The 133,551-nt window shown below is 37.4% G+C and overlaps 5 protein-coding genes across 7 annotated transcripts; 3 read left to right on the top strand and 2 right to left on the bottom strand.

The window, feature by feature from the left end:
• The first annotated feature begins 575 nt into the window (after positions 1-575).
• On the top strand, positions 576-2,433 carry LOC147542676 (cytochrome P450 71A1-like). Its single transcript, XM_086634527.1, has 2 exons — positions 576-1,568; positions 1,682-2,433. The coding sequence occupies exons 1-2, from the start codon at positions 609-611 to the stop codon at positions 2,294-2,296; spliced, it is 1,575 nt and encodes a 524-aa protein (XP_086490653.1). The 5' UTR covers positions 576-608; the 3' UTR covers positions 2,297-2,433.
• Positions 2,434-39,534: 37,101 nt separating this feature from the next.
• Positions 39,535-41,444, top strand: LOC147542675 (cytochrome P450 71A1-like). Its single transcript, XM_086634526.1, has 2 exons — positions 39,535-40,579; positions 40,684-41,444. The coding sequence occupies exons 1-2, from the start codon at positions 39,620-39,622 to the stop codon at positions 41,296-41,298; spliced, it is 1,575 nt and encodes a 524-aa protein (XP_086490652.1). The 5' UTR covers positions 39,535-39,619; the 3' UTR covers positions 41,299-41,444.
• Positions 41,445-73,943: 32,499 nt separating this feature from the next.
• On the top strand, positions 73,944-109,552 carry LOC147542674 (cytochrome P450 71A1-like). 3 transcript variants are annotated; one of them, XM_086634522.1, is made up of 2 exons: positions 73,944-74,924; positions 75,032-75,819. In XM_086634522.1, exons 1-2 carry the CDS (start codon positions 73,965-73,967, stop codon positions 75,644-75,646), a joined length of 1,575 nt encoding a protein of 524 aa, XP_086490648.1. In that variant the 5' UTR covers positions 73,944-73,964; the 3' UTR covers positions 75,647-75,819. The 3 variants fall into 3 exon arrangements, with proteins under 3 accessions (XP_086490648.1, XP_086490649.1, XP_086490650.1); XM_086634523.1 differs by lacking the exon at positions 75,032-75,819 and adding an exon at positions 108,775-109,552 and having other exon boundaries at positions 73,956-74,924; XM_086634524.1 differs by lacking the exons at positions 73,944-74,924; positions 75,032-75,819 and adding exons at positions 107,514-108,478; positions 108,775-109,552.
• Positions 109,553-110,798: 1,246 nt separating this feature from the next.
• LOC147542673 (cytochrome P450 71A1-like) lies at positions 110,799-112,700 on the bottom strand. The gene is made up of 2 exons (XM_086634521.1): positions 111,661-112,700; positions 110,799-111,454 (listed from the first exon to the last, which is right to left on the bottom strand). The coding sequence occupies exons 1-2, from the start codon at positions 112,603-112,605 to the stop codon at positions 110,846-110,848; spliced, it is 1,554 nt and encodes a 517-aa protein (XP_086490647.1). The 5' UTR covers positions 112,606-112,700; the 3' UTR covers positions 110,799-110,845.
• A 1,082-nt stretch (positions 112,701-113,782) lies between these two features.
• Positions 113,783-115,691, bottom strand: LOC147542672 (cytochrome P450 71A1-like). Its single transcript, XM_086637218.1, has 2 exons — positions 114,663-115,691; positions 113,783-114,569 (listed from the first exon to the last, which is right to left on the bottom strand). Exons 1-2 carry the CDS (start codon positions 115,620-115,622, stop codon positions 113,958-113,960), a joined length of 1,572 nt encoding a protein of 523 aa, XP_086493344.1. The 5' UTR covers positions 115,623-115,691; the 3' UTR covers positions 113,783-113,957.
• Between the last annotated feature and the right edge of the window lie 17,860 nt (positions 115,692-133,551).

The raw sequence follows: 133,551 nt of genomic DNA, 5'->3' as shown, positions 1-133,551 counted from the left end.
GAGAAACTCTAAAAGTCTATATTTTGGTTTAAAATTAATTGATTTGCTTATGTGAATAGAGTGCCCTCTTAAGGATCTCTAAAATGAATCTTGACACGTCACTTTAGAGATTCATGCTAAGTTTTGCATTGGAGATTGATTTTAAAGAAAAACTCTAAAAAAATCTCATGTGGCACTCTAAGATTTGGAGTTTGAGTGTTGCATTGGAGATGCTCTGAGGGGGTCATTTAGCCTTTTTATTTTTCATCCTTTTTCTGGGCGTTATCTTCCTATTTGTGCTTTTTCTTTTCTCTCTTCATTGTGCTGAAAATGCATGTTCACTCAGACAACATTTTTTCTTCATCTTTTGATAGCTCATACTATCTATTTTCTCGCTTACTCACCCTAATAACCAATACTTTTGAGATAGGACCTGTTATTTAGCTAAACAATAGTATATTCTCGCATCCTTGGGACTACTATTTATTTATTTACTTATTTTGGGCAAGATACTGATGATCTTATAATATACTATATTTTAAGGTCTTACCCCAAATTTGATTGGTTATATAAGTAGTCATATAAAATCATTGATCATAAGTACCAAACCATTTTAAGCAAATATTGTCATGAGTCTATCATCACTTATTTTAGGGCTAAACTGGTTAAAGGTAGTTCAACAAGAACTATTATTGCATCCATTCTGTCTTGCTATTATTCTCATCTTCTCTGTTCTCATTTTGGTTAAGCTCCTCCATGGAGCATCCTTCCAAAAAGACAACCCGCCACCTTCTCCACCCAAGTTTCCAATCATCGGAAACCTGCATCAGCTAGGTACACTGGTTCACCGATCTCTTCGAGATTTGTCTCAAAAGCATGGACCTCTCATGCTTTTGCACTTGGGCCGGGTTCCAGCTTTGATAGTTTCGTCCCCTGAGATAGCCGCCGAGATAACCAAGAACCAAGACCTTGTCTTTGCTAATAGGCCTGCTACGACAGCTGCTAAAGCGCTCCTTTATGGATGCATCGACATTGGTTTCGCTCCATATGGTGAATATTGGAGGCAAGTTCGAAAGATTTGTGTTCTTGAGCTCTTAAGCCTTAAGAGAGTGGAGTCTTTCAAATTTGTTAGAGTAGAAGAAGTTGCCCTTGTGATTCAGAAGATTACTCGTTCATCCACGGCGAAAGAAAAAGTCAATCTTAGTGAAATATTTTTAACTCTTTCTAATACCATAGTTTCGAGGTGTGCTTTTGGTGCTAAGTATGAAGGAGCTCATGAGAACAGATTTGGTGAATTGTCTAGGGAGGTGATGCGGCTATTTGGTGTTTTTAGTTTTGAAGACTACTTCCCATCATTAGGATGGATGGATGTTCTTACAGGGTTAACTAGGAAGCTCAAGAAAACCTCCCAAGAACTCGATACCTTCTTCGACAAAGTAATAGATGCACATCTCCTTCATAAATCATCACAAGAGATTCAAATTAATGACCAACAAGAAGTAGACAAAAAGGATTTGATAGATATTCTTCTTGATGTTCAAAAAACAAACTCGAATCTCACACGAGATAACATCAAAGCAATAATATTGGTAAGCTAGAGTATTCTTTGAGCAATCCATCACTTACTAAAATATCCTTCAGTTCTATAAATCTGCTAACTACATGTTTAATTTCTTCTGTCTTTTGAAACATCAATTATCAGGACATGTTCGTCGGTGGAAGTGATACAACATCAACAGTACTGGAATGGGCGATGGCAGAGCTCATAAAGAACCCAAAAATGATGAAAAAAGCACAAGAAGAAATAAGGAGAGTTGTTGGAAAGAAACCAAAAGTAGAAGAGGAAGACATTAACAAAATGGTCTACTTGAAATGTATTATTAAAGAGAGCTTAAGATTACATTCTCCTGTACCAACCCTGATTCCAAGAGAGCCCACTAAGAGTACAAAGATAACTGGTTATGATATTCCTTCAAACGCAAGAGTCTACGTTAATGTATGGGCAATTCAGAGGGATCCCAAAGTATGGGAGTATGCAGAAGAATTTCGTCCGGAAAGATTTATTGAGAACCCAATCGATATTAAAGGCCAAGAGTTTCAATTGATTCCCTTTGGATCAGGACGGAGGGGGTGCCCAGGAATATCGTTCGGTCTTGCTGTTGTGGAGCTTACTCTTGCCAACCTCTTGCACTCGTTCAACTGGGAACTGCCTGCTAGTGAAAACTATGCGGATTTAGACATGTCGGAAGCCTTTGGTCTTACTGTCAATAAGAAAAACCCTCTTTATGTAATTCCGAACACCATTCACTCTGCTTGATAAACTCAATCATACTTGGCCCATACTATGTATGCTAATTCTAATAGCACAAATCTTTAGTGCATGTTTCTTTACCAAAATGAACTTTTAGCTTAAAGGTTGTGTATTTGATCCAAGGTACTATAGGTTCAAATCTTGCAATCCAATTTTTTTTGGACTATACTTAGCTGGCCTTCCTATTACTCAATTATTCTACCTTTTTATTTCCCTCAGTGGCTTGTTATTTTCAACGGTGGCTAATATATGGACAAACATTATTAGGACTAATGTAAGTCAAGGATACTACGTATTTGACCTATCTTTAATTGGGGTACACGACTCTATTGACCCAATATTAAAATAAAAAATAATTTAAAGATCATAAAACAAAAACACTATGTTTAAAAAACATAACCACTTACAGGAGCTAAACTACAATCTTCATTATTCTTGAACATATAAAGGAAGAAGATCTAAGTCCTTAATTGAAAATGTGAAATTCTCCCATACCATAATCATTGGTGGGGGTTCCACTATATAGTATTCAAAAGGAATATTACAAGGAATATTACAAACAATATTACAAACAATATTACAAACAATATTACATACAATATTACAGGATTACTGAGGATATTACATGAAATATACCTAGGATATTATACCGAATCAATATATTGCATAGTATATTCTTTCATATACTAAAATCGAGTGGATATACTCTATCACCCTCCCTCAAGCTCAACCTTCGGATCCCAGAGGGAGAGTTTGGAACATAATACTTGATGATGAGCCTTCACTAACCCTTTCGTAAAAATATCAGCTATTTGATTTCACGTTGGAATGTATTTAACATGTAAAGCACCTCTTATAACCCTCTCACGGACAAAATGATAATCAAGATCCATATGTTTGGTTCGTGAGTGAAGAATGGAATTGTGAGCCATGTAAGTTGCACTTACATTATCACAATAAAGAATGGGAGCATTGTTCATTGGTACTCCCAAATCACGAAGTAAAAATTGAATTCAAGCAATTTCAGCAGTTGTTATGGCCATGGCTCTATATTCAGCTTCTGTACTTGATCGTGACACGGTTGGTTGTTTCTTAGAAGCCCATTGAATTAAGTGAGACCCAGAAAAGATACAATTACCTGAAATAGATCGACGAGTATCAGGATCACCGACCCAATCGGCATCAGAAGATGCTACAAGTTGTGAATGGGAATTTTGAAAAATGGGAGGATTATCATTCTCGAAGAATAAACCTCGACCCAACGTAGCTTTTAGGTAGCAGAAGATATGTTTTACCGCTGCAAAGTGAATGTCCGTTGGTGAGTGCATATATTGGCAAACTTGATTGATAGACTAACTGATATCTGGACGAGTGAGCGATAAGTATTGTAAACCCCCAACCAATGAACGATATAAAGTTGCATTATCAAAGAATTTTCCTTCTGTAATCGATATTTTCTTACCAACGAGACTAGGAGTGCTCACGGGCTTGGAATTGAGTAAATCAATTTTATCAAGTAGTTCAAGTGTGTATCTTGTTTGAGTCAATGTGATCCCCAAGTTAGAACTGTTAATCTCTATTCCGAGGAAGTGATGAAGCTCTCCCAGGTTCTTCATAGAGAATTGGGTATGAAAACGATCTACCGAATCTGGTATAACGCTTGAATCTGAACCTGTAACCAATATATCATCTCGTACAATAATAGGATTGTAATTGAAGATGACGTTTGATAAATGAATAAAGAGTAATCTGACTTCGAGGCAATGAAACCTATTTCACGAAGATATGATATAAATCTATGGAACCAGGCCCTGGGAGTTTGTTTTAACCCGTACAACGCCTTGTTTAATTTGCAAACATGATCAGGAATAGTATTAATAAAACCGGTTGGCTGAGTCATATACACTTCCTCATTAAGAAGACCATTCAAGAAGACATTTTTAACATCTAATTGAGTAAGTTTCCAACCTGATGTAACTGCAATACTAATAACCAGTCGAATAGTTACTGGTTTCACCACCGGTGAAAATGTTACATCATAATCAATACCATGTTGTTGATTAAAAACTTTGGCTACAAGTGGAGCCTTGTAACGATCTATATTACCATCACTTTTGGGGTTAATTCCGAAGACCCACTTGGAACCAATCAAATTCATAGATGGATGTCGAGGTACTAAAGTCCAAGCCTGAATCCGAATCAATGCATTAAACTCATCTGCCATGGCCTCACACCACTTTGGGTCGGACTTGGCTTCACTATAACAGGTAGGTTCTTTAGGTAATGGTGGTAAAGAAGAGAGTAATGCGAAACTAACCGGATGTCTGGTTGTCATTAAAGAATCATATACTCTTGGTTTAACGATTCCATCTTTCGACCGTGTTTACCATGTGATGAATTAAGCGGATCGGTTGCGAGAAAATTGGTGGTTCATTAGGCAAAGTTGTAGGTGAGTCCGTATCAATGCTCGGTTCAGTTGACCTGGCGCTTACACCTGGAGTTGGAGAAATTACATCATTGGGAACTATTTGGGAGTCAGAGTTAGCTGAAGAGGAAGATGCTACTGGTGAAGTTACTATTGGTAAACATTGGAAGTAGGCTCTAAAATTGGTAATGAAGAATGAGCTAAGTCAGTAGTGTCATCCTTAGGAATATTTAAGTGAGAAGAAGATGGTGACCTGAATTGGTTGGAAAAGAGAATGATGAGGGTGAATTTCCGAAATCTAAGATAAACCAATTTGGAACTTCTTTCACCGTCACCTCATTTTCATGATTTTGAAACTCAGGCTGTCAGGCAATGCAAATGGAAAAAGTTTTTCATCAAATAAAACATCTCGAGAAATGTAAGTTCGGGAATATTTTGGTTCAAAACATTTGTACCCCTTATGCAAGTCACTATATCCAATAAAGGCGCACGACAAACTCTTCAAACTTACTTTTGCGATAAGGAGACAATAATGGATAACATCGTGACCCAAATACATGCAGATATTCATAATTTGGTTTTCTTTGGAAAATCACTTCAAAATGTGACTTATTTTTCAGAACTGAAGTTGGTAAACGATTAATAAGATATGTTGCCGTTCCAAATGCCTCGGGCCAAAAAATTTTTGGGAGATGACTTTGGTGCAAAAGAGAGAGTCCTGTTTCAACATGTCTTATCTTCCTCTGAGAAACTCCATTCTGTTGAGGAGTATAAGGGCAAGGTTCCATGACTTCTAAAGTAATTTTTGATTTTGTTTGAAGTAAATTCACCTCCACCGTCGCTTTGAAAAATTTGTAGTTTGGCATTAAACTGATTTTGAGTAATTAAATGAAAATATTTTATGCAATCAAATGTTTGAGATTTTTCAGTGAGAAAATAAATCCACGTTAATTTAGTAAAATCATCGACCAAAACTAAAAAATATCTATATCCTGAGTTTGAAGCAATAGGTGAAGGTCCCCACAAATCAGAATGCACCTTAGAAAATGGTTGTTGAGACTGGTAAATAGATGGTTTATAGGGTAGTCCATGATGTTTGCCATAATACAACTTGAGCATAAATGATTTGAATTAGAAACATCTAATCGCTTATTCGAAATAATTTTAGAAAATACACGATAATGGGGATGTCCCAATCTCATGGGCCATACATTATTTGTTACTCTAGATCCTAAAAAACAAGAATCACAGGGCCAGATTCGCCGTTAGCCGATTCTGTACATAAAACATATTTTTATCAAACACGACGAAACAATCTAAATCTTTGGTCAATTGAGAGACAAAGATCAAATTTTTTGTTATAGAAGGTACATGAAACACATTTCTCAATGTTAATGAAGATGATGGGGAATTGAGGATAACATTACCGGTATTCTTTACAGGTAAAAGTGAACCATTGCCAACTGAAACTTGGTTACTGCCATTGTAAGGATTCATATTAACCATTTGGGTGGAATCACGAGCCATATGATTGGAGGCCCCAGAGTCAGCATAACAGTAGGGATCATAAATCTCAGCATTTTGGTGGTAAGCATTGGACGATTGAGGAATATCGTTCGGTTGATAGTTTTGATCTCTTCGATGGTAGCAAAAATAAGCGGTATGGCCGCGACGTCCACATATTTGACAAACAACTTGTGGATCATAAGAAGAAGGACTAGGGTTACCAAGAATTGAACCTCTTTGATTCGTAGAAGTGCGATTCCAGTTGCTTCTACCACGTCATCGACCTCTATTACCAAACCTGGCACCACGACCACCTCGGCTAGAACCATAGGACCGATTTTGAGTCGAATCATGTGATGGAGTATGGCTTTTAGCCACCAATGCTGTTGACTGAAAAGGAGTATGTTGTTGTTGGATACGCATCTCATGTGTATACAACAAAGGAAGAAGTTGAGTGAATGATGGAAGATTTTTCCGTGTTTCGATTACAGTGACAAAGGCTGAATAGTCTGGGCCTAAACCTCTTAAAGTATGCAATACAAGTTCAATGTCAGGAATCGACATATGAGAGGCGGCGATGGCATCAGATATCTCCTTAATTTTACCTACATAGTCAGTCATAGACAAAGCATTTTTCTGCATAGTCTGTAGTTGAAGAAGAAGTTGGGACTTACGAGCATTATTTTGAGCTGAAAATGTCGTCCAAATAGTTGTAGAATTCTCGAGCAGTGTTGAACTGTGAAGTTTGTGCAAGAACAGAAGGAGATATTGCTGTATTGATCCAACTAACGATAGTTTGGTCAATTCTGGTCCATCGCATAAAAGCTGGATTAACAATATCCATGTTCAACGATTCATCAAAAATTTGATTTGGTGGAGTAGCAACTGTGATTTTGACATGGTGAAACAGATCTTGGGATTTCATGATTGGAATTATTTGTTTCTTCCATGTGAGATAGTTGGTGGAATCTAGTTTGATAGAGACTAAAGGGACTAGATTAGTCAAGGTGGGGGATGGCAGGAAATGGGTGGATGAGGAGGAAGACATTGTTGAAAGGTTTGGGATGGAGAGAATCGAAGAGAGAAAAAAAAATTTGAGATTCAGAACCTTAAGCTCTAGATACCATGAAAATGTGAAATTCTCCCATACCATAATCATTGGTAGGGGTTCCATTATATATTATTCAAAAGGAATATTACAAGAAATATTACAAACAATGTTACAAAGAATATTATAGGATTACTGAGGATATTACAAGAAATACACCTAGGATATTCTACCGAATCTCATAAAACTTTAGGAACTAAACTAAATTATTTCTTCAAAATCCAACCGGTTTTAGAGCTATTCAACAAAACTCAAGTATGTTGGTGTAGAAACAACCTAACATATTGAAACTTTTGTCTATGTAAGATTTTTGTTTGTCCATATATTGAGCACCTTTTCAAAATGTATAAAAAGTTATACGATGTGAAAATTATAGTTTTAGAGGTATTATATGATAAAATATCACCTCTGACATTTGAATTTATTTTAGGTCGGTGTTTTGGGGAGATAAGAAAAGTTTACGGAGCAATAAGTTCTCCAAACATCACCTTTAATTATTTTTGAGGTTTTTAATCCTTCTTTTTTCCTTCTCACCTCCAGGAAAATAGATGATTTTTCAACCCTTTCTCTCTAGAACTTTTCATTTGGTTAACTCTGGTTGGGTACTTGCTCAACAAAAAAAAAACTCTGGTTGGGTACTTAACATGTGACCAACTTGCCTTTGGCTCCCAGGGGCAAAAAGTGTTCAATTCTTTTTTTCTCAAAAATATCTTTGGGGACAAAATGAAATCATTTTGAAAAAGAAAAAAAACACCTTAATATCCAAATCATCACCCATTCCCTTTTCCACTTCATCGTATCTATCCTCTACGTCATCTCTCCACCTCACTCTTCTTCTCCAGTACAAAGTTGCCGACCGACAACTTTCAACAAATTTTTATTTTTCTAGTTTCTTCTTATTTTGTCCCCAAGGGTACTATTGAGAGAAGTTTTAACTTTTTGGACTCTAGGGGCCAAAACAAACTACCTGACACGTGTGGGGCCAAAGCGGCGAGTTAGTCACAAATTAAGGTTTGTTATTATATTTTTGATGCATTGTATAATTTAATGTGCGTATACTCCAAAACCTTGGAGATCCGATGTTCTATCTAGCGTAAGTGAAATCTATGGTTTATTGAACTTCAGTTATTAAAGGTATAAATAAAGTGGTTTTGTGACGCCCCGTGTCCCAAAATAGACACGACCACGCCCCGGCAATTCACAGACGAGACAAAAATCCGACAGAGTCTCCTCTGTAAATCGAACCGGTCGCACCTGTAAACCTGTCATGCAAACCATACATTCGCATACACAAGAATAAACTATAAAGCGGAAGCTAACAAACTCACATAACTTCGGGTTGAAACCCGAACCACAAAAAAAAAAACTATCAAAGCCTCATAAACCTTCATACGCACTATATACAAATCTGAGTGTTAAATATTTACATATATGTTTGTCCGTGAGTAAGAATATATACAAACTAGTGGAAAAGAACAACAAGGAGCGTCAACAACCAACGCGACATACACCCGAAGACTTCAACGTAAAAGAGTCTTCTACGAACCAAAACTCGCCACGCCGAACAAAAAGATAACACCTGCACACTAACAACTGGTAGGGGGTCAGATAACTCACCGACACGAGTTAACCTGGTAGAAGACCAATCCAAAACCCATCACGTTTTCAAAAGTTCATTTACTAAGTTGTAAACAGTGTGACAAAACGAGTTATCAAACCAGTTACCATATATACTATATACAAAATCGTTTTCCTTAATCTAGCAAGCAATAGCAGTGGTTAGCTGCCCACCCATGGTGCGCTCCCAATAAGAGGAGAGTTCCTCAGGAGAACCTAGAGTGCGTTAGATAGTACCAGCCCATTTATGGCACTAGCTAATGCACTACGTCTCCTCGAGAAAGAGACTTACCCCTAGTCGATAAGCCCCTCTCCCACTAAGGGACTCCGCAATCATTGAAGAGTTTACCTCATGATACATATATACCTTAAGTATCTAAATACGTTTTAGATCACCGAGTTCGAATAAGAGAGCCGTCCCCCAATACCCATGGAAGGACCTGAACCTCATTCTCTTCGGTACCCTGTCATGCATCTAATGCGATCTTTCAAAATCAGTTTCATTCGTATATCAAAACCAATATTCATATTCAATTCATTATCTTATCAAACACGGAAGTGGAACAACCAAGAGTCATATCGCCACAAAGCAGAGGAATTCCAATCAATGTCACCTCCCAGGCGAGCGGTCAGGGTGTACGGCCCTGAGCCTCGAGCTACAGGCACGAGCACCAATGGCCAGCAAGTGAAGCACTCTACTCCCACAGGTCTCATGACTAGTGTCGCCCACCTTACCGGTCTCACACGGATAACAACCGTGTCCACATGTCATCCTACCCTCAATGGCTACGTGCCCGTAGGTTGACATAATCCGCAGTCGGGTACATACAAGAAAATCCCCAGTAGTTCACAATCATCGTAAAATCAGTTCGAAAACATTTCTCATATCGCATCAAAACCTTTCAAGCATATTTCAGTTCATCACATAAATCGAGTTTCATGCTACCTAAACTCTAGTTATAATGGCGCATATATAACTATACGACTTAGCACATTTCATTATCTATAAAACCATGCTGAGAAATGGATTCAGAACCCCTACCAAGCAGTATAGGAACTAGTAGTCCTCCGCTGCAACCGTAGCCAAATCGTCCACGAAATGCTCCGGCTCCCCCTCTACCAAACCATAGACAAAAGAAATATACGTTAGGTTCTTTGATAAGAACCGTGGTATACCATAAAGAGTAAATAAAAGAAAATAATGAAACTATACGAACTAAAAGAAACTCGTAAATTTTGGAAGACTTCGAGTTAACCGAATTCCGATCAATCTTCTAACTGCATAACCATGCCCAATCGGGGTCGATCAATCAGTGTTTGAACTGACTTATAACCTTAACATTTAGTCATTAGATGTATTCCCCAAAATCCAAGTGAATCGCCTTTGAAGTTTGCAAAAATACGAACAACAAAGCAGAATTTTTTTCCTAACTGCGCACTGTTCGGTAAAACAGTCATAATTCTTACGTCCGAGATCGAAATACCCTGTACCATACCTTTTCGGAAAGCTAACAACCTAAGCTACGATTTACCTCTTATGTAAAACTTCATCTGGGTACTCAAATAACACAGAAACGCATCACAACAGACTGCATTGTGCAGTTCCCTAAAATTGTTGTTCGGTCTATATTCTAACCCCTATTAACTTTTAACATTTCTTAAATACCAATTCACTTCCCAATTATTCGAATCCTAAAATTTCATTACTTAAGGTCTAGGCCAAATCCCCAGTGTACAACTTCGAAACGAACCAACTAAACACAGCAGTGCATCAGTCGTTCCCAAATGCGCGCTGTTCACTCTAACGGCCATAACTCCCCCATCCGAACTCGAAACGGCTATTACCATACCATTCTGGAATCGGCTCGAGACGAGCTACAAGTTAGTAGAAGACTCTATAAGCTTTTGAAACCTCTATGACTAGGTAAAACACTAAAACAGTACCAGCAGTATAGTAGTCGAAGTAAGTCAAAGTTTTGTTTTTCTTCAAACCCTAGTTATATCAACTCTTCAATCCTTCATGTAAGAGTTTAATACTCTCTAACTTAACTAAATTCAATACCAATTTCACCATCAATACATATTAAAGTAAAATCCTCAATTTCATAAATCACAAACCCTAGAATTAAGAATTTGGCAATAAATCATCGAATTGGTTGATTTCTTACCTTGATTCGATTGAATTCTAGTTAGGATAGCTTTCCCTTGATCAATCGTTCACAAACTTCTACAAATTCGAAGCAAAGTAATCCATTAAAACCCAAAATACAAAAATCGGATTTCTAGAGAGAGAGAGAGTATGAATTCTTACCACAAATTCCATAAAACTATGCTAGATTACTTCTTGGAAGCTTGAATTTGATAAAACATCAATTCCCCTTTGAAACCCACACGAAATTCTCCATGGAAATCAAATTTTTCTTGCCCAAAGTTGAAAACCCTAGCTTCAGTCGGTCATAGAAGATAAGGGAAATCAGATTTTTATTTCTTCAATTAAATCTGTCGAATTTACAGTTTGGTCCCTGGTTTTGGCCTGTTCGCAAAATACCCCCTAAATTGTCCTCTTTGCTGATTTGGCCCTTCTTTTGACTTGATCCAATTGTCAAATAGTCCCTCAACTAACCTTAGAAACATGGGATGTTACAGGTTTAGTTGGGTTTTAAGCTCAATCCTGTAAGGGTTCAAAATTTGAAGGTTATCGTGTTTATCGTTTTTTTATGTATGAATGCCATTGTAATGACTATCATAGTCAATTTCTAAAAAATGTGTCTACATGATTATCTGATTCTTCAAGTTTCTCTCTCTAAATTTTTTAATGCATCTTATAGTTTAATCTCGCTTTCTCTAGTCGCATCGAGGAACTAAGTAAATATTAGAAAAAGAGATAAATGAATGAAAATAAAATGTGGTGGACAATTTTTTTTAGGGAGTCACCTCTCACTAGCCAATGGAGAGGCTCTTAGTGTCTCCCAAACGGCTCTCAACCTCCTCTTGTGAAGCCTTGTTTTAGGGAGTCACCTCTCACAAGCCAATGGAGAGGCTCTGAGTCTCTCCCTAACTGTTCTCAACCTCCTCTTGTGAAGCCTTGCTCGGAGGCTGCCCTCTCGGAGCACCCGGTTAGGAGTTGGGTTCCCAAATATTTGAACAGGTTAATTTCGTTTTGACCCTCAATTTGCGATAAATTGGATGATTGACCACCTATTGTGTACGAGAGTTTGATTTGCCCCTAATTGTGTCAAAAGAGTTTGATTCGGCCCCCATATTTTCTCAAACCTTTCATTTTTACCCATAGGTATTTGTAACTATATTTTTTTCCATTTAGTTGTCCAACACATTTTTTTTGTGCCACTTCATCTTCTTTTTGTTAGGTCGTCAGCAAAAGGTCGCCGATCGACGACTTTCTTCTGACGACCTTAATTATTTTAAGCCTCCCACTTTTTTCCACCACCTTCCCCACCTTATTTCTCTCTATATTCTTTCTATTTCTTTCTCTCTCTGTTTTTCTTTCACCTCTCTCTCTCCTCCTCCCCCCTCTAACACTTCCTATTCCGGTGAATTGGTTCTCTTTCACCGGAACTTCGTCTGAATCTAGGAGAAACTCCTGTTCTAGATCTCAAGCCTCTGTGTCTTTGAAATCACAGACGAGGGTTCTCTTGTCTAGGAATCCCAAAATTTGGAGGTCAAATCGAATTCTCAGATATTATTAGAGGTCAAATCAATCAGTTAGTCACAAAATTAAAGACTAAAACAGAATTGACTGTTTTTGAATTTAGAAACCCAACCACGAAACTGTTGGGGTTACTCTCACGCCTGCATTCTAAGTTCATCCATGTTCCAACTCCTTTTTAGATGCATTCAAAAACTAATATATTTCATGGAAACATAAAAAAGCAACCGTGATAGGGAGAGACCGACAAACTTGGCGTGAAGTTGTCGTGAATCCCTATCCAATGGTTTGGATTCATCCCACTTTCATCAAGAGAGAGAAAGTGGCGTGAATCCAACGATTGGATGTGGATTCACGCCCTAAATGTCGGTCTCCCAGCCTTTTTCCTAAAAAAAAGTATTTCAAAATATTTGGATACTTGATAACTTGTATCGATTTATATATTTTCGTCCAAAAGAATATCTAATAGTTATCTTCAATTTTCGTCACTTTTATGACTATATAAACAAACTTTAATTCTTTTTCCATCTTCTAAAGCCATTGTCGGCCCTAAAGAAGAGTTGAAGAAAAAAATGTCTATCTCCAGAACAAGTAAGTTTCTTTTTCTCTTTGCTTGTTCACTTTTTCAAACCATCTATTTTTCTTATTCATCATAAATTTATAATTCTTCCGTTTTACTGGACGGAGTTTCAATGAAAGAAAAAAAATGTTAACATCTCATTAGATATAGCTTACACAAAAAAAGATATAATTAAACTTTGCTTTATGGATTTGTTTTTGTTTGTTAATGCTCTTACTAGTACCAAGACTTGGAAGAAAAAGCAATTATACATGGTACTAGATTGAGAGAGAAACTGCTAGGAGCCTAGGATATCATGTAAAGAGAGAATTTAAAAGTTTCTTGAAGTATGAGTATTTTTTTTGTATCGAGGTTACAATTTTATGAAGTCTGAGTAGCGTTTATTTACTTTCAGTAAGTTTTGACTTCAGATTTTATATCTTGCCAAATTAGACTTAACCCTTTGTCATTATATTTTTGATGCATTGTATAATTTAATGTGCATATACTCCAAACTTTTGGAGGTCTCAGGTTTGATCTAGTGGAACTGAAATCCAAACTTTATTGGACTTGAGTTATTAAAGATATAAATAAAGTAGTTTAGTTGGATTTTAGGCCCAAATACGGTAAAAGTTCAAAATTTGAAAGTTATCGTGTTTATCACTTTTGAACTAAGTAAACATTAGAAAAAGAGATCAATAAATGAAAATAAAATATCGTGGACAACTTTTTTTAGGGATTCACCTCTCACTAGCCAATGGAGATGCTCCTGATCTCTCCCGAACTGCTCTCAACCTCTTGTGAAGCCTTGCCCAGAGGCTGCCCTCTTGAACACCCCGGTTAGGAGTTGGGTTCCCCAATATTTGAATAGGTTAATTTTGTTTTGACCCCCAATGTGCGACAAACTGGTTGATTTGGCCACCTATTTTACACGAGAGTCCAATTTGGCCCCTAATTGTGTCAGAGAGTTCAATTTAGCCCCGATATTTTCTCAAACCTTTCATATTTACCCTTATGTATTTGTAATTATATTTTTTTCCATTTAATTTTCCAACACATTTTTCTGTGCCACTTCATCTTCTTTTTGTTAGGTCATCAGCAGAAGGTCGGCGATCAACGACTTTCTTTTGACGACCTAACATTTTTAAGCCTCCCACATTTTTCCACCACCTTCCCCACCTTCTTTCTCCCTATATTCTCTTTTTCTCTCTCCTCTTTATTTCTTTCACATCTCTCTCCCCTCACCCCTTTTCCTCTCCCCCCTCTAGCATTTTCTATTCCGGTGAATCGGTTCTCCTTCACCGAACTTCGTCCGGATCTAGGAGAAACCCCTATTCCAGCTCTCAAGCCTCTGTGTCTTTAAAATCTCGAACGGGGGGTTCTCTTCGTTTAGGAATTCCAAAATTTGGAGATCAAATCGAATTCCTGGATACTATAGAGGTCAAATCAATCAGTTAGTCACAAATTGGACAGTAAAACAGGACTGACTGTTTTTGAATTTAGAATCCCAACCCCGAAACTGTTAGGTTTGTTCTCAGGCCTGTAGTTTAAGTTAATCTGTTCCATCTCCCTTTTAGATGCATTAAAAAATTAATTGATTCCATGGAAACATAAAAAAAATAGTATTTCAAAAATATTTCGACACTTGAAAACTTGTATTTATTTATATATTTTCGTCCAAAACAGATATCTAATATTTATCTTCAATTTACGTCACTTTTATGGCTATATAAACATACTGTAAGAACTTCTCAAATCTCTATTTTATTATCAATCACTTTATTTTGTTTTTACAATTCTCTTTTATAGAAGAGATTAGAAAGAAAACTAATTCAGTTATGAAAAACCTAAAAACAGAAAAACAGAAAAACAGAAAACAATAAAGTTGTAACTAACTTTCTTGTTTTCATACAGGGTGCCTTTAGACACAAATGGAGATTGAACCACACTTGTTGACTTGGTCTGCACATGTTGACTTGACCTGCTGGGACTTATATTGACCTGTTGACTGTTGACCATATATAAGCTCATTTTCCCTAATTTGTTGCCCTAATCTCTTTCGTATTATCTTTACCAGAACCTAGGGTTTCTACAACCCCCCTCAAACCGATGGAGATGAGGAACGAAATACCATCAGTTTGTCCCGAAATTTTCGAAAGAGATCTTCTGGTAAACCCTTAATAAATATGTCTGCTAGTTGATCGTTGGTGGAGATGTGATTTACCACCACTAAACCATTCGAAACCAGATCTCGAACGTAATGGAAATCGACTTCGATGTGTTTCGTTCGAGCGTGAAAAATAGGGTTTGATGCTAGATATTTGGCACTGATATTGTCACAAAAGAGACAAAAGGGACGATGCAGAGGCATACGAAGCTCATATATAAGGTAAGATAACCATACTAACTCTGTAGCAGCGTTTGAGAGTGATTTATACTCAGCCTCTGTGCTAGATTTTGCCACTGTTGCCTGTTTCTTCGAACTCCATGAAATAATACTGTTGCCTAAGAAAATACAGTAACCTCCTGTCGATTTTCGAGAGTCAGGGCATCCTGCCCAATCTGAATCTGAGTAAGCTGTGAGAACAGTTAAATCTCCAGCTGAAAGAGTGATTCCAACCCCATTGATCCTTTAAGATATCTTAATATCTTTTTGACAATAATCATATGCACTGTTGTTGGTTTATGCATGAACTGGGCGGTGTAATTGACTGCGAAGGAAATATCTGGTCGAGTCAAAGTAAGGTACTGCAGAGCCCCAACCAAGCTTCTGTATTTAGTTAGATTTGAAAGATCCTCACCCTCTGTAAGTGAATCTCTTTTTTCACTAGAAACTAGTAGTTTTGATGGCTTTGAATCCAACATTGTGACCTTCTGTAGTAGTTGTAAAGTATATTTGTTCTGTGTGAGAAGAAGTTGTCTCTTAGTAGAATCAGTAGTAACTTCTATACCTAGAAAGTATGCCAAAGGACCCAAATCTTTCATCTTGAAGCTAGTGCTTAAATCCTTTATAAGAGTTGAAATTTGAGAGCCTGAGTTGCCAATCAAAATTATGTCATCAACATATAATAGAAGTATCATTGTTGAAGTAGGCTGATGAAAAGTAAACATTGAGTGATCTGACTTGCTTTTCTGAAATCCATAAGCCAATAAGAAAGTAGCAAATTTGTTAAACCAGACCCTTGGAGCCTATTTTAAGCCATATAAGGCTTTGTGCAGATGACACACCATTATATCGGAACCAGGTTGAATAAAACCAGGTGGCTGAATCATGTAAACATCTTCATCTAGTTCCCCATGCAAGAATGCATTTGAAACATCAAGCTGTTTTATATTCCATGACTTTGTGATTGCTATAGTGAGAACCATCCTTATTGTGTTTGCCTTAACAACTGGGCTAAATGTTTCCTCATAATCAACTCCTTCTTATTGATGAAAGCCTTTGGCAACAAGTCTGGCTTTGTATCTTTCAATAGTGTCATCACTCTTTTGCTTTAACTTGAACACCCACTTGTACCCAAGTACATTCATGTTGTTGGCATAAGGAACTAAAGACCATGTCTTATTATCAAGTAATGCTTGATATTCTTCATTCATGGCCTTGACCCAGCTAGTATGCTTTGCTGCTTCTTTGTAAGATGTTGGCTCAGTGGGTAGTTGTAATATAGACAAAAAAAGCAACATTTAAAGTGTGAGGGGATGAATAATGAGCCACAAAATCAGTGGGTAGATTTTTACTTTTGATTATACCAGTATCTACAGACCTAGGTACATCTAGTACTTCTACTAGCTCACCAGCTAGGTCAGCTTCAAGGTGTGTGCAATCACATGATTTGGGCATTTCTAGTATGTCTACTAGTACACCAGCAACCTCAGGTGTGCCTCCACACCAATCACTGCCTGATCTTATAACAACTAGAGGAAGAAATGGGAATCTCAAACCAAAACATCTTCCAGCTGATTTTGTTGCCCACTATTCATCCCCTCACACATTAAATGTTGCCTATCTTGTAGGGATTTACACCCTTCTACTAGTGTTTATAGCGGAAATATGACATCTAATGTCTACACTAGTATTCCCAGGATCACATGCAAAACTAGTAATTAATCTAATGGAGATAGTAGATTACCTTAATCGCTTTTCCCTCGAACTAGTTGAATTGATTGAAGAAGACCAAGAGCTTCAAGTGTAGCTCCTCTACTTGGGACACGAGCAATCAATTTGATCTCCCACCTTGTTGTATAGCTAGCACACCAATGGTGGTTGGAAAAGAAGAACACCTTCTTCTTTGACTAGATTGATAGTAATGGGAATTAGCTCACTTTCTCCTCTCTACTTGATGTGGTAGAGTAAGAAAGCTTAGAGAGAAATTCCACACCTTATTCTCTGCCCTAAGAGTGTTTATATAGAACCCTAATAAGAATCCACCTCCTTTTAGGTTTCCTAAAACACCCTTTAGAATAAGATTTAGGGAAATAGTCGAAAATAGCAACTATTGGTATTTTCTCAATTCCCCAAGGAGGAGGTGTCCAAACACCACGAAAATTGGCATATATAATGTTTATTATATCAGCAACTAACCCTCCAAAATTCAGCCCAATCCGAGTCCTAGAAGTACCCGAACCGGTCTAGGCCCAAAAACCTTGTTTTTGGCCTTTTTGTACTATCTTTGCCTAATTCCTTTTTAGGCCTATGAGATATGTTTATGGGACACTCCCATGATTATATCTCACTCCCACTAGTCATATCCTAGATCAATTTGTCACTCTTATGTGTAACCCGTTGTAGGATCCGATCGAAGTTAGCCGCGAATTACTTCGTAATTCGACGATCGTAGTTGGTCTCTAGCTACAACTCTACGATCCCTAAATCAATCGGACTTGATGATCTTCCACATCAATTGTCCTATCCAACAAATTGTTCGCATTGTCACCTTGGTCGAAGGACATCTCCTTCAACTCCTTCAGACTCCCACTTGGACTTAGAACAAGTGCAATGCCTCGATTCCCGTGTCAATTTAGTATCCCATCTGATACGTCACATCATTCAGACTTTCTTGATATCCGAGTACAACTGTAAAAGACAAACGATTAACTTTTAATCCGTTTGAGCGCGGCCACGCATTTTCAGTTGCTACTCATCAAGTGGCCTTGAGACACTTTGTACCTAATGTGATTAGGGTGACACAATCTATTCTTGCGCTCCCACTTAACTTCATGTCTATCCTGTCCTTCCCAGTATCCGTCTTTATAACCTCCTTTTACGGCGCGGCGTTTAACGGAACCAAAGTCGGGCATTCCTTACATAAGATGAGTGGAGCACTCATGTTTTGAGGAATCTCTCCAATTGTCTTTATGAGAAGTATTGACGTTCATCACGAATGATGTACTTCTCATTTGAGGGTTATCCAGTGTATAAACCTTTTATACACCCACGTAGTCGAATAGAATATACTATTCCTATAGCCCATGAAACTGCGCTAACCCATCGACTCCCGTGCTAGTCTTCGTGAGTCATTGTTGTCCATGCAATGACCTGGACCAGGGATTTTTGATAATAAATATTCCAAGTTCACTTAATAGGGTTTCATTCATCAGATCACGTATCTGACAAACCTATTCGGAACGTTTTATTATCGATGGACTGTCGTTTAAACACTAAACCAAGTTTAGACGACTGGTGAAATAATTCTTATTATTTCTGATAACGAGAGTTGTAAATCTGAGCCTCTTCCGTAAAACTCCTTTTACCCACTCAGTTTTACTTGTCGAGGTTTAAAATTACACCTCATGCCTTAGACTGTGTATGAATCTCATACTATGTCTTAGGTGACAGTTTAGTTTGACTACCGTGGTAGTCGGTTTTAAACTTTGCTTATTATCAATTAATTTGAAGATTACTATCTTCAACCTTGATAATATCTAGTAATCTTTACTAGAGTTAAGGCCTTTAATTCGTTGTGTAGTATTTGCAACAGTTCCCGGCTTAAAACACTTTTAGCCTACTTTCCTTCCATGTCTGGAAGTTTGCTACGATGACATGTTCAACTTTGTACTACTTCATCCTTTAGCCTTCTAGGATGTACTAAGTAGTGTTTCGGTTTTCCAATCCGAATTCGGATGTTTAAATGCTAATCATGTCCAACATGATTGACTTTATGTTTTCGAACATAAATGTCTCTCTCATGCGTGCTAGCTCATCGGTGTCTTTTAGACTCCGAGTTTTGCAACGCCCTCTGTCATGAGTTTTTGGGTCGAAATTCTTTTAGACTTTCCGAGTCTTAGATTTTCTGTTTCGGATCTCAAGCATCTCAGCGTACTGAGTCTCTCTAATCCTATCATCCTTTTGATCTATGCTTATAGATCTTCAGATGCCCAAAATGGCATTTTATCCTTTTGTGTGTGGTCCTTTATTGAGTCAGTTCGTTACTGTTATACAACACCTTATGTCGTACTCAATCTTTTGTATGTACTCTGTATACGGACCCGGAAGGTTTGTTTACTCCCACTTACCTTCTTGAAACTCGTGATTCAAGATTTTCTTCATTCTTCAGGAATCAAATTTCTCTGATTGCCTTTTGAATCGAAGATTCTAACTCTTGCGTGCTTTTAATCCGTCGATAGATTTCTGAAGCATGCTTGTGGACATAACTTGATTGGAAGAATCTTTATTCTTCTTGTCTCGTTTCGGGAAACACGAATGTTTCCATCCTTCTCAGTTTTCTATTTTGGAAAACCAATTTAGGTCTTTTGTTGACTTAAATTATCAAGCTTCATGTCTTGACGAGATATGGATTCCACGATGATTTTGGGTTCTAGCCAAAATCTAGAGTCAGTTTCCGTTTCTGCGCAGGTCTTTTATCTCTTCAGAAATAACCTTTATTTTCTGTGTCTTTGAGATTTGACCTTTTAGGGCTTTTGAACAACAATTTGGAATTTTCTCAATTACTTTAAGATATTCCTTTAGAGACACTTTCACTTGTTTTGAGAGTTCTCCGGCGAATGACATTCGCTTTTGTGCGGTGGGTTTATAAGATCATGTCTTTAACCTTTCCTTTTCCGAGGAGCCGCAGTTTGTTGCTCTTGGTCGACTTCAATCGTCTTGTACAAGTTTCATGATTGTTCTTCATGACCCTCCATGATTTTTCTCATGATCGAATTAAATCGACTTGTACTTTTCTCCCACTTATTCTTGTAATAATTAGTGTTTTTCTCCCAGACGACCAGGTGTGCTAATTATTAGAAGAATACTATCATGAGCAACAAACACTTTGTTCTCTTGATTGGTTGTGGAAGAAGCCCAAATATCTTTCAAAAGAAATTGCATCAGATATTAGCTAGTTTTGTAATGCTTTTACAAGCTTAGCTGTTAGACGGACTTTGGTAAGTGTGAAAACAATCGTTTATAGAATATGTCCCAAAATATTCGGAAGACTGGCTTAAACCCATCTTTGATCGAATTATGCATAGCAATGTTCGATTACTCCCACTGAATCCACCATCCCTCAGATGTGTTCCATGGAGCGAGTTGGGAAACGTTTTCTCAACTCCTTTGATGGTTATTTAGTATTTGACTCAAGTTTTCATCACTCCAATTTAATCGGATGACTTAAACTCTCTTGTCAAAATGATTCTTTTACTTCGGTTTGTACTTTGTTTGAACCTTTCAAACATTCCGACTTATACTTTATGATTTGTACGTTTCCATACTTCATGAAGTTGTCAGAGTACGTATTTGAAGTTTCTCTCGTTAGCTTCTGCAAGTAAACTTATAGGTCTGCATAACACTGTATGAGTCCTAATAGATTACCAGTCTCTATGCCTTTTGAAAAGGGTGACTTTGTCAATTCAGTCCTTAAGACCTAATTGACAATGCTGAAGTTTAATGAGTTTGAATCTCTTGATTTTAGCCATTATCAATGTTAACCTTCAGTTAATTTTACCACTGGTTTAAAACATCATATGTTTCTAGAAGAACAAAATAATCACTATTAAGTTCTAAGCTAGATCAGTGTCTAAAAGAAGACTTTGATCCCTTTCAGCATCCCTAGCATTACTGCTTCTCCTCCCTCTTGGATCTTTACTTCTTTTAGTCAAGTATGTGATTTCCTTGAGCTTTACGGAGCCGCACATCCGGTTTAAAATACCTGATGAAGGAATTTTACGATACTTGTTTTTAACTTTGTTAACAAGGATACGAAACCGGAATTCATAATTCCATTCCTTTTGTCCTCCAGGTGCTAAAGGTAGTTTCCTTTTAAATGGTCTAGCCATTATTTTAGAAACATTCACAGTAATGAGGAATACTCTTGATCATGTACTCGGCAACTGCTTTTCTTTGACCAAATGTTTGTCTCACTTGACTGATCCTTTTGCCCTTTTGAATCTCAAGATCTCTTTCTTAGATTCTTTGTACCAAATCTCAAGAACCTTTCTTAGACTGGATATTCCCGTATGTTCTGCTCAGTTTGTTTGTAACAACCTGAGTGACTCATCTAAGGTCTTTATCAATCTTTGTTCAATCGATATTGAATTGGGTGATAGATGTATTCTGTTGTCTTCCCTTAGGATGACTTTCAGATTGCCTTGAAGGTCTCGTACCTCTCCATTTATGACTTCTGTAGGAATTTCTTCCTTAGTTTGTCTTAATGGTTATGCTAGCATTCATTACTCTTCCAAAGAGAATGTTATACGATTGCTTGCAAATGGCTTTTGACCTTCTCTTGTATGTGTCAACATTGGGATTGGGTATTCTAGTGACCTTCCTTTTGAATCTGAGAACTATTCTCGGATTCATTCTTCCATTCTAGGAAGTGGATCAACACCTCCCTTAGGTGTGATTCAATGTTGAAATCGTTTGTCATCTTAAAACTACATAAAGAAATGGCAAAGTTTTAAAACTCGTTATCGTTTTTGAAAAACATTAGTTTTCCCACATTATTCAATATAAAATCGTCCCCGATTGAATAAGTGATTCCAAGACCCCAGTTCTTCGAAGTAAAGCGGACGAAGGCCCTACCCTTTGACTCCGTCGTTCCGGGTGAGCGAACTACTTCACTGATCATACCTTATGACTCTTGGTTGATAGATTTCATTAATGAATGACTAATCTATCCTTTTGCCTCGAGTATCCAAGACTCTCTTGCTGATCTCGTTGAGTAGAACCATTTAGACGTGTAGGCCTCTTCTATAGACCTACCCGCATTGTCCCAAGGTAGAGGAGGTACTCTGCGAAGGCCGGCCCACCTTCCTCGAACAAGGGCGCAACGAGTGTCTTAATCTGGATAGGCGATTACTCAAGATTACTTTTGGGGACTTTTACGCTAGTCTGGCGTTTGTTATAGTGAACTATTTAGCCTAACTAACATCCACGACATAAAGCGTAAATAAGTAAGTAAATGCGCGCGAGAAAATAAATCAAGCAGACATGGATCCTAGTATGGCCCCTAACCTAGAAGATCTAATCACCCTTGGTTTTCTTCTTGTTTCGCCTTTTGGTTCGTCTTAGATCGCCATCTTTGAACCTCCATTGATTTCTCCCACTCGCCTTTGGATTTCATCCTCGAGTTCCTTCAATGGACTCATAGACCCTAAACTCTAATTACAAGACTCTAACGATTCGCAGATCGTATAAACTTGAAATTAAAATTAATTACAAAGCATTCACCCATCCGTGCTTAAAACAAGAATAAAGAAATAAATCTATGGCCATACTAGTTTCCCGCATTCACATCACATGCAATCATATAATATATCAAGGCTAAGAATTATATATGCATGATTATCTTGGGAGATACTTTTGTTGACATCACATGTCACATTACGGACCTTAAGTCTAAATTCGAAGAATTCTACTAATGGTGCTTTCCGGTTTTATCTTTTATGATTTCTAAACTCATCTTTAAGAAAAACTCCGTTTTGGGCTCGAGAAAGCCCGGGTCAATTTCGGAAAAAATATTGGTTCGATTCTTAATGATTTCATAAATCAATTTAAAGAGAAATCCGTTTTGGGCTATTGGATGGCCCGGATTGATTTTGGAATTATTTGGTTGGAATCGGAAAATTTTTTGGCAAAAACTCCCACTCGAATGATGGTCCCTTTTCGTGGTCCGAAAAGCCTCGAAAAAGCCCGGGACAAGTCATAGACAAGTCCCGGCCCAAGCCCAAAAAGGGCTCGGACAAGGTCCGGACATAGCACGGCCCATAGGGCCGGCATGTCCTGGCCGAGGCCTATCAAGGCCTGGTCTCGTCCTGGCCGGAGCCAGGACGCTAGTCCATGTACCAAACGCGTCCTAGACGTGTCTGGTACTGGACCGGACCAGCATTAGGTGTCTCGGACTAGTCCGAGACACCCAGAACCTCCCAGACGCGTCTCCAAGACGCGTCTGGTCGAGTGCTCTGGACGCGTCCTAGACGCGTCCAGGATGCTCCTTCGCAGCTGCTGGTCGCGTCTTAGACGCGACCTGGACGCGTCTTAGACGCGACCTGGACGCGTCTTCAAGACGCGTCCTTAGTAGCTGCTCTGGACGCGTCTCAAAGACGCGTCCAGAAGCTTCTGTCGCAGCTGCTGATCGCGTCCTCTCTTCAAGACGCGTCTCAGCAGCTGCTCTGGACGCGTCCAGAGGACGCATCCAGGAGCTTCTGGTCCGGCCAGGAAGCTTCCTGGCCGGACACTAGGGTTTTTCAAAACCCTAGTTTCCAAAAAGAAAAAAATTTTTATTTTTTTTTCTTATGCAACTCTAAGTTGCTATTTTCCGATTTTAAAACTTTTCTTAAATTTTTGAAATTCCTTTTAGAACACTTCTAAAAAAATTTTTAAAACTTTTAGAAACTTTTAAATTTTTCCAAATTTGTTTTGAGAGCTTCCTAACGTCAAAACTACTCTTTTTAGAACACTTCTAAAATTCTAAAATTCCAAAATTTTGTTTTTCAAAAGTTTCCAAAACTTAAAAACAACTCTTAATCAAACCAATTTTGGATCAAAATCTAGGTTTTTGAAATTTTTCAAAGAACAATTTTGAAATCAATTTTGAAAAATCTTTGAATCCAATTCAAAATTAATCAAATTTTATGTTTTAAAATCTTTTTAAACATAACTATCAATTTAATCAAGCATGGATTAGTTTGAAATTCAATCAAATTGAGACTTTTAAAACACTTTTAATCATCAATGTGATTCTCAATTTGAAAATTTATTGAATCCTATCAAATTATGAGTTAAAAATACCTTTTAATATACTTTTATAAACTCAATTTTCAAACTATCAAGCATATAAATTAGTTCGATTCTTAGCAAAAACTAGTTAATAGCAAGAGGCTCTGACGCCACTGTAGGGATTTACACCCTTCTACTAGTGTTTATAGCGAAAATATGACATCTAATGTCTACACTAGTATTCCCAGGATCACATGCAAAACTAGTAATTAATCTAATGGAGATAGTAGATTACCTTAATCGCTTTTCCCTCGAACTAGTTGAATTGATTGAAGAAGACCAAGAGCTTCAAGTGTAGCTCCTCTACTTGGGACACGAGCAATCAATTTGATCTCCCACCTTGTTGTATAGCTAGCACACCAATGGTGGTTGGAAAAGAAGAACACCTTCTTCTTTGACTAGATTGATAGTAATGGGAATTAGCTCACTTTCTCCTCTCTACTTGATGTGGTAGAGTAAGAAAGCTTAGAGAGAAATTCCACACCTTATTCTCTGCCCTAAGAGTGTTTATATAGAACCCTAATAAGAATCCACCTCCTTTTAGGTTTCCTAAAACACCCTTTAGAATAAGATTTAGGGAAATAGTCGAAAATAGCAACTATTGGTATTTTCTCAATTCCCCAAGGAGGAGGTGTCCAAACACCACGAAAATTGGCATATATAATTTTTATTATATCAGCAACTAACCCTCCAAAATTCAGCCCAATCCGAGTCCTAGAAGTACCCGAACCGGTCTAGGCCCAAAAACCCTGTTTTTGGCCTTTTTGTACTATCTTTGCCTAATTCCTTTTCAGGCCTATGAGATATGTTTATGGGACACTCCCATGATTATATCTCACTACCATTAGTCATATCCTAGATCAATTTGTCACTCTTATGTGTAACCCGTTGTAGGATCCGATCGAAGTTAGCCGCGAATTACTTCGTAATTCGACGATCGTAGTTGGTCTCTAGCTACAACTCTACGATCCCTAAATCAATCGGACTTGATGATCTTCCACATCAATTGTCCTATCCGACAAATTGTTCGCATTGTCACCTTGGTCGAAGGACATCTCCTTCAACTCCTTCATATCTATCCATTCTTAAATTACCCACCGAACCAACAACTTACAAGGAGGCAGCTAAACACACAGAATGGGTAAAGGCTATGCATGAAGAGTAATCAACACTTCAAGATAATGAGAGATGGTCTTTAGTCCCGTATGACAGTACTATGAACATACTTGGTTGTAAGTGGGTTTTCAACTTGAAACAAAAGAGTGATGGTTCAATAGAAAGATACAAGGCAAGGTTGGTTGCAAAAGGTTTTCATCAAAAAGAGGGTGTGGACTATGAAGAAACCTTTAGTCCTGTGGTAAAATCAAACAGTATAAGATTAGTGTTATCTATTGCAGTTACGAGATCTTGGCACATTAAACAACTAGATGTGTCAAATGTCTTTTTGCATGGCACCCTAGATGAGGCAGTGTATATGATACAACCACCTAGTTTTATTCAAAAGGGTAAAGAAGATCATGTCTGCTATTTACACAAAGCTCTATATGGGTTGAAGCAAGCCCCAAGGGCCTGGTTCAATAAATTTGGTACTTTTTTTTATATGGTTATGGTTTTCATAAGAGCAGATCAGATCAGTCTATGTTTGTTCTTCATGCAAATTCAGAGATTATGGTACTTTTACTTTATGTGGATGACATAGTATTGACAGGAAGCTCAGAGACTCAAATTTCTACTCTCATTTCTGATCTGAGAAGTAGCTTCAAGATGAAAGACCTGGGTTTTCTCTCATATTTTTTGGGCATTGAGGTCACTTATGATAAGGTATCTCAGGCCATGATCTTAACACAAACCAAGTACACTTTACATCTTCTTAACAAAGCAAATTTATTGGATTCCAAACCATCAAAACTTCCTGTATCCAGTGGTCAAAGGGTCTCAATTTCAGATGGTGATGTTTTACAGAATCCAATAGAAAATAGAAGTTTGGTGGGGGCTCTTCAATACTTGACTCTAACTAGGCCAGATATTTCATTTGCAGTCAACTATACTGCTCAATTTATGCATCAACCAACTACAACTCATTTAATCATTGTCAAAAAGATCTTAAGGTATCTAAAAGGTTCCATGGGTTCAGGTATTCGATTATCACCCAGTGATTTAACTTCAATCACTGCGTATTCAGACTCAGATTGGGCAGGATGCCCTGACTCAAGAAAATCTACTACAGGGTACTGTGTTATTCTGGGCTCAAATCTAATCTCTTGGAGCTCTAAGAAACAAGCTACAGTTGCTAAGTCGTCTACTGAAGCAGAATGTAAAGTTTTACCAACAATGGCAACAGAGGTAGTTTGGATCTCATACCTGATGGAGGAACTTCATTGCTCTCTCAAGCGACCTTTTCTTCTCTATTGTGATAACATTAGTGCGAAATATCTTGCATCCAACCCAGTTTTTCATGCGAGAACTAAACACATCAAAGTGGATTTTCACTATGTTAGGGATTTGGTTGCGAATGGTACTGTTACAGTCCAACATATTTTGACTACAGAGCAACTAGCAGATATTCGAACGAAGGGTTTATCTTTTGATCTTTTTCAAAACCTACGAAGCAAACTAATGGTTCATCGTCTCTTTTCTCCATTTGTTTGAGGGGGGCTGTGAGAACTAGGATTTGGAGATAACAGATAAAGAGATTTTAGGGCAATAGGAGTTCTTATATGTTGACCAGTTCTATTGGTCAAGTCAAGTCAAGAGAAATGGATTTGGTCCAGTGCAATGGCCCAGCTCAGTCTCTCCTCAATACTTCAGCTGCTACAGGCACCCACATAGCTGTAACAGAAACAATGTTAGTTAGTAACTAACTTTTCCTATTAGTCAGTTACTCTAACAATACTTCTAAGTCTATTCTTTCATTTTACTATAAATAAAGAGAATGTAATAGAATAGAAGTTGATTGAAAATAAAATCAAAGTTCATTGGAAAACTTACAAGAAGATTACTTGTTTATCCATGGGGAAAGAAAAAGTCAATCTTAGTGAAATATTGTTAACTCTTTCTAATACCATAGTTTCAAGGGGTGCTTTAGGTGCTAAGTATGAGGGAGTTCATGAGAACAGATTTGGTGAATTGTCTACGGAGGTGATGAGGTTGTTGGGGGGTTTTAGTTATGAAGACTACTTCCCATCATTAGGATGGATGGATGTTCTTACAGGGTTAACTAGGAAGCTCAAGAAAACCTCCAAAGAACTCGATACCTTCTTCGACAAAGTAATTGATGAACATCTCCTTCATAAACATCAAAAGATATTCAAATTAATGACCAAGAAGTAGACAAAAAGGATTTGATAGACATTCTTCTTAATGTTCAAAAAACAAACTCGAATGTCACCCGAGATAACATCAAAGCAATAACTTGGTAAGCAACAGTGTTCTTTGAGTAATTCATCACTTATTAAAATATCATTCCGTAAGTCTAACAACGTTTTTAATTTATTTTGTCATTTGAAACATTAATTATCAGGACATGTTCGTCGGTTGAAGTGATTCAACTGTTGTTCCTCTGGTTATCAATCGATAAGTCGATTTCTCTTTGTCTTGGCTTGATTTAGACAGAGTTTCCTTTCTCTAACTTATAGAGAGATAAACTATTAAGGAATAATGATTTATCAATATTCCTTCTTTCGGACTAACCGAGATAGGTGTTAGTGTAGTCGAGGCAAGAATAAATTCTCTTTCCTTAAGACATTTTACACCCCCGTAACAGTACCAAACGTTAGGGTGTATGCCTTCGGGACACAATGACTTTCCTTTCAGAGTTTTAAGATGGTACTTCTTTATTCTGAAAGCGGACGAACCTTTGTAAGTATTATGAGCTCTTGGACTAATGCGGATGATCTTCTATATGCTTCGGAAATTCAAATATCACTTGAAACTTCTTCCTTCCTTTTTCTAGGTATTCTAATCTAACCAGAACTTCTAGAAATACTTCCTAATTAGATATTCTAGGCAAACCAGAACTTCTAATTGTTAAAAGGGAAGAGTAGAAGAAAGTGAATTGAATTGATGTTCTAGACGACCAATGATTATCACTTCACTCAAAACTTCTTTCTTCCTTTTCTAGATATTCTAGTCAAACAAGAACTTCTAGAAATACTTCCTAATTAGATATTCTAGGCAAACCAGAACTTCTAATTGTTAGAAGAGAAGAGAAGAAGAGAAGAGAATGAATTGATAAAAAATGAAGTGGGTTTGGTTGGTTTATATAGGAGTTGAATGGATACATGTGTCTGTTGGGTTGAAGGGACATATCACTTCATTTTGTGGACTTGAAACGAAATCTGGGTTAGTTATATGGTCGGTTGGGTTATAGACCGTCAGATCTTGGTCAAATTCTCGGAAGGAACGCGCACCCTTAGATCAGTCCCGACGCGCGCCCAACAGATGGCGAGAATGACCGTTAGATCAAAGATCTGGGCTTAGCCCACTGGCTGCCCGAAGCGAACAAGACCCGCGCCGTTGGATCGCTCAGATCCAACGTTTCTGGGCGCCTCCCGACTTCATCCCGAAGACCTGAACGCGCGACCGTTAGGTCGCGCCAAATCCCGCGCATCGAACGCGTGCCGTCCAGATTTGGATGCGCGTGGTTTGCTCAAACGGCCCCTGATCTAACTTCTCCCGTTTGACGTTTCAGACCCTAACTTAACCGTTTTTTCATCCAAACTTCAAACTCGAATTTCTCAGTCATCCGGAATCGGATTCGAGTAATTCTTTGGTTTAAATTGAAGAGCTCGACGAGACGAGAGCAATGGCGCGTTCGGTTTCTGAGTTTGACGAGTCGGGTCGAGCCAAAAATGGCTCCGATTCCAACAATCCCCCACATGAATGAAAATTCGAGGTTTACTATATACAAACATACTATACTGACGTACTGACACTAAAAGAGCTCATATGCGGAACTTCGCTGCATCGGAAGAAGGTAGTCTTTCGACTTTGAACCTTTCCTAGTGAATAACTACAAGGTCTACAAGGACGGCAGTGAACTTATCGTCTTGAACTGAGTCCTGGAAATTGTAAACCTGAATAGCTATCACACAGCTAATCCCTTACCTACTTAGGTTCTCGGTTGTGTTCATTTCGGCGCTGAACAATCCCGAATTGATGTGTGCTTTAGAGAAGTCGGCCTAGACGACCTTCCCACGGAACCAGCATCAATTCACACACATATAGGTTATCCGTCATAAGGTATCCTGCTATACCTCACGTTAGAATCAAGTTCTAAGTTTTCGGATTCATTAAAAGCTTAATGCTTAGCCTCTCAATGCAGGCAACACTGTTTTCATCCTAGGAATGGGTAAGAGATAAAAGTCTCTTACAGTGTTACTGTCGAGTCAGGATATAGCTTTAGTTGCCCTTTGAACCTAGATCGTGAGATCTCCAGTCATCTAGGTAGGGTTTCACCATGCCTTTCCTCATTTACTTTAGGCGTTTTTGCCACATTCCCCTTGATGATGCAATTTCAACTCTCTTGTTCACCCTTGTTCTTTACGGATCCGCCAGGTAACTTAGGATTGAGCATAATTTTAATTTATGCATTCCTTGAGAGCAATTGCTTTACGGTGCTAGTCTATTTATTTTGAATTCTCTAGACTTACCGTATTAGTGCCTACGCAACAACTACTTAGGTTTATTGCGTGCACTGGCTTCAATCACAAACAAATATCCTCCAGGAAGTTCACCTACTTCCTTTGCTTTCTCCAAAGCAATGTATCCATCAAGGCCTTTAGGATTACATTGTTGATCCAGCTATGCACGTCTGCCTCTGAGGATTTTGTGATATCGTAGCCATTAGTGGTTTGTCATATCCACTGTTATGTATCTAAGATTCGAGTGTTGTCCACATATCTTCATTTTCCTTTATGATATGTACAACCAATTAATACGAGTCTGTTCAGATACCTAAGAACTATTTGTTACTCTGATAACTCATTTTTGAATTTGTTCAAATTCAAGTATTTATGCTTATCGTGGTTTTTGAGTGGTTATTATACCATTCTCTGTCTAACCATGCACTTTAGATTATCAATCATGAGTAACGATTCAATCTGGAAAAGCATCAAATCATATCTTCTCAAACACTTTTCTTATTCCTAACGGTTGAATCCCGTTACTTAGTTTAGGATTAGGAAGAGAAGTTCTTTCCATTTGTGTTTTTCCAGATTTGTTGAGTGAATTGGACATTCACGTCATCACTTATATTCACACACTTGATTTCCGACTCTTGTCACAACTTAGTGAATATAACTATAGTTCTTAACTCAATGAAACCTTATCGACCAAACATTCTTTTGGTTTAATTTGATTTCCGAGGTACTCCATAATTTCCCTCTTCTCACGTCATTATGACGTTATATCTTTAGGAGAATTTGGAGTTCTATATGCCATTTTATTTCCTTATAATTGGCTCTTCGGTTCCTTCTCGGTTCCCCCCACATTTCAAGAGTCTCTTCTCTTCTTCGCCAACTTGGGTAGAATCTTATAATATTCCATATAGGGTACCGTTCAAATATGTAACAATATTTTCCCCCACAGATCTAGGGTAACCATTGGATTCTCCTCTTTGACAAAACTATTTTCGTACACAATTTCTTTAGTGTAGTGTGTTTAGTTTTGTTCTATAACATGATAATTTATGATCATTAGAACCTTGAGATATAATACAAGGTGAGTTTCTCTTTTAACTCTTTCTTAAGTTATATGTCTTAATCATATATACTCCCTTGATAGATTTAAACTATCGCATGATCATCAAAGTTATCATTCCCTATTTTGTCCTTTATCGTCTCTAGATTTCGTTCATACTCTTTAATCGAAAATCTTACCAAGACCCTTGAATTTACTATTCGAGTCATGTCTAGACCGAATGATGTAATATTCAATTTTACGTCTTATCAACCTTAATTCTCTTGTCTATCCAAGAAGATTAGGTTGCCATGAGGATTTATAAGGACTATTCTGTAATGATACAGAACTAGGGACCTCCTTACAAAGACTTAAGGATTTATTTATAATAACTCCTGATTTCGAGATCTTTCAGCCAATGTCCTTCCGTTTAACATATCTGAGGATTCCTTGTAATTCTTAGACAGGCCTAAGGACCTTTTAGAGAATTATTTACCGCCTGAATATGTTATACGAAATAACTTACTTTCTCGAAGACAAGTTTAATTTCAGAATTTTGCATTCTTCGTCAACTTTGTATTCGAGAATGTTTCACGGAATTTTCATTATCTCAGACCGATGATTTCTTTCGAACAGTTTATCGTCTCGTAGCTATTTGTATAACGAGAACATTCTGTCATCGACCTTGTCTAACCGTTTAGGTTTTGACATTTGTCTTGACACACTTCTTCGATTACTTATGTGGTTGTCTTCTTCGATTCGTCATCGAATTGAACCTTTAGGATCATGTATTCATCATTGATCGCTCTCTGTATTCTCGATATACGGTTTCACACCCAGTATTTATGTCGATACTTGGTGGTCAAGGTGTCGCTTAGTTTTTCGATGTCTCTGTTATTGAGAAGATATTTTAAGAGTCATCAACTAAGTCAACATTTATGGTCACCATGGGTTGAACCTTATTTCTGTTCATGGCTACTAATAAATTTTAGTGAAATACTTCACAAAATCCATCGAGATTAGATTGATCATCGATTTTAATCTCCACTGATCGAGTTTTATCTCTTCTAATGTTCTGTGCTTTCATTATACCAAAAGAGTCGCCGTTTGATGAACTATGCCATTATTGGCGTATATCTCGGCGAAAGGAGATTCATACTCTCCATCTCAGTCGTTTCTCAAAGCCTCAATCTTTTTACAAAGTTGAGTTTCTACTTTGATTTTATAAAGCTCGAACTTTTCGATTGCTTCATCCTTACACTTTAGTAAGTAATATAACAGAAACAAGTGGAGTCATCGATAAAGGTAATGAATTACCTTTTTCCACCTCATGTTTGAACCGTTTTTAGGTTACAGAGTTCATTGTGAATTAAGTCTAAAGACTTGAACAACGTTTTAGTCATTTTTGACTATACACATGTTTGACATGTACGTCTTGAGTAAATTTCGAGTTTCGGAATTTAACTCCAAGCTCATTAATTTCTTTAATGACTTATTATTCACATGTCTTAATCTTTCGTGATAAATATTGGAGGACTCAACAATATACGCATAATTATTAATTTTATTAATAATAGGTGCCTTCGGCATTACATGGGTAACATTTAATTGAAATAACCCCCCACATAAGTGGCCCTTTCCAATATACATCATTTTCTTAAATATGATAACGATATCTGACAGAAAGATTAGTCTGAACCCGTTCTCACTTAAAAGGGAACCAGAAATCAAGCTCTTTTGATTGTCTGGAGCATGGAGTACATCGGTCAAAGTCACCTCTATTTCGGAAGTGAATTTTAACACGATCTTTCCCCTTCCTTTGACTTGGATGGTCGAGCCGTTTTCCTAGAATAAGGTCTCTCCTTCGGCTACCTCTGTATAGGAAGAGAATAGGCTTTTGTCACTACAAACGTGATGATTTGTCTTAGAATCGACCCACCATCTCTGGTTGTTAACCAGGTTATCTTCATGTGCCTCTGCACAGAGGTTCATCTTATGAAGTATATCAAACGCCTTTTCGAATTCAGTAATCATTAGACGGTGATTCCGATTTTCGGTGTCTTTTGCTAATGAAGCTTGGTTATCGGCTTTTTCCCCTTGACTGTCATATGTGGAGCGACAATCTTTGGCTAGGTGGCCTCACTTTCTACATTTGTAGCATTCGACAGGCCTTTGCCTTTTCCTCGACTTGCCTCTGTTTTGAGATGGACGCTTCCGCTTCAGAGCGAAGTCAGTTCCCTTGAACATCTCTGGGTTTTCCACGTATGTGGTGTTAGGCTGAAGAACCCGTAGGGTTGTTCTTGTTCTTGCCATTTTTTCTGAAACACACAGAAAATAACCCAGATCAAAACCTTATAACCAGAGAAATAATCGTTATATAAAATGTCTTAAGATTGTTGTTCCTCTGGTTATCAATCGATAAGTCGATTTCTCTTTGTCTTGGCTTGATTTAGACAGAGTTTCCTTTCTCTAACTTATAGAGAGATAAACTATTAAGGAATAATGATTTATCAATATTCCTTCTTTCGGACTAACCGAGATAGGTGTTAGTGTAGTCGAGGCAAGAATAAATTCTCTTTCCTTAAGACATTTTACACCCCCGTAACAGTACCAAACGTTAGGGTGTATGCCTTCGGGATACAACGACTTTCCTTTCAGAGTTTTAAGATGGTACTTCTTTATTCTGAAAGCGGACGAACCTTTGTAAGTATTATGAGCTCTTGGACTAATGCGGATGATCTTCTATATGCTTCGGAAATTCAAATATCACTTGAAACTTCTTCCTTCCTTTTTCTAGATATTCTAGTCTAACCAGAACTTCTAGAAATACTTCCTAATTAGATATTCTAGGCAAACCAGAACTTCTAATTGTTAGAAGGGAAGAGTAGAAGAAAGTGAATTGAATTGATGTTCTAGACGACCTATGATTATCACTTCACTCAAAACTTCTTTCTTCCTTTTCTAGATATTCTAGTCAAACCAGAACTTCTAGAAATACTTCCTAATTAGATATTCTAGGCAAACCAGAACTTCTAATTGTTAGAAGAGAAGAGAAGAAGAGAAGAGAATGAACTGATAAAAAATGAAGTGGGTTTGGTTGGTTTATATAGGAGTTGAATGGATACATGTGTCTGTTGGGTTGAAGGGACATATCACTTCATTTTGTGGACTTGAAACGAAATCTGAGTTAGTTATATGGTCGGTTGGGTTATAGACTGTCAGATCTTGGTCAAATTCTCGGAAGGAACGCGCACCCTTAGATCAGTCCCGACGCGCGCCCAACAGATGGCGAGAATGACCGTTAGATAAAAAATCTGGGCTTAGCCCACTGGCTGCCCGAAGCGGACAAGACCCGCGCCGTTGGATCGCTCAGATCCAACGTTTTTGGGCGCCTCCCGACTTCATCCCGAAGACCTGAACGCGCGACCGTTAGATCGCGCCAAATCCCGCGCATCGAACGCGTGCCGTCCAGATTTGGATGCGCGTGGTTCGCTCAAACGGCCCCTGATCTAACTTGTCCCGTTTGACGTTTCAGACCCTAACTTAACCGTTTTTCATCCAAACTTCAACCTCGAATTTCTCAGTCATCCGGAATCGGATTCGAGTAATTCTTTGCTCTAAATTGAAGAGCTCGACGAGACGAGTGCAATGCGCGTTCGGTTTCTGAGTTTGACGAGGGGGTGCCCGGGGATATCGTTTGCTATTGCTGTTGTGGAGCTTACTCTTGCCAACCTCTGCCACTCATTCAATTGGGAACTGCCTGCTGGTGAAAACTATGAGGATTTAGACATGTCTGAAGCCTTTCGTCAAACTGTCAATAAGAAAAACCCTCTCTATGTAATTCCAAACACTTTTCGTTTTGCTTGATAAACTCGATCGTATTTGGCTTGGGTTGTGTATGCGCATTCTAATGGCACAAAACCTTAGTGCATGTTTCTCTACCTAAATAATGAGCTTTTAGCTCAACGGTTGTGTATTTCATGTACCATCCAAGATGTACAGGTTCAAATTTCCAAATTTTTTCCATGGACTATATTTAGCTCGGCTTCCAGTTATTCGATTATTGTACTTAACTATTTCGCTCGGTGCCCTGTTATTTTCAAATGTGGCTCATATATGGACAAACAAAAATCTGATATGGATGGGGACTGATGTAAGTCGCATAGTTGATCTTGTAACCTCTACCTTGCGTTGAGCTTTTTTACCAAAGACTTCAGCAGCTCAGTTGGTCTTGTAACCTCTACCTTGCGTTGAGCTTTTTTACCAAAGACTTCAGCAGCCCAGTTGGTAAGACAAGAGGTTCTACTTAATTAAGAGGTGTTGTGTTCGAGTCTCCTTACCGGCCATATTTAGTTTTTATGAACTAGTTCTTATATTAACATCCACAACTATTAACATCAACAACTATAACATAAGTCTCTCTCTAACTTTTCTCTGCAGCGGTGATATTAATTTTTGGTGGCCCATTTGGTTTATTAACTGTTTCTAGGCGGTTACAAAGCAGTTCCTGGCCGGAAAACACCAGTCCAGGCGGTTTTAATTCAAATTGTTAAAGATCTGATCTGAGTTTGTTCCTCCGGCGTAGGGTCATCCCTTCGCCGGAACCGTTTACCTTCCTTTGTATTTGTTTTCCCTCCATTAATAGTTTTTCTAGGGTTTTCAATTTTGTAAATTGCTTCCTCTAAAATGTATTTCGGGTTGTTTTCTCCAGAGATTGGTTTAATGGTGGTGTGGTGGTGACGTGATGGTGGTGGTGTTTTACTGATGGTAGTGGGTGGTGGTGTGGGAATAGGGTTGTGGGTTATTTCGGTGGTGGTGATTTAACGATGGTGGTGGGTGGTGGTGGAGAAGAGGGTTGTGGGTAAGTTTTGTGGTGGCGTTTTAACGATGGTGGTGGGTAGTAGTGGTGGAGCGATTGGTTTTTATGACAAAATTTGGTGGTGTTTCGTGATGGTGGTGTGGTGGTGACGTGATTTCTGTGGTGGTGTGATGGCGGAGGATTTCTGAAGACAGATTTCCGGCGACAACAACGGTTTTCCAGCGACGGGGGTGGTTTCCGGCAACATTGACGGTTTTCTGGCGATAACAACAGTGGTTCTTTCTGTTTTTCTTATTTTTGTCAGACCTTTAGGGTCTCCTTTCTCGGATCTTTAGGATCCTTTTGTCAGATCTTTAGGGTCTTTTTTCACGGATCCTTTGTGTCTGTGTCTAGTCTAATTTCTTTCTGTTCATGAGGCACTTTACATTTAAAGGTATGTAACTCTCATGAAGTTTTCAGAGGAGAGAAATAAGAATTCATCCATGTAACATTGTGATATAATCACTTATTGAAGGAAATTGTTCCCTTGGTTTCCAAAAAAAAAAAACAACTATAACATAAATAAAGTTCTTCACTATTATAAGGTTTAATTCTTGTGTATATTTCTCCTCTAATACTAAAATATTTTAAGAAACACTTCTTTTCGTACAAAGATTCCTATTAGTATTAAACCTAATAATAATGTCTATTTTGCATAAAAGATGGATATGGATCCAATGATACAATGATTCTGTAGTTTAAGCAAAATATTAAATTTTTCCAAATATGAATGTGAACTAGCACTATGAATATGATCATTTTAATTATTAGATTTTTACAAAACATTTTTCAGATGCATTAATATTTATAGCTATTAAATTCAATAGGTGGTGTATAGAAATTGGAAGTTTTCGTGAACCCTTAATATAAGTTCAGGCCGCCCATACTCAAATTCCTGGCTCCGTCTCTGTTTGCAACAACTTTGCAATGCTTTGCAGAGAGTTTTAGAGCGCTATGGAATAACTTTGTAACCGCTTTACAACAGCTTTAGAGCGCCTTGCAACACCTTACAATAGCTGTCCAACACCTTACAACAACTGTACAACCCCTTGCAACACCTTTACAAAAAAATTGGGTTTTTAACCAAACAAAGAACAAATATTTTGGATTTTAACAAAAAGAATATGAAATTCGAGTTTTTAATAAAAATAAAAGGGAAAAATATCTATTTGGGTTGAGAAAAATATCATAATAACTAAAAAAGCCATCATCTTTTTCAATTAACTAAAAGTTGTTATAATATTAAGGGTAATGATACATAAGGTTTAAAATAATATAGATAATTAAGAATCAGGTCATTTTCTATCTTTTTAGTTCCCAAAATACCCTTACTCACTAATATTCATTCTCTCCCAAAAAATCCAAAGTTTTAGGGTTCTTCTTTTTCTTCGTCTTCTTCACATCTTGATCTGACCTCAGCCCTAATCATTCCTTAAACTCTTCTTCTGTACCTCTCATTCAAACCCTTAAACACAAACCTGAATACTCATTCGCGGCTTCACTCGAGAAATGTCTCACATCTAGATCTCAATTCCCTAAATACAAGAATCTCCCTGACGATACTTTAGTTGGTGACGAAGAATCGGTTAAAAATTTAGATGATTTGATCTGGAAAAATGAAATGGAGAAAATTCATGAGGATAAGTTTGATCTAACATCGTCCATTTCAACTGTTCTTAGGGTTTATGTATACGAAATGCCTGCAAAGTTCACATACGATCTATTATGGGTTTTTAGGAATACTTATATCAAAACTTCAAATCTTACATCATGGAAGCCCTGTTCATCGACTAATTGAACAAGTAAGTTAGTTTCTCTCCATTTTCCAATCACTGTTTCACTATTACTAGTTGATTTTACTATTTCATTATTAGTTTCATTTACGAAATTTGATTTTGAAGTTTGAAATGAACTGGATATATCATATTGTATATGATTGATTATGCAGCACTCTATAGATTACTGGTTATGGGCGGATATGATCGCCCCTGAGTCGGAGAGGCTGTTGAAAAATGTCGTTCGAGTTCATCGGCAAGAAGAAGCGGATTTGTTTTACATTTCATTCTTCACAACCATCACCTATTGATTTGTTGTTTTATAAGATCCCTTCTTTTAATTGCACTCGTACATTACAACCTTTTAATTTCCTGCTCAATGTTTTAGTTGAGAACAATTGACTAAAAGATGCCAAAGAGATGTCTAATCGATGTCCAAAAATGGGATTTCATCCGAATTCAAGTACTTATAATAAGTTGAATTCATTTGGGATAAAAAAGAAGAAGCCTTTAAAAATTCCCAGCTAGAAATGTCTGTTGACCATTATCTTTTTTGTAGTCGATCTCCATCACACTCAACTTTGTATTTTCAATATGGGTTTATCCAATCACTTTAAGCTAACCTTGATATCTTTCTCATTAATACTTGTTTACTTTACTCTGGATAGATAAAACTGAATTTGAAAGAATGAGAATGATTGCTTATTACTATTTGAACAGTCTATACTATAGAATGATTGCTTATTACTTTTAACATTTTATGTTGTATTTGCTCATAAGGTGTTCGATAAAATGTGGGCCAACTTATTATTCACTACCTTGTTATCTAAGATAACTAGACATTTCAATCATGTTGTCATTTTTTTGTATGATGAATGATGAAATCAATTCCGAACTCAAGATTTCGTAGACACATCACTCTTAGTTTATATTCTCGATTTGCAAATCGAGTTTGCAAGATACGCAACTCAAGATGATATTCTGCAAAGCTTGCAAATCATGTTTGCCATCTATATTATGCAAACACACGTTTGCATAACAGATTATTGCAAACACGTTTGCATAACAGATTTTTGCAAACACGTTTGCATAAAAGATTGTTGCAAATACGTTTGCAGAAAAACGTAAAGGAAAAAAACGCCGTTTTTTCTCTGGGTTTTTTTTTTTGAAAAAAAATATTGAAAGTGGATCTTGTTAGAAAGCTAATGAAAAATCATTTCTAAATATATAATTTTTATAGAAATCCGACATCTCAAACAAAAGTTATATCGATTTAAAGTTTAAAGAAAAATAAAAGAATTTAGTTAAACAAAATGACAAAAAATGATATTTTAGTATTTGCACACTTTTTGACCTGAATAATAATTTTCAAATGTTTTGACCTTTTTAGAAATTACCTCAAATAAAAGTATAACTTTTCTTTTTAACTGAAAACGAAAGGTTAAAATTGAGTACTTTGTGTTTTCATTAATCAATTTATTTTGGTCCAAACAAAAATTTACCTTTCATTAATTAGTTTTGTCCGCCTTGCAGCGGAATTTTTTTTTTTTTAATAATAATCGGTTGTGTCCCAAATTTGTTGGTGTCTGACCGTGAATGTGGACCAATCACCCACAGCCTGAATATTATTGGAGAGTAGTTTGTCTTTTGGCATGAACTTCAAACGATGGATACTAGGTCAGAGAATTTCCAAGATAAGGTGTAGAATTTGGGGTGTACATCTACTTATGCGAATGTCCCAAATCAATTGATTGGATCAATTAGTGTGTTACTATTTTTTTTTTGTTGAAATAATTAGTGTCTTACTTGTTTCAACAAAAAAAAAAAAAAAAATAGTGTCCCACTTTTGATTGGCTATATATATGGAAGTAGTATAAAATAATTGATCAGAAGTACCAAACTACTTTAAGCAAGTATTGTCATGAGTCTATCATCACTTATTTTGGGGCTAAACTGGTTAAAGGTAGTCCAACAAGAATTATTATTGCATCCATTCTCTTTTTCTCTTACTCTCATCTTCTCTATTCTCATTCTGGTTAAGCTCCTCCATCGAGCATCCCTCAAAAAATTTAACCCACCACCTTCTCCACCCAAGTTTCCCATAGTCGGAAACCTGCATCAACTAGGAACACTGGTTCACCGTTCTCTTCGAGATTTGTCACAGAAGCATGGACCTCTCATGCTCTTGCACTTGGGCCAGGTTCCAGCTTTGATAGTTTCGTCCCCAGAGATAGCTGCTGAGATAACCAAGAACCAAGACCTTGTCTTTGCTAATAGGCCTGCTACGGCAGCTGCTAAAGCGCTCCTTTATGGATGCACCGACGTTGGTTTCGCTCCATATGGTGAATATTGGAGGCAAGTTCGAAAGATTTGTGTTCTTGAGCTCTTAAGCCTTAAGAGAGTGGAGTCTTTCAAGTTTGTTAGAGTAGAAGAAGTTGCCCTTGTGATTCAGAAGATTACTAGTTCATCCATGGCGAAAGAAAAAGTCAATCTCAGTGCAATATTGTTGACTCTTTCTAATACCATAGTTTTGAGGTGTGCTTTTGGTGCCAAGTATGAAGGAGCTCATGAGAACAGATTTGGTGAATTGTCTAGGGAGGTGATGGTGTTGATGGGGGCTTTTAGTTTTAAAGACTACTTCCCGTCATTAGGATGGATAGATGTTCTTACAGGATTAACTAGGAAGCTCAAGAAAACCTTCCAAGAACTTGATACCTTCTTCGACAAAGTAATCGATGAACATCTCCATCATAAATCATCAGAAGAGGTTCAAATTAAGGACCAAGAAGAAGTAGACAAAAAGGATTTGATAGACATTCTTCTTGATGTTCAGAAAACGAACTCGAATCTCACACGAGATAACATCAAAGCAATAATATTGGTAAGCTACAATATTCTTTGAGTAATCCATCCCTTATTAATAAATTCTTAAAATATTCTTCCGTTCTATAAATTTCTTTTGTCATTTGAAACATCAATTATCAGGATATGTTCGTCGGTGGAAGTGATACGACTTCAACAGTACTAGAATGGTCAATGGCAGAGCTCATAAAGAACCCAAAAATGATGAAAAAAGCAAAAGAAGAAATAAGGAGAGTTGTTGGAAAGAAATCAAAAGTAGAAGAGGAAGACATTAACAAAATGGACTACTTGAAATGTATTATTAAAGAGAGCTTAAGATTACATGCTCCTGTACCAACCTTGGTTCCAAGAAAGTCCACTAAGAGTACCAAGATAAATGGTTACGATATTCCTTCAAACGCAAGAGTCTATGTCAATGCATGGGCAATTCAAAGGGATCCAAAAGTATGGGAATATGCAGAAGAATTTCGTCCAGAAAGATTTATTGAGAACCCAATCGATTTTAAAGGCCAAGAGTTTCAATTGATTCCGTTTGGATCAGGACGGAGGGGGTGCCCAGGAATATCGTTCGGTGTTGCTGTTGTGGAGCTTACTCTTGCCAACCTCTTGCACTCGTTCAATTGGGAACTGCCTGCTGGTGAAAACTATGAGGATTTAGACATGACTGAAGCCTTTGGCGTTACTGTCAATAAGAAAAACCCTCTCTATGTAATTCCAACCACCTTTGACCATGCTTGAGAAACTCAATCATATTTGGCCCATACACTGTGTGTCGAATTCTGATGGAACAAAATCTTAGTGTACATCTCTTTACCAAAACAATGAGCTTTTAGCTCAATAGTTGTGTATTTCCTTTACCATCCAAGATGCTATATGTTCAAATCTTGGAAGTTGTGGTTTTTTCTCATCAATTATATCTATATACAGATATATACAGATACATATATATATATATACATATATATATATATATATATATATATATATATATAATATAATTCCATGTTATTTACATTCTACCGCACTGCCTGTCCTTGCTGATGGTGGCTAATAGAACAAGAAGGATCATTTCAAACTATTAAAAGAGTCTGAAATAGAAATTTTACCCAATGTCTTATATAAAGAGGTGCGGTGGCGGTGTGCTTGGGTTGTACATCTATCACGGTTGTTCTTCTTTAGCATATATATATACATCTGTTGTTGGTGGACACATCAAAGAAGATTCTAGTTTTGAAATTCATAAAAAATCTATAATGCTTTTCTTGAGAATCTGTGTGTTTATAATGTGTTAAGCTTGTGACCCATCCAACTCAAAACCAATTGACAATGAGTGGAGAGGACCTAGACCTTATATTCTTGGTTGCTAGATACCCATTCCTTCATGTATGACTGTTCTCACACGCCCCCTCACGTGTGGGATTCTTTGAGCCTAACACGTGTACTTCTTTGGGCGACGTGAAGCACGTGTGGCTTTTAAGCCTATCACGTATGGGCCTAGCTCTGATACCATGTTAAGTTTGTGGCCATCCAACTCAAAATCAATTGACAATGAGTGGAGAGGACCTAGACCTTATATTCTTTGTTGCTAGATACCCATTCTCCCATGTAGGACTATTCTCACATAATGAGTTCATTAATGCATTAGTCATGCCATTCCATAAACATAATGAATCAATTCAAGATCACTAGAAGAGAAAAATAATTTTGGTGTTCACCAAAGTTTTTGTAGTGGACATACAACATTTATTAAGTACTAATAATACAATGGGAACAACTTGAATATGCATTTCTTACTAACACCAAGACCAAATTCTTTTTGTCATATCTAAATCTTCTCCAATTGCACCACCAATTAGTCGTGAGTGAACCAGTACAAGAGGGTTGCAAGAACAAACTCCACAAGAGTACACCAAACAATATGGTAGGGCAACATCCCCGACCAGATCCAATACGGATTCATAGTTTTGGCCCTTAAAATCGAGCACGTTGTTAATAAACCTATCGGGATGAAATTGTTCGGCATGCTTCCATAATTTAGGATCCCTTTGAATAGCCCATGCATTTACATAGACAACTGTATTAGGAGGATTTTCGGAAAATAACTTGAGAATCTTAGATATCTAATAATCTAGTTATTTTAGCAATTTCGTATTTCTATTAGTAGAGAATTAATATTTTTAGCGGTTTTATAATTTTTGGATTCAAGTATTTTGTTTTAGGAAGTTGTTTTTTTGAATTTGATTAGGTTTACGAAACCCTAATGCCAGATAAAGGGTGCTTATTAATTGTTTAAGGCAATCAATAATTCTTCTTAGTTTCAAGTTCTATAAGTCTAAGACGGAGACTTTTTCTGAGTTTTAAAAGTTTTAGCTGAAGATCTAATTCTTTTTCGGATTTTTCCGCTGCGTCAGTTGGTATTAGAGCGACGTTTCTCCTGGCTTAATGGCAGAAGGCAAGGCTGGAAACACAACCTTCGACGGTGATCGGAGCACCAAGGCTGCATGGTTACCATTAGACAGAATACAACATCAAGTAGACCAACTCGTGGAGAGGCTTAACACCTATCTGAATGTCAATGCAAACCTTAGGTAGTCAACCATTAACAAGGAACGTGTTAAGGGATTCACCCTCAACCAAGCTGTTAATGGACACGGTAACAAAGGACGTGTTGAGGGATTTGCCCAGAACCAACCTGTTAATAAATACAAAGAAAACACAAGTAGTCTTACAACAAATTCTCAAGTAATATCTGATTCTGATATGTACTCTTTTGTTGTCGATGAAATTAATGATACTAATTTAGACACATAAATACATGTGGATCGTGTTATGAAGCAAGTTGATGAAGAAGTAAAAACTGACATTATTGAGATCAAGGAAGAGTCTAATATCATCAACTCTCAAGATGAGGAGTTTGTTATTTCAGAAGAAGTTGATAATAAAGTTGTTTTGAAGGAAGATGCGAAACTTAGTGAGTCAATTATCGGACCGACGGATTTTGCTTCATATGCAGATCATTTTATAGTATTCTGTGAATCTAAAATAGTTTCTAATGGACTGGGTAGTAGTTTTATTAGACAGTCTTCACATAAGCTTGTGATTCTCAATCACTTTATTCATGATCCTCACATATTTGTTTTTGGGGCGAAGAAGAAGATTCAACTAAATCGCAAGTATCGATTATATGGTAACTCAATCTTCGTTCAAATCTGAACGTTTGGTTATTCCTATACATAACTCTCGGAAAAGTTGCATTAAGGGAGTACCAATCTTCATGACAGCTAAATCGATTAGTAAATTCGAGACGAGTTTCTTTGAAGTGGAGGAGACTGATGCAGGGAGATTTTCAGAAAATAACTTGTGAATCTTAGATATCTAATAATTTAGTTATTTTAGTAATTTTGATTTTTATTTGTAGAGAATTAATATTTTTTTAGCAGTTTTATAATCTTAGGATTCCAGTAATTTGTTTTCAGAAGTTGTTTTTTTTAATTTGATTAGGTTTAGGAAACCCTAATGTTATATAAAGGGTGTCCATTAATTGTTTAAGGCAATCAAGTTTGATTAATAAAGTTCAGTATTTTTAGTTAATTCTTCTTAGTTTCAAGTTCTATAAGTCTAAGACGGAGATTTGAAGACTTTCTCTGAGTTTTAAAATTTTAGACGAAGATCTAATTCTTTTTCGAAATTTTCCGCTGCGTCAGTTTCAAGTTCTATAAGTCTAAGACGGAGATTTTAGACTTTCTCTACTTTATTTGATTTCTTCCAAACAACTTTTCTTACTTCATCATGAGCTTTCTTCATCACTATGGGTTGTGTTTGATATTAGGGAAACAATTCCTTGAAAATAAAAGAGTTCCATGGAAAGTCATCCACGAAATTTATTCTGTGGAAATAAAAGTTATTTCGTTTGGTAGTCATTTATTATTCCGCGGAATTACGAACTTTGTTATTTGGTTGACAACTAAATTCTACGAATAAAATATTCAATTAAGAGTTTTTATTTACTCTTTATGTAGTCAAAATGATATTTTTTACTTTTATGTTGCCAAAATTACATTTTCATCTTATGCTGTCCAAACTACATTTTTACCCTTACATAAAAGGGTAAAATTGTCATTTTAATGTAAAAGTGTAAACATGTCATTTTTATAAGATAAAGGGTAAGAATGTCATTCAGACTACATAAGAGTAAAAATGTCATATTCATATTATACAAGGGTAAAAATGTCATTTTGACAACTATGAAAACATGTCATTTAGTAAGAAGGACAAAAATGTCATTTTCCCGATGTATAAGTAAAAGTTTATTTTCTAAATTTTATGGGTACAATTATCATTTTGAACATATATAGAGATAAATATTAGGTCTCAAGTATCCGAATACATTACAATATTTTTATTTTAATTTTCCACGTAAACTAATTCCAAGGGGAGAGCAAGGAATTAAAAGTAGACTATTTCATGAAAATAGATTCTCTAGGGAATTAAAGCCATAGAATTACACTTCGTATCAAACGATGGAAATACCTATTTCCATGGAAATTCTTTTATTTTCATGGAAATAGGAGATATCAAACACACCTTAAGGTTGTTGGCGTCGTCTCACTTCCTCCAACAAACATGTCCGGTTAATTGAGAAAAAATAATGCCACGGCTTTGGGGCAGAAAAACTAAGTCAATCAAGATTGACCTATGGGGCATATTTATTGTTTAGCCAAAAAATCACTTGATTGAACTATGTCTTCTAATCTTCATCTTCTCTATCACCTTCACCACCACAACTTCCGACCACCACCATTCCGACCACCATTGCCACCTCTTCTGTTTCCTCTCTCCTTCCTCATTCACTCACTCACTGTTATCCTCTCTTCTGGTCTCTCTCTCACTATCCTATCTCTTTCTTTTTCTTTATCTTTTTGTCTCTCTATTTTTCATGCTTCATTTCCATCTCTCAATATTTCTCTGTCTTCTAATCTTCATCTTCTCTATCTCCTTCACCACCACAACTTTTGACCACCACAACTTTTGACCACCACCATTCCGACCACCATTGACACCTCTTCTGTTTCCTCTTTCCTTCCCGACTCATTCACTCACTCACTGTTATCCTCTCTTCCGGTCTCTCTCTCACTATCCTATCTCCTTTTTCTTTATCTTTCTGTATCCCTATTTTTCATGCTTCATTTCTATCTCTCAATATTTTTCTCTCTCTCTCACTGATTCTATCTGACTCGCCTCTCTATCTCACCATTTCCCCCTCTCATAGAGTTTCAACGAAAGGAAAGACCCCTTTGCCAGAACCCTCTTTGCTTGAGACGGTGTGGACCTCGAGGAGGAGAAACCCTCCTCAAGATTTTAGTGGTGAACAACTACAAAAAATTTTCGTGGGTGGCCTGCCACGAAGTGTTTCGTGGCCGACCAACAACGAAACCGTCGAGGAGGGTTTTGGCAGAAGCCCTCCTCAAGGTCTCGTTCTAACGAAGAGAATAATTTCTTTCGTCGAAATTGTGTCTAGAATAGAGAAAAATGGAAAGAAGAGAAAAATCATAGAGATCGAAACAGAAGTATTAGGAGATTGAGAGAAAAGTAGTAAGAGATTGGGAGAGAGTAGGAAAACAAGAGAGAGATAGTGAGAGAGAAACAATGAGGAGAAGAGAGAGAACGAAAGAGAGAAAAAGACAAACGAAAAGAGAGAGAGAGAGAGATAAATATCAGGAGGCAAAGTTTGATCAAGTAATTTTTTGGATTAAAAGAAAAATATGCCCCCTAAATCAATGTTGATTGACTAAGTCTCTATGTCTCAGAGATTTTTCTTTATGCCCCAAAGTTGTAGCCAAAAATAATTATTTACCGAATATCAGCATTATCTCATATCCCCCAAATAGCTAAGTCTTGGGCAACTCTTTTCTTAGACCCCCGTTTCTGAAAGAGAGATAGATCTTATTGGCTTTAACATGGTTCTATAAGTAGTTTCTTCTCGATGGTCCAAAATGGTGGAAGACTGGGAGTGAAAGACAGATAGACAGAGCTTACAACTATTATTGCTTTGATATTATTACGGTTGGGATTGGTGTTATCCTTATGAGCAAGGAGCATAAGATCTATAAGGTCCTTCATGTTTAGCACCTCATGGTCACGATCTTCTTGTGATGATTTTGGAAGAAGATGTTGATCAATCACATGATAAAAAAAGAAATTTAGTTCATGTGACACGCTTCTAAACTTTCCACTAGTCCTGTAAGAATATCAAGCCACCCAAATAATGGGAAGTAATTCCCAAAACTAGCGGCTCCCATCAAACTTACTCTTACAAATCTTGTGAGAAAGAACAAGTAGACCAAGAAAAACAATACAAAAGTAAACAATCAAATAAAGCACAAGAGACGTATGTGGTTCAGTTGGTGAAACCTTCACAGCAAACAGCGACGTGGCGATTTCACTATGATAAGAATAACGGGTTACACAAGGGATTAGAGAGAATTCTAACAAGATATCTCTGGTTTTTGCTTATGTAGCCACTTGAAATCGCCTAATTCAGTATAATAAAGTTCACGACCATTCTGCTCCTCTCATTTGTGATCTTTAGGATCTTTTTATTTTGTGATCTTTAGCACCTTTTTATTTAGTTTTGCAATATTGTACTCTTTTAGCTTCATGTTGTCTTTGTTTTTGTAAGTTTCGTGTTGTAATTTACGATAGTAAATCCAAGTTGTACTCATAGGAGTCAAAAGTCTCCAGACCATGTAATGTATTGGATTGAATTCCAACATATGAATGATAGTTCTGGTTTAGCACAAAAAAAAAAATCGCCTAATCCCACCTCCTCACCTAATCTCTATTTTTACTTCCGAAAATTTACATGGATGCCCCCTTACTTTAATAACCGCCTTAACATTGAAAGATTCTGGTTTTGGTTGACGAAAACCATATACCTTCATGTTTCTTTGTAATAGAACAGAATTACAATGGATGGAAGCAAAAAAAGTAAATATAAAAACTGTGAGTTGGTGCAATTGAGCATACCCCCAAAGTAGGGCAGCCATACCTTTATATAATAAAGTAGAGAAGGGATAATTACAATGATGTCTCACTCAAAGCTAGTAATTACAAAACAGACCCTCATAAGATTATGTATACACTAACACTCCCCCTCAAGCCGAACGCCATTAACAAGTGAGAGCTTGGCCTTAAGCTCATTAAACCTGGTGGATGAAAGACCTTTAGTGAAGACGTCTGCTACTTGTGAATCTCCAGGAATGTAGTGAACCTTCAAGTTACCTGCTTTGACTTGTTCTCTAACAAAATGAAAGTCGATGGCAGCATGTTTCGTCCTAGAATGAAGGATGGGATTGACAGAGAGATATGTTGTGCTTATGTTATCACAATATATGACTGGTGTGGAGGAGTGAGAAATTCCCAATTCAAGGAGCATATTATGAAGCCATCGAATTTCAGCACAGGTGTGAGAGACTGCTCGAAATTCTGCTTCTGTTGAAGACCGGGCAACTGTTGGTTGGGTTTTAGATGTCCAGATAATGATATTTGGACCAAGATATACACAAGAGCCTGTGGTGGAGCGACGATCATCCGGCGAGCCAGCCCAATCGGCATCGGAATAACCAATTATGTGTTGACTGGCTGCTCGTCGGAAACAGAGACCATTCGAAATAGTTCCCTTGAGATAACGAAGTATCCTCTTAGCTGCAATGAGATGAATTGATGAAGGTTTGTTCATAAACTTAGAGACCTGATTAACAGAGTAAGCAATATCAGGTCGAGTTAATGTGAGATATTGAAGGGCTCCGACAAGGCTTCGAAATACTTGAGGATCATCCAGAGGAACACCATCTGATTTGGATAATTTAGTGCCAGTAGTGACTGGAGTAGATACTGGTTTGGAAGAATTTAAACCAAATCGATGAAGGAGATCAGTAATTTACTTTGTTTGGGTTAATGTGAGTGTGTGATGATCTCTTGAAGCCTCCATTCCTAGAAAATAGCTTAATTGCCCCATATCAGTCAATTCAAACTGCCGATTGAGCTGATGAATAAGTTTGTGTATTTCGGAAGAAGAGGACCCTGTTACAATTATATCATCCACATAAAGTAGTAGGATGATTAAGGTATGAGGAAGCCGAAGATAGAACATAGATGAGTCAGAAATTGATTGTTGAAACTTGAACCGAAGGAGACAGTCACTAAATTTCTTGTGCCAAGCCCTAGGAGCTTGCTTTAATCCATACAAAGCTTTGTTTAATTTGCAGACATGCTCTGGAAACCTTGAATCAACGAACCCTTTCGGTTGAGTCATGAAGACATTCTCCTGTAAATCACCATTGAGAAATGCATTTTTAATGTCTAATTGCCTAATTTCCCAATTCCCTGTAACTGCTAGTGAGAGAACTGTTCGAATTGTTTCTGGTCGAACCACTGGGCTGAATGTTTCAGCATAATCGATTCCTGCTTGTTGAGTATATCCACGAGCCACAAGACGAGCCTTATAGCGAAGAACAGAGCCATCAGGTCGTTGTTTGACTTTATAAATCCATTTTGAATCTACTAAGTTCATATTGGGTGTTCTAGGAATGAGAGACCATGTTCCATTTTTGTGCAAAGCTTGAATTTCATCTTCCATTGCAGCTCGCCAGTGAGCTATCTTCGAGGCTTGAACAAACGTGCTAGGTTCCTGCAATAACACATCTGAAGTAGATTTATTAGTGGTAAGTAAAATTTTGGGTTTTCTTGTGCCATCTCGACTGCGAGTGATCATTGGATGAGTCGAGGAAGAAGGAATTGAGGGATGAAGTTGAGTAGAGTCTGATTGAATTTGGGGAAAAACAAAATTAGGGTTTTGCGAATCAGTAATTAGAGGAGTGATTTCGGAGAAGGAAGGAGGCGACATTGAAGTTGACGCGAGGGGGACACTACTCTGATTTGGAATATTAGAAGTGGACACGTTAGGGGCAGGGACCACGTCTGTAGGCAGGCCAGCTGAGACTGCTGGACGAGGAGTAGTGGGGACAGGTGGAGCAGCATTAGACAGAACGGTTTGTCGAGGGACCACAGAGGGACTGAGGACATGTGACCGTTGAGAAATGGAATGTGGTATTCCTCGAGCAGATGACGTGTTATCGAGTGGTCCAGAAGGACGAAAGTTTTCAAAACCAGGTGGCACACTAGGAGTGGTTGACGAAGCTGAGTTGGTACGGTCGCTGGAAGGTGAGGAATTTGGACGACTAGGATTTGATATGAGAGGTTTATCAGCAACCGTCCATTGTAAAAGAAGAGGGAAATAGGGTTTGCTTGAGGAAGACGACGAACTCGAAGTAGGAGAAGAATAGGGAAAGAGATTTTCATCAAAGATTACATTACGAGAGATATATCCTGGACGAGGATTCATCAAGGCATAAATAACCTTTGTGATGGGAGCTGTATCCTATGAAGACACAGGGTTTTGTTTTCACATCAAGTTTCGAAGAACGATAGGGACTGAGGAGAGGGAAACACCGACACAACCAAAAATTCGAAATAAGGAGTAATCGGGTTTCAAATTAAACAAGACCTCAAATGGGGATTTGTTATTTAGAACCGATGTTGGCAATCGATTAATGGTATGTACAGAAGTTTGAAAAGCTTCTGGCCAGAAGGTTTTGGGAACAGAGGAGTGATGAAGAAGACAGAGAGAGGTTTCAACAATATGTCGGATTTTCCGCTCAGCAATCCCATTTTGTTGTGGGGTGTGAGGACAGGATTTTCTGTGTTGAATACCATTAGTGAGAAGAAAATGAGAGAAATCATTGCTTATATACTCTCCTCCCCCATCTGATTGAAGTGTCTTAATTGGTTTTGAAAATTGTTTTTCCACAAATACCTTAAAGTTTTTGAAATGAAATGGAACTTCAGATTTGTTCTTCATGAAGTAAACCCATGTGAATCTAGTGTAATCATCAATTAAAAGTAACGTATATCGAAAACCAGAATTAGAGAGAACAGGTGATGGCCCCCAAACATCACTATGAATAATCTCATTAGGTTGAACAGAGGAATGTTGAACAAGTTTGAAAGGAAATTGATGATGTTTTCCTGAAACACATCCAATACAGATAGATTTGCTCATTTTAGAAGTAGTTACAGGTAGTACATCACTACTAATTAGGTAATTTAAATTTTGGAGATGAAGATGAGCAAGCCGACAGTGCCAAACATCTGGTGTTGCTCGAGTACCAGCTGACATTGATTTTGCATAGAGAGAGAAAGGAAGAGAAGGTGCAGGGGTAGTGGAGACTCGAAACAAACCATCTTCAATCGTGCCTGCGAGTAGTATCTTCATTGATTGAAGATCCTGAACATAGAAACCACCACGATTAAAGACGACCTCACAGTTGAAATCACGAAGAAGATGAGAAATGGAGATTAGATTTTGTTGGGTTTTACACCCTTCTACTAGTGTTTATAGCGGAATTAAGACATCTAATGTCTACACTAGTATTCCCAGGATCACATGCATAAACCTATGATAATCATTAATTAAAACTAGAAAGATAAATACCTTGTTCGCTAGTTTTCCCTCGAACCTTTCCAATTGCTTATGAGAAGATCAAGAGCTTCAAGTGTAGCTCCTCTACTTGGGACACGAGCAAACAATTTGATCTCCCACCTTGTTGTATAGCTAGCACACCAATGGTGGTTGAAAAGAAGAACTCCTTTCTTCTTGACTAGATAGATAGTTAATGGGAATTAGCTCACTTTCTCCTCTCTACTTGATGTGGTAGAGTAAGAAAGCTTAGAGAGAAATTCCACACCTTATTCTCTGCCCTAAGAGTGTTTATATAGAACCCTAATAAGAATCCACCTCCTTTTAGGTTTCCTAAAACACCCTTTAGAATAAGATTTAGGGAAATAGTCGAAAATAGCAACTATTGGTATTTTCTCAATTCCCCAAGGAGGAGGTGCCCAAACACCACGAAAATTGGCAGATATAATGTTTATTATATTAGAAACTAACCCTCCAAAATTCAGCCCAATCCGAGTCCTAGAAGTACCCAAACCGGTCTAGGCCCAAAAACCCTGTTTTTGGCTTTTTGTACTATCTTTGCCTAATTCCTTTTTAGGCCTATGAGATATGTTTATGGGACACTCCCATGATTATATCTCACTCCCACTAGTCATATCCTAGATCAATTTGTCACTCTTATGTGTAACCCGTTGTAGGATCCGATCGAAGTTAGCCGCGAATTACTTCGTAATTCGACGATCGTAGTTGGTCTCTAGCTACAACTCTACGATCCCTAAATCAATCGGACTTGATGATCTTCCACATCAATTGTCCTATCCGACAAATTGTTCGCATTGTCACCTTGGTCGAAGGACATCTCCTTCAACTCCTTCAGATTTTTCTTAAATGAGGGAACCATAAGAACATTTGTAAGAGTAAAAGAAGGTGTTAAGTTATAGTTACCAACTCCTGAGACAGAAGCAGCCGAGCCATTACCCACTATAACCTGATCAGGAGGATGAATTTCAGAACGAGAGCTAAGAGAAGCATTGTCAGATGCTATGCGAGATGTTGCACCAGAATCCACATACCAATTTGGATCAGGAGGAAGAGAGTCGATCCCAAGAGCAGCAAAGGATGTAGACAAGTCATTTTGACGAGTCAGATGAAAGCATTGACGTGCTGAATGCCCAATACGACCACAATATTGACATGTGATAGGAGATCGATCAGGGGGTTTTCCAAGAACAGAGGATGAGTTTTGTCGAAAATTTCCTCTCCCTGAATAAGTACCTCGACCTCGATTTCCTCTGGTTGAATAACCACGACCACGACCACGAGAAGGGTAAGACTGAGTGGTCGAATGAGAAGGAGGAGATGTGTGAGAGAAGAAGGCAGTGGGTTGTGGGTTATTGGTTTGGAGCAGTTGAAGACGAAACTCATGAGTAAGGAGCTGGGAGTGAAGCTCAGAGAAGGTTGGAGGTATTAACCGAGTTGTAATGGAGGTTACAAACCCCTCATATTCAGGACCAAGGCCAGAGAGAACTATAAGAACCAGTTCATCATCACTAACTGGATGGCCTATGGCTGCTAAAGAATCAGTGATACCCTTTAGTCGAAGAAGAAACTCAGAGATAGTTTGAGAACCTTTCTTAGAGGTTTGAAGCTGGAGTTTCAAGTTCATGAGGCGAGCTGAGTTGAAGGAAGAGAAACTTTTCTCTAGAGATTCCCAGACTGCTCGAGAGGAAGTTAGGCCAAGAACTTGGGTGAGGATTGGCTCAGTAAGAGTGGCATTTAGCCAAGAGAGAAGCATTTGGTCGACTCTATACCAATATGCATAGTCTGGATTAGGTAAAGAGATAGAGGAAGTTTCAGAGGTGATGAATTCAGGTGGAGGTGGGTAAGATCCATTAACAAATTTGTAAAGGTCTTGGGAGTGTAAGATTGGAAGGAGCTGACTCTTCCATAGCAAATAGTTGGTGTTATCCAACCGGATGGAGATGAGATTTGTAATATTAGTGAGAGTAGGTAGTGTTGAGACAGTGGTTGAGGAGGAGGTAGGGAATGAAGAATTTGTGGGAGAAGAAGCATTAATGGTGAAGTCGGCCATGAATGAAACAGTAGAAGAAGAGAGGAAGAAAAGAAGAGAAAGAAGAAGAAGAAGGAGAATAGCACAAGACCCAAAGATGATTAGGGAGGCGGCTCTGATACCATGTGAGTTGGTGCAATTGAGCATACCCCCAAAGTAGGGCAGCCATACCTTTATATAATGAAGCAGAGAAGGGATAATTACAATGATGTCTCACTCAAAGCTAGTAATTACAAAACAGACCCTCATAAGATTATGTATACACTAACAAAAACATCCCTAATTCTAGTTTATCTGTATCTTAGAAATATATGATTTGATTAAACCGAAGGTTTAATTTGGAAATAATTTGATAAGACGATTCCTTGACATATTCTTTATTAAGACAATCGTGAAATTGGTTGATGATCAAGCATTGTTGGTGTAGATCGGTAGAAATATTATAGCAGTAATAACGAACAAACATTATACATAAATCAACGAGAAAGGTTGCACTTAGTGAACACACTCATTCTGGGTTCAGGGCCTCATGGCAACAACACGAGATGTCTGCCTTGTGAACAGAGCCGTGTCTGGGGGGCGGGCAGGGCGTCCGCCCTGAGCCCGCACTTCAGAGAGGCCCATTTCTGTTGAAGATCAGAGTTAAATTATATATATAAGTTACATAATATAATATAGCAAGTATAGGAAACTAGCTCTGTTGGCTGAGTATGTGCATTTTCATTTTACAGACATGGGTTCGAATCCAGTTATCTCAATTTCCCTTTTCTTTTTATATTTTTATGAGGTGAGAGGATTATTGTTAAATCAAATCTTTATTTATGCTCCATTACACTTTCTCTTATATCATTCTGTTGTTTGGGTCATTTCTTCATTTTTAAGTTAGTAATGCTCACTAAAATCTTTGATTGGCCGCTGGGCATGTTTGATAAGTTGCAAACTGATAATTTAATATAATTTTATTTTAAGATTCAAACATTCCATGAAAATTTAAAACTTTATTATGTTATTTGTAGTTATAAACTTAAAATTTAAGATAGAATAAATAAATCCTCTTGCTCACTAGTGATTTTGGTTTCTTAGTTTCTATTTCCTACAAAATTGAAAATTGAAAATGAAAAAAATTCTCGTATGACTATCTTTTTCAAAATACATTTGGAATCATCTATTATATCTATTAATAAACCATCTTGCATTTGTTTCAATCTTTTGCTCGTAATTATTTTATTATACGAGAGGTCCGTAATCAAATTCCGTCCAGGCCCCTCAAATTCTCAGCCACGACTCTGCTTGTGAAGACAAACCTAGTAAAAACACCAACAGAGAGGCATCTACTTTGCACTTCAAACGACGACAACAATGGCGGTCGATGTTATCGATCAGCTAAAAATTGTCTTTTATGGATATCGGTCGTGCACCAAAATTGAATTAAATATGAACTTACTTGAACACCAATTTAACTCTTGAAACATCCGTGGATCCCTTTCCTGTTGCAAGTAATTCATCCATCATTTTTAATATACTCTAAGACAGAATAGAACCGCCATTATGGATGCAATTTCTTTCTTGATAACAAAAACTTTTAAATCCACAATCAAATATTGTAATATTGGTAACTAGAATCTCTACCATTGAAAATTATTCTAAAAAACATGAAAAAACTTCGAAGATAAACCTTGACTAAATCTATTGAGATGTATGAACTAAGATAATTAAAAAAAAAACTAGAGAAGAAAATAAAGGACAAAAAAAAATTAACTATGATTCTGGTGGATGGTAGTCACGGAAGTGGCTACCGCCGCTGGTTAAGCGAAAGCAAAGTATGATCGAAACTGTACTCTTTGGAGTTTTGTAGCTCTGAAATTATGAAAGATTTAGGTTTTGGTTGAGGAAAATTATTTACAATAGAAGAGAATTACAATGGATGGAAAATATAAACTAAATATAGAAACATCTCTAATTCCAGTTTCTCTGTATTTGGAAAATATATGAGAAAATTTCTTTGATTTGTATCTTGGGTAGGAACCTTTGATTGAAGTCTCACTTTTACCCTTATTAAACATAAGTCCTGCTTCCCATACCAGCCATGATTTTGAATTAAAAATGATCCTGAAAGTGGGTTAGCATGTTTCAAACTGGATTAGATATCAATCATATTCAAGACTCATTCAACAACAAACGTGAAGGATTGAACTCTTTTGATACTCAAGAGTTCAAGAACACATATCTTTCTTACTTGCTTCCAATATTCGCGGTAAGGTGCGAAAACTATGTTGATGCATCCATAAGAAAAGGCTTTAGCTTCAGTTGTAAAGGGCCTATCACAATACCACATCACCTTCACCACTACACCTACGCCACCGCCATTGCATCTCCACAACAATTACACTTCCCCGACCACTATCATTGCCAAGCCTCCACCACCATGGCCACGTCTCCACCAGAACCACCACCATCACCACGTCTCCACCACAACCACCAGTAGCACACCTTGACCACCACAATCACCGCAATCCCACCACCACTATATCGCAACTACCACAACACATCAACCACCACCACGATATCTCCACCACCACCATACTTTTCATCTCCACCACCACACCTAAACCACAACACCATACCTCCAAGGCTCCAACACAACCATCACACTTCCACCATCATACCTCCATATTTTCACCATCATACCTCCACACCACCACCACTACATATGATCACCACCACCACTATACAATAACCATGACCACAATCACCACCATAAAGTCACCACTATCACCACCACCATATCAATAACACCTCCACCATATCAACACCACCTCCACCACCACCAATATATGATCACCATCATATCCATAACATCACCATCACAACCATACCATAATCACCACCCCCCACCATACCTCCATCACCACCACCACTTTTGCCACAATAGTTGTTGTGAAATCGTATGAGTGAACGTAAAATGAATTATTTCTATGAGAAAAGAAACGTAAAAATGGAAAAGTAAATTATGTTTCGAAAGTAACATTTTTTTACTTATAAACAACTATTTTTCCAAATATATTTTTGATTTACTTTTATAAAGCAAAAGTATTTCTACTACTAGAAGCTTAAGTCATTCTACTTTTATTTGTCAAACGACACCTTAGTGGCCGAACTTGAAAAGGGCTTAGGGTTTATCTTTTAGGAGGAGATTTTGGAGCATATTTGAGTCAAGAACAAAGAAGAATATCAAGAGAAAAAGAGGCAAGAACGGCGATCGAAGCTTGAATATCTCATTCGGGTGATTTCTTTTGATGTCTTTTTATCTCTCTATTACAATGATAATAATAATGATTCTTGATAATATGTGTTGCTAAGTTCGTCACGTAGAGTGGAAGAGGAAACCATGAGCATGAGTTAATGCTTGTTTATCCATTTTACATATTATTCTGAATGTGTTTTACTATATGAAACATTGAACTCTTATTATTTTTTCATGATATATTATTCATTGTTTATTCTTCCAATTTGATTCATCGTGATTAGATTTGTAATTTCAATGATCGATGCTTATTAGTTGATAGCCAATAGTTAAAGTATCATTATTTGGTTAAAACTACTTTAATCTTATTAGATGATTATGAGAGTTTAAAGATCAATTATATTTCGATGTTTGGGTACAAGGACTATTAGAGGACAAGGCCCAAGCCCACGGTTAGATGGGCCAGACCCGAATCGGCGGCTACAACTCAGCATGGCCGACGACTACATGCTAGGTTTAGGTATCTTGGACATCCAGTTTAGGTATCTTGAAAATCAAGTTAAATATTGTTACATATTGTAGTCTTTCCGTATTTGTAAATTTTTGTCATGGACATCTAAAATCCATTATATATATGATTTAAGCTTGTATAATAAATCATAACAAAGTATTTACAATTATTCATTTCTAGACTATTTAACTCTAGAGATATCACATCGTATAAGAGCCACAATTTTTTTTATCAATCATGACTAGCGAATTCAGTGAAGGTACAACTAAAACGATTATCAACCCTCTTTAAGAGCTTCATCCTTCGGAATCACCCGCAAACATTGTTATTACTCCATCATGGAATGGAACCAACTTTCCAACATGGGCTCGTGTTATGAAAAGAGCTCTTAAAGCAAAAGGTAAGTTTGGTTTTGTGGATGGATCACTTCCACAACCTTATAATCCAATCGATCTTATTCAATGGGGAAGTGTAATGTCATGGTACATTCTCGGCTCACAAACTCTATATCAGTTGAAATAAATGATTCTTTTTACAATGATAATGTTTCTGATATATGTAATCGTCTTAATGAGCGTTTTTTTTCAAATTAACGCTCTCGTAATATATCAAGTGAACAGAGCGATCACTAATTGTAAACAAGAAGGATTTTCTGTCTCCGATTACTCAACAAAGCTTACTACACTTCAAGGAGAACTCAACTCCTACATTAAAATCTCTCCATGCATATGTGCAAAAGGTGAGTCACTTATTGAAAGAGAGAATCAAGACTGATCTATGGAATTCCTCCAAGGCCTTAATGGATAATTTCTCGGCTTTCGGAGCCATATTCTCACAATGAAACCATTCTCTCCATTGACTAAAATTCATAACCTTGCTAGAAGGGGTACAACAAATGTTAACATTTAATTATGCTTCACACCATGAATCAGCAGCTTTAGCAACAAAGAACAACACCTCTAGGTCACAGTTGGTGCGCGAGCGCGATCTGAATATTCTGGGGCCACCCTCCAGAAACCGCACCCACCACTCAACCGAGAGGTCTCAAGTGGTCAACTAACCCAAAACCAAAATCCCAGAGGAAAGAGGCCCAAACCTCAATGTGATCTTTGCCATCAGTTAGGGCACCTTGTTGAGAATTGTTACTTCTTTCTTGGATTTCCGAAGGGACGCCCTCAATATCGTCAAAACAATTCCATCAATACGACATTGGAGATTCTTCTATGATTAAAGAGCAACATAGCTTCATTGTTAGTCTCATGAAGCAACATCAAAATAAACATACTAATACGGAGATGGATGATTCTCCCCTTATATTAACTCTATAGGGTATGTCTCTTGCTTTTCATTCAAGGATTGTAGATTTGGGCGAGGAAAAACATATTTGTGCCCATTTATCCTCTTTTCACTCCTATAGATTGGCTCTACCAAATCTTAATAAAGACTTTTATATCAAGGATGTGTTCCACATCCCGTCTTTTAAATTTAAATTAGTTTCGATTTCTGAAATTACTACAAAGTTTTCATGCAATGTAAACTTTAATTCATCCTTTTGCGTCTTTTTCAGAACAAGAAGAAGTCAAAGATAATAACGCGTGGTAGAATTCAAGATGATCTTTACTTCCTTCACTTAGGAGATAGTTTTTAAATTCCTTCAATTCATCCTTTTGCGTCTTTTTTCAGGACGATGAGAAGTCAAAGATAATAACGAATGGTAGAATTCAAGATGAGCTTTACTTCCTTCACTTAGTAGATAATTTTCTAAATTCCGTTAATTTTATTGTTTTTTCAATTTTTAGTAAGAATAGTTTCGATATGGCTTTGACAATTAAGCCATCCTCGTCTTAAGAGATTAAAATTTATTATGAATAAAGTACCTATTATTAAGTCTATCTCAAATTCAAAAACTTCATGTGATGTATGCCCCAATCTAAACAACCTCACACATCTTTCCCGCATAGTACATCTAGGTCTTCTAGACCCTTTCAATTAGTACATGGGGATGTATGGGTACCATTCTCAACCATGTCCATTAGGGTTGTCGGTACTTCCTAACATTAGTTGATGATGTTTCGCGATGTACTTGAATTTTCTTAATGATATCCCAATCCGACACATTTAAATACATCGTTAATTCTAATAATTTTACGATTACCCGATCAATTCTAGGATTGAGGAAATTAATTGAAGAAATGATCCAATTACATATATTTGTAACCATTCAAACCTTCTGATCCGATAATTAAACTAAATTTCGTCCAACAGTCTCCAAAATTGGTTAAAATCAAAAGACATCATTTATCAAAAGACTCCTAGCCTCTCCCAAAAGGCTCCTAACTTCTTAGGGAGCCAGGCATGGGGCCCCGTCTAGCACACTGACTAGTGATTGGGTTCCCAAATATTTGAACACCCCCAACTGTTGGGTCCACTTTTAATTAGGATTGTGTTCCTCAGTATCGGAATAGTTTGTAGATGCATTCAAAAAATAAATTTTGTGTAAAGTCAATGCGCGATGAAAAACAATAATGCAAATTCAATACTCGGTAGGTAAGGATTTGACTTACAAAGAAAATGCTCATGTTTAACGTGTATAAGTCAAATCATGACCACCACCAGTTGGTGCAACGGTTGTACACCCTTCTTAAGTCCATGAGGTCTGAGATCGAGTCTCGGTGGAAGCAGTTTGCCATCAAGATTTATCCCATGTAACTTAGACAATATATAAAGTAAATATTATTATAAATTTGTCGGGCTTTAGACCTCTTTCATATTGTCGAGCTTTAGGTCTCTTTCATTATGGTTTAAGTTAGGCGGTTATCGTGCTCATCACATCTTCATGATGTATCAATGCCTTGTAACGACTAACGTAGCTCATAGTTGATTTCTCTAAAAGATAAAAAATTCAAATCATATATGCATTGATAAATAACTAGAGATTATTTAGCCGGAAAGCTGATGTAGTCGGTTCTCATTGATCCAGACGTTTTTCTGTTCCACATATCTGGACCAATAGTAGCAGACAACATCAACTTCATCATCATGGTGGTGGTTGGCCCTGTTTTTGGGCCAATTGGCATTTTTGACGTGTAATAGTAAGTTTTAACTACGGGAACCTATATGATTTTCTTTTGTAATTTCTATATGTAACAAATCTAATAGATAAGATGCCTCTTTTTTATCTCATAAAAAAAACTCTTTTTTAAATATAAATATAACTATAAATATACGCCGACCATTGGATTAAAATGACCCACGCTTGTATCTCAACGTCCTCCATGTCTGTGCTCATTAATGGTCGATCGGGAAATGCCTTCTATCCTACCAGGGGTATTAGACAAGGAGACCCACTCTCGCCGTTCCTCTTCACTCTTGCTATGGAAGGTCTTAGTCGAAATCTGATTTCTAATAATAGTCGAGACAGATTTCTGGGTTTTCCGACTAATCACTCGGGTCTCAAAATTTCACACCTCCTTTTCGCTGACGACTGCATCATCTTTGGTAAGAATACTATTGACAACATCCACAACCTCAAAAAGATTCTCCAGGACTTCTGTGAGACCTCGGGGCAGATGATAAACTATACAAAGTCCAATATTTTCTACCCCAAATTCAAACGCCTCATTATGTGTGTGCTTAAAGTCAAATACGCCTCCGCATCGGAAAAATATCTTGGAGCACAACTCTTCATTGGAGCTCAAAAAACAAAGATTTTCAAGGACATCCTCGATCAAATCAAGAATAAGCTGAATAAATGGAATCATTCGTTTTTATCCCAAGCTGGTCGCACTGTGGTCATCTCAGCCATAGCTGCAGCCGTACCCCATAGAATGCACGGGCCAGCCGAGCCAAAGAAGGGGACGAGCACGGGGACGGCCTTGGTAAGGCTCGGGACGCCATGGGACGGTACGGGACACGCATGCGACGGCCTTGTAAGGCTCGGGACGCGCATGCGACGGCCTTGTAAGGCTCGGGACGCGCATGCGACGGCCTTGTAAGGCTCAGGACGGCACGGGACAGCACGGGACGCGCACGGGACGGCCTTGGTAAGGCTCGGGACGCCATGGGACGGCCTTGGTAAGCCTCGGGACGGCATGGGACGGCCTTGGTAAGGCTCGGGACGACACCGCTTTGCTTTCTAAAATGGCCTGGAGACTCAAAACAAATCCAGAAGCGTTGTGGGGCTAAACTCCTCAAAGCTAAATACTTCCCGCATACCGATATCCCCCCCCCCCAGCAAAGGCTCATTGTTCTTAGACCTGGAAAACGATCAGAAAGCACTACAACATCATTGAAGACCTATCCACTTGGGAGGTGCACTCCGGAAATGATATTAACATTTGGTCAGACAACTGGATACCAGATATCAATGGTCGGGTACCAAACAACAACAACTCCAATCTAACCAAGGTGGCTCAACTTATCACGAATAATGATTGGAGTAATGAAGCCCTCAACTCTAATTTTGATACAATTACTCAGAATCTTATCAAAGCCATTTCGGTGAAAAGTGAAGGAAAAGATCAACTCAAATGGAAGTTAACCAAGTCGGGTAAATTCACAGTAGGTTCGATGTATCAACACTTTAGTACTAATAATATCAACCAGAATCCCAGCAATTAGAACTTGAAGTTCATCTGGTCGCTTCATCTGGAAAATTTGCACCAAAGCTCTCCCGGTTAGAGAGAGAATTGGAAAGTACATTGGCAACAACACTACATGCCCTAATTGCATTGTCACTGAATCCATTGAACATGCTCTATTACATTGTGCTCTTGCTAAAAATATATGGTTCAACTTCAATATCATATCAGAGAATATTACCTCCATCACAGATTGGATCTTCTCGTTGGAAGATAACGCCGATCTCTGTTATACCAAAGAGAATATACACTTTTCGAGTATTCTATGGATCTTATGGAAAGTACGATGTGACCACTGTTTTCAACAAGAAATCAATGAATTTCAAAAGATCATCAAAATGATAGAAAATTTTCCGAAAATCAATAAATAATCTGAGAAAAACAAACAAAAAATCGATGAAAAATGACAGCCTCCTGCCAATAATTTTATTAAAATTAATGTTGATGCATCGTTTATGAATGTAACATCCAATATGAGAATTAGTTTAATTGCTCACAATGCAGAATCAAAATTTATAGAAGCACAGGTGAAATCCGGGCGAGCTAGAAATAGTGAAGAAAGTGAAGCTATGGCAATCTTATTTGGCTTAGAATGGGCGAAAGAAAAGAATCATAAATCTATAATTATAGAAAGCGACAACATCAATCTCATCAAACACATTCACAACAAGCATCATACAGTACACTGGCAATCTCTTATCCACATCAGGAGAATTCAAGAAAGCAGAAAAGAATTCGATGCGATTCAATTCAAACACACAAGGAGAGAACTCAACTTAAATGCAGACAAATTAGCGAGATGGGCAAGGAAAAAGAATGCGAGTAAAAAGTGGCAGAATGTTCCTTGTATTTTAGTCGATAAATACTGTAATAACGCTTTTATTAATTAATGAAATTCTAGTTCAACAAAAAAAGAACTATAATTATAAATAATAGAGGTAAGAGTTCATTCCCATTTACCTCCCCAAGATGTGACTAATTTCTCCATGGCTTTATGCGAAAAAAAAAAAAATTTCACGGCTCCTTACATTTGACTAGTTTCAACTTTAAAATCTTCTAGACATTTCTATTAAGAAAGCCTTTTCAGCCTTTTTTCCGTGTGTTTGCTTCCTATTTGTGCTTTTCATTTTCTCTCCCATCCTCTTCTTGCCCCCGTTCTCTCCATTTTACTGAAAATGCGTGTTAATTGGGACAAAATTTTTTCTTGATCTTTTAACTGTCTATTTTCTCGTTTACTCACCTAATAACCAATACTTTTGAATAGAGTTGTGGTTGAAAATTAGGGGACCCTGTACGAAATTTGAACATGGGCCTTCATGCAATAAAAAATTACAAAAAAATATGAACAAAATGTAATCATAAATGATCCCAAGTGTCCAATCGTCGGAAACCTGCATCAGCTAGGTACACTGGTTCACCGATCTCTCCGAGATTTGTCTCAGAAGCATGGACCTCTCATGCTCTTGCACTTGGGCCAGGTTCCATCTTTGATTGTTTCTTCCCCAGAGATAGCCGCTGAGATAACTAAGAACCAAGACCTTGTCTTTGCTAATAGGCCTGCTACGACAGCTTCTAAAGCACTCCTTTATGGATGCACGGACGTTGGTTTCGCTCCATATGGTGAATATTGGAGGCAAGTTCGAAAGATTTGTGTTCTTGAGCTCTTAAGCCTTAAGAGAGTGGAGTCTTTCAAGTTTGTTAGAGTAGAAGAAGTTTCCCTTGTGATTAAGAAGATTACTAGTTCATCCATGGCGAAAGAAAAAGTCAATCTCAGTGAAATATTGTCAACTCTTCCTAATACCATAGTTTCGAGGTGTGCTTTTGGTGCCAAGTATGAAGGAGCTCATGAGAACAGATTTGGTGAATTTTCTAGGGAGGTGATGGGGCTGTTGGGGGTTTTAGTTTGGAAGACTACTTCCTGTCATTAGGATGGATGGATGCTCTTACTGGATTAACTAGGAAGCTCAAGAAAACCTCCCAAGAACTCGATACCTTCTCCGACAAAGTAATTGATGAACATCTCCTTCATAAATCATCAGAAGAGATTCAAATTAATGACCAAGAAAAAGTAGACAAAAGGGATTTGATAGGCATTCTTCTTGATGTTCAAAAAACAAACTCGAACATCTTGACTCAAGAATGAAAATTAAAAGAGACAATAATAGTGATGGCAATGGGCTTTGAACCCCTGTCTGTCACTTGGAGCACATCTTGACTCACCACTAGAGCTAAAGTAAGTTATGATAACATTGTTAACTTGACTCAAATATGTTGAAATCTAGTCTCCACTTAGGTCTGCCCCTGATTTTAGGTAAGTCGGGGATTGTATGGTTTGTAAGGTGGGGAAGAAGAAGTCAGCTTCCCATTTTAATTTGATCTGGGCGTTCATTATTTTGACGGCCAAGATTTTGTTATAATTAGTGAGGGTCAATAAAAGATTTATGTAAGAGTACAAGGGCCTGTCTGTGATGAAGCGGGAATTTGAGAGATTTTCTCTCTCCATTTGCTCGGGAATACGAGATTGCCTTCCTAAGGTGGTTGCCACGTCGGTGGAGGGCTGAGGGAGGGACCGTAATGGAGGGATAAATAGACATTTTGAAAGAATAATAAGAAGTTTGAGATGGAGAACATGATGTAGAAACGCAGCGGAATTAAAAGAGATGAATAAACTAAATAAGAACGATAAAAATAAAGATTAAATAACTCTAAATACTCAACTTTATTAAAACTTCAAAGGGGTTTTTCTCTCAATCTGAGAATAATGGACAAACTAGATATCTTTTTATAGGATTTGGATTTTCCTAGATAGACTTGAATTAGACTTTCCTAAATAATCAAAAGACTGCAACTTCCTAAATAGCTAGACTCAAATCTGGACCTTTCCAATTATTGGAAATACTAAAATAATATAATTTCCTTAAACCTAGATTCTCTAAGGATCATACTAAAATTGGGACTTCCTAAAAACCACTCCTCATGGCCGGACGGCCTATGGGCCGGTTTGGCCATGGCAAAAGCCTCCACGCCGGGTGCCCCTGCATCAGCATCCCCTTCTCCCACGAGGTTCGTCCCGAACCGTTTCGATGAACAAAATAATATGATCCACCCGTATACGATGAATTCCGCCATGGCGATCCTTAATTCCCACTTTGCACGAAAATTACATGAAATTCGAAGTGGCCCACTTAGCAAGAAAGCACCAGCTTTAATTGGCAATCTCGTATTGAAATGAAGTAGATCCGAAGGAAATGAATGAGTGTCGTTATGTCCAAATTGAAGTATCATAGCTACTTTGTGGGTTCTTTTCTTACTGTGAAACCATATTAGCTCATTATTAATCTTCATCAACACAATACCTTTTGTATATAAATCAAGTAACTTCTTCGACGCAGTAACTCCGTTACAAACTCTTCCCAAATTGACTAAGCATGTTCTATACCATCTTGTTACTTTCGAAGAAAAATCCTCTAGTACCCAAAAATCCACCCATGCTCTTCCTTGAAACGAGTGATACAATAAAACAATTGCAGGATCCGTATCACGATCAAGAAACAAATAAGGCTCAAATAGATTATCTCCAACTGCAATGTGCAGAAAAACTTTCCATTCCCAACTGTTCGAGTCAAATATCTCATAAACATATGTATAAAAACCTTGATTTAATTGAAAATATAGTCGAATAATCTTATAATGCAAAACATTATTTCGGTCGACGATCATAGCAGTGTTGAGAGCCCAATTATGAGCAATTTCATGTTTTGGAATGTGCGGCCATTCTTGTGTAGCTAACTTGCATAAATAAGTAGACTTAAGTTTGTTGACGTAGATAACACAACAACATAGACGGTAAGATTGCAATTTAATCTCGATTTGTCGACATTGTACGAAATCTAGAAAAAGAGGAGGAATTAATAATGGTGCGTGATCGACAAAGGAGACAAATCTAGTAATTTCTTCATACACATCTTGTTGAAGGAGAATTTTATGAGATGAAAATGTTGAAGCTCCTGGATCCCAAATAAAATTAAAAAATTCTTCTTCGAATTTTCGAACCACTGAAGCCAATTCCATGAACAACTTTCCTCCTTCTCCTCCTACCTGGTCTTTCTCTGCTTTTTCTTTCTTCTCTTCTACAATAGCAGAAGCAACAAGATCATATCCAGTACTAGCAACAGGAGCAATGACAACATCATATTTGCTTGGATCCTTCAAGTATTCCTTCACCATCGAAACACTCACGGGGAACTTCTCAATCAGAACTTGTTCGGTGAGATTGAGCTTATCGGTGTCGACGACTGATCCATTATCAGAACTTCTCAACAAGTATTCCTTGTTTCCGGCTTTCCCAGCATGAAGGCGAACATATCTTTTCGTCATTTTGTTTTCCCCCACTAAAACAACTGAATCTCCAAGTATTATATTACCAGCAACTTTTCTTGAGGGTAGAAGTAACCCGACTAGAGCAACAAGACTATTTCCCATAACTAGTAAAATCAGAGCTCTGTTCCGAACGTTCAGTTGATTGGTAAGGATGCCTGGAACTATATCGACACTCAAAGCGACTCTAATAATTTTTCCAGACTGGATCAACTGAGGTACAAACTTAGATACTGTTAAAGGTGCAATTGTGAACCCTATACCTGTTGATGTCCCCGTCGAAATATAAACTGTTGAAATAGAAGTTTGTTCTTTCGAAGGACTAGAAATAGAACTCATACAGTAAATAGAAGTAACCTGTAGATGGATTGGAGATTGTGTTTGCCTGACCTGTAGGTGTAGTGATTTGTGGTTGTAGTAAATAGACGGAACTTGGGTTTGGTAATTTTGTTTTTCTACTGCAAGTGGTGGTCTTGCGTTGTGTAACCCTCCAGGTTTCCGATCAATAAAATCATGAAATCCACGATTGTCAGTCAAAATTTCTTTATCATCTTTATACCTCTTCAACATCAAATCAACTTTATCGAAATTTTCTTTCTTCATTATTGAGAGAGTTTTGTTAACGTGAAGTTCTTCATTAATATTGTCGGGGTATGCTTCAGTGAACGTAACTTCGGCTTTTTCTTCTTCTTCAACTACAACCTCTTCATGATCATCTTCTTTAACTTCTTCATACTTTTCCTTTTCTTCTTCCTGATAGAAAGATAAAATTGATGAGGAATATGGTTGACGTATTATTGTTCTGAGCTCGTCACACATATGTTGAATCTTAGCTAAATCGGATAGTAGTGATTGAACCGTTTCGGCAGAAGTCGGTTGTGGTGGCGGTGGCGGTGAATATGAAAGAGAAGATGATTGTGTTGGTGGTGGCAGTGAATACAGTTGTATATGAGGTGATGAATACATTGGTGAATACGGCGGTGGTGTATAATGAGGGTACGGAGGTGGTGGTGGTCGTGGTGGTGGTGGATAGTAATAAGATGGATGTGATGTTGTATAAGACACTGGTGGTGGTGGCGACGGTTGGTATTGACAAGGAGAAGGTTGTGGTGAGTTTTCTCGTACGGTTTCTCCCGGATTCCAATGATAATCATAAGAATCTCTATTCGCATGTAAACATGATGCACATAAGCATTGATTCGTTATTCCTTCATGAGTATAATCTGATTGATTATAATCTTCTTGAGGAATAGAATATGATTGATACTGATTTAATTCGTCTGGAAAAAAATTTCTTGAATCATTCACCCAAAACTTTGGTGGCTCTGAATACCACATGATGTAGAAACGCAGCGGAATTAAAAGAGATGAATAAACTAAATAAGAACGATAAAAATAAAGATTAAATAACTCTAAATACTCAACTTTATTAAAACTTCAAAGGGGTTTTTCTCTCAATCTGAGAATAATGGACAAACTAGATATCTTTTTATAGGATTTGGATTTTCCTAGATAGACTTGAATTAGACTTTCCTAAATAATCAAAAGACTGCAACTTCCTAAATAGCTAGACTCAAATCTGGACCTTTCCAATTATTGGAAATACTAAAATAATATAATTTCCTTAAACCTAGATTCTCTAAGAATCATACTAAAATTGGGACTTCCTAAAAACCACGTTCCTCATGGCCGGACGGCCTATGGGCCGGTTTGGCCATGGCAAAAGCCTCCACGCCGGGTGCCCCTGCATCAGAACATATGTATGACTTACTTGGTTCGTCTCCGGGTTCCCAATCGTACGAACATGTCGAATTTTTCTTTTGGTTATGATGATTTTCTTCAATTTTAATTTTGTCGTCATAGTTATGTTTTGATTAGTCCAATTCGTATCCAAAATTATCCTATTTGACTCATCGAAATTTTCTGCCTCATAGTAGGAGAAGTTATCTTCTTGTCGATCATTGAAATAAATATTTTGGTAAGATAAATTATCTTCCTTGCAATTCGATGTTTCTTCAAAAAAAACTTTCATCACAATAAGACGAAGAATCTATTGATATATAAGAACCTTCACGAAAATAAAAAAAATACAGAATTTTGATGGCTCTAATACCATTTGATGTAGACGCAGCGGAAAATAAAGGAGATAATAAACTAAAGCAAAGAACGACTAAAATAACTGAAAATACTTAAACTTCGATTGATTTATCTATTCAAGATGTAAATAATACGGACATACTGGACCTCCTTTTATAAGAATTAAGACTCTTCTAGATAGACTCAAACTAGGACTCCTAAAATATCAAAATACTTAAACATAGCAACTTCCTAAACCTAGACTAAATAGGAATATGACTAAACTTGGACTCTAATAACCCTAGTAGTTCGGCCGAGTGACCTATGTAGACGATCTGACCGTGAGGCCCATCGACGGGTTGTCTGGCCCAGTCTTATCTGCATCAACAAGTTACACAAGGGATTCGTGAGAATGAACAAGATATCCCTAGGGATTCTATTTATATAGTCACAAAAACCCTAATCTCACCGCCTCAGCGATTATCTCTTTCTAATTCTCAAAATCGGTTTGGAAATATTCGCCACAAAAATGGTTCCAGGAATTGAACATATGACCTCCTTTTTCCCTCCCTAATTGGCCTTAAGATCTAATCATTCGGCCAAGCTACAGTTCATGTGTTAGTATGCCGAGACCATCTCTATTCCTCCTTCCAACAAAATAAAAGAAAAAACACGACTATAGTTCAACACTTGGTCCGTTGGGCCAACAGTAGTAGTTGTTATTAATATCGACCTTTGCGTACTTATACTAATCGATACATATATTTTTTTTTTATTAGATGTCATATATGAAATCATACAAGATGAGGGGGGTTTATAGACCCCCTAGACTCTACATGGATCCGCCACTGACCGCAACCCTACCAAATGAGTCAAAATTTCGCACCGAGGTCTTGAAAGTGAGTTAGCGAGTCGCAAACCTGGTTAGACATCAACCCATATTCAACCCAATTTTGAGCATATACATATATCTCTTGTTATTATATTCTATGCAACAAACTAAGTTTCATGAAATTTAACAATATAAAACGAAGGGTTATTTACGTTTTGTTTACTGCATTGAGATAACGAGGTCATGCAAAAACAATTTGATCCAAAAATTTATATAATTTTGGATTTTTGGTATTTTGTGTCAATATTGGGTTTATAGTGTCATTAAGATCCATTTTTTGGGCGTTGGACCCACAATTTCTATGGCCCCAAAGACGAAACAACACTCAAAAGAAAAAGACCAACGAAAAGAAAGCAATGTGGAATGAGGAAGTGCAAAGAAAGAAATCAAAGAGTAAAAAGTACAACCAGGTTATAACAGAGGTTATGTGTATGAAATAATTCATGTTTTACTTTATATGATGCGTATTTATATATAAAAAAGAGAATGTAAATGATTTTTTTGACAAAGAAATATATGTTATTTATAATACATTTCCTGTTTTTTAGTGTACATAATGGAAGATATTTATGTGAGTAGCAAACTGGTTATAAAAGAGTTTATGTGCATGAACTAATACATTTTTACTACAAATTAGTATACGTTTTTATCAAGGAAAAATATAAAAAATTGATTGTAAAGCTTTTTTAGCAGGCTGGAGACAGTATATGTTATTTACAATACATTTCTTGTACATGTTCATTTATGACAAAACAATATATGTTATTTACATTACATTTCTTATTTTGTGTTATACATAATGGAAAATGTAGGTTGGAGACTGTTAATTACAGCTAACTTAATGAATTTTTTCTCTAGCAGGCTGGAGCAAGTTCAAAAAACATCAAACAAAAAAGAAAGCAAATGGAGGGAGAACAATTGATGTAATTGGAGAGCCAAAATTCATCCCAGATTGTAAATCTATAACTCAATTTCGATATACTCTTAAACATCCTGTAGAAGTGATCAACAACATGAGGAACAACATGACTGGGGATATGAAAGAGGAGATCAACTCCACTTCATTTGCTTTACTTTTTGAGGCCCTGGCTGAAGGTCTGGTAATGAGAGAGAACTACATCAGGTTTTATCCCAACCATCATATTTAAGAGTCGTCTCCTACTACAGCATTTGATGATTCAGTTGGAAAATCCATGACTACTTTCGCTACTGCAAATACAAAAATGAATTATGAGGGAAACCGACTGCATTATGAACAATTCAAAATGAATATTGTAACATAAAATATATAAATTGTTTAATTAATGTGTAATGTTTATTAGTAAATAAAATGTTTTCGAGAGTACAAAATATGTTGTGTTCATGATATGCAATATAAGGTTTATGGAGACCAAAGTTATAATATTGTTAATCAAAAATGTGTTTTGTATCAAACATACAATAAAATGGTATTGATAAATAAAGGGTTATTTATATAACAAAATGAAAATTATGGAACAAAATGTGTTTTGAAATATACAAAATTCGACATGTATAGTACATAATTATCAGAAACGGTTAATAATTCTGACATCCAAAAACGTCGTTAATATAAATAAATGTGTTTTGATGTATACACTATACGTAATGTATAATAAATATGTTGATATTTTGAATTGGTAATTAAACTTGTAATCCATCGGAAAATATCTTAATAGAATAATATGTGTTTTGTTCTACACAAAACAAATTATGTTTAATAAATATGTTGAATTTCGGAATATGTTAGTACCTAATAGTACGGAAAAAGGTTAACAGAGATAATTGATGATGAATATGATGAAGAAAATGAAGATTAACGACAGATTTTAATCATTAAAAGTTAATCAAATGTGAGAAGATGATGAAAAGGGTTTGGAAGAGGATGAAAACGATTTGAAAGATGGTTTTTGTTTTAGAGAGAGAAAGTACGAATCGAAATAACTTACCTGATGAAGGAAGACGATGAAGGAAGAAAGATATTTAATGAAGATGAAGAAAAAATATGAAGATGATTCCTAATCGTCTTCTCTACTCAATTAAGGTTCGTATTAGAGATGGTTTTCGTTTTAGAGTGAGAAAGTAAGATAATAGAGAGTTTTCGTTTTTTATGAAGCTGAGGAGGGAACAAGTTGAAGTGATTCTCAATCGTCTTCTCTACTCGGTTGTGAATCGTTTAAGAGATGATTTTCGGTTATGGAAGAAGGTTTTTCGTTTTAGAAAAAGTAGGAGAGGGTTTCAGTTATCTCTGGTTGGAGAGAGAAAATCAGAGAAAGAAAATTTTTGGGATTGGTTTTCAAAGAATGGGTTGTCTTATATATATATAGAAGTTTATAAGGGTTATTATGATAAAATAAAAATCATAGAGATTTGTGTTTTCTATGAAGATGGAACATTTTGACTAGATTTCCATTATAATTTTTATTTTGGCTTAAAAGCCTATATTAATATTATGGTGGACTGAATGTGGGTTTAGGTGTTGTTTTTTGGACCATATACCAAAAAATTCTTGTTATTAAAATTTTCATGCATTGCATAATTCAATGTGTATATACTCTAAAACCTGGAGGATCCAAGTTTGAACTAGCGGAAGTGAAATTCATGGTTTATTGAACTTGAGTTATTAAAGGTATAAATAAAGTAGTTTCGTTGGGCTTTAGACCCATGGTTGATTTTATGTTGTAGTTTAATTGTGTTTAGGCCTTTGGTTGATTTTAGGTCGTAGTTTAGTTAGGCTCTAGGCCCACTCCTGTAAGGGTTTAAAATTTGAAGGTTATCGTGCTTATCACATCTTATTTGATGTATGAATGCCATTTTAATGACTATCATAGTCAATTTTCAAAAAATTTCTATATGATTTTTTTTTATTCTTCAAGTTTCTATCTCTAAATTTTCTCATGCATTGTATAGTTTAATGTTGAGAAAAATAAATCATTTTTTTTTAAATAAATAACAATAATATGTGGTGGAAAATCTTTTTACGGGATTCGCCTCACACCATAGAATGGCGAGGCTCCTAGTGTCACCCAAACTGCTCTCAGGTTCTTATGAAGCCTAGTTCGGAGACTACCCTCTTGGAGCACCCTGGCTAGGAGTTAGGTTCCCAAGTATTTGAATTGGTTAATTTTGTTTTAACCCCCAATTTGTAACAAACGGGTCCATTGGCCACCAATTGTGTATTAGAGTTCGATTTGGCCATTAATTGTGTCAGAGAGTTCGATTTGACCCTTATGTTTTCTCAAACCTTTCATTTTTACCCTTAGGTATTTGTAATCATATTTTTTTCATTTACTTGTCCAATACATTTTATTTCTCTGCGACTTCATCTTCTTTGTGTCAAGTCGTCAACTGAGGTCACTAACAGACAATTTTTTTAAGCCTCCCACTTTTTTCCACCACCTTCCCCACCTTTTTCTCTCTATCTTCTCTTTCTCACTCTCTCTCTCTCTTTCTTTTAACTCTCTCTCCCCCTCCCCCCTTTTCTTCTCCCCTCCCCCTTCACGAAAACTTCGTCTGCATCTAGGAGAGACCCCCATTTTAGATCTCAGGCCTCTGCGCCTTTGGAATCCCAGATGAGAGTTTCTCTTCGTTTGGGAATCTCAATCCTTTTGTCTGGATTTCACAAACGAAGAGGAATCCTGTATCAGGGGTTTCTCCCAGATCCTGACAAGGTTCCAGTGAAGGGGAACCTTTTCGTCGAAACAGTGTAGGTTAGAGGGAGAGAGGGAAACGGAGGGAGGGAGAGAGTGAGAGGGAGAAACGGAAGACAAGGAGAAAGAGAAGATATATAGACAAAGAAGGTGGGGTTGCTGGTGGAAGAAAGAGTCAAAAAGAAATTTACGTCGCCGGAAAAAATCGTCAACCAACGACTTTCTGCCGACGACCCTAGGTTGACGGTGATGTGGAAGAAATAGAATAATGAAGTAGAGGTGAGTTGGACATATAAATACAAAATTACCATAAAGGCAGAGTTGGGAGCTTGACAAAATTTGGAGGTCAAATCGAACTCCCAGATATTATTAGAGGCCAAATCGATCAGTTAATCACAAAGTAGAGACTAAAACAGAATTCACCGTATTTGAATTTAGAAACCCAACCGAGGAACTGTTTGGTTTGTTCACATGGTGGTATTCCAGGTTCATCCATGTTCCAATTCCTTATTTAGATGCTTTCAAGAACTAAAATTTGTTTAAAGTCAATGCCTGATAAAGGACAATCATGCTTATTTAATAATGTGTAAGTAACAATTTCTCTTACAAACAAAATGCTCATGTTTAACGCGTTAAACAATTTGTATAAAATTAATTTGTTTGAAGTCAAATTAAATGATTTTTATTGTGTATTCTGTATGTAACAAATCGCACTAGTTGACAAAGGAAATCTAATTAGTTAAAATATCTTTTGTAAATAATAGAGGTAAGGCTTAATTGTCATTAAACCCTCCAAGATGTGACTAACTCCTCCATTTAGCTCCTTATACATGTCTACTTTCAACTTTAATCTTCCTCTTAACATTTCTGTTAAGAAAGGCTTACTTTTGATTTTTCACCCGTTTTTGTGTCTTATCTTCCTATCTGTGCTTTTGTCTTTTTCCATTGTGCTGAAAATGCATGTCCATCTAGTTGGACAACTTTTGTTTTTGATCTTCTAATAGCTCATATATAGTATCTATTTGCTCGTTTTCTCACCCTAATAACTAATTAGTGAGATGCTAAGTGTACAACGAATTTTGACAATTCATGACTAACTAAGTCACACAGGTATGGTCCAAATCGTGGTCAAACTTTAAATTTTCTCCTCTTGCAATGGAAGTGAGTTAGCAAGTCAAGGATCTTGTCACGATCCTTTCTGCACATAGCACTTACTTTTGAGTAAGAGCGGTTATTTAGCTAGACAAATATGTTATTCCAATCCTCAGAAATTTATTTATTTTGCTCAAGATGAGATACTATGAATTTTAAGGTCTTACCCCACATTACGTATCAGGCATGAGTTGATTGGTTATATAAGGAGTCACCTAAAATCATTTCTCACAAGTACCAACAAGCAAATATCAGTCATGAGTCTATCATCACTTCTTCTAGAGCTAGAATGGTTGAAGGTAATCCAACAAGAGCTATTGTTGCATCCCTTCTCCTTCGCTCTTATTCTCATCTTCTCTCTTTTCATTTTAATTAAGCTCCTCCATGGAGCTTTCCTAAAAAAAGTCAATTCACCACCTTCTCCACCCAAGTTTCCAATCATCGGAAACCTGCATCAACTAGGTACACTGGTCCACCGATCTCTTCGAGATTTGTCTCAGAAGCATGGACCTCTCATGCTCTTGCAATTGGGCCAGGTTCCAGCTTTGATAGTTTCGTCCCCAGAGATAGCCGCCGAGATAACCAAGAACCAAGACCTTGTCTTTGCTAATAGGCCTGCTACGACAGCTTCTAAAGCACTCCTTTATGGATGCACGGACGTTGGTTTCGCTCCATATGGTGAATATTGGAGGCAAGTTCGAAAGATTTGTGTTCTTGAGCTCTTAAGCCTTAAGAGAGTGGAGGCTTTCAAGTTTGTTAGAGTAGAAGAAGTTGCCCTTGTGATTCAGAAGATTACTAGTTCATCCATGGCGAAAGAAAAAGTCAATCTCAGTGAAATATTGTCAACTCTTCCTAATACCATAGTTTCGAGGTGTGCTTTTGGTGCCAAGTATGAAGGAGCTCATGAGAACAGATTTGGTGAATTGTCTAGGGAGGTGATGGGTCTGTTGGGGGCTTTTAGTTTTGAAGACTACTTCCCGTCATTAGGATGGATGGATGCTCTTACTGGATTAACTAGGAAGCTCAAGAAAACCTCCCAAGAACTCGATACCTTCTTCGACAAAGTAATTGATGAACATCTCCTTCATAAATCATCAGAAGAGATTCAAATTGATGACCAAGAAAAAGTAGACAAAAGGGATTTGATAGGCATTCTTCTTGATGTTCAAAAAACAAACTCGAATCTCACACGAGATAACATCAAAGCAATAATATTGGTAAGCTACAATGTTCTTTGAGTAATCCATATATTAAACTATCCTTCCGCTCTGTCAATCTAACTATGTGTTTAATTTCTTTTGTCTTTTGAAACATCAATTATCAGGACATGTTCGTTGGTGGAACTGATACGACTTCAACAGTACTAGAATGGTCAATGGCAGAGCTCATAAAGAACCCAAAAATGATGAAAAAAGCGCAAGAAGAAGTAAGGAGAGTTGTTGGAAAGAAATCAAAAGTAGAAGAGGAAGACATCAACAAAATGGACTACTTGAAATGTATTATTAAAGAGAGCTTAAGATTACATGCTCCTGTACCAACCTTGGTTCCAAGAGAGTCCATTAAGAGTACAAAGATAAAAGGTTATGATATTCCTTCAAACACAAGAGTTTACGTCAATGCATGGGCAATTCAAAGGGATCCCAAAGTATGGGAATATGCAGAAGAATTTCGTCCAGAAAGATTTATTGAGAACCCAATCGATATTAAAGGCCAAGAGTTTCAATTGATTCCGTTTGGATCAGGACGGAGGGGGTGCCCAGGAATATCGTTCGGTCTTGCTGTTGTGGAGCTTACTCTTGCCAACCTCTTGCACTCCTTCAACTGGGAACTACCTGCTGGTGAAAACTATGAGGATTTAGACATGTCTGAAGCCTTTGGTCTTACTGTGAATAAAAAAACCCCTCTTTATGTACTGGCAAACACCTTTCACTCTGCTTGATAAACTCAATCATATTTTTGGGCTATAATGTGTATGAGCATTCTAATGGCCCAAAACCTTAGTGTATGTTTCTTTACCTAAATAATGAGCTTTTAGCTCAACCATTGTGTATTTCGTGTACGATCCAAGATGCTATATGTTGAAATCTTCCAAATTTTTTTTGTTTATGAACTCTATTTAGGACGGCTTCCAATTACTCAGTTATTGTACTAAACTATTTCGTTTGGTGGCTTGTTATTTTCAAAGGTGACCAATATATGGACAAACAAAAATCTTATATAGATAAAACTTATCGGGACTGCTGGAAGAAAACATAGTTGACTTATTTGACCTATATTTAATTGGGAGATGCTAGAGTGCCCAATTTTTTGGGCATTTTAATGCCCAGTTGATGTGGAATCACTAAAAGACAAGGTTTTTTCAAAGTTTGACCACGGTAGGGACTGCTTTTGTTTCTAAATAAGGAAATATGTCACCCTCTCATTACCAATTTCTAAGTCACTCTATCATTTTCCTATTTAATTAGGGTATACAACTGTAAGAATCCAATATTAAAATAAAAATTAGTTTAAAGATCATAAAACAAAAACACTATATTGAAAAAAGATAACTACTTTCTGCATCTAAACTACAATCTCCATTATTCACAAACATATAAAGGAAAAAGATTTAAGTCTTAATCCCTACAATTCACTCACTATTTTAATCTCTCTAATTCACAAAAAAAGAATTTCAATGAATAAAAGATCAACCTAATTTTGTGCCAACTTTCTTGCCCTACTTATGTGATTGGCCAAAATTTCTTCTTGGTTCCCAAGTATGTTGACGAGGAGTTTCAACAAAAAAAAAAAAAAAAAAAGTATTTTGACGAGGAAAAACTCAAGTAAGTAGATGAAGAAAAAAATATTCGAGATTCCCAGGAAACTTCAGAAACTAAACTCAATTATCTCCTCAAAACCTAAGATGTTTTAGAGCTACTCAACAAAACTCAAGTATGTTGTTGAGAAAACAACTTAGCATATTGAAGCTTTGGGTTTGAATAAAAAGTTATTGTTCTCTCTTTTTGTGAAGATTCTCCAACTATGAGTGCCTTTGATTTTGTAAAGGAATGATAAGAAGATGGAGGGTGTTATTCTGTTACTCTGTTAGTTTATTGTAACTTACTATTCTCTCTCTCTCTAACGACCCTCTTGTATAAATATGAGTGAGTCACTCATCATTCACTAATGAAATCTGATTGATTGCCCTCTCTCTCTTTCTCTCTCTAAATCTTCTCTAACAAAGTAATACCGAATAATACAGATTTGTTTGATCGGGTAATCTTCAACAATACTTTTCTCGCACTTTTATCGATCTAAAGATTTAGTAACTAGAAAAGAAGAAGAAATAAGTATGGTGTTTTACGGAAAGGGGGGAGACTTATCTTAAAAAATAAATCCTCTAAGGATATTAGTTTAATGTAATATATTTGTGCCCCTTATTTGTTTGTCCATATAAGATTTCTAATTTCTATATTGTCCACTTATAATTTAAGTGTGTAAGATTTTTGTTTCTCCATATATTGACCACTTTTTCAAAATGTATAAAAAATCTTACGATATGAAAATTGTAGTTTAAAGGTATTATATAAAGGGGATTTAAGATAATAAAAGATTTAGTATTTTATATCATTGGCTGGCAATCCCTTTAGTCGGCCACCTCTTGATATTTTAGGTAGTCATGAAAATGTTATAAGATCTATAACAACAACATTTACAATTGTTTATTTTTCTTCTCCTTAAAGAATACTAATTCTAGATCTAAATGATATGATTTTGAATGGAGTGATTACTTTATTTTGATATAATATTCCTGTGACTTACATCAAATGATTTGAAGGGTAAATTATGGCTCTCAACATTATTTATGAAAAAAACATATTTGGGGTGTGATTGTTTTTTATGTTGAAAGTATTTGGGATGTGAATGATGAAGTAACTAATCACAATATTTTGCGTGTGAGAGAGAAATATAGAAAACTAAGCACACACGCAAAATATTGTGATTAGTTACTTCATCAATCACATCCCAAATACTTGCGCGTGATTGATGAAGTAACTAAGCACACAGTCCACCACGTCGTTAGTTGTTTTCTATTAGGAAAATACATACTATTTCGAGATCTAAAAGATTCGATTTCTGAGGATTGTTGTAAATAATCTTGGAAGTTATGCTATTGGTTTAGATATCCCATATTATCTACATTTTATGTAATAAGTCGAGAATGTAACGATGTTATTGGAATTTACTTTATATGGTAAAAGTGATGTTATCCCTTGTGCAAAATAAAAATCGGCCCGCCTACCTTAATGCCTCGCCTGTCCAATGAGGCTAATAGGACAAAGAGGCAAAAGCGGCATTAAAGAGTGTGCAACGACGATTTTATCTTTTGTCTTATACGAGACGTGGTGGACTGTGTGCTTAGGCAATACATCTATGGCGGTTGTTCTCTTTTCGAAATGGGAGATGCTAGAGTGCCCAGCTCGGTGCCCAAAAGCTGATGTGGAATTCACTAAAAGATAAGATTTTTTCAAAATTTGATTACGATGGGGATCGCTTTTGTTTCTAAATGAGGAAATTTGGGCATTTGAGTGGACATTCTAGCTGGGCACTCTAGCATTTCCCTTTCGACATATACGTCCGTGGTCTGTGGATACGCCAAAGAATAAAGATTCTACTTGTAGATTTCATACAAAATCTAATGTCTTTCCATAAACATAATGAATCATATCTAGATCACTGGAAGAGAAATATGATTTTGGTGTTACCCAAGTATTTTCAGTGGACTTAAAATCAAGTACAAACTGTACATAATGGGAACAACTTGAATAAGGATTTTCTTATTGATACAGAGACAAATCGAGACAACATATCATTCTTACTTGCCTCCAATAGTCGCTGTAAGGGGCGAAAGCTACGTCAATGCATCCATAAGAAAAGGCTTTAGCTGCAGTGGTAAAAGGCCTATTTGCAAAGACAAGATCCTGATTATGGTGATTTCTAAAGCCATATCTGAGGATGAAACTATTGTTGTTCCGGGTCTATATATAATATAAATTCGAAGAAGATTGAGATTCAGACTTAACTCTTAATTGTTGAACAAAGGAATCATTTCGAAATACAAAACAAGGAAAAAGTCGAGACGAGATACACTCTTAACTTAACACGAATTACGCCTTGTGTGCAACCACAGATCTATGGCGTCTCGCCTCCAGAATACAACGGCTTCGTTCTGCTTCTCTGGTACGTTGAAGAAGAACACTACGAACGTTGACTAATATTATGAACTTCAGAGTTTACAAATGACCATAAACGAATGGAATTTATGAGTAAATTCTCTTAGAGAAATTTGGAAATATTACTGCTCTAAAATCATAGCCTATCTTCTACACTATTCGCTGAAAAAAACGGATTCGATTTTGGAGTTTATTTGGGTCATATAAATAGGTTTCGAATAGACACATTCATTAGGGACACATCTGTTGGGTTAGGGATACATCTGTTGAGTAGGAAAAGTGATGGATCATTCATTTAGCAACAGAACATTGTTGGCTGCGATTTGGGCCTTTGGATTGCGCTCAAAAGCTCAGGAGAAACGCCCTCCTTTGGATCAATATGATCATGCCCGAAAGTATCCTAACAGATGAAGCTCGAAGGTCGTTAGATGGAGTTTCGGGAGATGTCCCACCCCATGCCCGACACGGGATTTGCGCGAGGCGTTGGATGAGCGCGGAAGCAACAAGCTCCGTTAGATCTGAACGTGCGCTCCTTGCGCTAATGGCCCTCAAACCAACTTTTGTTTATTGCGATATAGTCCCTTTATTAACCAAACTTCGTCCAAACTTCAGACTTGGATATCTCATTCATCCGGAATCGGATTCGAGTGCTTGTCTCTAAACTTAAGAGCTCGATGAGCCGAACGCAATGGCGTGCTTTATTTCTGAGTTTGACGATTTGATATCTGAAATTGGCTCTGTTTTCAACAATCCCTCACATGAATGAGTATTCGAGAATCCCTATCATTCAGACTTACTAGACTGACACACTAACACTGATGAAGTTCTTAAGCGGAAGTTCGCTGCATCGGACAAAGGTAGCTTTTGGCTTTGAACCTTCCCTAATGAGTAGCTATCAGGTTTAGAAGGACGACGGTGAACTGAAAGTCTTGAACTGGGTCCCGAGAACTGTAAACCATAAGTTCTCGGTTGAGTTCATTTCGGCCTTAAACAAATTCTGGATTCGTGTGTGTCTTAGAGAAGTCCGCCTAGACGACCTTCCCATAGAACCGGCGTAGTTCACACACATATAGGTTAATCCTTATAAAGGTATCCTGCTACACCTTATTCATAGAAAAATTTTCTAGTTTTTTGGATTCATTAAAAGCACTACGCTTAACCTCTCATCTGAAGGCAACGCTGATTTCATCATAGTAATGGGTACGAGATACAAATCTCTTTCAGGGTTACTGTCGAGTCAGGATATAGCTTCAGTTGCCCGTTGAATCTAGATCGTGGGATCACCAGTCATCTAGGCATGTATTTACTCATTTACTTTAGGCGTTTCAACCCCATTCCCCTTGATGATGCAATTTTAGCTTTCTCGTTTACCCTTGTTTCATTAGGATCCGCTAGGTAACTTAGGATTTGCCATAACTCTAACTTATGCATTCCTTGAAAGCAATTGCTTTACGGTATTAGTCTGTTAACTTTTTAGTGCTCTAGACTTACCGTATTTAGTGTCTTGCAACAACTGCTTGGGTTGACTGCATGCACTGGCTTTAACCACAAACAAATATCCTCCTGAAAGTTTATAGTTACTTTGTCTACTTCTTCTGCTTTCTCAAGAGCGGTGAATCCATTAAGGCCTTTAGGATGTCATTGTTGATCAAGCTATGCACGTCTGCCATTTGAGGAGTTTTTTGTGATATTGTAGCCTGTAGAGATTTTTCTAAATCCACTGTTGTACTCTATATCTGAGATTCTATTGTTATCCAAATATTTTTATTTTACTTCTTAAGATATGTATAACCATACACTTAGAATCTACTCAGATACCTAAGAACTATATGCTGCTTAGATATCTCTTTTCATGAATTTGTGTAAATTCAATTATTTAAGCATATTGTGGTCCTTGAGTGGTTTTTCTATCTTACTCAGTCCAAGCGAACACTTTGAGTCATCAATCTGGAAAACATGGGAATCATTTTTGTTTTTCTTAGACTTTTTCTTTTTCCTAAATAATAATGTTATTCTGAAATGATGATTCGTAATCGAATGATGTTACCAAATTTAGGGTTAGAAACAGAAGATCTTTTCGTATGTGTTTTCCTTATTTGCTAAGAGATATCGAGTAAGTGTCACTTACATAGATATTCACTACATCTGTTACATTTGCGCACTTGAATTTCCCATAGTTCGTAATTCAATGAAACCTTTACCGACCAGGTTTTTTTTTAGGTCAGTCTTGGTTTTCAAGGTACTCCTTAATTTCCCTCTTTCACGTTTCTATGACGTTACATCTTAAGGAGAATTTGGAGAACTTAATGCCATTATAATTGGTCTTTCAGTTCCTTCTCGATTCCCCCCACATTTTAAGAGTATTTTATCTTAATCATTGATTTAGGAGGAATCTTCCCATTACTCCTTACAAGGTACAAGCCAGGTACTTGAGAGCATCTCCCTCCACATTTTCTAGGGTAATTAGTGAATTCTCCTTTATAACAAAACTATAATCTTCTCACGATTCCTTTAGTGTAGAGGTTTAGTTTTGTTTCATGGAAGGATAATTTATGACCACTACAACCTTGACTTGTAGTACATGGTGAGTTCTTCCTTTAACTCTTTCTAAAGTGAATCTTTCAACATATACACTTTCTTGATAGATTCAAAACTACCCCAGGATTGCCAAAGTTATCATTTCTTATTTTGTCCTCAGTCCTCGAAGATTTCTTGATTTTTCGTTCCTCTTCTTGAATCAACAATCTTATAAGGACCTTTGAATTTACCATTCGAGTTTCATTTAGACTGAATGACGTAAATTTCATCTTTCGATTTCATCATCCCCAACTCTCATATCCATCCAAGACTACTAGATTGTACATGAGGTTCTATCAGGGACCATTCTGTAAATTATATAGACTAAGGGAACTTTTATAACAGACCCATGGACATGTTTGTAATTTTCATAGGTCTGAAGACCTTTCTATAACAAAGGACCTTTATGTAATTTTTGACATATATTAGGACCTCTATATAAGTTCAACATATGTGAGAATCTGACGATAATATATTTGAGAATGTTCCCCATAACATCCTTTCTCTTAGACAAACTGTTTTTTTTTTTTTTTCGAATTTTTAATCGTCATGTTTCTTTTAGTATGATGAAAACATACTTTCGGTAGCAACGGTTGTGGAAACTCGTCTAAACTTGAGACTCTTTCTTGTCTCCATCATATCTCGAGTAACTTTGGGATACTCGAACTATTTCTTCATTCTACCGACTTAGGCTACTATAGTCACTGGTCTCTGTCAAACGATCAGTTCGAGTTTTGTTAAGTATAGGTACCTCCTTTTTGACTCTTTAGAGATTTCACTTTTCCCGATCTCTTAGTGTAGGATAACCCGCACCTATTTTCAATTGACTCGCTTGACATTAAACTCAATTCTACATTTCTTTTAAACATATAATCATATTACCCATGAGCATAGTACTCTTCTTTCAAAATTCCTTATCATCGACTGGTCGAGTTTAATTTTCAAATCAACCAAATAGTACACCGTCTTTTTTGAAACTTTAGTTAGATTTCATTGGTGATTAGAGATGTTCAAACAGTCTCCTAATCATTAGATGGAAACAACAATGGTATACAATGTAATCATTCATTTATCTAACACTTATTAGAAGGTCTTACCCTTATGGTATAAATAGTGATTCATACTATCCTTCTATCTTATATGATATATTTATGATACCCCACTAAATATAATAGAATGCCTAACCAGACTTAACAGAACTGTTGAAAGTTATTTTAAGGAATTTCAAACTTATGCCATGCTAATACCAAAATAATATTATTATAAAGATTACTGTAACGCCGAATATCCGACAACTCCCAATTGAAAGCATCAACCATATTGTTAAGAGACTAATACACTTTGTATACATCACTTATCTTTTACAAACTAATGTTTGTTCTTTCATGTGATTTTAGAAACACTTTCGGTACAACACTTCTTTTCTTTTGGTACAATTTACAAATCTCAGTCTTACCCAACAATGAAAAGAGTGTTAAGACCCAAACCATGGATTCATATACAATTGATAAATAAACGGTAAAAATATTCTTTTTCAAAAAAACCAATAGTAGAGAACCATGATTACTGTGATACAGAACCAATTAGGAACTTGATGTCGGCATAAAACTGTTTGACTAACAAACACGTCCGATTAACCAATTAGGAACATGACGTCGGCAGAAAGACTTTTGAGAAAGTTAATTAATATATGATTAGGATGCAAGGAATTCGACTAATTCAACTTATTCTATCTTTAACATACAATACAAGTTACATACATAAAGAGGAGTTGTAAGGCTCGTGAACACTGTTTAGTGAAAAATTGCTAGACTGAACTGAAGTGTACTGTGTTTGCAAAAAGACAGTTGTTCAAGTATCTGGTAAGAACATCAGATATAAAACTTCTTCAGTTCCTAACTTCTAAGAATCACGAGATGCTTGATTCTTGACTATGTATAACTCGATTGAGAAAACCGAAATTTTCAAGAAACAGAGAACATCTTTGACCACGAAATTTTCAATAGTCATGCTCTAAGAAAAACAAAATTAACCGATAAAGAAGTTAATTTTAAGGAAAAATATTAGCCTGATACAAATATGGAGACTAACAAGACGACTTTCGAAACTCTTAAGATAACTTTTCGAACATTCATCACCATATTTCTCATAGGCATTACGTTGAGCATGATGTGCACATGAATATTTGTATGTAATATCGTCTATCTTCTTATGTTCACAATTTGGAATCCAAGGCTGTGAAGATATATGGCCATTGAGGTGCATAAAACTTTACTGTCTTAATTTGGAAATAGAGTCTCCACTCAAGAAATTGAAATTAAAAATATCTGGTTTTAATGAACATGCAAACTGCTTTAGGCTTAATCCATAAACCTTATTTATGTGTATTTACAAAGAAAAGTAATGTTTACCGATATGTCTAACAAGTCGTTATTACTTACGTAGACCCGAATACATAATAATTCGTCTTAAGATTGTGTTCCGGGTCTATATATAATATAAATTCGAAGAAGATTGAAATTCAGACTTACCTCTTAATTGTTGAACAAAGGAATCATTTCGAAATACAAAACAAGGAAAAAGCCGAGGTGAGATACATGTTGTTCTCTGGTTATTAATCGATAAGTCGATTTCTCTCTGTCTTGGCTTAATTTAGACAGAGTTTCCTTTCTCTAACTTATAGAGAGATAAACTAATAAGGAATAATGATTATTCCTTCTTTCGGACTAACCGAGATAGGTGTTAATGTAGTCGAGGCAAGAATTATGAAGATTGAGAGAACCAGAGAGTTGAGAGAGAAAACCGAGATAGAGAAGAAGGAGATAGGAGAGATAGAGATAGGATGAAATATTCTCTGTGTATTCAAATGAAGTATAGTTACATGTATATATAGGTATGTATGAGATAAATAACAATAAAGATTACAAGGAAATCAAATCTAGTTAGTTGTTGACTAAGTCTATTATCATATGTGCATGGATATGGACGGGTGGTGGAGGTGCTCGGTGGGTCTTGGGCTGGATCCATGAGTGATCCGTAATACTCCCCCTCAAGTTGGAGCGGATGGAGAGAGAACGCCCAACTTGCTAATAATGCTTCGAAATGCTTCAGCGCCCAATGGTTTGGTGAAGATGTCAGCTAGTTGTTCCGTTGTTGGTGTGAAGCGAGTGGTAATGAGGTTGGATTTTATCTTCTCACGGACAAGATGACAGTCGATTTCTATATGCTTGGTGCGCTCATGGAACACCGGATTCTCAGCAATGTGTAAGGCAGCTCGATTATCACAATAGACAGACATAGGATCAGAATGATCAATGCCGAGATCGTGAAGAAGATATTTCAACCATTGAAGCTCACATGTAAGTGAAGCTAAAGCTCGATACTCAGCTTCAGCCGAAGAACGAGCGATGGTGGATTGTTTCTTCGATTTCCAAGAAAGTGGACTAGATCCTAGCATGGTAATATAACCAGTGGTGGAGCGACGTGAAAGTGGACAGCCCGCCCAATCCGAGTCACTAAAGCCCGAAATGTGAAGTGGGCTAGAAGATGAAAGGAAAATACCGTGGCCAAGAGAGCCTTTGAGATATCGAAGTACTCTATGGGCGGCATCAAGATGAGTTGACCGTGGAGATTGCATGAATTGGCTTAAGTTATTGACGGCGTAAGTAATGTCAGGCCTCGTAACAGTAAGGTAAATGAGTCGACCTATAAGGCGTCTGAAAACGGAAGGGTCGTCAAGAAGAGTACCATCCTCATGATTAAGTCGTGACTTTTGTTCCATAGGAAAAGATGAAGGACGGGAAGCCGTAAGGCCGGAATCCTCGAGGATGTCTAAAGTATAACGACGTTGACATAAAAAAATTCCTTTGGAAGAACGCGAGACCTCTATACCTAGAAAATATTGTAAACGTCCAAGGTCTTTTAAGGAGAATGTTTGATCAAGAAAATTCTTTAATTTAGAGATTGCAATGTCGTCTGAACCGGTGATAATAATATCGTCAACATAAACGAGTACATAAAGAGAAGTTGAATCTTTAGTATAAGTAAAAAGAGAGTAATCAGCAAAAGATTGAACAAAACCTCGAGAAAGTAAGACAGAGGAGAATTTCGAGAACCATTGACGGGAAGCTTGTTTGAGACCGTACAATGATTTGTGAAGTTTACAGACACGTGTCTCCCCCTTAGTGGAAAAACCAGGTGGAGGTTTCATGAATACTTCCTCATCAAGATCACCTTGAAGGAAGGCGTTATTAACATCAAGTTGATGTAAATTCCACCCTTTAATGGCGGCAATAGACAGGAGCATGCGAACTGTAACAAGTTTTGCCACTGGGGCGAAGGTATCGGTGTAGTCCAAGCCTTCAATTTGTGTGTAGCCTTTGGCTACGAGCCGAGCTTTATATCGCTCAATGGAGCCATCTGATCGATGTTTGATCTTATAAACCCATTTACAACCAATGGGCCGTTTACCTGGAGGTAAGTCTACAAGTGACCAGGTTTGATTGGATTCCAAGGCAGCAATTTCTTTAGCCATGGCATCTTTCCAATAAGAAGAAGTCATAGCTTCCGTGAAGTTGCGTGGTTCGGTGTTATCTAACACGGATGTAAGAAAGACTCGATGTGAAGGTGAGAATGAGTCAAATGAAATGAAGTTGGTGAGAGGAAAAGAGATCTCGTTGTCAGAAGATGGAGAAGATTTTTGTAAAGCCGAACAAACGTAGTCACCCAAATGCGAGGGTAGTCGACGGGGTCGTTGAGAACGACGAGTAGGAGTAATAGGATTGTGGTCCTGTGATGACGTGGTGGTGTCACAAACATCAGCCAGGGAAGTACCGAGGTCTGTGTGAGGTGCCTGCAGAGATACAGAAGCAGGCCGAGAAGAATCCAAGGAAGGATCTGCTGGAGTGCCCATAACAGTGGGTAGCGGTTGGACGTCCAGCAGATTAGGAGCGGAATTGATAGGTGGAGTGCCTGTAGAAGGCGGACCAGAACTTAGAGAAGGCGAACCAGAACCCGAAGGCAGTGAGGTTGACCGAGACATGGTAAATGAACCATCGTCTGGGATTGAAATGAAAGGACGAGAATGAATAGGTGAAGGCAACGAATCATGAATGTGTTGCATTGGAAATGTTGTTTCATGGAATACAACATCTCGTGAGATGATAATTTTCTTAGTTGCAAGACAAAGAACTTTGTAGCCTTTTTGGCCATGAGGATATCCGAGAAAGACACCCGGAATAGCTCGAGGATCTAATTTGGTTTTAGGTTGAGGATTCCGAGCAAAACACAAGCACCCAAAAACGCGAAAGTGGGAAAAAGAAGGAGGGGAACCGAGTAATTTCTCGTGGGGAGACTTACCATTTAAAATAGGGGTTGGTAGTTTATTAATGATATATACGGCGGTCAAGACACATTCTCCCCAAAATGAAAGCGGGAGATTGGCTTGAAGGCGAAGAGATCTTGCTACTTCCAATATATGGCGATGTTTGCGCTCGACAACCCCGTTTTGTTGTGGCGTGTAAGGGCAAGAACGTTGGTGAATAATGCCATTATCATTTAACCATTTTTGAACATCTTGGTTCAAAAATTCAGAGCCATTGTCTGAGCGGAAGGTTTGTATTCGAGGAAAAACAATATTTCCCTTACCGGAACTCAAATTTGATAATTTAGTGTTAAATTGAGTGTTAACATAGTTGGAAAAGTTTGATAAGAAGATTTTAGTATCCGATTTACGACCTAGTAAAAACACCCAAGTGCATCTAGTGAAATCATCGACGAGGGTGAGAAAGTAACGACAACCCGTAGAAGAGGGTATTGAGAATGGACCCCATAGATCCGCATGAAGTAATTCGAAGGGGCGAGAAGTGCAAGAAGTACTAATCGGAAATTGTAAACGTGTTTGTTTAGATAACGGACAAACTTCGCACGATGTTTTATTAATTGAATCAACGGAAATACATGAAAAATTACTAGATAAATACTTTAGACGAGATAGACTAGGGTGACCTAAACGGAAATGCCATAAACTAGAAATAGAACTACTACTAGAAATTGCCGAAAATATTCTAGGTTCCGTGCGAAGGAAATAAAGGCCCTCGTTGAGATCACCATGTCCAATCTTCTTTCCCGTCGTCGGGTCCTGAAAGACACACGAATGAGAATTAAAAGTTATTTCACAATTAAGTGATTTAGAACTTTGAGAAACGGAAATTAAATGGAATTTGAAAGAAGGAATATGAAGTACTTCATGTAAAGTGAAGGAATTCGAAAAAGATACAGAACCAATATGCAAAACACGAACCCTCGTGTCGTCAGGTAGACGCACATAATAATTCGGGGGTGCTGGTAGATATTTCGTGAAAAGAGAAAGTGAACAGCAAATGTTCTTGGAGGCGCCTGAATCAATGATCCAGGGGGTGTGTTCAGAAAACGTACCTGTGAAGTTCACTGTTGGGTCGGAAGCAGTGGGCTTTGGAGAAGCTACGGTGGTGCCTGTAGAAACCGAAGAAGTAATAGGACGTTGCTGGGCTAAGTAATTACACAAGTTAGCATACTGTTCGGCACTCATTGAAGTTGCTAGAGGCGCCACAGGACCATTCGGTTGGACAGAAGCAGCTACCGGTGCATTTTGGCGACGAGCAGGATAACCATGGAGTTTGTAACAACTCGATTGGAGATGTCCATGGGTACGGCAGTAGTCACAAAATGGCCGAGGTCGTTTAGGGCGCGGATTTTCCGTTTTGTCAAACCTATCCGACCGAGAAGAGTTATTGAAGTTCGAACGAGACACGGCAAGGGCAGCAGCTTCTGGAACAATGGGTGAATCATTCATGAGGTGTTGTTGAACCTCTTCCTGTTTCACCAAGCTGTGGATACGTAGGATCGATGGAAATGGATCCATAAGCAAGATTTGGCTACGTATGGCGGAAAACCTATCGTGTAAACCTTGGAGAAACTCCATTGCACGATCTTGATTACATCGCTCTAAAACAGATTTGCCGTGACCACAGATGCACGGTTCAATGGCAGTAAGCGATTGGAGTTCGTCTTGGATGGATTTGAGACGAGTAAAATAAGCCGACACATCTAATCCGTCCTGTTTCAACGACGAGATAGCTCGTTTCAATTGAAAAACCTTTGGAGCGTTTGTTTGATGAAAACGCTCGTGAAGGTTCTTCCAAATGTCGGCAGCACTCTCGTCATACAAAATAGACTGACGGATATCTGGATCAACAGAGTTTAGTATCCAACTCGTGACAAGGTCATTACAACGATCCCAAGAATGTAACTCATTGGGGTCAGTTGGTCGAGGAATCGAACCATCGACGAATGCAAACTTGTCCTTAGCTCGAAGAGCCATTTTCATGGCACGAGACCAAGCAGGATAGTTGTCACCCGATAAGAGGGGTGTTATCAAAATCGTGGTGGGAGAGTCGGAATGGTGCACATCAAATGATTGAGTTCCGAGAGAGAGATTGGTACCTGAGGTTTCGGTTGAGGAAGCCATGATAATCAAGAGAAAAAAAATTAGAATTGCTCTAATACCATATGAAGATTGAGAGAACCAGAGAGTTGAGAGAGAAAACCGAGATAGAGAAGAAGGAGATAGGAGAGATAGAGATAGGATGAAATATTCTCTGTGTATTCAAATGAAGTATAGTTACATGTATATATAGGTATGTATGAGATAAATAACAATAAAGATTACAAGGAAATCAAATCTAGTTAGTTGTTGACTAAGTCTATTATCATATGTGCATGGATATGGACGGGTGGTGGAGGTGCTCGGTGGGTCTTGGGCTGGATCCATGAGTGATCCGTAATAAGAATAAATTCTCTTTCCTTAAGACATTTTACACCCCCGTAATTAAAGGACTCCTAGTTGGAATAGGATTTCCCTTATTCCTTGTTTGGGGAAAAAATAGAAGTTTCTATTTTTTCAAGCCTAAAAAGGAATTCCTATTTCTTTTGGTAAACCTCCCTATTTATCATTATAAAAGGGAATGAAAGGTTAGAGAGTATCATACTTTCAGGTTAGAGAGTATCATACTTTCAGGTTAGAGAGTATCATACTTTCAGGTTAGAGAGTATCCTCCCAGTTGGGAGAGTTAGTAGAGAATCCTCTCAGATATATCTTCTCAGGTTAGAGAGAGATAAGAGAGATGACAACAACTTCCAGAACAAAGAGAAGTCAGAGAAAGAGAGATTTCTGAAGTAGTTCTTTCAAGAGAGATTGAAAGAGCAGAATATTGGTTTGAAGAAAAGAAGATTATTAATCTTGTGAAGCAATTTAGTTTGTGGTTATCTTCTTCAACCTTTAGGAATCTAGGATTTGTTCAAATCCTAAGGAGTAAGAGATTTTATTTCTTTGTTTCTTTGTTCAGTTTATCCACCATAGGTTTGGTGAAGAGTTGTCCAAGAGTGTTTCTACACATCTTGAAGAATTGTGTAACCCATTATTTAATTATAGTGGAAGATTTCTGGACTAGGTCCCGTGGTTTTTTACCTTCTAGCTTGGAGGGGTTTTTTGCCACGTTAAATAATCTTGGTGTCTCTACTTTTACTTTCGCATCGTTTATCTTCATATTCCTGAACAAGTTAATTAGGTTATTTTTCCTAACATGTTGTTCTCTGGTTATTAATCGATAAGTCGATTTCTCTCTGTCTTGGCTTAATTTAGACAGAGTTTCCTTTCTCTAACTTATAGAGAGATAAACTAATAAGGAATAATGATTATTCCTTCTTTCAGACTAACCGAGATAGGTGTTAATGTAGTCGAGGCAAGAATAAATTCTCTTTCCTTAAGACATTTTACACCCCCGTAACAGTACCAAACGTTAGGGTGAATGCCTTCGGGATACAACGACTAACCTTTCAGAATTTTAAGATGGTACTTCTATATTCTGAAAGCGGACGAACCTTTGTCAGTATTATGAGCTCTTGGACTAATGCGGATGATCTTCTAGATGCTTCTGAAATTCAAATTTCACTCGAGACTTCTTTCTTCCTTTTCCAGATATTCTAGTCTAACCAGAACCTCTAGAAAATACTTCTTTAATTAGATATTCTAGGCTAACCAGAACCTCTAATTGTTAGAAGGGAAGAGAAGAAGAGAATGAATTGAATTTATGAAAAATGAAGTGGGTTTGATGGGTTTATATAGGAATTGAATAGGTGTATAGTGTCTTTTGGGTTAAAGAACACAACTGTTCGGAACCAGGGGCTACAACTGAATATAAGAGGGTCGGTTCATCTTGGGCCATCAGATCGCGCTTGAAAACGCGGACGGAACGCTGGCCGTCAGATGCGTTCGCGCGTGCCCGCCCGAGAAGAATCTCGGCCGTTAGATGTAGCCTTACGCGTGCCCGAACACGGAGTGAACGCCAGATGTCGGATCTGGCGCAAACCCGCGCGATGAACGCTGGCCGTTCAGATTTGAGCGCGTCCTCTTCGCGCAAATGCCCCTCAACTTGACTTGTCCTCTTTGACAATTTAGTACCTATTTCAACCGTTCTTCGTTCAAACTTTAACCTTGAATTTCTCATTCATCCGGAATCGGATTTGAGTGATTCTTGGCTCTAAATTGTAGAGCTCGACGAGACGAACGCAATGGCGCGTTCCATTTCTGAGTTTGACAAGTCGGCTCGAGCCAAAATAGGCTCCGATTCCAACAATCCCCCACATGAATGAAAATTTGAGGTTTTATGCTTATGATATATGCAGACATACTATACTGACAGACTGACACTGACAGAGCTCATAAGCGGAACTTCGCTGCATCGGAAGAAGGTAGTCTTTCGACTTTGAACCTTTCCTAGTGAATAACTACAAGGTCTACAAGGACGGCAGTGAACTTTACGTCTTGAACTGAGTCCTGGGAATTGTAATCCAAAATAGCTATCACACAGCTAATCCCTTACTTACTTAGGTTCTCGGTTGTGTTCATTTCGGCCCTGAACATTCCCGATTTCGTGTGTGCTTTAGAGAAGTCGGCCTAGACGACCTTCCCATAGAACCGGCATCAATTCACACACATATAGGTTATCCGTAATAAGGTATCCTGCTATACCTCACGTTAGAATCAAGTTCTAAGTTTTCGGATTCATTAAAAGCTTAATGCTTAACCTCTCAATGCAGGTAACACTGTTGTCATCCTAGGAATGGGTAAGAGATAGAGATCTCTTACAGTGTTACTGTCGAGTCAGGATATAGCTTCAGTTGCCCTTTGAACCTAGATCGTGGGATCTCCAGTCATCTAGGTAGGGTTTCACCATGCCTTTACTCATTTACTTTAGGCGTTAGCCCTATTCCCCTTGATGATGCAACTACTAACTCTCTAGATAACCCTTTTGTAAATGGATCCGCTAGGTTATCTTTGGATCTTATATAATTTATAGTTATGATCCCTTCAGAGAGAAGTTGCTTAACGGTATTATGTCTCCGACGAATGTGTTGAGACTTACCGTTGTACATCTTGCTTTGTGCCAGTGCAATCGCTGCTTGGTTATCGCAGTGTATGTTGATTGCAGGCACCGGCTTTGGCCATATTGGAATATCTTCAAGGAATTGTCGCAACCATTCTGCTTCTTCCCCTGCTTTATCTAGAGCAATGAATTCTGAATCCATTGTTGATCGAGCAATGCACATTTGCTTCGAAGATTTCCAAGATATGGCAGCCCCTCCCAGTGTAAACACATATCCACTGGTTGACTTAGTGTCGTCGGTATCTGATATCCAATTTGCATCTGCATATCCCTCTAAGACTGCGGGATATGTGGTATAATGGAGTCCGTACTCCTTCGTCTTTCTTAGATACCGTAACACTCTCGTTATGGCGTTCCAATGTGTGTTATTCGGGTTACTCGTAAATCTACTTAGCTTACTGACTGAGTAGGCTATGTCTGGTCGAGTACAGTTCATTAGGTACATTAGACTTCCAATAATCCGAGAGTACTCTAATTGTTTTACTGCGTTACCTGTATTCTTCATTAAGTGAATACTTGGATCTATCGGAGTATTCGCCATTTTTAGGTCATCTTTGCTGAATTTTTCTAAGATTTTCTCAACGTAATGTGTTTGAGATAAACTTATCCCTTCAGCCGTCTTGGAAACCTTAATTCCAAGAATGACCTCTGCTTTCCCTAAATCTTTCATATCGAAAGTTTTCGAAAGCATCTTTTTAGTTGTATTAATGACATCTAAATTTGTTCCCATAATTAGCATGTCATCTACATACAAACATAGAATAACACATCCTTTAGCAGTTACCTTTGTATAGACACATTTATCACATTCGTTGATCTTGAATCCGTTTGATAATAATGTGTCATCAAACTTTAAGTGCCACTGCTTTGGAGCTTGCTTTAGCCCATATAGTGATTTCACTAACCTACACACTTTCTTTTCTTGACCCGGAGCTATGAACCCTTCTGGTTGGTTCATATATATCTCTTCTTCGAGTTGTCCGTTCAAGAAAGCGGTTTTCACATCCATCTGATGAATTTCTAGATTATATAAGGATGCTATAGCTACTAACACTCTTATTGAGGTGATTCGACTAATTGGAGAATAGGTGTCGAAGTAATCTAACCCTTCTTTTTGTCGGAATCCCTTTGCGACAAGTCTTGCTTTATACTTGTCTATAGATCCATCCGTTTTTAATTTTCTTTTGAAAATCCATTTGCAGCCTAGAGGCTTGCAACCCGGTGGGAGGTCTACTAGCTCCCATGTATGATTTTGCATGATGGATTCTATTTCACTGTTAACAGCTTCTTTCCAGAATGGAGCTTCTGGAGTAGCCATTGCTTCTGTGAAAGTTTGAGGTTCATTTTCTACCATATAGGTTAGAAAATCAGGACCAAATGTCTTAGCTTTCTTTGTCCTTTTGCCTCTTCGAGGTTCGAGTGTTGTTTCCTCGATTTCCATATCATCTTCTTTAGATGTTTCTAGATTTTCCTCTTCCTCATCTCTTACACGTTTTCTACTTTCAGATGAGACTTCTGAATTCTGTTTGAAAGGAAAGATGTGTTCAAAGAACTTAGCATCTCTCGATTCCAGAATGGTGTTTGCGTGTATATCTTCGATTTCAGACTTCTGTACTAGAAATCTATAGGCGCTGCTATTTGTTGCGGGCCCTATGTATACACAGTCCACAGTTTTAGGTCCTATCTTGACCCGTTTAGGAGGAGGAACTAATACCTTTGCCAGACACCCCCACACTTTCGTGTATTTAAAGGATGGCATCCTTCCTTTCCATAATTCATATGGAATTTTACCGGTTTTTCTATGGGGTAACTTATTTAATAAGTGATTCGCCGATAATATCGCCTCCCCCCACAAGTTCTGAGGTAAACCAGAACTTATTAAGAAAGCGTTCATCATTTCTTTTAACGTTCTGTTTTTCCGTTCTGCTACACCATTTTGTTGAGGTGTATAAGGAGCCGTTGTTTGATGAACTATGCCATTCTTCGCACATATTTCGGCGAAAGGAGATTCATATTATCCACCTCGATCACTTCTCAAAGTCTTAATCTTTTTATTAAGTTGAGTTTCCACTTCGGTTTTATAAAGCTCGAACTTATCGATTGCTTCATCCTTACTTCTTAGTAAGTAAACATAACAAAACCGAGTGGAGTCATCGATAAAGGTGATAAAGTACTTTTTACCTCCTCTGGTTTGAACCATCTTTAAGTCACAAATATCACTGTGAATTAAGTCTAGAAGTTCTGTGTCTCGTTCTATTGATTTGAATGATGTCTTAGTCATCTTTGATTCTACACATGTTTGACATGTTTGTTTTGAATCAATTTCGACTTTCGGAATTAACTCTAAGTTCATTAATTTCTTTAATGACTTGTTATTCACATGTCCTAGTCTTTCATGCCAAATATTAAAAGACTCAGCAATATAAACGGAATTATTAATTTTATTAATAATAGACGCCTTTGGCGTTACAGAGGTTACATTTAGTTTAAATAACCCCCCACATAAGTAGCCCTTCCCAACATACATCCCATTCTTAGACAAGACGAAGTTGTTTGACTCAAAGACTAGTTTGAACCCATTCTTACTTAGAAGAGAACCAGAAACCAGATTCTTTCGGATATCTGGAGCATGAAGTACATCGTTCAAAGTTACTTCCTTTCCTGAAGTGAACTTTAGTATGATCTTCCCTTTTCCTCTGACCTGGGTGGTTGAGTCGTTTCCCATGAACAGGGTTTCTCCTTCACTTATTTCGTTATAAGAGGAGAAGAGGCCTTTGTCACCACAAATGTGACGAGTTGCTCCGATGTCGACCCACCACTCTCTCTGGTTGTTAACCAGGTTGACTTCAGATACCACTGCACAGAGGTTCAAGTTCTGAAGTTTCTCAGTCACTTCTTCGGCTTCAGTAACCATAGCACATAGATTCTGAGTTTCGGTATCTTCTATCAGCGAGGCTTGGTCATTCGGCTTCTTATGTCTTTTGCCGGTTTTGGAACGACAATCCTTTGCCATATGGCCTCGTTTGCCACAGTTGTAGCATTGGCCGAACCTCGTCTTTTTCTTCGGCTTTCCTCCATCTTTAGACAGATGCTTACGCTTCTTACTTGGACCAGTCTCTACGACGTTCACATTCGAGATTCTTTCAGAGTTCTTCTCGGCAGTGCGACTGTCCTCTTCGATTCGAAGCTTTAGGATGAGTTCTTCAAGGCTCATATCCTTATTCTTGTGGCGGAGATAATTTTTGAAGTCTTTCCACCCCGTGGGTAATTTTTCAATCAGAGCTCGGACCTGGAAAGGTTCATTCGTTATCATGTTCTCTGCCTGTAGTTCCTGTAGGAGACTCTGCAGTTCCTGGACTTGGGTCATAACTGGTTTTGAATCAGTCATCTTGTAGTCCAAGAATCGTCCTACGATGAACTTTTTGACACCCGCCTTTTCAGTCTTATACTTATTGATAAGGGTGTCCCACAGTTGTTTAGACGTTTCTATAACCGAATATAGATTATAGAGTCCGTCATTTAAACTGTTCAGGATATAGTTCTTGCACAAGAAGTCTTCTTGTTTCCATGCATCTATTTCAGCAGTACGTTGTGCCTCATCCTCTATTTCTGCATGGGTGGGTCTCTCTTCGGTTAAGTATTTAACCAGACCCAATGTCGTTAGGTAAAACATCATCTTCAACTTCCATCGGTTGAAGTCAGTTCCCTTGAACTTCTCTGGTTTTTCCCCATTGTTTGTGTTAGGCGGAATAACTCGTAGAGTGGTTCTTGTTCGTGCCATTTCCTTTTCTGAAACACACAGAAAGTATACCAAATTAATATCTTATAACCAGAGAAATAATCGCTATAAAATGTCTTAAGATTGTTGTTCTCTGGTTATTAATCGATAAGTCGATTTCTCTCTGTCTTGGCTTAATTTAGACAGAGTTTCCTTTCTCTAACTTATAGAGAGATAAACTAATAAGGAATAATGATTATTCCTTCTTTCGGACTAACCGAGATAGGTGTTAATGTAGTCGAGGCAAGAATAAATTCTCTTTCCTAAAGACATTTTACACCCCCGTAACAGTACCAAACGTTAGGGTGAATGCCTTCGGGATACAACGACTAACCTTTCAGAATTTTAAGATGGTACTTCTATATTCTGAAAGCGGACGAACCTTTGTCAGTATTATGAGCTCTTGGACTAATGCGGATGATCTTCTAGATGCTTCTGAAATTCAAATTTCACTCGAGACTTCTTTCTTCCTTTTCCAGATATTCTAGTCTAACCAGAACCTCTAGAAAATACTTCTTTAATTAGATATTCTAGGCTAACCAGAACCTCTAATTGTTAGAAGGGAAGAGAAGAAGAGAATGAATTGAATTTATGAAAAATGAAGTGGGTTTGATGGGTTTATATAGGAATTGAATAGGTGTATAGTGTCTTTTGGGTTAAAGAACACAACTGTTCGGAACCAGGGGCTACAACTGAATATAAGAGGGTCGGTTCATCTTGGGCCATCAGATCGCGCTTGAAAACGCGGACGGAACGCTGGCCGTCAGATGCGTTCGCGCGTGCCCGCCCGAGAAGAATCTCGGCCGTTAGATGTAGCCTTACGCGTGCCCGAACACGGAGTGAACGCCAGATGTCGGATCTGGCGCAAACCCGCGCGATGAACGCTGGCCGTTCAGATTTGAGCGCGTCCTTTTCGCGCAAATGCCCCTCAACTTGACTTGTCCTCTTTGACAATTTAGTACCTATTTCAACCGTTCTTCGTTCAAACTTTAACCTTGAATTTCTCATTCATCCGGAATCGGATTTGAGTGATTCTTGGCTCTAAATTGTAGAGCTCGACGAGACGAACGCAATGGCGCGTTCCGTTTCTGAGTTTGACGAGTCGGCTCGAGCCAAAATAGGCTCCGATTCCAACAATACACTCTTAACTTAAGACGAATTACGTCTTGTGTGTACCCATAGATCTATGGCGTCTCGCCTCTAGAATACAACGTCTTCGTTCTCCTTCTCTGGTATGTTGAAGAAGAATAGTACGAACGTTGACTAATATTATGAACTTCAGAGTTACAAATGACCATAAACGAACGGAATTCATGAGTAAATTCTCTTAGAGAAATTCGGAAAGATTACTGCTCTAAAATGATAGTCTTCTACAGTAATCACTGGAAAAAATGGATTCGATTTTGGAGTTTATTTGGGTCCTATAAATAAGTTTCAAATAGACACATTCATTAGGAACACATCTATTGGGTTAGGGACACATCTGTTGAGTACGAAAAGTGACGGATCACTCATTTAGAAACAAAACATTGTTGGCTGCGATTTGGGCCTTTGGATTGCGTTCAAAATCTCGGGAAAACGCCCTCCTTTGGATCAATAAGATCATGCCGGAAAGTATCCTTGCAGATGAAGCTCGGTGGCCGTTAGATGGAGTTTCGGGAGATGTCCCACCCCATGCCCGACACGGGATTTGCGCGAGCCGTTGGATGAGCGCGGAAGCAACAAGCTCCGTTAGATCTGAACGTGCGCTCCTTGCGCTAATGACCCTCAAACAAACCTTTTTTTATTGCGATATAGTCCCTTAATTAACCAAACTTCGTCCAAACTTCAGACTTGGATATCTCTGTTAATGAGTGAAATTGAGCTTGCCTCAAGTAGGGCAGCCATTCTATTTATAATGTAGGGAAGAAGACAAGTAATTACAGAGAGGTCCTTACAAACAGGAACACTAGCCAACCAACCCCTACATTACATACTATTACACTAACACCCCCCCTCAAGCCGAACGCCATTAATAAGAGAAAGCTTGGATCGGAGCTCTGCAAATCTTGTGGAGGAGAGGCCTTTAGTGAAAATGTCAGCTACTTGGGAATCACCAGGTAAATAGTGGACCTTGAGGCTGCCATCTTTTACTTGCTCACGAACGAAGTGAAAATCAATGGCAGAATGCTTCGTCTTGGAATGAAGAACCGGATTAACCGACAAGTAAGTGGTGCTGATGTTGTCACAGTATATCACTGGGGTTGAAGTAATCTTGATTCCCAACTCACGAAGTAAATTTTGTAGCCATTTAATCTCAGCTGAAGTATGGGACACTGCACGAAACTCTGCATCTGTGGAAGATCTTGCCACTGTTGGTTGGGTCTTTGATGCCCAAATGATGATGTTAGGTCCTAGATAAACACAAGAACCAGTGGTTGATCGACGATCATCCGGTGATCCTGCCCAATCGGCGTCGGAATACCCAAGAAGATGATGACTTGAAGCTTTACGAAAACAGAGACCAATGTTAATTGTCCCCTTTAGGTAACGTAGGATTCTTTTTGCAGCAGTAAGATGAGTAGAAGATGGCTTATGCATAAACTTGGAAACTTGATTGACAGAGTAAGTTATATCCGGACGAGTTAAGGTCAGGTATTGGAGGGCTCCAACGAGACTTCGAAAAGATTGAGGATCATCAAGAGGAATACCTTCTGATTTTGATAGTTTTGTACCTGTAATGACAGGTGTAGATACTGGTTTTGAAGAATTGAGACCAAAACGATGGAGAAGATCATTAATATATTTCTTCTGTGTCAATTGGAGTTGTGTATTATCCCTTGAAGCCTCCATCCCCAAAAAATAACTTAGAACACCCAAGTCTGTCATATCAAATGATAATTTGAGGTGTTTGATAAGTTTGATGATATCAGTTGATGAAGACCCTGTAACCAAAATGTCATCGACATAGAGAAGAAGAATGATGATCGAATTTGGACGACGAAGATAGAACATTGAGGAGTCAGAGATCGACTGTGTGAATTGTAATTTGAGAAGACAATCACTGAATTTCTTGTGCCAAGCTCGAGGAGCTTGCTTTAAGCCATATAGGGCTTTATTCAATTTGCAGACATGAGTTGGAAATTCAGGATTGAGAAACCCCTTTGGTTGAGTCATGAACACATCTTCTTCTAAATCCCCATTGAGAAAAGCATTCTTGACGTCCAATTGCCTGATTTCCCAATTACCAGTCACTGCTAGAGAGAGAACGATCCGTATTGTCTCAGGACGAACCACAGGACTAAACGTTTCGTCATAATCGATCCCAGCCTGTTGCGAATAACCACGAGCTACCAGCCGAGCCTTGTAGCGAAGAACAGAGCCATCTGGCCTCTGTTTGATCTTATAAATCCATTTCGAATCAACCAAGTTCATATTGGGACTTCGAGGAATCAAAGTCCATGTATTATTCTTCTGTAACGCACTGATTTCCTCTTCCATAGCCGAAATCCATTGTGGAACTTTTGAAGCCTGGGCAAAGTTATGAGGTTCCTGCAACAGAAAACTTGAAGAAGAATCATTAGTAGTAAGTAGGATTTTGGGTCTTCTGGTTCCATCACGACTTCTCGTGATCATTGGATGGGAAGAAGAGGTGGTCGGTTTAGGGGGTTGAGAAGAATTGGTCTCGATTTGATTCAAATCAGAATTAGGGTTTTGAGTATCGAAAGGTGGATGGTCTGTTGAAGAAGAAGGAGAAAGAGGAAAGTTCGTGTGGGGAACACCACTCTGATTAGGATCAGCAGTGGTTGACACGTTTTGATTAGGGACCACGTCATTAGGGGTCGGTGGTTGGACGTGGAGACCAGAAGGAGACACAGCCGTTTGTGGTGGGACCACTGACAGGTCAGATGACCGTTGAGCAGTGGGAGTGGAGAGAGTACGACGAGTGGGACGAATATGCTCAAAGCCAGGTGGAATTAGCGGAGTGGGTGAAGGACGAGCACCTGGATTGGGCAATAACGGACGGTCAAGATTAGAAGACGAAGGAGGAGTGGGGACCGTCCGATGTAAGATAATAGGAGAAAGTCGTTTGCTTGGGGAAGAAGACGAACCAGGTGAAGAAGACGAAAAAGGAAACAGAGTTTCATCAAAGATGACATTGCGAGAAATGTACATCCTTGATGAGGTGACATCAAGACACAAATAACCTTTATGATGGGAGCTGTATCCTAAGAATACGCATGGTGTGGTCTTGACATCAAGTTTTGAAGAACGATAGGGAGTGACGAGAGGAAAGCAACGACAGCCAAAAATTCGAAACAAAGTATAATCTGGTTTCAAATTAAACAGAACCTCAAAGGGAGATTTGTTCTCTAGAACATTAGAGGGAAGTCTATTAATAGTATAGACAGCTGTTTGAAAGGCCTCTGGCCAGAATGTTTTCGGTACAGAAGAGTGATGAAGGAGACACAGAGAAGTCTCGACAATATGTCGAATCTTCCTTTCAGCAACCCCATTCTGTTGGGGTGTGTGAGGGCAAGATTTCCTGTGGTGGATTCCATTTGTGATTAGAAAATTTGAAAAATCATGGCTGATATACTCTCCCCCTCCATCTGATTGAAGAATTTTGATAGGTTTAGGAAATTGATTTTCAACAAACACCTTGAAATTTTTGAAATGAAAAGGAACCTCAGACTTGTTTTTCATGAAATAGATCCATGTGAATCTTGTATAATCATCAATTAAAAGCAAAAAATAACGAAAACCAGACTTAGAAAGAACAGGTGATGGTCCCCAAACATCACTATGTATAATCTCATTAGGATAAACAGATGTATGATGAACATTCTTAAAAGGAAATCGATGATGTTTGCCTGAGATACATCCAATGCAAATAGAATTGTTCTTTTTAGATGTAAACATTGGTAAGACATCATTCGAAATTAGGAAATTTAAATTCTTGTGATGAAGGTGAGCAAGACGACAGTGCCACACATCTGGTGTTGCTCGAGTACCAGTGGACATTGATTTAGCAAAAAGAGAGAAGGTTGAAGAAGGATTGGTGGTGGTTGAGACACGAAACAACCCATCTCTAATCGTGCCTTCGAGGAGTATCTTCATGGAGTGAAGATCCTGAACATAGAAACCACCACGATTAAAAACAACTTGACAATTGAAGTCTTTAAGAAGATGAGAAATAGAAATTAGATTTTTCTTAAAAGAGGGAACAATAAGAGCATTTCGAAGAGTAAAGGAGGGAGTTAGGGTATAGTTACCAACACCCGAGACTGAAGCAGAGGAGCCATTACCCACTATAACCTGATCAGGAGGATGAATATCAGATCGAGAGCTCAAAGAAGCATTATCAGATACTATGTGTGAGGTTGCACCTGAATCCACATACCAATTTGGATCTGGTGGGAGAGAATCAATACCCAAAGCAGCAAATGATGTAGAGAGATCATTTTGTCGTGTGAGATGGAAACATTGACGAGCTGAGTGCCCAATACGACCACAATACTGGCAGGTTAATGGTGGTTTACCAAGAACAGAGGATGATTGTTGTCTAAAATTACCTCTTTCAGAGAAAGAACCACGACCACGACCACGAGAGACATAGCCTCGACCACGACCACGAGATGGGTAAGAAGGGGTGGTCGATACAGGTGGAGGAGGATGCTGAGAGTAGAGGGCAGTAGGTTGTGGGTTTGATGAATGAAGAAGTTGAAGACGAAATTCATGGGTGAGAAGTTGGGAGTGAAGTTCAGAGAAGGTAGGAGGGATAAGCCGAGTAGTAATGGAGGTGACAAACCCCTCATATTCAGATCCAAGTCCAGACAGGACTATAAGAACCAGTTCATCATCTGAAACAGGGTGGCCAATAGCTGCTAATGAATCAGTAATTCCTTTGAGACGAAGGAGAAACTCTGAGATGGTGAGAGATCCCTTTTTGGAAGTTTGTAGTTGAAGTTTTAGATTCATGAGTCTAGCAGAGTTGAAGGAGGAGAAGCTCTTTTCTAATGAATCCCAGACTGCTTTTGAGGAAGTCAATCCAAGAACTTGAGTGAGTATTGGCTCTGTAAGAGTGGCATTAAGCCAAGAGAGTAGCATTTGATCAACCCTGTACCAGTAGGCATAATCAGGGTTAGGAACAGGAGCAGAGGAAGAAGATGAGCTGGTTGAGAGAAACTCAGGTGGTGGAGGATGGGAGCCATTAACGAATTTGTAGAGGTCTTGAGAATGTAAAATGGGTAAGAGCTGACTCTTCCAGAGTAAGTAGTTGGTATTATCCAATCTAATGGATACAAGATTGGCAATATTAGTGAGAGTAGGAAGAGTTGAAACAGAGGTGGAGGAGGTAGGAAAGGAGGAGGTACCATCGGGAGAGGAGATTTGAAAGGTAGAGTCAGCCATTAGAGAGAAAAAGAAGAAGAAGGAGATAGCAGGCGAAGAGGAGGAAGAAGATGAAAGACACAAGACCCAAGAGAATCAGAGAGGCGGCTCTGATACCATGTTAATGAGTGAAATTGAGCTTGCCTCAAGTAGGGCAGCCATTCTATTTATAATGTAAGGAAGAAGACAAGTAATTACAGAGAGGTCCTTACAAACAGGAACACTAGCCAACCAACCCCTACATTACATACTATTACACTAACAATCTCATTCATCTGGAATCGGATTCGAGTGATTCTTGGTTCTAAACTTAAGAGCCCGACGAGACAAACGCAATGGCATGCTTCGTTTATGAGTTTGAGTATTTGAAATCGGAAATTGGCCCCGATTCCAACAACTACAAGAGTTGGAGTTTGGCCTAAATGTAGCAACATCAATGGTCCATACTTCTGAGAGAGATCTCGAAAAGATCAATGAGCTAATGAACCTAACTGATGAAGATTTCCGATGATTGGAATCTTTGTTGGAGAAGGTGGAAAGTTAATTTCTTTGACCTAGACCCATGAAGTTTAAACAAACACAACACAGCGAAAATGAGGAAAAATGAGAGGGAGAAGATGTGCAAGAGAAATTCTTGGTGCTCTTCAAACCAATGCAAATATACAAGTATTGATAGAGCCATTGATTTTTTGTTTCCTGTAATTAGATTAGGATGAAGTTATTTATGTCGTTACTACTTTTGACACCCAAATCGAAACCCAATAGATACAAGATATTATGTTTGCAAAGGCTTTACAAGTTCACTCAGAAAGTCTCAATTAGAGCAACTCCAATGCAAAACTCAATCTTAGAAATTTAGAGTTTTTCTTAAAAAATCATCTCCAATGCAAAACTCAACTAAGATCTCAAAGATGATGTGTCGAGGATGGAATAGAGATATCTCTAATTGTCCAACTCATCAATATTTAAATTTCAACCAATAGAAATCAAGTATACGTCTATTTCCAAAATAACTAATTATGTTTACAAAAATAACCATGCCACATAAGTAAAATGGAAACATTTAGAGTTGTGCATTGGAGACATACAAGAATTGAGGATCTCTATTTTCGCCACCTAGGAGTGAGAATCTCAATTGGAGCTCGACAAGTAGGACGAATAGAGATTTTGTTGAGTTTTGCATCAATCTTAGAAGCTCGAAGTGCCATATGATGTAAGATTTTTAGAGTTTCTTGTTAAAAAATTTCTCCAATGCAAAACTCAACTAAGATCTCAAAGATGACGTGTCAAGGCTGGAAGGGAGATATCTCAAGAGGACACTCTAAAAATGGAGTGTCCTCTTGAGATATCTCTAATTGTCCAACTCATCAATATTTGAATTTCAACCAATAGAAATCAAGTTTTCTATATTTTTAAATAACTAATTATTTATTTACAAGAATAACAATGCCACGTAAGTAAATAAACACAAGATTCGTTTTTTTGCATTGGAGACACAAAAAATTTGAAGATCTCTATTTTCGCTACTTAGGAGTGAGAATCTCAATCGGAACTTGACATGTAGGACAAATAAAGATTTGTTTGAGTTTTGCATTGGGTATGCTCTTATTAAGTTTGAGCTTATACCCATGTCGAGATACGTGATACATGAGATGGATCGAGAAGGCGAAGATTTGACAATCAAGACTAATTCAAGATACTAGAAGATATGTAAGATATAATATCATGGCAAGCCACATAGGATGTATGTCTAGATTTTCTTCTTCTCTATCATTTCTCAAATGATTATAATGACCGCCCACTACCCCACCCGTCCTACGTGGCTAATAGGCAAGGGTTAAAGTTGTCATTTTCACACTTGAAAAATAAGATTTTGTTCCTTTTTTTTTTGTTATTTCTTTTATATTTTTTGAGTTAAAAGCAAAACCATATCATAAAAGTAAGATCTAACACGAGTGAAAAGCAATACCATAATAAAAAAGTCGTAAAAGAGAAAAAGGGATTGACCCAACGCTCCGAAACTTAGGAGTTAAAGAGGAAGGGATCGATGACAGTAAAAAAATTAATGACAGGTCCACAAATGAGTTTTCTGACAATATGGAAATGTTGATTACAAATTTAAAGTGTATTATACACGATATTACATATATGTCATTGAAAAAAAGTTCCTTGTAAATTTGAAAAGTGACGTACAAAGCATGTGTCAACCGCTAGGACAGTGACATGTATTATTGTTGTTTCTTTCTCCAAAGTTGATGCCAGTTTATGGAGCTAAGTGAAGGGAACACAAGTTAGAACAAAAAACGACTCACCAGTCACCACTCTAAGAAAAACCGAAGAGATACAGGGTCGAATAAGCTCACCACTCTAAGGAAGACTCCGAAGAGATACGGGGCTAGAAATAAACTTTTCTTGATCCAAAATATGATGCCCTAGACAAACTTCAACTTACAATTGGGACATATGTTCTAACTTCCATTCTAGAAAAGACAATGTAGAAAACAACAAGATGCATGAATTAGCATTAATGCTCATTAAGGACTTTGCTGACCTTGTGCTGACTATTCGTATGGAATGTGGAATAACTTCTTCTAGAAAATCAGGATTCACGAACTGTTTGACATATCAGAAAAGAGACATCCTGGGCTTTCTAACCATATAAAGTTCACTTCGTAATCCTAACCAATTTTTAATGTAAACTTGACCAAAGATTCTGAGCTTAGTTTGAAGTAAAGTAGTTAAAGATTCTCCTGGATCAGACGCTTTTGCTGCGTTCAAGCTCTGTCTTTGAATTTTGTTCGTCATAGTAAGGAGAGATATTAGTGACATTAAAGGTAGGCGACACTCCATAGTCTTTTGGTAGTTATATCTTATATGCATTCTCGCCAATATGTTGTAGTACCTTGAATGGTCCATCAGCTCAGGGCTTTAGTTTTCCATGTTGTCCTCGAGGAAATCTCTCTTTCCGAAGATGAATACAGACCATCTCCCCTTCTTTGAATTGAACAGGCTTGCGAAATTTGTTAACACGAGCTTGATGTTTCTCTTTTTTCTTTATTATTCCATCTCTAATCTACTCATACAACTCTGTAATACTCTTCGCTCGCTCATCGGCATCGCTACTCAATTGTTGAGTAGGAGGACGGGAAGCCAGGTCTACGGGACTAAGCGGATTTTTCCCATACACTCTCAATGGACTACTTCCATGTAGTTTGACTAGTAGATCGATTGGAAGCAAACTCATCTTGTGGCAATATGAGATCCCATTGTCGGATATTGCTCCCAATGAAACTTCTTAATAAATTTTCCAAGCTTCGATTATATACTTCCACTCGACCATTTGTTTGAGGATTGTACGAAGTGATGATCCCCATTTTACGCCATAGCGTTCGCCAAAAATGACTTACAAACTTAACATTTCGATCCAAAGTGATAGTCCTTGGAGTCCCGTGGAGTTTCAGAATCTCTTGAAAGTAAAGTGAGAGGCGTCCAACATCTTATTTCAGTACAAAATGCGCCATTGTAGAAAATCGATCAACAATAACCATCACAGAATCTTTGTTACTTTGAGTTCTAGGCAGCCCCAAAACAAAGTCAATACTCTCATGCTCCCAGGGTGTTGTTGGGATAGGTGAAGGAGTATACATTCCAGTATTTTGTGAGTGAGTCTTTGCAATGCAACTAGTTTTACACCTTTCAGGACGTTGGCTTACATCTCTTTTTATCCTTGCTAGTAAAAATTTCTCTTGAATAATAGCATAAGTCTTGTCTCTCTCAAAATAACTAGCTAACCCCCCGCCATGAGATTTAGAAATGGTGGTCTCTCAAGGAACCTTGATGAATAAACACAACTGATTGTTTTCTCAAAAGATAAACTTTTGGAGTAAAAAATGGTTATGCGGACCCTTCAAGCATTCTTCACAAATCAAGCCAAAGTACGGATCATCTTTGTATGATTATTTAAAAAATTAAATCCAAGTGTCTTGACTTCCATAATAGAAATCAAGGCATGCCTTCGACTCAACGCATCTGCCACTTGATTTTGTTTCTCTAATTTGTGTCGGATATGAAGAGTGAATGATTGCAGAAATCCAACCCACTTGACATGTCTAATATGAAGTTTGTGTCCGTTAATATACTTTAAAGTTCCATGATCAGAATATAGAAGAAACTCCTCGTATAAAATGACTCCAATGCCCCGATGCTCTAACAATGACATAAATTTTTTGCGAATGAGTGAGCAACATTATTTACCTCTCACTTGGATAGACAAATAAAGTTAAGTAATCTTGTCTGTTTTAGAGGTGATAGATTTGTAAGATGCCCTCGTCCTCTTCTTATCTTCATGTATAGTAATCGAGTACAGTTGGATAGACAACCGACAATGGTACTTGTACTGCCAACGCTACTGTCCACCACGTAGCCTCGTATTGAACAAGGAGTAATACGGTTATTTCGCAGATGTAAAATGACGTTTTCCCCTTGTCCTATTATCCAGGTAGGACAGGAAGTGTGGTAGGCGACGTAGTGGTCCAAATTGACATGCATTAATCGCATTGCATAGATAACTGAACACTTGTATCACATAATTAAATTGTCATGGGTGCATTTTGTAATAATTTTGCAGTAAAAGAAAATATTAAGATTATAGAATATACCCCATTTAGCACTAAGTGAAGACAAATGCCTAAACCACTTTGACCAGTAATAATTGTATTTAGTGGGAGGAGTTGTTATGTCACTTATGATTCTTCCAATTATTATAGCTTTCTCTGTGAGAAAATTGTTGAAAACATATGAAAGTTGCTTGACTCTCTTGGAATAATCTCACTTTGTTCCGGACAACGTCACAAACCCAGTACAATGATAACAATTCTAATCAAATGTAATCGAATGAATAAATTCCTACAATCCATCTCTTATTTATAGAGTAAAATTAGGTTTATGTTCCTAGTTTCTCCTACCTAAACAAGGAAACTAGATTATCTATCAGAAAGAGAAATGATAGAGAAGAAGAAAATCTAGACATACATCCTATGTGGCTTGCCATGATTCATGTGATTGATGATTCTAATTCACTAGACAACGAATCACGGCAAGCCACGTAAGATGTATGTCTAGAGTATGTCTAGATTTTCTTGTTCTCCATCATTTTTCTAATCATTTTCCTAAGGAGTTAAAAAACTCTACTCAAACCGCCCATTTGAACCGCCACTTAAACCGCTCTTGTTTCTCTCTCCACTCATGTGACGTGAGAGGAAAGAGAAACAAGAGTTTCAATCTTGGGCGGTTTAAGGGTCGTTTCAAATGAGCGGTTGGGGTAGTGTTACTGGAAAGACTTATATATAATATATATCAGAAGTACTACTAAACTTCAGAAAATAACAATCATGAGTTTATCATCACTTATTTTAGACCTAAACTGGTTGAAGGTAGTCCAACAAAAACTATTATTGCACCCAGTCTCTGTTGCTCTTGCTCCCATCTTCTTTCTTCTCATTTTGATTAAGCATCTCCATGGGGCTTCCCTTACAAAACTCAATCCCCCACCTTCCCCACCCAAGTTCCCAATCGTCGGAAACCTGCATCAGCTAGGTATACTGGTTCACCGGTCTCTTCGAGATTTGTCTCAGAAGCATGGACCTCTCATGCTCTTGCACTTGGGCCAGGTTCGAACTTTGATAGTTTCGTCCCCAGAGATGGCGGCCGAGATAACCAAGAACCAAGACCTTGTCTTTTCTAATAGGCCTGCTGCTAGAGCTTCTAAAGCGCTCCTTTATGGATGCACCGACGTTGCTTTCACGCCTTATGGTGAATACTGGAGGCAAGTTCGAAAAATTTGCGTTCTTGAGCTCTTAAGCCTTAAGAGAGTTGAGTCTTTCAAGTTTGTTAGAGTAGAAGAAGTTTCTTCTGTGATTCACAAGCTTACTCGCTCATCCATGAAGAAAGAAAAAGTTAATCTAAGTGAAATACTCCTAACTCTTTCTAATAGCATAGTAACTAGGTGTGCTTTTGGTGCCAAGTATGAAGGAGCTCATGAGAACAGATTTGGTGAATTGTCTAGGGAGGTGATGGGGCTGTTGGGGGCTTTTAGTTTTGAAGACTACTTCCCATCATTAGGATGGATAGATGTTCTTACTGGATTAACTAGGAAGCTCAAAAAAACCTCCCAAGAACTCGATACCTTTTTCGACAAAGTAATTGATGAACATCTCCATAAATCATCACAAGAGATTCAAATTAATGACCAAGAAGAAGTAGACAAAAAGGACTTGATAGACATTCTTCTTGATGTTCAAAAAACAAACTCGAATCTCACACGGGATAACATCAAAGCAATCATACTGGTATGCTATAGTTTTCTTTGAGTAAAATCACTAATCAAAATAGGGAAGTGCTAGAATCACAAAATATTTTGACAAAAGAAGTTACCCAGCTGATGTGGCGGTTGTTATATTCATCTCTCAACGGTCTAGATTTAGTCAAACTTTCAAACCACAACCACCACATCAGCTGGGTAACTCCTTTGTCAATTTTTTTTTTTGTGATTTTAGCATTTCCCATCAAAGTATCCTCCCATTCTATAAATCGAGCTACGTCTTTACTATCTTATTTTGTCGTTTGAAACATGATTAATTAACAGGACATGTTCGTCGGTGGAAGTGATACGACTTCAACAGTAATGGAATGGGCAATGGCAGAGCTCATAAAGAACCCCAAAGTGATGAAAAAAGCACAAGAAGAAATAAGGAGAATTGTTGGAAAGAAACCAAAAGTAGAAGAGGAGGACATTAACAAAATGGACTACCTGAAATGTATTGTCAAGGAGAGCTTAAGATTACATGCTCCTGCACCAACCTTGGTTCCAAGAGAGTCCACTAAGAGTACAAAGATAAAAGGTTATGATATTCCTTCAAACATAAGAGTCTACGTCAATGTATGGGCAATTCAAAGGGATCCCAATGTATGGGAATATGCAGAAGAATTTCGTCCCGAAAGATTTATTGAGAACCCAATTGATTTTAAAGGGCAAGAGTTTCAATTCATTCCCTTTGGGTCAGGACGGAGGGGATGCGCAGGAATATCATTCGGTCTTTCTGTTGCGGAGCTTGCTCTTGCCAACCTCTTGTACTCGTTCAACTGGGAATTGCCTTCTGGTGAAAACTACGAGGATGTGGACATGACTGAAGCTTTTGGTCTTACTGTCAATAAGAAAAACCCTCTCTATGTAATTCCGTCCACCTTTCAGTTTGCTTGATAAACTGTTTTACAATCATGTCCCATACACTTATGTTTCCGTACCCAAATAATGAGCTCTTAGCTCAACCTTTGTGTATTTCCTTCACGATCAAAGATGCTATAGGTTCAAATCTTGGAAGTTGTGTTTTTTCCCCATTGAACTATATATTGTTGTGACGAAATCAAGTAACCAGGAAAATTAATCGAAAAGTAAACAATCACACAAAGCTCAAAGAGATTTACATGGTTCAGTTCACGAAACCTACTCCACGGCGAACAACGGGCGCAACGATTTTCACTATGATAGAAAAACAAGTTACACAAGGGATTCGCGAGAATGAATAATATATCCCCTATGGTTTCGGTTTATGTAGCCACTGAAATTCTAATCCCACCGCGTCTCCAACTCTCTCTTTCTAATTCCCGAAATACACATGGATACCACTAACATTGATGACCGCCTTAACATAAGCCCTTCCTCTAGAGATCAGCCCTGCTTATGATGGGTCCCTGCTAAATGGGTCCAAAATTTTGCACTGAGACCTCGAAAGAGGGTTAGCGGGTTGCAGACCTTGTTATATATGTTCTATGCAATAAACTAAGAATGTAAATATATCATTAGAAGAGGCTTCACATCTCCAAACATATGGTCTTTGTGTAAGTTCTATTGTGAATTATCGGATCACATGTTCCTTAATTGCCCCTTCACTCTAAGATTTGGGATACTTTAAACCCCTCTCATCATATCAACAGTTGTACGCAATCAATCTCCTAATTCTTGGTAGAATGGAAACCAAAGAAGGTTATAGATAGGAAGTCCTTTGTTCACCTTTGTACATTTGTACCCCAACGACAATCATATGGGCCACATGGTTTGAGCATAACATCAGAGTTATGGAGAAGGACAATGATAAGGAAGCTACCCGGAATAATATCACCATTCAAGTAAAGAGCCTAATTCAGTACTTGGCAGCCAATCAAGAATGGAGCAAATCGACCCATTTTAGACAATACATCAGGAATTCGGATGTTTTATCTAGGCTATAAGCGTCATGTAACTGTTTTTATCATCTCTCATGTCCGGTGTAATGGACGGTTAGCCATCTAGGCTTATGCTATTGCCTTTTATTATTTTTGATTAATCAATGATATTGTTTCATCTTCTAAAAAAATTGTTATTCGAATTTAGTGTATGAAGGATGCACAAGATGTTGGAAGAGTCTGAAATGACTACTCACTCGTTCTCTTATATGAGGCATTATTGTTCTCATTCGGTATATACCTCTGTGGTTGGTGGACACTCCAAAAAAAATAAGGATTCTACTTTTAAACTTTATGCAAAATCTAATGCTTTTCTTGAGAAGGTCAGTATGTTGCTATCCCAGAAACATAATGAATCATTTCAATATCACTAAAAGAGAGAAATAGTTTTGGTATTAACCAAATTTATTGTAGTGGGTTTAAAAGATGAAACACTAATGATACATAGTGGGAATAACCTGAATGGGGTTTTTCTTATTAGCAGTCAGACCAAAAGCTTCAGTCATATCTAAATCTTCCCCAATTGCACCACCAATTAGTTGCCAGTCGAACCAATACAAGAGGTTTGCAAGAACAAACTCCACAAGTACTATACCGAACGATATCCCAGGGCAACCCCTCCGACCAGATCCAAAAGGAATGAACTCATAGTCTTGGCCCTTAAAATCTACCTCGTTGTTAATAAACCTATCGGGATTGAATTCTTCTGCATTTTTCCATAATTTAGGATCCCTTTGAATCGCCCAAGCATTTATATAGACAACTGTATTAGGAGGGATGTCGTAATTATGTATTTTAGTACTCTTAGAGGACTCTCTTGGAATCAAAGTTGGTATAGGTGAATGTAACCTTAAGGTCTCTTTGACAATACATTTTAAGTAGTTCATATGTTTAAGGTCTTCTTCTTCCACTTTTGATTTCTTTTCGACAACTTTTCTTACTTCATGTTGAGCTTTCTTCATCACTGTGGGATTCTTCAAGAGCTCCGCCATTGCCCACTCTATGGTTGTTGCCGACGTCTCACTTCCTCCAACAAACATGTCCTATAGATGAGAAAAAAAAAAAATTATGTACGAGTATTAGCATTATCTCACATCTCCCTAATAGCTAATCTTGGGCAACTCTTTTCTAAGTAGTTCCTCAAGATGGGTCGATTTCTAAGTAGTTCCTCAAGATGGGTCGATTTCGAAGTAGTTACTCGAGATGGGTCGAAAATGAGAGAGAGAAAGGGAGAAGAGAAAGATCTTACAACTATTATTGCTTTGAAATTATTCCGGGTGAGATTGGTGTTATCCTTCTGAGCAATGAGCATTAGATCTATTAAGTCCTTCTTGTCTAGCACTTCCTGGTCATTATCTTCTTGTGATAATTTTGGAAGGAGATGTTGATCAATGACTTGATCCAAGAAGATATCTAGTTCATGTGAAACCCTCTTAAGCTTTCCACTTAATCCAGTAAGAACATCAAGCCATCCAAATAATGGGAAGTAATCCCCAAAACTAAAAGCTCCCATCAAACCCATCATCTCCCTAGACAATTGACCAAACCTGTATTCATTATTTCCTTCATACTTGGCACCAAGAGTACACCTAGAGACTATGTTGTTTGAGAGAGTAAGCAATATCTCACTTAAGTTTATTGACTCTCTCATAGAACTTGAGTAAGCAATCTTTTGGATCATGATATCAACTTCTTCTTCTCTTACAAACCTAAAAGATTGAACTCTCTTGATACTCAAGAGTTCAAGAACACATATCTTTCTTACTTGCCTCCAATACTCGCCGTAAGGGGCGAAAGCTATGTCAATGCATCCATAAGAAAAGGCTTTAGCTGCAGTTGTAAAAGGCCTATTTGCAAAGACAAGATCCTGATTTTTGGTGATTTCTAAAGCCATATCTGAGGATGAAACTACAAGAGTTGGAATCTGGCCTAAATGTAGCAACATCAATGGTCCATACTTCTGAGAGAGATCTCGGAAAGATCGGTGAGCTAGTGAACCTAACTGATGAAGATTTCCGATGATCGGAATCTTTGTTGGAGAAGGTGGAAAGTTGAATTTCTTTGACCTAGACCTATGAAGCTTAAACAAGCACGACACAGAGAAGATGAGAACAAAGGAGAGGAAGAAGATGTGGAAGAACAATTCTTGCTGCTCTTTGAACCATTGCAGATGTACAAGTACTGATAGAGCCATTGTTTTTTTGTTTCATGTAATTAGATTAGGATGAATTTCTTTTATAATATACAAGGCATGCCTAGACTTTGGAAGTTATTTATATTGTTAATGCTTTTGAGACCCAAATCGAAATCCAACATATACAAGATATTATTTTTGCGAAGGCGCTACAAGTTCACCCAGAAAATCTCGACACTTATTAAGTTTGAGCTTACACATGTATACATAACCGTGATGTTCTCCCGAACGAAGTGGGATTATTTCAAGAGAGTCAAGCAAGTTTGGTATCTTCTCAACAATCTTGTCACGGATAAAATGATAAGGGAATGCTAAATTTCTTACTTAGAGAATGACATGCTGACTCATCTGGGTAAAAGAACGGTCGAGATCGTAATTAAACTTTAAAGACACTATGTCTTTTAGTGAAAGTGAATCAACATGTCATCCTCTAAGTAATCTTCTGAGTAACTGTAGCATCTCCCAAGCGATAATAATGGGAGGCATTGTCTTCCCTTAGGGGTAAATGGGGTGTCAAACTCTCACACTCTGTAATCTTAATATTTTTTTACTACATACCGATACAAAATCCACCCTAGTGACAGTTTAATTGTCTGATAAAAATATCCCATTATCTATCGAAAGTGAGTAATGCATGTCCACTTGGACTACTAGGCCGCCTACCGGAGCGTCTGTCTTACACGCCTAATAGGACAAGGGATAAATTGTCGTTTTTATCTGTGAAATAACGATATTACCCCTGAGCGGCGGACAGTAGCCTTGGTAGTACATGTACCATTGTCGGTTGTCTATCCAACTGTACCTAACAATTTGGTGCATACCATAAAGATAAGAAAAGGACGAGTGCATCTTACAAATCTATCACCTCTAAAAGAGACAAGATTACCTAACGGTTTGGTACATACAATGTGAAAGGAAATGACAAAACAAAAGAAAAATGACAAAACAATATACTATTAGGGACCGTCTAAAGGCACCCACCGAAATTACTATTCACGCCGGGAGTCTGTTGGCGCCGATACGGCCTGCACCCAGTTTCTCTTTTCTATATGATTTTAGTCAAAAGTGAAGAGGATTAGGATTCTTAAAAATCGACCGGTATTTAGTGCAAACAAAACTACCATAAAGTTTGGTTATTTCCACCCAATTTGATATACCCAAAAAGTGGGACGTTACATTTTGCCAAAGTGAAAGCATCAGTTTAAATTACACGAAATATACATAGTTCAGAAAAATACAACGATTGAGCTAAAAGCTCATTATTATGGAAAAGAAACATACAGACTAAGAATTTGTGCCGTTAGAATGCACATAGAAAGTGTGTGCACCAAATGTGATTTCAAAACAGTTCATCAAGCAGAGTGAAAGGTTGGAATTACATAGAGAGGGTTTTTCTTATTGACACTAAGACCAAAGGCTTCGCACATGTCTAAATCGTCATAGTTTTCACCAGCAGGCAGTTCCCAATTGAATGAGTGCAAGAGGTTTGCAAGAGTAAGCTCCACAACAGCAATACCAAACGATATCCCCGGGCACCCTCTCCGTCCTGATCCAAAGGGAATCAATTGAAACTCTTGGCCTTTAAAATCGATTGGGTTCTCAATAAATCTTTCCGGACGAAATTCTTCTGCATATTCCCATACTTTGGGATCCCTTTGAATTGCCCATGCATTGATGTAGACTCTTGTGTTTGAAGGAATATCGTAACCTTTTATCTTTGTGCTCTCCGTGGACTCTCTTGGAACTAAGATTGGTAGAGGAGCATGTAGTCTTAAGCTCTCTTTAACAATACATTTCAAGTAGTCCATTTTCTTAATGTCTTCCTCTTCTACTTTTGATTTCTTTCCAACAACTCTCCTTACTTCTTCTTGTGTTTTTTTCATCATTTTTGGGTTCTTTATGAGCTCTGCCATTGACCATTCTAGTACTGTTGAAGTCGTATCACTTCCACCAACGAACATGTCCTGATAATTGATGTTTCAAACGACAAAAGAAATTTATAGAACGGAAGAATATGTTAATAAGGGATGGATTACTGAAAGAAAATTATAGCTTACCAATATTATTGCTTTGATGTTATCTCGTGTGAGATTCGAGTTCGTTTTCTGAACATCAAGAAGAATGTCTATCAAATCCTTTTTGTCTACTTCTTCTTGATCATTAATTTGAACCTCTTCTGATGATTTATGAAGGAGATGTTCGTCAATTACTTTGTCGAAAAAGGTATCGAGTTCTTGGAAGGTTTTCTTGAGCTTCGTAGTTAATCCTGTAAGAACATCTATCCATCCTAATGATGGGAAGTAGTCTTTAAAACTAAAAGCCCCCATCAACACCATCACCTCCCTTGACAATTCACCAAATCTGTTCTCATGAGCTCCTTCATACTTGGCACCAAAAGCACACCTAGATACTATGCTATTAGAAAGAGTTAGCAGTATTTCACTTAAATTAACTTTTTCTTTCTTCAAAGACGAACGAGTTATCTTCTGAATCACAAGGGCCACTTCTTCTACTCTAACAAACTTGAAAGACTCCACTCTCTTAAGGCTTAAGAGCTCAAGAACACAAATCTTTCGAACTTGCCTCCAATATTCACCATATGGAGCGAAACCAACGTCGGTGCATCCATAAAAGAAGGTTTTAGAAGCTGTAGTAGCAGGCCTATTCGAAAAGACAAGGTCTTGGTTCTTGGTTATCTCAGTAGCTATCTCTGGGGACGAAACTATCAAAGCTGGAACCTGGCCCAAGTGCAAGAGCATGAGAGGTCCATGCTTCTGAGATAAATCTCGGAGAGATCGGTGAACTAGTGTACCTAGTTGATGCAGGTTTCCGACTATGGGAAATTTGGGTGGAGAAGGTGGTAGATTGACTTTTTTTAGGGAAGCTCCATGGAGGAGCTTAATTAAAATGAGAAGAGAGAAGATGAGAGCAAGAGCAAAAGAGAAGGGATGCACCAATAGCTCTTGTTGGACTACCTTGAACCATTTTAACTCCAAAAGAAGTGATGATAGACTCATGACTATATTTGCTTATGAATAGTTTGGTACTTCTGATCAATTATTTTATACTAAGGAGTCCTTATATATCTTTCAACAAAAAAAAAAGAGTCCTTATATATAATCAATCAAAGGTGGGACACTAATTGATCCAATCAATTGATTTAGGGCATTCACATAAATATACACCCTTGGCAAAAAAATAAAAATAAATAAATATACACCCCAAATTCTACACCTTTATCTTGGAAACTCTCGACCTAGTATCCGTCCTTTGAACTTCATGCCAAAACACAACCTACTGTCCAATAATATTCAGATCGTGGGTGATTGGTCAAAAGGAAAGAACCACGTAACTAACTGATAAAAAGACAATTTTTTGTTGGGAAATTGGGCCAAAAATCCGTCCAAAATTTGGTTGGGAGATTTTAAAAGGCCTCCCCGTTTTTGTTAAAAGGCCTCCCCATGGTTTCGTTGACTTAGTAAAAAACCTTTGACTTAGCTTGGTTAAAGGGCCCCCTCTTTGAATGGGTGAAAAAAACCCCCTTAAAAGGTGTATTTCACCCACATCATTTGACCACGCCACATCATCATCTTCTCCGGCATGGTCGCCGGCCGGCCAAACTTCCGGCCGGCGACCTTCAAATTTTTTTTTTTTTTTTGTTTGCTCTCTCTCTAAAAACATTTTTTTTTTTTCTCTCTCTAGATCTGGTTCATATGAACCAGATCTAGAGAGAGGTCCGAACAGACCTGCTTGAGGGTCTGTAAAAGACCTTCAAGCAGGTCTGTTCGGACCTGCTTGGAGGTCTGCAACAGACCTTCAAGCAGGTCTGTTCGGACCTTCTTGAAGGTCTGTTGAAGACCTTCAAGAAGGGCTCTCTAGATCTGGTTCATATGAACCAGATCTAGAGAGAGAAAAAAAAAAAATTTGTTTTTAGAGAGAGAGAGAGAATAAAAAAAAAAATAAATAATTTGAAGGTCGCCGGCCGGAAGTTTGGCCGGCTGGCGACCCTGCCGTAGAAGATGATGATGTGGCCGGTCTTGGGTTAAGTTTGACCTAACGGCGTTAACTTTGCCGTTAGGTCAAATATTGATGAAGGAGGTGCTCTTTTGTAGAGGGGGCCCTATAACCAAATGGGTTATAATGAGGGGCGCTTTTAGCAGGGAGGCCTTTTAACAAAAACGGGGAGGCCTTTTAACAAAAACGGGGGGGGGGGGCCTTTTAAAATTTCCCAATTTGGTTTTGGTTAAAACAGATCACTCAAACTTTTTTAGTCTTTAATTTTCCGAGTACTTTTTTAACTTGCAACAGCTTTGCAAGACCTTGCGACAGCTTTGTAATTGAATTTTTGAGCTTATAGTCCAAAAAACGGGTCCTAATAGTAGATATAATCCTCTCTAATCCTATAAAGGGTTTTAAAACCAAAAAAATAATATAAATGGATATCTAGTCCATTTGGTCTCATCTAGAGAGAAAACACAAATCTCTAGAATAAATATTATTTAATAATCCCTAATCTATCCTTTCCATATTTTATAACTAATTTATCTTCGAAATCTATGCATATCTTTTTCCATATTTATCTCCCATATTTCTCTCCAATCAAGTTTCTATTCAAAGTAAGGATATCTTCATTGTTTTCAGTAACGGAAACTCTTTATTTGATCTCTCTAAAATCGATTTAGTTGACAAACCTCCATTAAACTCAAAAAATCTTCTTATTCTACATTATATTGCTGTCAAAATTCATCATTTATCAGGTTTAATATTTTCGAAATCTTTATAAACACCATTGTTAATATCTAATATTTCTTCTTATAACTAAAACCCTAATTATTTCGCTCTATTATAAAACGTATCAGATTTATGATACATATCTATAAGATTTGTTTACTAATTCATTAACTTCGAATGTATAATGTTTATTTTCTCTCTCAAAAATTTTCATAACTGTTTAAGATCTTTATGTTTATTCCTTATTCAATGATTCATAACTGTTTAAAATCTTTATGTTTATTCCTTATTCAATGATTCCTTCAAAGTTAGTATGTTATGTTTGCATCCAGTGATAATATCATATTTCTTTAGATCTATGTTTAATCTTCTGTTGTTTCTGATATTTCGTGAGATCAGATTATCAATCATCAATCGAATGTTTGATGTTTATTTTCTTTCTCTCTCTTAAAATCTCATTTATGTTTTTGATCTTGATGGTTAATCCTTCAACTCGAGTTTGACATTATTGCAATCAATCATCGTAGCAGATATCTTTAGATTTTTAGTTTAAGCTTAATGATATTCTCACTTTTTTTCTTCAGATCTGGTTTTCAATCCGTACGGATTTATGAAACATTTGTTCTTTCGTACGGTTACTCATAACAGAATTTACAGTATATGTATTATATCGTAAATTACCACAATTTATAGTAAATTATGGGTAATTTATAGAACATTACCCGTGCTTTAACACCAAAACAGTACTCATTTCATTAGTAGAAATACTTCGCTTTACTATCAAATCTCGTGTACTTTGCAATAAAGTATATATAATTTACGTATATCTTCATGTTCTTACCATTATGTATATAATTTACGTATAAGTGCACATAAATTGTGTATTATTTATTTACCATTACGTGTACTTTTCACCCAAAACAGTAGCCTTGATAAGTTTACCAAACTACTCAAAACCTTCAAATGTTGTCAAAATTTGACAAACATTATATATAATTTACGAAACTATACATGCAGTTTAATACAATATATGATTTTTTTTTCTTTAATGTATGTGTATTTATGTGTGTAGATTTGATATACCATATGAAATTTCAAAGAGATTCATCAAATCAAAGTGAGTCAACGAAACTACTGGAGAGTACATGGATGGGCCCCATTTTTGAATCAAAGAAGATTTTGTACTTTTTTTTGTAACAGAATGTAAAGGATGTGTAATGTAAAAAAAATTATGTGTAGTGTAAAAGCAATTATGTGTAATTTATTGAACAAGACCCACATACATTTGATAAATTATGTTGTATACTTGACAAATGATGGTTTCCTCGTCATAATTAATACATAATTTACGTATTTGTTTCATAATTTGTATTCTATGTGTATTTATGTATGAGTAAAAATGAAAACATATGTTGCTTTAATGTTCTCAGAAAAATATATTATTTCCAAAACTGAAAGTTAAGAGAGAGAAAGTGATATATATGTTTTGTATATTAACCCCCAAATCACGCTAAATTGATCCTAGAAAATATACTATTTCCAAATCTGAAAGTTAAGTGAGAGAAAATTGATTTGAATCGAAAAAAATTTACATAGCAAGAGAGAGAAAATTGATTTGGTTTCTAAATCTGTAAAGAGAGAGAAAATTGATTTGGTTACGATTTTTGTTTTGAATTGATTTGGAAATTGATTTGCTTTCCAAAACGGTTAGAAGATAGAGAAAAATCAATTTCGGATTTATACGTTAGTTGCTTTAAATCCCCTAAATCACGCCCACATTAGAAACATTCCAAATTCACCCTGAAAAATTAAAAATCCCGTGATTTTTGTATGAGGGACATGGACGGTAGTTCTCTCATAAAGAATGGGTTATTACGTCCATAATGTAAAAGGATTAAATATCTATGTTTTGAGAAGATTGGATCATAAACCTTTATTGAATATTATTTTGGTCTATATACCCACGGACCCTTTGTAATTCCTTGCAACCGCTTTAAAATAGTTTTGGAGCACCTTTCAATACCTTACAACAGTTTGGCAACGTCTGAGCCTGCTTCGGGTCAACTTCCTGATTTATGTTCGGACTAAAATAATTTGATTAGTAAAAAATTCACTATAATGTTAACTTCAGTTTTTCGCTCTGTTGGAATCGGCTTTAAACCAAAATTGAATTTGGCCTTACTTGAAGTGTGTGTGGGCTTGAGTATTATAAGGTTATCAAATAGAAGTGTGTTGGAAGTAAAAAAGTAGAGCAACAGTACAAGAGTAAAAAAAACGTGAGTTTGTGTCTACTTGAGTGGAAGCAGTAACCTAGTGAGAGAAAGAAAAAGGGAGTGTTCTTGGTGGCTCATTTGAAAAGGTTTTGTTATTTTAGAAAGAGAAATTAATGGAACAAGTTTGTTGAGTTTAATGGTGAACGTTTTGTGCATTTTCAAAGGTTAGTAGTTATTTTTTGGATATTTAACTTTGTTATTGAAAAGAGATTTGAGCTCATATTTGATCCAAGTTTGATGAGATTTATTGATTTATAGTATTGGGTCTTATATATATTGCTTGCGGTTTTGATGGCTATATCTTTTATCATCTTTCAACATGGTATCAGAGCTACATTACCTTATCATTTCAACATTTTGAGAATTTAGGGTTAGTAAAAAAAATTGGGGATCTTGTAAGAAATATGGCAAACATGGTACAATCTCAAATACATAGGTTAACAAATGAAAATTATTGACATTGGTCTATCCAAATAAGTGTATTGTTGGGATCTCAAGATTTGTGGGATATTGTTCAAAATGGTTATGTAGAATCAAGTTTAGAAGAAGAAGATATTATGAATGATCTACAAAAAAGTGTTCTTAAAGAATCAAGAAAGAATGATAAAAAAAGCTTTGTTTCTTATGTATCAAGGAATTGATGCTCCTACATTTGAAAAAGTGTCTCAAGCAAAATCATCGAAAGAAGCTTGGAGTATTCTCAAGAATTCATTTAGAGGAGTTGATAAAGTGGTAAAGGCTCGTCTTCAAATTTTGTGTGGTGAATTCGAAAGGTTAAACATGAATGAAGGGGAACTTGTCTCCGGTTATGTTTCAAGAGTATTGTGTAATGTTAATGAAATGAGAAGGTGTGGTGAAAAATGTGACGATGTTAGGGTGATGGAGAAGATCTTACGCTCTTCGACACCTAAGTTTGATAATGTGGTTATTGTTGTTGAAGTGTCAAAAGACTTGGAATCTATGACGTTGGATGAATTGATAGGAACATTGGAAATTCATGAACAAAGGGTGAATAGAAATGTTGCAAGCTCTTCAAATTATTTGATGGATCAAATACTTCAATCAAAAGACTTTAGAAGAAAAACAATGTTTGTCCCCAAAAGAAAAAGACTATGAGAAGTATGGTAGAGATAATGATAATAGTAGAAGTTGTTTTGGAAGTCAAAGAGAGAAAAAAAGTCTTTAATAAAAGAAGAACAAATGAACCAAGAGAAGGGGAAAACTTTACTAGACCTTATAATAGGCAAGGTAGAGATAAAATGGATATTGAATGCTATAATTGTCACAAACTTGGACATTATAGTAATGAATGTCGGTACAAAAACAAAAATGAGGTACGTGAAGATGTAAATCTTGTTGAGAATGATGTAGAAATTAATGTAGATCCTACATTGCTTTTTTCTTGTGATGGATTTGATGAATCACAAAAAAATACTTCATATTTCGACACAGGTGCAAGTAATCATATTTGTGGGAAAAGAAAATTGTTTGTTGAAGTGAATGAAAGTGTGAAAGGGTGTGTAAAGTTCGGTAACTCCTCAAAGATTCCGGTGCTAGGGAAAGGTAATATCCTCATTCAACTCAAAAATGGAAAATATAACTATATTTCCAATGTTTATTATGTTCATGCAATGAAAAATAACATTTTAAGTTTGGGGCAACTTTTGGAAAAAGGTTATGATATAAGATTGAAGGATCTTTATCTCACATTAAGAGACAAAAGTGGAACTCTAATTGCTAAGGTGAAAATGGCAAAGAATAGATTATTTCCTTTAAAAATTTATCATGGTGATGCAAAATGCTTAAACTCTATTGTGAAAGATAAATCTTGGTTGTGGCATTTGAGACTTGGACATTTAAATTTTGATGGAATGAAAACTTTGGCAAGCAAGAACTTGGTAAGGGGTTTATCATATATTGATTGCTCAAATAAAGTGTGTGAAGGATGTGTCTTTGGGAAGCATCATAGAACAACTTTCTCTAAAGAAGGAAGGTGGAGGGCTTACAATCCTCTAGAGCTTGTGCATACCGATGTTTGTGGTCCATTGAGCCAATGATAAATGGAGGTAACAATTACTTTCTCACTTTTATTGATGATTATAGTAGAAAAACATGGGTATACTTCTCGAAAAATAAAACCGAAATATTTAAAGTGTTTAAGGAATTCAAGAATATGGTTGAAAAACAAAGTGGGTATGTTATCAAGAAACTAAGATCGGATAGAGGTGGAGAATTTACTTCAAGAGACTTTGATATGTTTTGTAAAGAACATGGAATTATTCACGAACTTACCCCATCATACACACCACAACTAAATGAAGTAGCTGAAAGAAAAAGTCGCACCATATTAAACATGGCAAGAAGCATGTTAAAAGAAAAAAGTTTGCCTAGAGAATTTTGGGGTGAAGCCGTTGCATCTGCCTTATACTTGTTAAATAGATGTCCCACTAAAAGTGTTTATATGAAGACACCGCAAGAGACATGGGGCTATTACAAGCCTAGTGTACTCATTTAAAGATATTTGGATGTATTGCTTATGCAAAGATACCGGAAGCATATGAACAAAATTTGATGACAAAGGTGAAAAATGCATCTTCCTTGGTTATAGTGAACAAACAAAGTGTTACAAGTTATTTAATCCAACTACCAATAAAGTTCTCCTTAGCAAAGATGTTGTCTTTGAAGAAGAAATGACATGGGAATGGAAAGGAAAAGAAACTATTCAAGTTGAACTTGAGCTTGAAGGTGAAAAAGAAGAAGAAGCACCAAACGAAATTCAAAGAGAGCCACAAACACCAATGTGTAGAGCATCGTCATCACCATCATCCTCATCTCCATCATCCTCATCATTCGAAAGAAGTTCTAGTGGAAGACCAATGAAAACAAGAAGCTTGAGAGAGATTTATGAAGTTATTGATAATGAAGCAAGGAATGAAATTTCGGTTTCGATGGAAGTTTCGATGGATCCAAAAGTAGAAACGTTTCGTGAAAACGTTTCGGTCTGTGTGGAAGTTTTACAATTTTGCGAAAATGTTAGAAATATGATGAAATTGTGCATAAGAAGTCTATTTAACCATAATAAAGCATAAAAAGATTTAATCATCAATATTAGGGCTAATTGGAAATAGATTATGTTAGTTAGAGGGCTAATCTGTAATATATTCGGTTAGTTAGAGGGGTAATTTGCAATGATAGGGTTAATCTGCAATAGTGCCAATTATTTCAGGGATTAAAACCAAACAAAAGTAAAATCAGGGGGCAAAAAGTAAACCAAACATCAAATTTGAATATACCCGTTCAACAACAACAACAAAATGAGCTCCCCTTAATACCCAAATCGATCGTCTTCTTCCCTACTTTCGATTTTCTTCCCTCTGTAAACTAACAGCCGAATCCTTCCTCTCTCTTTCTAGATTTTTCTTCAACCCAACCTCCTTCGTCTCTCTCTCTCTATAAATTTTCCTTCAACCCAACCTCCTTCCTCTCTCTCTCTAGATTTTCCTTCAATAATTTCGAAATTTTATCTCTTGGTTGTTCCCTATCAATAATTTCCACTTTTTTTTAAAGGGAATAGTCAGATTCCACTAGGATTTCTGAGATTTCGACTGATTTCAACTATTTTCGAAACTTCGTGACCGAAATCTAACAAGAAAAAGATGCAAGTGTGTTTTTACTTCGCTAGGGTGAAAAACCGAAAAATTTCGGCCATGTCGGTCGAAATTTTTCGAAGTTTCAGTCCTTGTAATGAAGAAGAAGTGAACTTATGTTATTTTCTCATGGATTATAATTCTACTAGTCATGAAGAAGTCATTCAAGAAAAAAAAATGAAAAAAAAAAACAAAAGACGAAGAAATTAATACAATTGAAAAGAATGATGCATATGAGTTGACAAAGAGGTACAAGTCTATTGGTGTAAACTCTGCGTACACACCAAAAAAGAATGCAAGTGGTGAAGTCCAAAAGTACAAAGTAAGGCTTGTAGATAAAAGTTACAAGCAAAGAGTCGACAAGGTATTTATTCCTTTTGTTCATATGAAAATATAGATCCATATAGCGGGTAAATATTCATGGAAAAGTTATCAATCCGAAGTCAAGTTGACAATCTTAAATAGAGTCTCCGAAGAAGCAAAATTTGATGAACAACTTTTGAAGCATGATGTCTTTGAAAGTTTGAAGTGAATTTTAGGTATCAGAAGCTACGGAAATTTGGTTTTAGGGGGGTGTTGAAAAATGGACTTTAAACCAAATTTGAATTTGGGCCTTACTTGAAGTGTGAGTGTGGGCTTGAGTATTATAAGGTTATCAAATAGAAGTGTGTTGGAAGTAAAAAAAAATAGAGCAACAGTACAAAAGTAAGAAAACGTGAGTTTTGTGTCTACTTGAGAGGAAACAGTAACCTAGTGAGAGAAAGAAAAAGGGAGTGTTTTTCGTGGCTCTTTTTTTTTTTTGTTAAAAGATAGATATATTAAAACTAGGAAATCAGGGTAGCATTACAATACATATTCAGGAGAAAATAAGGAATACACAACCACTCTTTAGATCTATTTTTAGCACGACCCCATTTTGCCCCCTTATCCGCTATAGCATTCGCCGATCTTTTGATGTGGCTAAATTTCACCTGCTACAGACTACTTATTATTCTTTTGATTTCTTTGATATGCACTAAAGATTGCCATTGCACTTTATGTCGAGGGTTATTCAAATGTTTGATCAGGTTCATGTTGTCGCTTTCAATTATGACCTGCATGTGATTTTTCTCTTTTGCCCAAATGAGACCATTGAGAATGACCTTTTCAAATCTCATTTGAAAAGGTTTTGTTATTTTAGAAAGAGAAATTAATGGAACAAGTTTGTTGAGTTTAATGGTGAATGTTTTGTGCATTTGCAAAGGTTAGTATTTATTTTTTTGGATATTTAAGTTTTTTTTGTTAACGATATTTGGATATTTAACTTTGTTATTATTGAAAAGAGATTTGAACTCATATTTTGATCGAAGTTTGATGAAATTTATTGATTTATGGTATATTGCTTGTGGTTTTTATGGCTATATTTTTTAACATCTTTCAACACGCTCTACCATTACTTTCTTCTCTTCTTCTTAAAGTATCTCTAAAGAAACATGACCGTTAATCTCATATGACAAATAACATAACGACATATGGCGTTAAGTAGCAATAACAGTAATTACAATATATATATTAATATTAGAGAAATAAATTATAGACATATATATTTGTATATATGTTATTCTATGAAATTAAAAGAGGTTCTATATAGTCCACCAACGATTGGTGCAACGGCTGGGCACTCCTCTTTAAGTCCATGAAGTCGTCAGGTCGAGTCTCGGTCGAAGCGGTTTGCCATCAAAATTTATCCTATATAATTTAAGTTATAAATAATGTAATAATTTGTCGGGCTTTAGACCTCTTTGTTGTTGATCATTTGGTCTCTTTCATTCTTGGTTGATATTAGGCGGGTATCGTGCCTATTACAACTTCATGATGCATCAAGGACTTGTAACGACTAACGTACATCGTAGTCAAATTCTCAGAAAAAAAAAGTTGTATATAGTTCAAAAAGAAACTAAAAATAGTCTAAAAAGCACAAGAGTTATGCAAATTACCAATGAAGTCAAAAAGATCCCAACATACTAACTTCTGGTACTTATCCTTCACAAATTCATAAACTCCTCACGGACCCTCGCTTATAAAACGAAATTTCAGAAAGAAACCAATCAAATTTCTTTTTCATTAAATTCATGAAATTATTGTCAACTATATATCCCAATGAAACAATCAAAATGTATCATTCACTTATCCTACAGTTTTTTTTGGTATTAGTAATGTAGCACGTCACTCCTAATTAAGACATGTTACCTTGATTATCAAAGTGTAATAATTAATTGTTGATATACTTTAGAGAGATTATATTGTAATAACAAAATGAGTTCAAAAAATGTTAAAACAATTAGAAGTTGACTCATACTTTATACCGATTAGGTTTTTAGCACGTTTAGTTTCATTATTGTATTTAATTGAAAGTCATACATCCAAGTTATCAAATATTACTCCCTCCGTCCCATTTTGTTTGGTTGTTATTCCTTTTATGGATGTCCCAAAATGTTTGGTCACTTTCCTTTTATATCATTCATTCAAATATTAAAATGATGACCCTTCCAAAACTACCCTTCAATTTCAATGCCAATAAAATGTTCTAATTGGTTCCACATTTCTACCAATGTTATATTTAATAAAATATCTCAAATTAAATAAGGGTAATTTAGGAAAGTGTTTCTTTTTTGCCAACAATAAATAAGGTCTCCTTAATAAGTTGGACTCCCCAAAACTACAAACAAAATGGGACGGAGGGAGTACAATATTGGTATTCGACTTTAAATAAACTTTATTTCTCGTATACATCTAAAATTACCTAGGACCGTTGGAAGCTATTAGCCTGCTATTGCTCGGAAATCTCTCTCTGATTGTTGGACTTTTTTTTTGGAAACCAAACTTCATTGAAAGGCCAAAAAGCTAATGAGAATTCATCATGAAGTTTAAAATAACAAAGACACAACCAAAACCGGACGAACAAGACAAATTATGCCCACTTGGGGTGCCTCTAGAGCTGCCTGATCTAACTGGTGGGCTACTTCTGGTACAGCCTCCACTAACCATCTAAGGGTAGTTTTATAACCGATACTTTTTTCACCTTCTTCTCTTCTCGCCGTCAACCGTGGCGTGCAGATCTCCGGTTAGCGCCTCTGATTCCGGTACATCGGTAGAGAGAGTTGTAAGTTGATGAAGAAACTCCCAATAGTGGTCTATGATCAAAACACTCGATCTGAATAAAAACGAAAATAACAAAAGGTCCTAAAGACCAACAAAACAGGCCCTAAAGACCAACAATGAAACATAACCTTTATTGTCCAAAGTAAATAGTAAACTAGTGACTCTTTCTTCTCCCTTGCTCCGCGACACTCACTGGATCAATCAAAATCCATAATACCACCATATGGATGAACCAGTTATTACCCTGTTATTAAGAAAAACTTTCACCGAGTACATCACTGCCGCCACCACCAGAATCCGACGATCGCCCAAACAATCAACGCCGCGACCAAAAGGTTTGTGCCACCACCACCAAACCACCATGAGAACACAGAACCCCCATTTGTAGACCATCAAAACATCATTGGATCTAGCGAGTGTCTCCTCCAGTCTGTTAGAGAGAGATGGTTTCTCTTAATGTGAGGATGGTTGACAGCCAAAGAGAGATATGGACAGAGGAAGAGCCTGAAGTCTACACGGATTTTCCGGCGGATCTCCGTTAAATCTAGACAAGAACAGACTTTTGACTGGCGGTTACCGACAACTTTTCCCCTTCTGAAAACCTAGATCTAGTTTTCTATATCAAATGACTTGATCCTATTTTGCCCAAATAATGGTGAAGAACACATCAACACATCTGTAATTTAGAGAATGAAAACAAAATAGAGAAAAGAGATGGGAGAGAAATAGAAAAGAGAGGACCCTATAAACTATTAATGGAGGAAAAGTAAGAAAAAGGGAAAGAAAAAGGGGATCCCACGAAGGGAGAACCCTTGGAACAAACATAGATCTGGTTGTAGAGAGAGAGACGGTTATCCGTCCTCGCTCTTGTCAACAGAAAGCAACTCATGACTAATGGTACCCTTGGACTTAATTTATTAAATTAAGATAATACTCGTGAAGTTAATTAATAAGGAAGTGGGTTGATGTCTAAGAGTTTTTATTGTTGATGTTTTGGGAAATAAAAAAATTCAGGGAATAAAATATCAAGAGGTGGAAAACTAAAAACAGTCCTCCCAACATGGGCGGAACCAGGATTTTCAGCTAGACCGGACAGTCTTAAGAACATGTATTAAAGAAAAAATGAATTTTTTTTATTTCAAGAGCTATTTTCGAAGCTTGTCAAATTTGGAGGTCATATTTGTGAGTTGCTCGTATTACAAGGGAAAAACTTGAATTCGTTCTTAAGAAGGGTAGTCTTAATAACGCCCCAAAAAAGCTTTAAAGGCACCTCTTTCTCTCACGAATTTTTCCTTAATGGAGGCACCTTTCATGCTTAGACGGGTCAGTGTTAAAACTTCCAAAAGAAGGAAAGATCCAGAACAAAAGTGCAAGTAATGGGAGTTGAACGTCAAACCTTTAGAGCCCAAGGCGGAGTCAGAACCACTCATCGTGCCACCGCCCAGGCTGGTCTACACATAGGTCCACCTTTGCCCCTAAACACACCCTCTATTTTATGTCATTGGTATATTACTCGGTCCGCCAGTGGCGTGGCTGAGATTTTGGAGGCCCGATGCGAAATTTTGATCGGGGCCCCTGACAATTTTTTTTTCAAACACGTAATATATATAAAAAAAATATAGAACATACCATTATATCTTTAACGACATCATACAAGTAGGTATTATGCAAGAATTTATGCATGAATGCTTTCACTCTGGTCTGTTTCACCCTACAAGCGCTTTTCACCTTCGCAACCGATTTCTTAAAAAAATTTGAAATGCAGTAATGTATCAAAATTATAATTTTATGCTAGATTTTTTTTTTGAAGGAATTTTATGCTAGATTGCTACAATGTATTCACGATTATATAATTGATGTTCAACCATAAGAATTATGAAGAGTATTCATATAACAAACTAAATATGTGATTCAAAGAGTAATAAAAAAATAGTTTTTGCATTAATAAATATAAAGAAATATGTATATTTCATAGTGAAACTAAACCTATAAAATATCGAAAAAAGTTTGTGCGTAAAATAGGTCCCTGACCCAAATAGCTCAGAGTACCCAAAGATTTTCATTTAAAACGTATCAAAAATAAGAATTATGAAGAGTATTCATATAACAAACTAAATATGTGATTCAAAGAGTAATAAAAAAATAGTTTTTGCATTAATAAATATAAAAAAATATGTATATTTCATAGTGAAACTAAACCTATAAAATATCGAAAAAAGTTTGTGCGTAAAATAGGTCCCTGACCCAAATAGCTCAGAGTACCCAAAGATTTTCATTTAAAATGTATTAAAAAATAAATGTAGGTAATGGGAGTCAAACCCAGGATATCTGCTGTGCTAAACCAGACCCTATACCAACTTGCCAGCCACCGGTAGTTGTAATATTAGGATGCTTAAACTTATTTGATGCTTAACTAGCTCTTAGTAAAATAGGGGCCCCTAGGGCGAGGGAGGCCCTGTGCGGCCGCACCTGTGGCACTCCCTCACCCACGCCCCTGCGGTCCGCGAAACTCGCGGAGATCTCATCTTCTCTCTCTTTTCTATTTGTCTTCTCTCTTTCTTCTCTCTCCCTTTCTCTCACTCTCTTCTATCTGTCTTCTCTCTCTCTCTCTTCTATCTTTCTTCTCTCTCTCTTCCGCATTTCTTCTCTCTCTTCTCCATTTCTTCTTTCTCCCTCTCTCTCCTCTCTCTCTCTCTTTACTCTATCAAGGATATATAGAGAGGAGAAAAAAAGGAAGATGTGGAAGGAAGATTGTTGTCGGAGATGGTGGAGGTATCGGCGGAATTGGTGGTGGAGGCCGTCGGGGTTAATGGTGGTAGTGGGAACGGAAGAAGAGTGATAAGTTTTTTTTATGAAAGGAGGTTACTAACTCAATTTATTAACTTCTGGAATTTGAATTCATGCTGGAAGGAGGTTGATAACTCAATTAAAACAGTATCATAAGGAGATTTTGCTAACATATGAGCTACTTTATTTGCCTCACAATAGCTAAAATTAAACGTGATATTCTGTAACCTTGCAACACCCTCAACAATCTCCATAATAATTGATTTTCAATGGATAACCTTTATGTCCTTCGAGCAAGCTTTTATGATTGTCAATGCATCTCCTTCTAGTATGTACTCATATTCTGGCATAGATAGAAGCTAAAAAGCATAAATGTTGGGTGTTGGGGAAACAAAAAGTTCTAAGTTTTTCCGCCCAAAACTTTGTCCGCCGATTTTCTTTTTATTTTTCCGTAACACCGACCTTTTTATTTTAGGGTAGGATTTTATAAGTTTGTTGGTCATACTACTCAAAATCAATCGGGAATGAGTAGTGACGTAACGATTTTTTTACGAGACTTCAAAATTTACTAGTTACACAAAAATGTTATCCAAAATAAATAGAAAACAAAAAATTCCCCAACAAAATTTGACAGTTGACACTATCCAGGTGGGCTTTCTCAAATGTTTAATTTCGTAATATCTAATTACAAGTCCTTGATTTTTCTCTCATCAAAAAAAAAAAAAAAAAAAAAGTCCTTGATTTTTCAAATTGCGCATGCTCTAGTACTCCACCCACCTTGTCTTGAAAATGATCTGTCACCTATGTATTTAAATCGTCCATTGACAATCAGTTATCCAAATGAGAACAAATAAAGAGACGGTGTAGCGATTTCATTATAAATCCAGAGGTGGTGGAGAAGTTTGAAAATAATCGAGAGGAATTACGATGAAATATTAATTGTGAATATTTAATTAAATTTCCAACATATACATGCCCATCAACGTCTTTTATGTATCATGTTAAATGTTGAGATTTGTCCGGTAGGACCGGGACTAGATCAGGCTTAAACATACTTTTCAACGAACTATAAGGTGTCGTTTGGCAACACTAAAATAAGTTATATTTTTGCTTATATAAGTAGAAAATCAAAAAGTTAGTTTGGTACGCAAAAATTACCGACTTCATTTAAGTTAAAATTTGACTTTCTTTTGAAGTTAAAATTTTTAACTTTTGACTTCAAAATAGAGTAACTTTTTTTTGAGACATGTATAAATTTTACTTGACGATTTTTTATTTCTATCTACACTCTACTACCACAACTAAACTTCCACTGTACCATACTACCCTCACCACCACCACAACAAACATTGCACTTCCCCCACCACCTACCTCAACTATCACCACCACACCTTAACCACCGCTTTCGTACCACCACACCTCGACAACAACCGCCTCGTAGCTCCATCTCCACCACCATCCTCGTACCTTCACCACCACCACAGTACCTTCACCACCACCACCGCTACCGTACCTTCACCGCAACCACCACCACCACCATCTTACCTTCATCGCCACCACCACCACCACCACCATACCTTCACCACCACCACCAGGGTACCTTCATCATTACCACCATACTTCCATCATTACCACCTACATATCTTATACACAGCCCAAACCACCACCACCATAACTCTGTCACTCACTCACATACCTTATCCACCACCACTATCGTATCCCAACCACCACCTCATTTCCACCATCACTACCACCATACCTTCACCACCACCACGGTACTTCACCACCTCCACCACCACCATACTTCCATTATTATCACCTACATATCTTATCTACCACCTTTACTACAATCACCATACCACCACCACCACCATAACTCCGTCACTATCACTCACATACTTTATCCACCACCACCATCGTATCCCAACCACCACCTCCTTTCCACCATCACCACCATACTTCCACCACCATCATACCTCCACCACCATCGTTGCCACCATCATACTTCTATACCACTGCCACCATCACCGTCAAACCACAACCACCACCACACCCCATAACAATACCTTCATGGCACCACCACTACCACCAATATCACCATTACTTCTTATGAAAGAGTAATCGTGGAAATCATAAATAAATTCAATTAAAATCAAGTATCTCTATGAGAAAGAAAAATAAAATTACCGAGAGTAAATTGAGTTACCAAACTAACTTTTTGACTTTTTTACTTATAAGTAATATTTTTGTCAAATATACTTTTGAAACTTTTTTACTTTTTTCAAGCAAAAGAACTTCTACTACAAGCAAAAGTACTTCTACTTTTGGTTGCCAAACGACGCCTAAGTAGATAAAAGCAAACCAAATATTGAGTGAAGTGGAAAATATTTTACACACTACCTTTACAGTTTGATCTAGGTGTTGAATAGTTTGATCTAGGTGTTGAATACTTTGGTCGATGTCTTGGAAAAATAAAAATAAAAAAATCATCTTCCCCCAAACACAGCCTCTATTTTACGACGTCGTCGGTATAGTCGTCGGCCGAAAAAAGACGTCGGAAACCCATCTTCTCATTTTTTTCTCCCTCTCCCTTTCTTTAATTTTCTCTCTCTACTCTCTGTCTTCTCTATCTCTTTCTCCGACGAAGGGGAGGAGCCTCTTTGCCGGAGCTCGTCTAGTTCAAAACTAGATTCGTCTGATTTTGAAATCAATCTGGTTTTGAAATCAGATTCGTGTTTGGTTTCAAACCCGACTAGCTCTGGTTTCGAACTAAGATGAGCCCAGATCTTGGCTCCGTCGAAGGCCCCTTCGCCGGAGATAGAGAGACACGAGAAGAAAGAAAGAAAGGAAAAAAAAAGGAAAGATAAGAGAGAATAAGTGTCGCCGGAAATGGTGGAAGTGTCACCAGAATTTGTGATAGAAGTCGTCGGAGATGGTGGTAGTGGGAAAGAAAGAAGGGGGAAGAAGCTGACAATTATAAGGGTTTGGGTTTGGGTTTGGAGGGAACAATAAGTTTAAAACTACTTTTGCTTCCAACCATAACTTTACACCTCGGAAAATTTCTTTGTTTCCACCCATAAATTTTTTTTATTTCCCCATTACACCGACCAATACTTTTTAGGCTTCAATATTTATTATTCGGTTACATAGTGTTGGATTCTTGTTGCTAGTGTGAGGTTGGTGGGCGGAGGGGCCAATAAGCAAGCCTACCAAATCTGATTGGCCTATACGCACACTTTTTTCCTTGACCTAGAAGTTTTTTTTTGCCACCGCTTTGGGGGAATCAAAATAGTTTTCGGGGTGTGAAGACTTTGTCAAAAAATTGGTCAACTTTACCAGTATATTTTCTTATTGTTAGGGGGGAACAAATTTGTTGACCATTTCTTCTCTATTCCGGCAAGGGTCACCATAATCCGGCCACCACCATTATCATTTACTTCTCTCTATCTCTCTCTTTCTCTGTTTATCGCTCTCACTGCCTTTCTCTCACTATATCTCGTTTTCTCTCTCATTGTATCTCGGTTTCTCTTATCAACAAGCCCTAATACTCGGTCTCACTCTCATTCTCCCTAAACTCTCTCTTTGTCGCAGTTTCAGAATTTGTGGTCGGTCAGCCCACGAAACTCTCGAGGAGGGTTTGGTGAAATCCTCCTCGAGGTCTTGTTCCGGCGAAGGAAAAGCTTTCCCTTCACCGAAACTGTGTATGCGAGAGAGAGGGGACTGTGAGATTGAGAGAGACAAACTATAAGAGAGAGAGAGAGAGAGAGAGAGAGTGAGTGAGGAGAGGAGGAATAAACAAAAAGAGAAAAGTGCGGTGGTGGTGGTTGTGGCCGGAGGTGGTGGCCGAAGTTGGTGCCGGAGTTGGCGGTCGGAGTTGAAGATGATGAAGAAGAAGAAGAGGAAGAAGAAATGTTTTTTTTACTTTTGAATTTTGTTTTCCCGACAAATCTCCAAAATTTCACATCTTCCTTTCAAAAAATTTCACCCCACTATTTTTATTTTCCCAAAGCGCTGACTTTTTCTTTTGTTGAAATTGACCTAGAAGTTATATCTTAAGATACTAAATGTTTGTTTGATATAACTGCACATGTTTGTTTTTTTTTTCTTTTCGGCTGACGCGGAGCACTTTTATCTTTCAAATTTAACAAGTGGAGCACGTTTATCTCTGACACTGATAATTTTCTCGTCATCTAACTTAATTGGAGACTACCTAAACATTATATTCTTAATTACGAGATAACTTTTTCTCATGTGAAACTTTTCTCACAAAATGGAGAGAGGAATACTTTCTCTTCGACAGATCAAGGGACCCCTTCACCTAATCCATCACTATGTTTTAGCAACCTGACTGATTTGTTAGGATAATC

The sequence above is a fragment of the Eschscholzia californica genome, unplaced genomic scaffold (genome assembly GCF_041429995.1).
Source record: "Eschscholzia californica isolate CP2 unplaced genomic scaffold, dmEscCali1.0.p SCAF_4, whole genome shotgun sequence".
Classification (NCBI taxonomy): Eukaryota; Viridiplantae; Streptophyta; class Magnoliopsida; order Ranunculales; family Papaveraceae; genus Eschscholzia; species Eschscholzia californica.
Note: the sequence above shows the minus strand (reverse complement) of the source record. Positions and strands in the feature narration are given on the sequence as shown.

Bases quoted from the DNA above. Each gene is read 5' to 3' on its own strand.
- LOC147542676 (XM_086634527.1), top strand. From the start codon at position 609: ATGAGTCTATCATCACTTATTTTAGGGCTAAACTGGTTAAAGGTAGTT. The intron at 1,569-1,681 runs GTAAGCTAGAGT...ATCAATTATCAG, and splicing joins ACATCAAAGCAATAATATTG to GACATGTTCGTCGGTGGAAG.
- LOC147542675 (XM_086634526.1), top strand. From the start codon at position 39,620: ATGAGTCTATCATCACTTATTTTGGGGCTAAACTGGTTAAAGGTAGTC. The intron at 40,580-40,683 runs GTAAGCTACAAT...ATCAATTATCAG, and splicing joins ACATCAAAGCAATAATATTG to GATATGTTCGTCGGTGGAAG.
- LOC147542674 (XM_086634523.1), top strand. From the start codon at position 73,965: ATGAGTCTATCATCACTTCTTCTAGAGCTAGAATGGTTGAAGGTAATC. The intron at 74,925-108,774 runs GTAAGCTACAAT...ATTAATTAACAG, and splicing joins ACATCAAAGCAATAATATTG to GACATGTTCGTCGGTGGAAG.
- LOC147542673 (XM_086634521.1), bottom strand. From the start codon at position 112,605: ATGGCTCTATCAGTACTTGTACATCTGCAATGGTTCAAAGAGCAGCAA. The intron at 111,455-111,660 runs GTAAGATCTTTC...TCTCATCTATAG, and splicing joins ATTTCAAAGCAATAATAGTT to GACATGTTTGTTGGAGGAAG.
- LOC147542672 (XM_086637218.1), bottom strand. From the start codon at position 115,622: ATGAGTCTATCATCACTTCTTTTGGAGTTAAAATGGTTCAAGGTAGTC. The intron at 114,570-114,662 runs GTAAGCTATAAT...ATCAATTATCAG, and splicing joins ACATCAAAGCAATAATATTG to GACATGTTCGTTGGTGGAAG.